Source organism: Dasypus novemcinctus (genome assembly GCF_030445035.2).
Source record: "Dasypus novemcinctus isolate mDasNov1 chromosome 11 unlocalized genomic scaffold, mDasNov1.1.hap2 SUPER_11_unloc_3, whole genome shotgun sequence".
Taxonomy (NCBI): domain Eukaryota; kingdom Metazoa; phylum Chordata; class Mammalia; order Cingulata; family Dasypodidae; genus Dasypus; species Dasypus novemcinctus.
In genome coordinates, this window is record NW_026688127.1 from 87,982 (window position 1) to 232,160 (window position 144,179).

The window sequence follows — 144,179 nt, forward strand, 5'->3', positions numbered from 1 at the left end:
CGCCTTCCTCCCTATATTGGTAAAAAATTAGCCTCACAGGTTCAGTCGCTGCAGCTGCCATGGCAGGTGGTGCTCTTGGTCATGGCCTCATCAGCTTGCAGTACTTTAAACAAGAATGACAAATTAGCCTAGAACCCAGTGCACAGTCTCTTGACTCTCTGCAGTGGCAACTAACATCCCTCGCCCAAGTAATCCTTCAAAACTGCAGGGCCCTTAACTTACAGCTGAAAAAAGGGGGAACCTGCCTTTTCCTCCAGGAGGAATGCTGCTACTATATAAATGAATCTGGTATTGTTGAGCAAAATGTTAAGAAATTGTGAGAATTGCAGGAAGGAATACTGCCCTCCCAATCAACCTCCTCCTTATCTGCCTGGCTCACCTCCCCCTTCATAACATGGCTAGGTCCACTCCTCAGCCCCCTAATCACTCTCCTTTTAATCTCTGCATTTGCACCTTGCCTCCTTAAATTCCTCCAAGAAAGGATGAAGCAAATTTCTGCCCACGTGATGTATCTTGCTGCTGTTCGTCAATACCAGCCTATCCTGACCGAAGAACAAACAACCAACCTTTGAAAATGCAAATCTCTTATGCTGCCTCATTGCCAACCTGTACCCTAATGGCGTTTCCTTGCCTGTCCTCCCTGCCCATGGTCACAACTGCCCCTATCACAGCTAACCCTTCTCTGTTTAATTAATATTGCTGAACAGCTTCGGTAAGGAAAACAGCTTCAGTGAGGAGTTTAGTGGTTCAAATGAGCAGCAGGTGCTCTAGCCAAACAAGACCAGGGTGGGTGTGGCCTCACCCACTAATCTCAGTACATCATGCATGTCATGCATGGTGTAGAGCTCCCTGTTATAGCTTGTTATATTTGCAAGTCATTTATTGCTGAGGCACTGGTCTGGTTAGTCAATGATGGGCAACTGGGCTGACCCATCAGTCAACCTAAGACAGACGTGGCCTTTTGCTGCCATGATTCCCAATGACAGGTAAGACTGATCACTTAACGGGTGCAGCCCCAACCTAAGACAGGCACAGCCCCCCTCAGTACAGGAGCACCTTGCAGCCATACGTCACCACTAAGCATAAGCCCTGCCCTAACGTGAGCCATCACCAGCTGTCCACTTCAGTTCCTAACATATTAAACAGAGAAGGGGGACCTGTGGGGAGCCACCCACTGTGAAATCTATTTACAACCTCAGAGAACATGGGCGGATTTCACAACTACCTCAGCCCTGCCCCACCATTTCCTTCTTCTTCCTCCTTGTTTCTTTGTTCTCCACTTTCCGCCACAACTCTGGTAACCACAGCAGCATGCATGTGCAAGGCGCGAAATTCTGCAGACCTGGCATGAACTTTCAGCCAATGCCCTCCTTGGACGCTTGCCACCCACAAGACCAGCCTATCACCCATGGACACATTTCCTTCCCTCAGTATATATTCCCATGTTCTACCCCCAATAAATGAGGCTTGATCAGAATCCTGTCTTGCCTCCATTCTTCTTGTTCCCTGTTGCACTTCTTCCCATAGGCTCCTGGAATCCACCCCCACTGGATCAGACAGTTAATATCTGTAGTTCAGGGAAGCAGATGTGGTTCAAGTGATAAGGCTTCCACCTACCATATAGGAGAACCTGGGTTTGATCATTGGGGCCTCCTGGTGAAAAAGAGAAAGTGAGCCTGTATGGTGAGCCAGTGCCTATGTAGTGAGCCAAGTGCCCTCATGGTGAGCTGTGTGCCCATGTGGTGAGCCGATTGTCCATGTGAATGCCCATGTGCTGAGCCAGTGCCTGTAAAGGGATCCAGTGCCCACACAGTAAGCCAAGTGCCCATGTGTTAAGCCAAGTGCCTATGTGAGTACCTATGCAGTGAGCTAGTGCTCACATGGTGAGCTGAGTGCCTCTGTGGTGAGCCAGTGCCTGCTCAGGTGAGTCACACAGTAAGATGATGATGCAACAAAAGAGAAACAAAGGGGAAAGTCAAAGTGAAGGGCAGCAGAGACCAGGAACTGATGTGGCACATGTGAAAGGGTACCTCTCTCCACATCAGAGGTCCCCAGGACCGAGTCTTAGTGAATCCTAGAGGAGAAAGATGAGAAGACAAGACAAAAATGCAGGTCATACAGTGAATGGGCACAGACAGTAAGAACAGTAGGATGGAGGTGGGGGTGGGGCTGGGGGAGGAGAAGAAAAAATATAATTATGCTGTAGTCTAATCTTTAAAAATATTTATAATTCATACCATCATATAATAAGTGCTGTACTCAAATTTAAAAAAGGACAAATATGAGAAAGGAACATTTCTATCTTAGACAAAAACAGATGACTTCACCTCAACATTAGATGGGACCTCCTCAACCACCCTGTCACTAGAAGGCTCCTCTACTAGGTCTTCCATGGGAGCTAGGGGGACACAGAGTAATGATCAGTACACTGGGGTGCAGCTCCTGCATTACTCAGGGCATTTTGCTTTGCCCAGACAAGAGGCTACAATGTGCAAACAAGGATGGTGGAGCTACCCAGAAACACTTCATGTAGGAAAGAGAGACAAAGGAAAGAGTGGAATGTAATCAGAATAGAATCCTTGGCTTTGTAGCTGAAGACAATCTAAGTCAATGATAAATAGTTCATGTATAAGTGGTACTAAACTATACAGTATGATGATATATATCCAACCTATTCTGAAGGCCAAGGAAATTGTATCACACTGACTTCAAGAAATACTGCTTCAGCCTCACAGCCTTGTTGACTTTGAATATCCCATCCATTCTAGAGGATTTTTAAAAAATTTTCAATGAGATAGCTGTATAATAGAAAATTTGCCAGTTTACTCATTTTTACAGCATGTACAATTTACTTGAATCAATTACATTTACAGTGTTTTGTTACTGTCACCAAACATTCAATTCCAAAACTTTCTCATTACCTGAAACAGAAACTCTGTAGTTATTAGCTATTAAGCCCATTCTACTTTCTGCTAGTCCCTGGTAATAAACTCTAATCTATCTGTTTCTATGAATTTACTTTTTCTTAGCTTTCAAATAATTGCAATCACCAACTGTTTTACTTTTGTGCCTGCCTTATTCAGTACATTTTTAAGGGTCATGCATATAGTAGTATGTATCAGAACTTCAATACTTTTTATGGCTCAATTATATTCCATTGTATGGATATACCACTTTTAAAAAACTTATTCCTCTAAATGAGCACACTTAGGTGGTTTCCAGCTTTTGGGTATTGCAAATAATGCTGCAATAATACTGGTTTCAAGTACCTCTTTCAGCCTCTGTTTTTAATTCTTTAATATATAAACCTAGTAGGTAGCTGTCATATAGTAGTTCTAGGTTTAGCTTTTTGAGGGAATGTCAAACTATTTCCCGAATTGACTGCTTTATTTTAGATTCCTATCACCAATATATGGGGATTCCAGTTTACTCATATCCACATCTCTATTTGTTATTTTCTAGTTTTGTTTCTTTCTAAAATGTTAGCCACCCTACTTATTAAAAATGGTATCTCCATTTCCTTAAAGACTAACCCTCTTCAACTGCTGCTGGGAAAGTGGAATGGTGCAGCCATTTTGGAGGATGATTTGGCAGTGCTCAAAAGGGTTATATAGAATTGCCATATGATTGTGCAATCCCACTACTGGGTATATATGCATAAGAATTGTGACCAGCAACAAATGAATGGATAAGCAAATATGGTTTATACATACAATGGCATATTACTCAGCTGTAGGAAGGAATGGCGTGTTGATATATGTGACAACATAGTTGAATCTTGACCTTATGTTGAGTGAAGTAAGCCAGTCACTAAAGGCAAATACTTCTTGACCTCACTGATATGACCTAAGTTTATTTAGGAGACTCACAGAGATTCCGGAAGATAGATTAAAGGAGACAGAAAGGGACTTGAGTGTGGTGAACCAAGCTCAATATGGGCAGTGCCTATGATAAGGCAGAAAGGGGTGGTTTGGCAGTGGATGGGGTGATGGTGATGCAGGGATATGAGTGGGTTGATGGAACTGGAATGGAAGGGTGAGCAGGGTGGAGGTATTTAATTTGGACTGTATGGAATTGTGGAAGTCTTGGAGAAAGGAACAAGTGTACTTGGGATTTGTTGGTTTGTGTTGGGACTACAAGGATGGGAATGTTCTTTTGGCAAATACAGCAGGTAGGTCACTGGTGCAGTGTACCGGTGCTAGCGGGGCATACAGAAAAGGATGCCCCTGGGGGATGCTTCAAAGGAATATGAATGTGTTCATCTTGTCATAAGGTGTTATATCAGTGGATGGAGACCCACAAACAATGAGAAAATATTAAAATTCCATTCTGGGAATCCTGCTATATACTCAAAGAGAGGGGCAAGAATCTCTAGAGTACATGGGCAGTGCCAAATAAAAGCAGACCAGTATGTCAAAGCCTCATTATTAATGCATAAGACTATGAACCTTATTCTTGGAAAATTGAAACTTAGTGGCTAACATAGGTTTTGAGGGAAGATGGAGGGAAGAATAGATGGATCATAGGGCATTTTGAGGGCATTGGAACTGTTCTGTGTGATTTTGCAATGATGGATACAGATGATTGTACATTGTGTGAAAACGTATAAAAGTATGATGCAAAGTGTAAACCATAACATAAACCATTGACCATAGTTTGTAGCAATGCTTCCATTTTTTTTTTCAATTGTAACAGATGAACCCTACTCATGTATGATGTTGCTAATAGGAATAAATATGAGATGGGAAGGGGTGCAGTATATGGGAATCACCTATATATTCTTCAATTTTCTTCTCTCTTTTTTTAGGTACCAGGACCAGGGAGTGAAACCCAGATTTTGTAAGTGGGAAGCCAGTAGTCAACCACTGAGCCACATCAGTTCCTTTGAGTTGTTTTTGTGTGTGTGTGTTTGCTTTTTTCATTTACTTTTTGTTTGTCTTTGTTTTTAGGAGGCATTGGGAATCATACTGGGACCTCCCATGTGGAGAGCAGGCATTCAAACATTTAAGTCACATCTGCTCATTCCCTATATTTTTGATGTGACATTTCTGTAACCTAAAGCTTCTTTGAAGATAAAGTGAAAAAAAATAAGACGTTGGGGGAAGATACAGATGAAATTGTAAGTATACATAAAAAATAACAGATATTAAGGTGATGAAAGTCACAATGCAAAAAACTTTTGACTTTCTTTATGGGGAGGTTTTGAACTGCACAAGTTACAGCTATGGCAGGGGAGGTCTACTGGTGCAGGGTGACAGTGAGGGACAGATGTGTGGGGAGGGGTGCACCTCAGGCATGCCTCTAGGGATTGTGAATGTGTCCATATGGTCATGGGGTGTTATCTCAGTAGATGGAACCCATACAATAACCAACAAAACTTTCAATTCCCATTCTTGGAGCCCTGCTACATTTTCTAATACAGTGGCAAGAATATCAATACATCATCAGAACCTAGCTAAAAGAGGACAGACCAATATGCCAGGCCCTTGAGATTAATGCTGGTAGTTATGAACTTCATTCTTGTAAAACTGAAACTTAGCCTAGTGATATATACTGCCTAAGAGTTACCTTCTGAAAATGTGTATGTTGCTCAAATGTGGCCTCTCTCTAAGCCAAACTCAGCATGGAAGTCTGCTTTCTCCCTAGCATGGGACATTGCTCCCAAGGATGGGCCCCCTTGGCACTGAGGGATTGTTACCAATTGCCAACTAGAGATACATTTGTAAAAAGACTTTGACCAAGAGAGGGAATATTAAATACAAATGAGTGTTTATGGCTAGGATACTTCAATATGAGTCAGGAAGTCATTCCAGAGGAAAGTTTAGGCAGGTCACAGGAGGATCTCTGTGGCTGCCACAGTAAATAATGTCTCAGGCAGGAATGTTCCTGAGGGTTCTAAAGACATCTGGACATTCTAGCCAGGGCAGATATCCCCAGGAAATTGGCAACCCATCAGTGGGCCTTACCTAGGAAACTCTGGACCATGGTTAGTAGCAGTGCTTCAAGATTTATAAGAAATGTCCAACATTAATGAAAGATGTTTTTAATGGGTAAAGTGTGAGGGGGTGGAGGTGGGGTATATGGGAATCCCACCTAATTTTGCTTTAACTTTCATGTAATCTAAAATTTCCTTAAAAGTAAAGGGAAAAAAGACCATGCGTACATATAGGTAAAACCCTTAGAAAACTGTGATACAGTGTCAATTTTATATGAATACTCAATTACTCAATCCAAAAGGATGTGCAAAAACTTAACTGTTCTTACTTGAGACACAGAACCTAGAGGGCTAAAGAAAATGGAGGGTAGGTCAATCAGATTTCAATATACAGTCCTGCATACATTTTAAATTTCTTATTAATGCATTATTTTTGCTGGTATTTTGTATGAAAACCCTACTGTCCCAAATTGTGGAATACAACAATTTCAGTAGGTTTTTGTATCACATCTTTAGCAATCCAGAGAGGCACATTGATGAGGTCCATTTGTGCTTTCTGGAGTCTGAAGCTTCAATGCAGAGTCATGGCTATAGGTAGGCTGGAAATATCTGGGCTAATTTCACCCATGACTGTGCTCAGAAGCTATATTTTGCCTAGAAGCCTCTGTGAGCCTTCCACATATATCTGTTACAGCAGCACCTTACTTCCCAGCACTATATGTGTTTAGTTTCTTAGCACTTCTATAATACATTGCCACAGACTGGGTGGTTTGAGAACACAAACTTAAACCTTCACAGTTCTAGGGACAAAAAGTCCAGCATTAATGTGTCCACAGCACGATACTCTGTGTCTCTCTCTGAAGGTCCTTGCTAGGAGCCATTCCTTGACTCTTCCAGCTTCTGGTGGCTCCAGGTGTCCTGGCTCCTGGCAGCATGACTCTATTCTCTTCCTCATCTCCACCTGGCCTTCTTCTCCAGTGTTGGTCCATCTTCACACAGCCTTCTCCTCTCTGTCTCTTCCCTTCTTGTAAGTGCACAAGTTGTATTATATTGCAGTTCACCCTGATTCAGTAGACTTCATCTTAATCACATTTGCAAACATCTTATTTCCAAAAGTGGTCACACTCACAGGTACCAAGGTTTTCTCCGTGTAATTTGGAGGGACACAATTCAACCACTGATGTTCTGTCATGGTAGGTACATGACAATATGCCTTTGTCAAAATGCACAAAGCTGAGGATTAGGAAGAGCGAGCCTCCAAAACACTGTATCAATACTGTCCCTTCAATTGTTCATACCACAGTGATGAGAGTTATTAACAGGGGAAACTGCTGGCTCTAGACTGGGAGGGTGGCAGGGGAATATGTGGGAATTGTTTGTATTCTCCACAGTTTTTTATGTGAATCTAAAACTTCTCTTAAAAATATATCAGATTTTTAATAATCTCATAGCACTTTTTCAGAAGATAACTCTTCCTACTAATGTTCAGAAATAGACTGACCAAACATTAACTTAAAATACAATCTGCCAGTAAATGTGAACCAACTTTAGTTGTAACTACATTTTTAATTATGTGGTTGTGGCACTACTGACTCATTACTAAAAGCAAAATTTCACATGTGAATTAAGAAAACTATCATGGCTTAACCTTTTTAAAGGTTTTTCTCAATATGGAATACTTAGTATCTACAGTCAACATTACTGATGCAATAAAATAATTGCATTTCTACTGTACTGTCTGTGGAATACTTTCTAAGGAATGTTTGAGGACACTCCCTTTTCTTTGGCCAGATGCTGATTTTGAGGTTCCCAACTGAATGGGATTGTCAGATAGTAGATTTTTTGGACTGGGTAGCAAATTTTCTTTTTTCATGCTTGAGACAAGAACTGGGAAAGGCATTCACAACAGAACTCTCAGGTGACATCTTACCAACAGATGAATGTAGGAAATCATTATTAACTTATTTACAGTTCACACTATGATCCCTTATTTACAGCCTACACAGGTGTCCCACTTGAGTAAAAAGGTGGGTTTCAAAAAAAGTTGTAGTTTGGGGTTCACTTTAGACACCCAAAAGACAGATGTAGGGTACTTTATATAGATGACACAGCATAGGAAGGCAGCAGAGCACAGTGACCAAAAGCACGGGTGCCAAGGTCTGGTCAACTGTGTTCAAATCTCATTCAGAGGCCACCCAAAACAGGGAACATTATGTAAACTCTTTATGTGTCCAGTTTTCCATGCTGTCTTTTGAAGATTTTAGCCAGACCTGCTTATTAGTTTGTATTATGAGACTAAAAATAAGCAAATGTAAGGAAATCCTTAAGAAAAATGCCCAATATATCATAAAAGCCCCAGAAGAGTTCACTTATTAAATGTGGGGAGGAATTTCAAGAAACTTGCTAGTACTTCCCTCCAGAGTGGGTGCCTGATGGTTCCAGGACAAGGGGGATGGACACTGACTTTCAGCCCTCAGTGGGTGATCCTTTACAGCTCATGGAGAACACGTGCTCTGTTCTGAGATCCCACATCAATCCTGTGTGGTCAACAACACTGCTGAGTGAATGATTCTAGTCAGGAAATGTAGTCAGTGCCCCCACTCAGCAGATTCTGGGGTTACAAGTTACCTCCCAGGACCTGTGGAGAAAGGCCTGCCAACTACTTTATTACAGGAGAGAGAGAGTGGTTCAAACCCTCACCCTGCCTTCTGCACAAGTGAGTTCTCTGACCCAAACCGTAACTCAGGTTTCCCCTCATAGAGTTCCTCTGAAGGACCAGGGAACAAAACTTGTGAACATCGTGCCCCAAATACTCCCACTGTCAGCTGCCTCATGTGAGCCTTCCTGGGGGCATGTAATCTCTCCTAGTGATCAGGGGTGTGCTTGATTCCCATCCTGGCTCAGAACCCACCTTTTCACAAAGAACTGCCACATGAGAACTCTGCAAAGAATGTGCTCTCCTTGCACTCAAGTCTGAACAAGCAGTGGCAGAGGAGAGAGTCCCATCCATAGCTATCCCCACCCAGGACTTTCCTCAGCACCTCTAGCCTCCTTTCTTTGGGCCCCAATTGCTCATGTACTAAGGGATGTCCCTTCTTCTCCCTCCCCCAGGCTGCACTCAGTTACCTGCACCCTCTGCTATTATCCCAGAGAAATCCCACCATGAAATCTGGCAAAATCATATGCCCTTTTAGGTAAAGATAGGCAATCCATTAGTGAGAAAGGATAGTGAAGGGAATCACTCCATTTAACTTCAAAATTTGTCTTACTTATACTCTAGCTTCCTAAACCATGGAACCACTAACAAGTCTAATATGTGTTATTATGGTCAACATCTAAAGAAGCTTATTTTGTGATGTAAAACACAATGGAAAAAAATTATTCTATTTTCTCCATACTTACTATTGAAGAGCATACAGGGCAGTGAGAAAATCAGTAGGTAACTTCCTAAAATGAAAATTTTGGATAACCCCCAAGGATTAAAGGAAATATGTATATTGGTTTATAAACTGACATTTGGAAACTCAAGTTCTTATAGCTAGGTTTGGAAAACTAGTTATATGAATGGTACTAACATACCCCAAGTATACTGAGTTATATATACACTTAATGATGAATAGAGGTTGAAAAGGGTGTTAAAAACATCTTTAGTACACCTCATCATATGAAATGCATCCTTTCTGGTCCCTACCAATCCAGATTCACTCCATATTCTGCAATAATTATTTTACTACATCCCTGCTGAGTAAAATAACATTAACACAGACATGGTCTTGAGGAAGAGAGTGAATGGTAAAGAACTTTATAAGAAATGCTAAAGTTTTCTAAAGGGAGACTCATTTTGAGGCAACCAGCTTGATAGATGGATCTAAAATATAAAATAAGGATTAAGAGAAAACTATAAATCACATCTAAAACTCTTTAGGACAAATTGGAGAGGAGAAACTAGAAGAAAAGTGAATCATATTTTGTGGAAAAATTTCCTGCCAATTTTTTGGGGATTGAATTAATCATGTAGGCCAATATGATCATACCTCTTAAGCAGCAATTGAGATTTCCCATCTCTATGTTCTGTGGAAACTAAGCTGGGAGCTTTTCCACCTGCTACCAACTCCAAATCTCTCTGGGCATAGAGTGACAGTTAGGACCATGAGCCTTACGTGCATCATGAGATAACCATGGCAACCGGTCATCACAGAATTTTCAAAGGGAATGTATTCTCCATATTGCAAGGTCCAACTGCTGCTGTGTGGCCATTTTACTTGGCCATCAGCATTGAATGGGTGTTTCTATATCTCACCATCCTTTCCAATATTTTTTATTTTCTGTTTCTTAATAACACCATTATAGTGAGTGTGACATGGTATTTCAGTTTGGTTTTGAGTTGCATGTCCATAATAGCTAATGAAGGTAAGGATCTTTTCATGTGCTTTCTGGTCATTTGTGTATACTCTTTGGAGGCACAAGTCTTTTCCCCATATTTAATTGGGTTTTATTTCATTGTATTGTTGAGTTTTAGGATTTCTTTGTATAGTCTAGGTATTAAACCCTAATTGGATATATAGTTTCCAATTGTTTTCTCCCATGGAATGAGTTGTCTTTTCATTTTCATGATAAAATTATTTTAGGTGAAAAACTTTTTAATTTAGATGAGGTCTTATCAATTTTTCCTTTGTTGCTTGTGCTTTGGGTGTAAAGTCTAAGAAACCATTGCCCAACATGAGGTGCTGAAGATCATTTCCTATGTTTTCTTCTAGAAATCTTATCTTACTATTTCTTTTAGATCTTTATACATTTTCAGTTAATTTTTTTGTATATGAGATGAGATCAGGGTCCTCTGTCATTGTTTTACATTTGGATATCCAGTTCTCTTAGCATCATTTATTGAATAGACTATTTTGAGTGGACTTGGCAGCCTTGTCAAAAATCAATTGGCCAAAATGCAATGGATGTGTCATGATGATGGGAAGGAGTGTTGCTGGGGGGGGAGAGGTAGGGTGGGGGTGGTAGGGTTGAATGGGACCTCATATATATATATTTTTAATGTAATATTATTACAAAGTCAATAATAAATAAATAAAAAAAATCAATTGGCCATAGTTATGAGAGTCTATTTCTGAATAATTTTGAGGGTCCATTCAGTTCAATTGGTCTATGTATCTACTTGTCCCAGGACCATGTTGTTTAGGCCACTGTAGCTTTGTAATATCTTTTAAAGTGAAGAAGTGTGTGTCCTCTGAGTTTGTTTTTCATAATGTTTTTGGCTTTTTGGGACTGTATGTCCTTCCAAATAAATGTGTTGACTTGTCTTTTCCATTTCTACAAAGTTGTTTATTGCAATTTTCATTGGGACTGCATAGCATCGGTAATTCATATATCTTGGTATATTTAACCTTCCAATCCATGAGCAGGGAATATCCTTCCATTCTCTTAAAAATTCTTTTTGTATTCATAATTTTGAAGTTTCCCATGCATAATTCCTTTACATTCTCAGTTAAATTTATTCTGGTAGTTGGAAATGGACTTCTTTTTTTCATTTCTTCCTGAAATTATACATAAATACTACTGATTTGCTCATGTTTATCTCAACAAACAGCACTTTGCTGGAATTGTTAGCTTGAATAACTTTGTTGTACAATGTACAGGACTTTCTATATATAAGATCATGTCATTTGCAAGGAGAAAGTTTTACTTCTTTTCCTAATTGGATGTCTTTAATTTCTTTTTCTTGCTTACTTGGCTCTGCCTACAACATCCAGTACAATGTTGAATTACATCGGTGACATTGGGCATCCTTGTCTCATTCCAGATCTTGGAAAGTTTTCAATCTTTCACCAGTGATATGGTATTTGCAGTGGTGTTTTTCAAGTATGCCCTTTATAATGTTGGTGAAGTTTCCTTTTATTCTTATTTTTCTAAGTGATTTTAGGAAGAAAGGATGCTGGATTTTGTCACATGCCTTTTCTGCATTAATTTAGATGATATTGTTTTTTCCCCCTTCATTTTTGGTTTTTAAACTCTCCAATCTTTGTGATTTCTTTCTGCTTGTGTTGGATTTAGTTTGTGCTGTTGTTTTGTTAGTTCTTCCTGATGTGCAGTTTGGTGTTTGACTTTTGCTCTTTTTTCTTTTGTAGTTTAAGCATTTAGGGCTATAAATTCCCCCCTCAGTACTGCGTTTGCTACATCCTGTAAGTTTTTGTATGTGGTGGTTTTGTTTTCAATCATCTCAGAATGTTTCCTAATTGCTTTCCTGCTTTCACCATTGAGACAGTCCTTAAAAATGCTGCTTTCTCAAAGCTGTTGGGGGAGAGAATCAATGCCCAAAGGATGTTCATGAGCCACCAGAATGGCCCCAATGCTGACACAATTTCCTGACTCTACATTTCAAACCCTAACAATTATGTCATTTCCCTCACATGAACCCCCCCAAAGGTTTAGATGAAGTCCAGACTTGTAGCCCTCTTCCCACAGCATTTTTACATTATCTGTCACCTACTTTGGTGAGCCTCTCTGACAGTCAAGTGACTTCCCTGAGTTACTGGTGGTCTATTTGGCTCCCCAAGCTGGTGCAGAACCCTGGGCATCCCAGACCAACTGCTACATGGCAGCTCCTCAAATGATTAGCTTCACCTTCCACTGAGCAACCCTGGGTGATCAGTTGATGTTCATCAACAGGGATAGTGACCCACTGCACCAGGGCTTTTTGGTTCAATGGATGAAGTCTGGAAGCCCCCAGCTTTTTCCCTGGCTAAGGTCTTCAATCCTGTCTGAGCAGCCTGGATTGAAAATAGGCATAGAGTTCACAAGCACTAATTATGTACCTTCCCTGCAAGTGTTCTTCCTCACCAAACCAGGTCCATTCTGGAAGATATGGGTCTGAGACCTTACAGTCCTTATGAATTTTACTGACCATTACTGATACTATATGCCTTTTTCTTTACTGTTTCACAAGCTGAACTCACTACAGATCTGTGACAGTTAGGCTAATGTGTCAACTCAGCCATGTAATTGTGCCCAGTTGTTTGGTCAAGCAAACACTGAGCTAACTGTAATACAAGAGCATTTATGAACTTTAGTCACCATTGACTCTACTGCAGTGGTAAATCATGGATAGCTGGTTATAATTACATCAGTCAGGGGCATTGCCATCAGCAGTGAGTGATGCTTAACCCAATCAGTTAAATGCCACCCAACATTAAGAAAGCAAAAACCCAATTAAAAGTTATTAACAACCATGATTGTAACATTCTTACATCAATATCAAAATGTACGTGTTAAGGCTAGGGGAGTACAGAAGAGATATACTAAATGTATGCTATGGACCATATTTAGTGGTAATAGTCTGATGATAAATCTCATAATCTGTAACAAATGAATGTTCCACAATGGTGTGGTTGTTGAAGGCTTGTAGAATGGGAATTCTGCATATCAGCATGATTGTTTTGTAAGTTCACAACTTCTTTTATATATATATGGGGGAAGTGATTCTGGCATTGAAAGAGAATTGCCCAGCCCATCTTTGTACAGCCAGTATGTCCCAGAATTTGTCAAGAATCTTCACTGGACTTTCATTGCAGCCCCTGGTTGCAGCCTGCCTGTGGAACCTGGACTTGTGAATCCCCATGGCTGTGTGAGAGATTCTTATAGAATCACATGCTATTGACATAATTTCTTGTTGATTCTATTTCCCTAGAGAACACTGACTTATACAGCTTTGTACAGGGAGTGGTTTTTTTTTTCCAATTTCTACTCAATTTATTCATTTTTTAAAAAGATATTACATTAAAAATATATATATATGAGGTCCCCATTCGCCCCCACCACCCCCACCCCACCACTCCCCCCTCAGTAACACTCTTCCCCATCATCATGTCACATCCATTGCATCTGGTGAGTACATCTCTGGGCATCGCTGCACCCCATGTCCCGTGTTCCACACCATAGCCCACACTTTCCCATGTTCCATCCAGTGGACCATGGGAGGACATACAACATCCAGCAGTTGTCCCTGGGGTACCACCCAGGACAACTCCAAGTCCCAAGAATGCCTGGGAGTGGTTCTTGAGGAACAGAGTCTTTACATGGGGTGTCTGAAGTGGTTTTGGGAGTTTTGCAATAGTCTCTTTAATTGAACTCAAGGGAACTGACAATTCCCTTTCCAATAACAAAGAGGCTGCTAATGGTTTATGGTGTGAGTTAGCAATCGAGATGCACAGATAGCATCACTGGATTCCCCTACTTCCATACTTATAAGAAGCAAGGATCTGGGTGAGAGTGTTCTTAATACCTTAACAGAGTTCTGTGCAGTCAAACAGTGTAATGATGTTGGCTGGCTCCTCCTAGATAGTCTGGATAGTGTTACAAAAGAAAGAGATGAGTTAAAGGCTTCAGATTTGAAACTTAAACTTAAACATGGATGATGCAAAAGTTTCTATGTGTGCTCTGAAAGAAAATCTTGTCTCCTGTGCCACAGGCTTGAAATATCTGAGAACCAAACTCAGACTCTCATTGTATGAGTAATGGAGTTACAAAGGAAACTAAAATCCCAATCCTGCAGTATTTCTTCAAACTGAAGACTTTGATTGGAAAAGAGTGGAATTCAGAGAATTGGGATGGAGATATATGGGATGATGATATTGATGGAGACATTGAAACCCTGAATTCTGCTGCGACTTTATCACATAAGCCTGCCATGGCCTGCCCTGTCCAGATCATACCTTGCCAACCTTGTATCATCCAATATCCAGCCTGCTCCAGGGAGTCTGAAACAACTTCCAGCCCTGAGGTGGGTACCAGCCAAACTGCAGCCTGCCCTGCCCAGTCTCTGGCCTGCCCCAAGGAGTCTGGACCTCCTCCCAGCACTGAGACATGTACCAGCCAAACTCCAGCATGCACTGCCTAGCCTCCAGTCTGCCCTGAGGAAACTACCTTCCAACCCCTGCCTGAAGAGATTAATCCTGTCTCACCAGAAGAAAATGCAAGAGAATGCCCTGAGGTCAGTAGCTTGCAAGGCATTTCTAATCCTTCTCCTTACCCACCCCCACCACCTCTCTTGTATTTGAGACCTATTACTAGACTTAAAATCACAACAAGACCCCAAAGGTGAAATACAAAGTGTGACCCATGAGGAAGTAATGTATACTCAGAAAGAATGGCATGAGTTTTCAACTTATATAGACAGAAATCATGGGAATATGCGTGGGAGTGGATACTAAGGGTATGGGATAATGGTGGAAGAAATATAAAGTTGGATCAGGCTGAATTTATTGATATGGGCCCACTAAGCAGAAATTCTGGATTCCATGCTATAGCTGGATGGGTTAGAAAGGGCTTTAACAGTTTGTTTGGGTGGCTGATTGAAGCATGGGCCAAAAGATGGCCTAGCATGTCTGAGGTTGAGATACCTGATTTATGCTTGTACACAGTAGAAGAAGGAATTCAAAGGCTTAGGGAGATTGTAATGCTAGAATGGATTTACCATTTTAGAGCTGCCCACCCACCCCAGAAATGTCTAGAGGACACACCTTTAATCAGGATTGTAAGGAATAATTTTGTAAGACTTACTCCATCTTCCCTGGAGAGCCCTGTGGTTGTTGTTCTCTGTAGTCCAGATATAACTGTAGGGGGGACTCTGATGGAATTAGAATCCTTAAACATTATGGGGATGATTGGATGTCAGTCTGGTAAAAGTCAAATAGCAGATAATCTCAAAGTCAAGGTGGGCATGGCTACCACCATGAAAGGCAGATTCAAAAAAGCACTCAAAATAGTCTGAGTTGCATAGAATTATGGTATTGGATAATACATAATGGGGGACCTAGCAGTGAAATAAGCAGTCTACTAATTTTCTTCACAATCTTTATAAACAGAAGTGTTCTAGGTTGAGTGAATAAAACCCTAACTCAAATTACAGATGCAGAGAATCACAGCACCTTAATCAATTCCCAGACTTGAGATGGTTTACAGACCCAGAGCCCCTTGAATGAGGAGAAGGCCAAGTCTCCTTGGGGGAAGGATCCCATTAAACTGCCCAAACTTTATACTGTTAATCTTTCTCCCACTTTTCCCCAAGGAGACCTACTTTTACCAGAGTAACTGCATTGGGGAAAAGGAAATGATCAGACATTTCAGTAATTATTAGATACTGGCTCAGAAGTGACATTAATTCCAGGAAACCCAAAATATCACTATGGTCCACAAGTCAGAGTAGGGGCTTATGGAAGTCGGATGATTAATGGAGATCAGGTCTGTCCCACAGTTGGTCCAGTAGGTCCCTGGACTCATTCTGTGGTTATTTCCCCAGTTGCAGGATGCATAATTGGAATAGACATACTCAGTAAGTGACTAGATAAATCCCCACATTGGATCCCTGACTTGTGGAGTGAGGGCCATTATGGTTGGAAAGGCCAAGTGGAAGCCACTAGAACTGCCCCTACCTAGCAAAATAGTAAATCAAAAGCAATGCTGGATTCCCGGATGGATTACAAAAAGTAGTGCCACCATCAAAGATTTGAAGGATGCAGGGGTGATGATTCCCACCACAACCTCATTCAACTGTCCTATTGGCCTGTGCATAAAACAGATGGATCTTGGAGGATGGCAGTAGATTATAGTGAACTTAACCTGATGGTGACCTCAATTGCACCTGCTGTTCCAGATGTGTTACCATTTCTTGTGCAAATCACATCCCCTGGTACCTGGTATGCAGCTGTTGATTTAGCCAATGTGTTTTTTCTCAATTGCTATTAGTAAGAACCACCAGAAACAGTTTGCTTTCAGCTGGCAAGGCCAGCAGTATACCTTCACTGTCCTGTCTCATGAGTTTATGAACTCTATAGCTCTATGTCATAGTATTGTCTGCAGGGATATCAATCATCTCTCCCTCCCTCAGGGCATCACACTGGTCCATTATATTGATGATATCATGTTGATAGGACCTAGTAAGCAAGAAATAGCAAAGGCTCTAGACTTATTAGTAAGGCATTTGCATAAGAGAGAATGGGAGATAAATCCAATTAAAATACAAGGTCCTTCCACCTCAGTGAAATTTCTAGGTGTCCAATGGTGTGGGGCATGTTGAGCTATCCCTTCTAAAGTGAAGGATAAGCTGTTGCATCTGACCTCTCCAATGACCAAAAAGAGGCACAATGCTTAGTTGGTTTCTTTGGATTTTGGATACAACACATTCCTCACTGGGTGTGCTACTCCAGCCCATTTACCAGTGACCAGAAAAGCTGCTAGTTTTGATTGGGTACCAGAACAAGAAGAGGTTCTACTTCAGGTTCAGGCTGCTGTGCAAGCTGCACTCTCACTTGGACCATATATGATCCAGCAGATCCAATGGTGCTGGAAGTTTCAGTGGCAAATAAAGATGCTACCTGGAGCCTTTGGCAGGCCCCTACAGGAGGATCACAATGCAGACTCTTAGGATTTTGGAGCAAAGCCCTGCCATCCTCTGCAGATAACTACTCCCCTTTTGAGAAACAGGTTTTGGCCTGCTACTGGGCTATAGTGGAGACTGAATTCTTAACCATGGGACATCAAGTTACCATGAGACTTGAGTTTCTTATCATGAGCTGGGTATTGTCTGACCCACCAAACCATAAAGTTGGGAGTGCACAGTTGCACTGCATAATAAAGTGGAAGTGGTACATATGAGATAGGACTCGAGCTGGTCCTGAAGTAAGTTACATGAGGAAGTAACCCAAATACCCATGGTCACCACCCCTGCCTTGTTACCTTTTCTTTCCCAGCCCACTGTTTTGGCCTCTAGGGGAGTCCTTACAATCAGTTGATTGAGGAAGAGAAAACTTGGGCCTGGTTTATAGATGGTTCTGCACAACATGCTGGTAGCACCCAAAAGTGGGCAGCTACAACACTGCAGCCCCTTTCTGGGATATCCCTGAAGGACAGTGGTGAGGGAAAATCCTCCCAGTGGGAAGAACTTGGAGTAGTGCACCTGGTTGTTCATTTTGCTTGGAAGAAGAAATGGCCAGAGGTGCATTTGTTCACTGATTCATGGGCTGTTGCCAATGGTTTGGCTGGATGGTCAGGTACTTGGAAGGAACATGATTGGAAAATTGGTGACAAAGAGGTCTGGGGAAGAGGTATGTGGATAGGCCTTTTTGAGTGGGCAAAGACATGAAAATACTTGTGTCCCACATGAATGTTCACCATGGGGTGACTTCAGTAGAGGAAGATTTTAATCAAGTGAATAAGATGACCTGCTCTGTGACTAATGCTGTCTCTTTCCCCAGCCACTCCTGTCATTGCCCAGTGGGCCCATGAACAAAGTGGCCATGAGGTAGGGATGGAGGTTATGCATGGGCTCAGCAATATAGACTTCCCCTTACCAAGGTTGACTTGGCTATAGCCACTGCTGATTGCGCAACCTGCCAGCAACAGAGACCCACACTCAGCCCCTGAAATGGCACCATTTCCTCAAGGTGACCAGCCTTCTACCTGGTTGCAGGATGACCTCATTGGACCACTCCACCATGGAAGGGGCAGTGATTTGTTTTAACTGGAGTAAGACACATACTCTGGATATGGGTTTGCATTTCCTGCATGCAATGCTTCTTCTAAAACTACTATCTGTGGACTAACCAAATGCTTTATATACCTCCATGGCATTCTACACAGCATTGTTTCTGATCAGGGAACCTATTTAACAGCAAATGATGTGTGGGAATGGGCACATGCCCATGGAATTCACTGGCCTTACCATGTTCCCCATCACCCTGAAACAGCTAGATTGATAGAATGGTGGAATGGCCTTTTGAAGACTCAAATACAGTGCCAACCAGGTGGCAATACCTTGCAGGGCTGAGGCAGTGTTCTCCAGGAGGCTGTGTATGCTTTAAATCAGTGTCCACTCTATGGCACTGTTTCTCCCATAACCAGGATCCATGGGTCCAGGAATCAAGGGATGGAAGTGGGAGTGGCACCACTGACTATTACCCCTAGTGACCCACCAGGAAAATTTTTGCTTCCTGTCCCTGCAACCTCAAACTCTGCTGGCCTACAGGTTTTAGTCACAAAAGAAAGAGTGCTGTCACCAGGGAACACAACAATGATTCCATTGAAATGGAAGTTAAAACTGCTACCAGATCTCTTACCTCTGAATCAACAGTCAAATAAGGGAATTACTGTACTGGCTGGGGTGATTGATCCTGACTGTCAAGGGGAGCTACTACTGCATCTACATAATAGGAGTACAGAAGAGTTTGCCTGGAATACACGAGATCCTGTAGGGCATCTTCTAGTACTGCCGTGTCCTATGATTAATGTCAATGGAAATTTGCAACAACCCAATCCAAGCAGGACTAACAATGGCCCATATTCTTCAGGAATGAAAGTTTCAGTCACCCCACCAGGCAAAGAACCATGGCCAGCTGAGATGCTTTCTGAGGATATGGAAACATGGAATGGGTAGTGGAAGAAGTGATAAATATGAACTTTGTCATGTGACCAGTTAGAAAAGTGAATGGTCATGAATCTTTCTTCCTTGTTTCATTATTATGATGATTTTATATGTACACAAAACAAATTTCTTTGTCTTCTTCCCCAAACTTTTGCCTTATCATATAACAAGTTTTATCAATTTAATGTCATAATATTTGAGGATATTAAGTTTGAGAGTGAATATTACTCAAGAACTTGCACCCTATTCTATATGGAATTAATATGTTTCCAGTTGTACACAAGAGAGTTGAACATTGTTAGGCAGAAATATAGATATATGCATGTCTGTTACTGTTTTTGCTTAGAGACTAAGTATGGTTTAAGGTAATGTGTATGGGTACCAGGTTGACAAGGGGTGGACTGTGATGGTTAGGCTATTGTGTCAACCAGACCATGTAATTGTGCCCAGTTGTTTGGTCAATCAAGCACTGGACTAACTGTAATACAAGGGTATTTATGGACTTCAGTCACCTTTAACTTTATTGCTGTGGTAAATCATAGATAGCTGGTTATAATTGCATCAATCAGGGAGATTGCAATCAGCAATGAGTAACACTTAACCCAATCAGTTGAATCCCTTAAAAAGGGGAAGCAATTCCAGCATTGAGAGAGGATTTCCCAGCTCATCTTCAACAGCCAACATCTCCCAGAACTTGTCATGAACCTTCATTGGACTTTCATTGCAGCCCCTGGTTGCAGCCTGTCTGTGGAACCTGGACTTGTGCATCTCCATAGTTGTGTGAGAGACTCTTATAGAATCACATACTATTGACAGATGTTTCTTGCTGATTATTTCCCTAGAGAACCCTGACTAATACAAGATCCAATGATTTATGGTTCACAGAAGAGCAGATACTGTGGATTATTTGTTCTTTCAGAGGCTTCCACAACCTTTTGAGAACCCATCCTGCTTTCAGCCCAATCCCAAAACCCCCAAGGAAAACAACCAGCCCTGTTCTGTGAGATGAGCTACAACCTTCCCTATGTGTCCCAATAAGACATTTGAGAGAATTGCATCCCTCTGTTAAGGAGGGTAATTACACACCTACATCATCAGAGAGTCCCACAAATTCTTACATATCTAGGTCAACTGAAGCTCAACCAAAGACCACTCCATGTGATATGATTTAGTCTATCACAACCTCACAGGAGAGATATGCTTCACTACATGAGTTTTCACAAGGCTTTGCCCTGTTTTAGCAGAGATGACAGAAGCAGGGAGATAGAGTGAGTGCAAAGCTGAATAGAAGAAAGAAATCAGTGGCCCAGTGTATAAAGTGTGGCCCAAAGGTGACCAGTTCCATTCATGTATCTCACCACAGCCATGGGATTCTAGTGAAACAAACAATCCTGTGTTGTATCTCATCACATTTGCTTAATGTGCATACAGGAAACAGCTACTTATATGTAAATGCAAGAATCTCAACAATATCTGTGGATGGGGGTTAAAATGGGTATATTGATGTGAATTCCTGAAGTTGACCATATAAATAAAGACAGGATTAAACAGTAGACAGAAGGAAGGAACTGAAAGGCTTGGTGGCACTACAGTCAGTATGGACTCAGTCTTCTGTCACCCCTCCCCACCACCCCCCCAGTACATTGATGCTAAGGAATGTGCTTCCATCTTCAAGTCTAGAGCCACATAAGTGATCTATTTAGCTAGCTGGGCATGGCAGCCACCTCCGAGCCTCCCCTTGCCTGTGTGGCAGTCAAATGTCTTCCCTTCACTCTGTCTATAACTATCAGATTTGGGTGAGCAATTCCTTGACTTCCTTTTATTCCTGTGGACAAATCTAAACCATCTTCTCTTACCACCTGTGAGGCTAAGTTGATAGTCTTCTGGCCATCCAGCTCATGTTCTCTGAGGACCTCTGGTACAGCAGGGAGGGGTGTGGATCCGGACTCCTGCCCTCCAGGGAAACCTCCAGTATTGCTGTATGGGCTCATGAAAATGGCATTTTGTTTGGCACGTGAAGTCATGGGAGAGGTCTGTGAGTTCTGGATGGAGCTGCTTTCTGAGCAATTGGAACCGAGGTTTCTCTTTAGAGGTCAAGGTCTTCCAGGAAGGAGGAGAGGCCCCCACTGACACCTGGAGCATAAATGTGAACTTTTTGTGCTCCCAGAGCCAAAGAGGCTCATCTAAGACTGTGCAGAGCTGGTGGCAGGGGCAAAGCTTGCCCAGGCAAGTGCCCATAAAGAGCAGATACATAGGGTGGGTCTCTGAATATCTTACCATGGTCCAGAAAAACTCTATTAAAGGCAGAGTCCACCCTGATTGACTTGTGCCTGGGGTGCAATGGAGGAAAGAACGTGCACAAACACAGGCAGGATATTGGTGTGTTAAAACCTGTGGTCCAGCCCCCAGGACACTCCTCATTACTGGACTCTGTTGCTTGAAAATCATGTTTGGTATGATTGAGAAAGGACTTAATGGTAGATATACCCAACCTTCTGCTCCAGCACCAGCACTGCCATCATCCATGTAAGGCAGGAGTCCCCTGAACTTGCAGGGCAGAATCAGGGGGGTCATTGGTCTTAGACTCTTGGAAGCCTACTATAGGAGGAGCTGTGGGGTCAGCACCAGGAAATCTTGCATTTTCTCCAGGGTGACTGGCAGCCTCATTCACAGCTGAAAAGTAGAGGCCACCCAGATCCTGCTGTAGTATGGCCTACCTTGGTAGGGAGGATAGCTGGAAAAGACCGACTTCCCCTCTGACCCAGCAATTCTACTCCTAGGTATTCAGCCAAGAGAAATGAATACTCTTGCTCACTCCACAAGTTGTATGCCAATGTTTTAGGTGCTTTATATGTGTCTCTTAGATAAAGGACTATTTAGGTCACATAATTTTTCTAGAGTTTTTTGCAATTGTTTTTTCTCTCTATTTTTTGAAATTTACATTAAAAAATATAAGCAGTCCTCAAATACCCCCCACCCCCCTCACCCACTCCTCCCACATGAGCAACCTTTTTCAGCATCGTGGGACATTCATTGCATTTGATGAATACATTTTGGAGCACTGCTGCACCACATGCATAATGGTTTACATTGTAGTTTACACTCTCCCCTAGTCCACCCGGTGGACCATGGCAGGACATACAATGTCAAGCATCTGTCCCTGCAGTACTACCCAGGACAACTCCAAGTCCTGAAAATGCCCCCACATATCTCCTCTTCCCTCTCCCTACCCTCAGCAGCTACCATGGCCACTTTCTCCACCTCAATGCTACAATTTCTTCCATTACTAATCACAATAGTTCCATAGTACATTATCAGCAAGTCTACTCTTGTCCATACTCTATTCCTCCATTTCTGTAGACCCTGGGATGGTTGTGTCCACTCCACTTCTATATTGAGAGGTGGTTTAGATTCCACACGGATGATGGATGCAATTCTCCTGCTTGCAGTTGTAGGCACTCTTGGTTCCCTGGTGTGGTTGTTAACCTTCTTCACCTCCCTGTTAGGAGGCTGGGTTAAGTCCAATAAACCAGAGGGTAGGAGTTGTGAGTCTGCTGAGGCTCAGGACCTGGCTGTCACATGGACAGTCCAGAAATTCAGGTCTCCTGAGTACACACCAACACTAGCGCCAACCACAGATCTGGTAAAAGTAACAGAAGAGGCATGTGTAGAAAGGTCACATCTGAGTCCAACTCCATCACACTCAGGAACACAAACTCCAAAATTGGGTCAACTGACATGGCACTGAACTGATTGCTCTGAGAATAACATATGTATACCGATCTAGTCAAATGTATTAGAGTTAACATAGCAATTCAACTGACAGCCTTTGAAGCACTTGGATCATTTCAACCCCACTTCTTATAGTGGTCACCTACATTCCCTCTACATGGAGGGTGTCCTCCCACCCAGAGTAGAGTCTAACTTTTACAAAAATATTGTACCTTTTAAAATATATGAAACAATTTTAAAGTTTAAAAATAGGTTATTTCCTTTACCCATTTCTGGACTATATCTTTTATTCCTTTTTTTTTTTTAATTAATTATTTATTTACTTTTTAATTACATTATGAAAAATATGAGGTCCCATTCAACCCCACCGCCCCCGCCCCCCACTCCCCCCACAGCAACACTCTCTCCCATCATCATGACACATCCATTGCACCTGGTAAGTTCATCTCTGAGCATCACTGCACCCCATAGTCAATGGTCCACATCATAGCCCAGACTCTCTCACGTTCCATCCAGTGGGCCCTGGGGGGATCTATAATGTCCCGTAATTGTCCATGAAGCACTATCCAGGACAACTCCACTTCCTGAAAACTCCTCCACATCTCATCTCTTCCTCCCGTTCCCCACACCCAGCAGCCACCATGGCTACCGTTCCCACACCCATTCCACATTTTCTCTGTGGACATTGGATTGGTTGTGTCCATTGCACATCTATGTCAAGTGAGGGCTTAGATTCCATATGGGTACTGGATGCACTCCTCCCGCTTCCAGTTGTAGACACTCTAGGCTCCATGTTGTGGTGGTTGACCTTCTTCAACTCCATGTTAGCTGAGTGGAGTAAGTCCAATAAATCAAAGTGTAGGAGCTGAAGTCTGTTGAGGCTCTGGGCCTGGGTGTCATATTATCAGTCCAGAGATTCGAATCCCCTACATATATCTTAAACCCAGCACCGACTACAATTCCAATAAAGTAGCATGCAAGTTTGTGAAAAGAGATCCCCTCTGAGTCCAATTCCATCATGCAGAAACACCAGCTCCAAAGAAGGGCTATCTGTCATGGCAGTGAACCCCTCCTGCCATGACCATAGAACCCGTGGGTCTCTTTATCCCTCAAAAGAACCAATACCTGGGGTTGTATCTACCTTATCTGTCTCTTAGACTCTGTTCAGTTGTACATAGGGGTATTCCTTCTGACAACCTCCAGACTCTTTTTTAGAGACTCACAGCCTTATAATCTCATTTCTCCTTTCCATTTCCCCCTTACATTAGGTCAAACAGCTTCCCGAAGTCATGTCATTATATGTAGACAGGTATATTCTGCTGTTCCGCATTGAATCTTTAATTCAAGGTCATTTTCTAGTTGCTTCTTCAGCTGGTATGTGGTAGTGATCCCTCGGTGCCAGGGAGGCTCATCCCCGGGTGTCATGTCCCACGCTGGGGGGAATGCATCGCATCTACACGCTGAGTTTGGCTGTGAGAGTGGCCACATTTGAGTAACATGCAGGCTGTCAGGAGGAAACCCTCAGGCACAATGCTACTCTAGGCCTTGTTCTTATTGCAGGTGTATAGGCTCAAAAGTGTAACCATTAGTATCACGAGCCCACTGTTGGGCCCTCCTTCCTTCCTGGTTCTTGCCGTTGCACCTGGAGGATTGTCGCTGCTCTCCCAGGGCCCACAACAGTGACCCCCCGGCCAGGAGCCCAGTACGTCTTTTATTCCTGAAGCTTCCTTCTTGTATCATTTCTATTCAGCCTGAAGCAGTTCTTTCACATCTTTATAGAGGAAGGACTCTAGTGAAGAAGTCTGTTTTTCAGTCTGTCCTTTCTTAATTTTCCCTTCAAAGTGTAAGCAACATTTGCAGCCTAAACTCTTTTTGGTAAATAACAATTCCTTTCTTTCAGCACTTTAAAGTTAAACTCCCTTATGGCATGTATGTTTTCTGATGGGAAATACAGTCCTTCAAAATAATATTTTCCTATATGTAATGTTCATTTCTCTATGCCTCTTTTCAAGATGTTTCATTTCCCTGTGCCTCTTTTCAAGATTTTTCAAGATTGACTTCATTTCTTCAATTGTTTGACTGGATTTTCTCCAGGTGACATTTTCTGAGATCTTTGGGATCTGTATTTGCAAAGTTGGGTGGTGTTCAGTCACTTTTAACTTGTATTTATTTCACATCAAATTCCTTCTATCTCCTTCCATCTTTGGAATGAATATTAAAACTTTAAGTGTCCTACAGTTCTTTTAGACTGTTAATTTTGTATCCTCTTTCTGTGTATATACTGAGCTTAAATGATTTCTACTCATCTAGCTTCCAGCATGACAGTATTTTCCTCTGATGCCTGCATTTTATTAAGCCCACCAGTAATTTTTTTGTATTTGATAATTTAGTCTGAGCTCTGAAATATTCATTTACATCTTTTAATTCCTTCTGTTTATCTACTGAGAACTCTTTTCTTTCCATTCATTCTAAGGATTTGGTTTCTCATTGAGCAACATATAGTAGGTATTTTGATTACCCTTTCTGTGGTTATTAAGGACTGATTCTGTTTATAAGTATTTACCCTTGAAAAGAGAGCAAATTTATCTAGTTCTGTTATAAGACATTACCCTGGAGAAGAGAACAGATTTACCTGGTTCACTGCATGTTATGTAGTATAATTTTGGGTAATATTCTGGTTAGCATGCTTATTGTATTTTGATACTTTTTCAAAGTTGTTTTTATAATGTGAGACAATTAAAGATTCCATGTGAATTTGAGGATTAAGTTTTCCATTTCTGTAAAAGTAAAGTAGGAATTTGATAAATATGTCATTGAATCTGTAGCTCACTTTGGGTAGTATTGACACATTAACAATACTTTGACTTATGAGACATGACCAATGGATGTCCTGCCTTTGGTTTCAGTCTTCAATTGTGTTCAGCAGTCTTTTTTCTAGTTTAGTGTACAGTGTTGCACCTATTTCATTAAATTTATACTTACGACTTTTTCTTTTAGATGTCAATTGAGTAGAATCTTTTCATTTTCATTTCAGATAATTCTTTGCTGGAGTGTCAAAACGTAACTAATTTTTGGATTTTTGTTTTATACTCTACAAATTTACTGAATTCATTTAGTAGATCCTTTTTTTTTTTTAGTTTTCTTTTGGATTTTGTATATAAAGGATCATGTAATCTTTGTAAAGAGATAGCTTTACTTCTTCCTTTACAATTTGTATGCCTTTTATATTCTCTTGCCTGATTGCTCTGGACAGAACTTCCTATACAATAATGAGTAGCAGTGATAAAATTGATATACCTTAACCTGTTCCTGGCCTTGGGTTGTGGATTTTCAGAATTTCACCATTGACTATAATTTTAGCTGTGAGTTATTGTACACGATCTTTCATCACATTGAGGAAGTTAATATCTCAAACTATTTTCCAGAGTGTTTTTTTACATAAAAGGATATTGGATTTTGGAAATATCTTTTCTTTGTTCATTGAAATGTTCATGCAGTATTTCCTTACTTGAGAAATAAGGATTATAACATTGAATGATATTGTGTTGAACCCCTCTTTTGTTCCTGGGATAAATCACCCTTGATCAAGGTGTTTAATCCTTTTATTTTTTATGTAGTTATTATTTTTTTAAAAAAAAGATACTTAGATTATATGAATGTTACATAAACAATATAAGGAATTCCCATATGCCCTGCTCCCTACCCTCCCATACTTTCCCACATTAACAACATCCTTCATTACTGTGATACATTTGTTACAATTGATGAACACATTTTGGAGCACTGGACCACTAAGCTTGGATTATTGTTTACACTATAGTTCACATTCTCTCCACATACCTACATACATACATACATACATTTATTTATTTATTTATTTATTTATTTCTCTCTCTCTCTCTCTCTCTCTCTCTCTCCTTCCCCTCCACCCCAGTTGTCCACTCTCTGTGTCTATTTGCTGCATCTTCTTTGTCCACTTCTGCTGTTGTCAGTGGCATGGGAGTCTGTGTTTTCTTCTGCTGCATCATCCTGTTGTGTCATTTCTCCATGTGGGTGGTGCCATTCTTAGGCAGGCTGCAATTTCTTTGGCACTGGCTGGCTCTCCTTGCACGGTGCACTCCTTGTGTGTGGGGCTCCCCTGCATGGGGGACAACCCTGCATGGCATGGCACTCCCTGCACACATCAGCACTGCACATGGGCCAGTTCCACACGGGTCAAGGAGGCCCAGGGTTTGAACTGTGGACCTCCCATGTGGTAGATGGATGCCCTAACCACTGGGCCATGTCCGCCACCTCTCTCCACATTTTTGTAAGTTATCACAAGATATATAATAGCCTATATCTGTCATTGTAATGCCATTCAGGACAATTCCCACATCCTGAAAATGCCCCCAAAGTAGACCTGTTTTTCCCTCCCCTTCCTCTCAGAACCTCCAGTGACCACTGCCTCCACATCAGTGATAAATGTTCTTCCATTGCCAGACTCATAATGAGTCTGTAGTAGAATAACAATAAGTCTACTCTCATCCATTGTTCATTCCCTGAACTGGAGGTTTCTAGGATAGTGATGCCCACTTAACCTCTGAGAGAGGGCTTAGATCCCATGGGGCAGATGGATGGGACTATCTTGCTTCCATTTGCAGACTCTCTCTGTTCCTTGACATGCTTGTTGTCCATCATCATCTCCTTGTTGTCCTGGGTGAGTCCAATGAACTGGAGAGTAGGTGTTGCAAATCTGTTGAGAGTCAGGGCCAAATGGTACATGGACAGACCAAAGATTTAAGTCTCTTGGACATACACCTCTTAACTCTGGTACTAAAAATAGGTTCAGATATAAGGGACAGAAAAGCCTCGTGTAAGGAAAATGCAACTGAGTCCAGCTCTGACACACTGGGATTTCCAGACTGGCCACCTTAAAATATTCAAAGATCCAGTTTTTTGCACATGCACTGAAACAAGAAAAAATACTACACACACAAGGTAAAAGACAGTTAATAGAAACTATCCCCCATTAAGCTCAGATTTTTAAAAATTTATTGAAGTATATCACTCATGTAAACATACATAAACAATAAACAAATATTAATAGTTGTGAACTTACAACACATATATAACATCATACAGGACTCTTGTACCTCACCATACCACCAATACCTTGCATTGTTGTTAGAATATTTAACTAATGATTAGAGAGCATTGTCAAAATATTATTACTAACTGAAGTATTTTCCCCAACCCACCCTATTATTATCTTTATTTCATTTATATATGAACATACAAAACCGTAAGTGCATAGTAAAAGTTGGGAACTTACATAACAAACGTGCATAATATAATACAGGGGTCCATTCATCAATCCTTCACCAACACCTTGCATTGTTGTGAGATATTTGTTACAAATTATGAAAGAATATTGTCAAAATCTTCCTAATTACAGTCCTTATCTTCTATTTCATGTATGTTTTCCCAATCCATGCTATTCTTTTTAAAATATATTTTTTATGACAGAAGTTGTAAATTTATAAAAAAATTGTGCACACATGCAGAATTCCCAAACAATACCCCTCTATCAACACACCACACTGTGGTGGGACATTTATTACAAATAATATAATATCATCTGATTGTTACCACATCCATAGTGTACATTTAGCACACATTTTCCATACTGCCCCATAATCAGTACTGTATATCTTTGGCATAAATGAAAGAATATTGTATTATTACTGATATCCACAGTCTATAGGTCACTCCAGTTGTATCTTTCCCATGCTTCTCCACATTCCCATGACCCTGCAATAAGTACATTTACTCTAGCTAACAAAGGACAATCTTGCATCTATACCATCAACCATAATTCTCATGCATCTCTTGGTTTACTGTGCTATTCAGTTCCCAGAATATTCTCTAGCATTCTGTTAATTGGCATTTACATACCTAGACTACTACCATTTTCAGCCATATCCCCATTTATAAACTAGCTGTTACTATGTGTTTCCATCCAACTCTATGCATTTCCACATATTTACATTAAAGCTTTTAAAACTACATACATTGAACATCAGTAGTCCATCTCAGTCCTTCTCATCTCCTTTAAGAATCTGCCACCTACCACCAGGTCTTGAAGCTATTTTCCTACAATTTCTTCTAGAAGCTGTATTCTTGTTTTATTTTTTGTTTTTGTTTTTTTTTTAATCCATTTTGAGTTAATTTTTGGATAAGGTGTGAAATAGGGGTCCTTTTTCCGTTTTTTTTTTTTTTTTGCTTTGGATATCCAGTTCTTTCAACACCATTTGTTGAATGGACTGTTCTGTCTGAGTTGTGTGGGTTTGACAGGCTAGTCAAAAATCACTTGACCATACATGTGAGGGCCTGTTTCTGAACCATCAGTTTGGTTCCACTGTCTTTTGCCAGTACCATGCTGTATTTACCATGATTGCTAAGTAATATAATTTAAACTCTAGAGAGGAAAGTTCATTTTTCCTTTTTAAGATGTTTCTGGCTATTGAGGACCACTTACCTTTCCAAATATTAGATAGTCATGTTTTTAAAAAAAATTTTATCCCCCACCTTGTGGCTTTTTTGATGTGCTGTCTGCTTTCTGTGTCCATTCACTGTGTTCCTTCTGTGTGTGTACTTATTTATTTATTTCCCCTCCCCTCTTGCAGCTTGCTTGCTGTCTGCTCTCTGTGCCCATTTGCTGTGCTCTCTTTTGTGTGTTTTTTTTTTTGCTTGTCTCCCTTTTTTTGTTGCATCACCTTGTTGAGTTGCCTCTCAGCAGTGCTGTGGGCTGGGTGGCGGGTGAGCCTGCCTTTCACAAAGAGGCCCTGGGACATGAACCCAGGGCCTCCCATATGGTAGATGGGAGCCCAACTGATTGAGCCATAGCCACGTCCCTGTGTATTCTATTTTAAAAATGTTGGTGGAATTTTTATCAGGATTGCATTGAATCTGTGTATCAATTTGAGTAGAATTGATATCTTAAAGATACTTAGTCTTCTAATCCATGAGCATGGAATGTTCTTCCAGTTATTTAGGCATTTCTTGATTTCCTTTAACATTGAGTTGCAGCTTTCTGAATACAAGTGCTTTACAACATTGGTTTAAGTTTATTCCTGAGTATTTGAGTTTTCTGGCATGTTTTATTTTCATCACTTTTTTTACACTTTTAGTTACTTTTACTGATATAATCTTGATTTCTAGACTCTCTGCTAGGCCCATCTCTCCAGTCTTTTCTTTTCAGGCTCTAGCCCACCCTTTAGAATTTCCTGAAAATCTCATCTCTTGGTTAGAAATTCTCTCAGTTTCTGGTTATCTGTGAATATTCTAAACTCTCATTTTTTTTAGCAAATTTTTTTCTTGTCTTTTTTCAGATACATAGATCACACAAAATGTTACATTAAAAAAATAAGATGTTTCCATATACCCCACTCCTTATCCACTCTCTCCTCCCACATCAACAACCTCTTTCATCAGTGTGGCACTTTCATTGCATTTGGTGAATACATTTTGGAGCAATGCTGCACTGCATGGATTATTGTTTACGTTGTAGTTTACACTCTCTCCTAGTCTATTCAGTGGGTTGTGGTAGGATATATAAGGTCCTGCATCTCTCCCTCAGATATCATTCAGGACAAATCCAAGTCCTGAAAATGCCCTCGTGTCACACCTCTGTTTTCTTCTCCCTGTCCTCAGCAGCACCTGTGGCCACTATCTCCACATCAATGATACAATTTCTTCCATTGCTAGAGTCACAATAGTTCTATAGTAGAATACCAGTAAGTCCACTCTAATCCATATTTTATTCCTCATCCTGTGGACCCTGGGATCGTGATGTCCACATCACCTCTAAATCAAGAGGGGGTGTAGATCCAATATGGTTGATTGATGCAATTCTCCTGCTTGTAGTTGTCTACTCTCTCAGTTCCCTGGTGTGGTAGTTGACCATCCTCACCTCCCTGTTAGCTGACCTGGTTAAGATCAATGAACCAGAGAGTAGGTTTTGCAATTCTGCTGAGGCTCAGGGACCAGCTGGCACATGGACAGTCCAGAGATTGAATTCTCCTGAGCATACACCAACCCCAGTGCCAGCCACATGTTCAGTAAAAGTGACAGAAGAGGCATGTGTGGAGATAGAGTCCAACTCCACCACACTCAGGAGCACAAATTCCAAAGTATGGCCCACTGACAAGGCACTGAACTCCAGAGCCATCTACCATGACCAGAGAACCTGTGTGTTTCTGTAGCCCTCAGGAGCACCACTACCTGGGGTTGTATCTACTTTGCTATCTCTGGGATCCTTCTGAGACATGCATAAGCATGACCCCTCTGATGACCTCCTGACTCATTTTGAAATCTCTTAGCCATATGAATTCATTTGTCTTTACCATTTCACCCTTTTATTGAAGGTCTTTTCCTAGTTGCGACACCAGCTAGTAATTGGTAGTAATCCCTCAGCACCAGGGAGGCTTATCACCATGACTCATGTCCCATACTGGGGGGAGGGTAGTGCATGCTGAGTTTGGCTTAGATAGTGGCCACATTTAAGCATCACGGAGGCTCTCAGGAGGTAACATTTAGGTACCTTGCAGCTCTAGGCCTAGTTGAAATTTCAAGCACACAGGCTTATAAGCATAGTTCTCAGTATCCAGGGCCCATCATTCTACCATCCTTCTCTGGTCTTTGCCCTAGGACTTGGGGGATTGTTGCTGTTAAATTGGGGAATGCAGTAGAGCTCAACACTCCCTCAGTTGTCATGTCTACCTTGAAGGACAATACCCAATTAATATCTAAACATATTTATATACTCTATATACCTGAGAAAGGGGATATCACCACTGACCCCACAGAAATAGAGACTATCCAAAGAGTATACTTTGAAAGTCTCTATACCAACAGAAAGACAATTTAGTGGAAATGGACAAATTCCTAGAAACACATAAGCAACCTACATTGATGAAAGAAGTTGATCTCAATAAACCAATCACAAATAAAGAGAATCAGTTCTTTAAAACCTCCCAACTAAGAAGAACCCTGGGCCAGATGACTTCACAAGTGAATTCTACCAAACATTCCAGAAAGAACTAACACCAATCTTGCCTAAACTCTTTCAAAAAATTGAAATAGAAGGAACATTGCCTAACTCATTCAATAATGGCAACATTACCCTAATACAAAAGCCAAACAAAGACACCACAAGATAGGAAAATTACAGGCCAATCTTTTTAAATCCTCAACAAAATACTTGCTGATCATATTCAACAACACATCAAATGAATTATACACCACGACCAAGTGGAATTCATCCCTGGTATGCAAGGATGATTCAACTTAAAATCAATCAATGTAATTAATATGTCACATGACCAGAAAAGGAAAAAAATCACATGATCATATTTTTAGATACAGAAAAAGCATTTGACAAACTAAAACACCCGTTCCTGGTAAAAACACTGCAAAAGATAGGAATAGAAGGACACTTTCTGAACATGATAAAGGGTATATATGAAAAACCCACAGCTAACATAATTTACAATGGTGAAATCTTAAGTTTGCCCTCATTTTTGAAAGACAATCTTGCTGGATATAAGATTCTTGGCTGGAAGTTTTTCTTTTGTAGTATCTTAGATATATCACACCATTGTCTTGTATTCATGGTTTCTGGTAAGAGATCAGCACTTAATCTTTTTGGATATCCTTTATATGTTATGCATTGCTTTTCTCTTGCTAGTCTCAGAATTCTCTTTACATCTTTGGCATTTTACATTCTTTTTAGTATGTGTCTTGAAGTTTGTCTATATGGACTTTTTTGGATGGGAGTATATTTTGCTTCTTGAACATGGATGTTTATGTCCTTCAATAGGATTGGGAAATTTTCTGTCATTATTTCTTCAGGTATTCTTTCTGCCCCTTTTCCTGTCTCTTCTCCTTCTAGGACACCCATGACACATATGTTTGCATTTCTTTTGCTGTCATTTAGTTTCCCTGAAACCTTGTTCAATTTTTCTATTCTTTTCTTCATCTGTTCTTTTGTATGTTCACTTTCAGAGGCCATTTCTTCAAGCTCACAAATCCTTTCTTCCACCTCCTCAAATCTGCTATTATATGATTCCAAAGTTTTTAAAATTTCATTTATTGTGCCTTTCCTTCATATAAATCTGCTATTATTATATGTATGCTTTCAAATTCTTCTTTGTGCTCATGCAATGTCTTCTTAATATCCTTAATCTCTTTAGCCATCTCATTGAATTTATTAAGGAGATTTGTTTGAACATCTGCAATTAGTTGTCTCAGCTCCTTTATGTCATCTGGAGGCTTATCTTGTTACTTTAACTGGGCCATTTCTTCTTGTGTCTTGGTGTGCATTGTGATTTTATGTTGTTATCTTGGCGTCTGGCTTATTAGAGTATTTATTTTGGGTGAGGTTTTCTCTTTAGTTTAGGACTTCCTGCTATTTCTCCCTTACTGGTTGTGCAGTAGGTGCTATATGCTGTGGAGGCTCAAACTGCCTGCCTTGCCTAAGGGACCAATGAAGGTTTTCCCAACTTTCTTCTTGCCAAGGGTTGGGACAGAATAATCTCAAGTATGCAGCCCTAGACTCTAGTTGTTCAGAGAGACTGATGAAGTTTCATGTCCCTTTCTTCCCTGCCTGGGGTGAGGATGGAGCTGCAGGTGTGGGCAGCAATCTATGCAGTGCAGGTTCAAGATGACTGCTGTTGACCTGATAGACTTCTGATTATTCAGTTTGTGCCAGCCAAATGTACCTAAAGTTACCTGGATAGGACAGTGCAGGGCCTGCCAGTCTCTTCCCTACCAGAGGTGGGGCTGAAGCCTAGTCTAGGACTGCAGGCTCATCTGGGTGAAAGAAACTGGTTCCTACCATCACCATGACTTTTGGTCAGCCCAGCTTCCCCTCAGGCTGGGGTTTGGAGTCAAAATGGTGGCCATTGGACTCTTTCCAGCTTAGACAGGTTCATACTTTACCTGTTCTTAGGGTTAGACTTTAGTAAGCTGAATTTACTTATCAGTAGCTGAAATCATGACCAACCATCTCCTTCTCCCCTGTTTTTTGGAAATGGAGCTTCCAATTCCAGCCACAGAATAGGTCCTGGGGTGGCTCATGCTGCCAAAGTAGAATAAAAACACTGGCCTTCATGGCTTGGCTGATAATTTCCTGGAGAGGCTGATGCAGGTCCCTACAGCTTCTTCCCTGCTGGAGGTGACACTGGTGCCTAGGCTAGAGCTGCAATCTGACCTGGATTGAAGGAAGCTGGTCCCCACCAGCTCTGTGATTGTCAGTCCACCCTGCTTCCCCTCATGCCAAGTGTGGAGTGAAGACAGCAGCTACCAGCCTCTTTTTGACATGGACAGTCTCAAACTTTAGTTGTTCTTAGGATTATACTTTGGCCCACTGAATTTACTCATCAGCAGCTGAAGTTGGTGCCCAACTATCTCTTCCTCCCCATTTTTTGGAAGTGGAGCTTTCAATTCCAGCCATAGAACAGTTTGTGATGTGGCTTATACCTTCAGTAGAGGATGGGCACTGGCCTCCGTGGTGTGGAGTGATCTACTTAGAAGTTTTCTCTGCAGATGGGCAGTCTCCTCCTTCCATTCCTTCAGCGATGTGGCAGGATGCTCTTCTGGCCTCCTTGAGCCCCGAGATGGATGCTTCACCTAGCTCCAGATAGCTCTGGGTGTTTACTAACTGCCCTGTAGCAGGAGCTGACTCTGGGAGCTCCTTACTCCACCGCCATCCTCCTCATTCTGGAGCCCAGATTTTGAACTTGATAAATAAAGATTATAAATTACTAGTTTTTTTTAATTGACTTTCTAATAATATTACATTAAAAATATATATGAGTTTTTAATATTCTCTATGAGTAAAAGGAAAATATGAGAATTATGTCTCACCAAATAGAGAACATTAACAAAGAGATAGAAAATAGTAAATCAACAGAAATAAAAACTTTGCATTTGAAAAGTCCAATCAGTGATATGAGAATTTATCTGGAGGTGGTCAACAACACTTGGCTCCCTGTTGAAAGACATGAATAACTCTGAGCGGCTTGGTGTGTGCACCTTTCCTATTTCAGTCCTTCCTCTCCCAGATCATGCCCTTCCCAAAAGATGTAGCAGTGAGACCTTGTAGTTTTCACATGAATTTTACTGGTCAGTAGTGATGGTGAATGAATGTTTATACCTTTGCTCATGCTTAACTCACTGCAGGTCCTATGATTTATGGTATACAGATGAAGGGACATGGTGAATTATTAGTTCTTTTAGAGACCTCCACTTCCTTCTGAGATCCAAAAGCTTTACCCAGCCTGAACAAAAATCCCCCAAAGGAGAGGCACAGCTCTGTTCTCAGAGATATTCCACATCCTTTCCTCTGAGTCCCCTCAAGACTTACAGGAAAATGATGTCTCTCCATTAAGGGGAAGAATTAATCCCTCTTTTCTGTGACCCCAGTATCCCTTATAGGATCCCACAAATCCTACATATCTAAGTCAGCCAAATGTCTTCATGTTACATAAATTAATCTACCCAATCTCACAAGAGAAATAGGTGATTGTTTTACCAGTCAAGCCCCTTACTGATGTCATGTAAATTTGAGAATTGGTTTTTCCATTTCTGTAAGAAAAAAATAAGGCTGCCAGGATTTTTATAACTATTATATTGAATCTGTAGTTCCCTGTGTGTAGTATTGATATTAGAGCAATAATGAGTCCCATCAACCATTAACAATGGTTGTCTTGCCATCTGTATATGTCTTCTTAAATTCTTCCATGTATGTATGTCAGTTATTCAAGTCTTCACCCTTTCATTAAATTCATTCTTAGTTATTTTATTTGTTAGAGGCTAAATGAATGGATTTTCTTAAAAAAATCCATTTCATATTATTTTCTGCTATATAAACAAAACGGACTTTTGAGTGCATGTCTTGTAGAATGCAAGTTTGCTTAATCTCCATTTCTTCCAGTTGTATTGTGGATTCCTTGGGACTGTCTGTTGAAAGCATTCTTTCATCTGTGTATAAAGATAGTTTACTTCTTCCATTCCAATTTTGATGACTTTATTTCTTTATGTTGCCTAATGCCCTGGCTAGAATTTCCAGTACAGTGTTCAATGGCAGTGATGAAAATGAACTAATGTATCTTGTTCTTGACCTCATGGGAAAGACATTCAGTATTTTATTATTGCTTATTTTAGCAGTGGGTTATTTAGATGCAGCTCAGAACAGAGTGGAATGAGTTCCACAAATGACCATCCACTCAGAGAGAAGCAGAAAACCCCCAGGATATAGGATGCTTGGGAGTGCATTTCTGAAATCCTGGAATGTGAGCTAATTGTAGACCTATATTTGTATGGTTTTGAATTACATGTTTCTTACTAATGTACTTGTGTTCAAGTTTTAATAATAAGATCATGACAGAATATACATAAATGTTTGTGTTCTTAAATTTTAAAAATTCAGTAAACCCTATTAAATGAATTTTTCTTTCTAGAGGTTATTTATAAAATATTGCTTTTGTTTTTTTTTTTAACCATCGCAAGAGCAAGTATTAACGAGAATCCTTGAGGACCATGGGAAATATAAAGATTACTTTGGGGGATGTCAGTGTATGTGCCTGATGATAGATATAAAGCCATATAGTGGTAATATTGTAGTCCAGATAGAAATGACACTGAACCTATGTGATTGTGAATCTGAAGCAATAGATATTTTTAAAAATTTGTTGAATATAGACTGCCATTGGTAATACCAAATATGTATGAAAATAGATTGATATAAAATTAAAAACTGTAGTCAAATGACTCAGTATAAAAACAAAGAAATTTCATTATAAAATATATATAAAAAACTAAAATCTAGTGATTGTAGAAATACAATACATATAAATATGCAATAAGATAATTCAGAAATGAAATCCAATGTAACTTATTGAAATAACCTGTAGGTAATTGATTTTGAAAATATATACACATTCATAGAGAATGACAAGATTTTGCCAATGTAATAATGTTTCTTCTCAACAGAGTATATGTAAAAGGAATATTTGGTAGTCAGATAGAGAAAGAAAATGAACAACAGAAGGTGCAATAGAGATAATGAGAGTGAGGACCCATTTTTAAGAGTGGCAGAAGTAGAGAATCCAGAAATATCAGAAAGAAAGGTGCATAATTTAAAAAATTTCATTAAAAGTCTAGGAAAAGAAACAGATCTCTGCTTTGCTGAAGCTATTTTGAATCTCAGTTTTGTCTATAATGTTTTAAAATTGTATGCATACCAACAGAAAAATTTCATGTTACTTTCAAGTACCAAAGTAATATAGGGAGAAAAGGAGCAAGTGTGGAGTAACCCACAACAAATGGATGAAAGTTCTTCATCATGACCTACGTCATATACTGACATATAGTTTCTGAAAAGAATATATAAGGCATTAAGAAAATGGCCAGGGGAGCTCTATCACAGTCCCTAAAGGAATAGCAACAATCCCCCAAGTGCAATGGCAAAGACCAAAAAAAGACTATGACTATGCTTGTGAGCCTGTGCACCTGAAATAAGGACAAGGCCTAGAGCTGCAGAGTGCATAAGAGTTACCTCCTGAGAGCCTCCTTGTTGCTCAAATGTGGCCAGTCTCAAAGCCAAACTCAGCACGTAAATGTGTTGCCTTCCCCCCAGCATGGGACATGATGCCTGGGAATGAATCTCCCTGGTGCCGAAGGATTACTACCAAGTACCAGCTGATGATGTAACTAGAAAATGACCTTGAATAAAAGGGTCAACTCAGACCAGCAGAATATCTCAATCTACATATAATTAATACCAGGAGTTAAAAATACATTTTGACCTGAAGAAAAGGGGGAAATGGAAAGGACAAATGAGTTTATATGGCTATGAGTCTCCAAAAAGAGGTGGGAGGTTATCAGAGGGGTCACCCTTATGCATGCCTCAGCAGAGTCCCAGAGACAGATAAAGTAGATACAACCTCAGGTATTGGTTCTTCTGAGGGCTACAGAGACCCACAGGTTCTATGGTCATGGCAGATGGAGTTCAGTGCCATGCCAGTTGCCCCTACTTTGGAGTTTGTGTTTCTGTGTGATGGAGCTGGACTCAGATGTGATCTTGGTCCACAAGTCTCTCCTGTTACTTTTACCAGAACTGTAGTTGTTGCTGGGGTTTAATGTATACCCAGGGGACCTGAATCTCTGGACTGCCCATGTGATAGCCAGGCCCTGAGCCTCAACAGACTTGCAGCTCCTACATTCTGGTTTATTGGACTTACCCCACTCAACTAACATGGAGTTCAAGAAGATCAACCACCACACCAGGGAGCCAAGAGTGCCTACAGCTGGAAGCAGGAGGATTGCATCCAGCATCCATGTGGAATCTAAGCCCCCTCTTGATATAGATGTGGAGTGGACACAACCATTTTAGAAGGTCCACAGGATGGACGAATAGAGTATAGATTAGAGTGGACTTACTGATATTCTATGCATGAACTATTGTGATTAGTAATTGAAGAAAATGTGGCATTGGTATGGAGAAAGTGGCCATGTTGGCTGCTGGGGGTTGGGAGTGGGAGGAAGAGTTGTGATGTGGGGGCATTTTCGGGACTTGGAGTTGTCCTGGGTGGTGCTGCAGGGACAGTTACTGGACATTGTATGTCCTCCCATGGCCCACTGGGTGGACTGGAAGAGTGTGGATTATAATGTGGACCATTGACCATGATTGCAATGGTGCTCAGAGATGTATTCACCAAATGCAATGAATGTCTCATGATGATGGAGGAGGTTGTTGTTATGGTGGGAGGAGTGGGGTAAAGGAGTAGGGGTATATGGGGACCTCATATTTTTAAAATGTAACATTAAAAAAATAGAGACAAAAAAAGAAAACGAAATAAGACATGATAAATTTTAAAAAAACAAAAAATGAATGAGAAGAAATTAAAAAATAAGAAAAACGGGAACATAATTCAAACTTGAAATGGAATCTCTAAAAAATAGGTTGACAAGATAATGCTTAAGTAGAAAGCAAAGGTGAAAAGTTGAATGGGCCTAAAAATTAAATGGAGAATGTTAAAGATTTGGAAAAAATCTCAGAAGTTGAGGATTGGTTCGGATGATCCAATAGCTAAGCCCTGGGTACCTGAACCAAGAAGTCGCCAGGACCATCCCAGTCTGAGGCCTGGCTGGGTACTGAGGTCTGGGTGGGGCCTGCATGTGGGCAGTGCTAGAAGCTGTCCTGCCCCTCTCTCCCATGTTGCTCAGCTCCAGGCTCCTTCCTCCAGGCCTTTGGTGATGTCTGTGGCTCCTCAGGTGCTAGGCTGCCTGGAGCTCTGCACCCTGGAGTGTTTGTGGGAGGTGTTAGTCCTGTGCACTAGGGAGGGTTCAGACCCTGTCCTGAGTTTCTTATCCTTTAATACTGGACCTCCTGCTGCTGGAGTTGGAGGTGGTACATTTGTCTTCGTGGACCTGGTGGACTCCAGATCACTGATATGTCAACTAAAGTAAGTCCATGAACTGGATTACCATAGAGCTGTTAAACAGATGGATGAGCTTCAAGATGACTGTGTGCTCCCACTTGTCTAGGGCAGTCCTGGTTTATGTCTGTTTTGCCTTTTCATGTCACTCCCTCTCACTAAGAGTTTCCTAATGTGACTTTGTTACATGGTCATGCTGGTAGGTCTATTTTGGACATTTCTTTAAGAAACATTGGCTTAATGACTGAATAACTTAATTTAAGTAAAAAAAATGCAAAAAATAGGCTGTACAATCAGATACAGGCATATATACTTCTGCCTGGACAGCCTATCCAGCAAGGAGATGTGTGACATTGGTAAGTGGGTGTCTGGGCAGGGGAAGAACTAAAGGAACAGGGGCTGGATGAGAGGGAGGCTTACCTTTCATTATGTAGCTTTTTCAACATTTGATTTTTTTTAAAGATTTTTTTTATTTATTTCTCTCCCCTTTCTCCCCCACCCCAGTTGTCTGTTCATTGTGTCCATTTGCTGTGTGTTCTTTTATTTGTCTGCTTCTGTCTTTGTCAGTGGCACAGGAATCTGTGTTTCTTTTTGTTGCATCATCTTGGTGTGTCAGCTCTCCATGTATGTGTTGCCATTCCTGGGCAGGTGGCCCTTTCTTTCATGCTGGGTGACTCTCATTACGGGGCACACTCCTTGTGCGTGGGGCTCTCCTATGCAGGGGACACCCCTGCATGGCAGGGCACTCCTTGTGCACATCAGCACTGCATGTGGGCCAGCTCCACACGGGTCAGGAGGCCCGGGGTTTGGACCCCGGACCTCTCATGTGGTAGGCAGATGTCCTACCCCCTGGGCCAAGTCCGCTTCCCTCAACATTTGATTTTTATTAGTAATATCTTTTCCTTGTTTTGCCATTAGGATAATGTTGGCCTCCTTGAGAGTGTTAGGAAATGTTCCCTCTGCTTTGTTTTCTGAAAGAGGCTGTGGAGAATTGGTTTTATTTTTTCTTAAATGTTTGGTAGAATTTGCCAGTGAACTATTTGAACCAGGTCCTTTCATTTTGGAATGTTATTATTGATTCAAATTTTTAATGGCTATAGGGCTATTCTGATTATATATTTGTTTTTGTGTGAGTTTTGATAGCTTGCACCTCTCAAGAACTTTTGAGTGATTACATCTAAGTTATCAAATTATTGGACCTAGGGATGTTCATAGTCTTATCTGATTATCCATTTAATGTCTGTGGAACCAGTAGTGATGACCCCTCTTCTATTCCTGGTATTAGTAATTTTTATCTTCTCTATTTTATGTTTGGTTAGCCTAGCTAGAGGCTTATCAGTTTGATTAAATCTTTTCAAACAGCAAACTAATGCTTTAGTTTGGGAATACATTTTCATTTCTATGTGGTCAATGTACAGGAGTACACTTGCTGGGCTGTATGATAAGTATATATTTAGTTTTATAAGAAACTGCTAACTAGTTTTCAGAGTGACTATATCATTTTACATTCCCTTATGCAATGTATGAGAGATTCAATTTCTCTGCATCCTCACCAGCATTTGATGTTGTCACCAACAGCATTTTAGTTGTTTTAATCATGTGTAGTTATATATTATAATGGTGTAGTTTGCATTTCCCTAATGGCTAATTATATACAGCATCTCTTCCTGAAGTTATTTCCAATCTATTTATCTACTATGGTGAAATGTTTGCTCATATATATTGCCCATTTTCTAATAGAATTGTTTTTTCATGGTTGAATTTTGACAATATTGGAAATTCTTTTAATTTATTCTATATATCTGTTTTTTTTTTGTTTTTGTTTGTTTGTTTTTGGTGTCAGGGCCAGGGGTTGAACCCAGGACCTTGTAAGCAGGAAGCCAGTGCTCTACCACTAAGTCACATTGGCTCCCCTGAATTTTTTTTTCATTTCTTTGCTTGTTTTTTCTTTTTGTTTATTTTAGCAAGTACCTGCAACTGAACCCAGAACTTCCCATGTGGGAAGCAGGCACTCAACTCCTTGAACCACATCCACTGCTAATATTCTAGATACCTGTTCCAGATATCAGCTCCAGATATTCTAGGTATCTGTTCTTTCTTTGTCATAGTTAAGTTTGCAAATATTATTCCCCATCTGTAGTTTACCTTTAGAGTTTTTTTTTTTTCAGATCTGCAGTTTTAAAATTTGGTGAAGACCAATGTATCATTTTTATTTTTTATAGATCTCATTCAAAGCACTCTTCCTTTGGAATCTCTTTCCATGTTTTCAAATATCAAATAGTTTTGATGATACTCCAGTCTTTCTCTTGCCTAGCATGACAACTTCATTGGTTCTTCTGCTTCAGTGTCACAATTTTTAAAAATTTTGTTTCCCTTATTTTTAAAGGAGCTTTAAATGACATAGATGTTCCATAAAAAAATATCAGGGATACCCATATACCCTACTCCCTCCCCCTAACACTTTTCCCCAAGAACATCATCATTCATTAATGTGGTCCATTTGTTTCACATGACAAAAACATTGAAGCATTGCTGCTAAGCATGGTCTATAGTTTACATTATGTTTCACAATTTGCACAGCACATTTTTAAAAGTTTTGAGAAAATGTATAGTGACTTGTATCTGTTATTGTAGTATCATGCAAAATTATTCCAGTGTTTCAAAAATACTGCATGTTATACCTATTCTTCCCTTTCCCTCCCCTCAGAACCTCTTGTGTCCACTGTCTTTATATCAGTGTTACAAGTTCTTACATTATTAGAATAATAGTAGTCTCCTTTAATCCATAGTTGTGTTCCTCCTGTTTGTTCATTCCTCTCTCTTTTGGAGTTGAAGTTGTGTCACTTTCTTACCCCACATCATTCCAGCACCAACTACTTCAAATATGTGCAAAACCTGACCACCCATTTCCCTAACTGCTACTGCTCTGTCTCATCTACCATATCACTTGCCTGGACTACTGTGGTAGCTCCCTAACTGGTCTGCCTTTGACTTGCTTGCCACTGTGGTCCATTCTTACCTAGCAGCCAGAATGATCCTGTTGAAATCTAAGGCAGGTCTTGTCTCTTGTTTCTCTTTACTGAAACCCCCATGCATTCCCAGCTTACAGCAAAATGCAATGGTATTACACTGGACTACAAGAACCTCCACAATGTGTGCCCCAAGTTTTAAAAGCTGTTTTGAGATACAGTCACATACCATATAATCTATCCATAGTGTACTTTAGTATAATCACAGAGTTGTGCATTCATCACCACAATCAAGTTTAGAACATTTTCATCACTCCTAGAAGAAAAGCCCTATGTCCCTTAGAAATCACCTCTCAATACCTCTATCAATCCCCAGTCCTACATAACCACTAATCTCATTCCATCTTTATACATTTATTTATCTTTACATTTTATGTTAATGAAATCATAGACTATGTAGTACTTTGTGTGTAGTTTCTTTCACTTAGCATAATGCTTTCTTAAATTATTGCAATTTTTTAAAATTAGGGAAGTTGTATGTTTACAGAAAATTCATGTAAAAAATACAGTGTTCTTATGTTTCCCTCTATTGTTGACTCTGCATTAGTGTATTACCTTTGTGAGGATTGATGAAGGAATATAAGATATTAGTGATAACTATAATCCATAGTTTACATTAGGTAGGTGTTTTTTATCTACCTTCCTATTATTAACAACATATAATAGTGTCAGACATTTGATATAATTCATGAAAGAACAATTTTATATATGTACTATTAACCTCAGTCCATCATCCACAACAGTATTCACTTAATTAAACAATCCCATGTTTTGGCTTCTAATTTTCCTTCTAGTAACGTATATGACCTTAAACTTCTCTCAACCACATTTACAAACATAATTCACAGTAAGGTCCTGCCATCACCACTATCCATTCCCAAACACTTATAATCAACCTAAATAGAAATTCTACACAATTTAAGCATCAGCTCTCCATTCTCTACCCCATTCTATCTCTTGGTAACTTATAATCTAGATTCTAACTCTATGATTTTGCTTATTATAATTCTTTCATATCAGTGAGATCATACAATATTTGTCCTTTTGTGCCAGGTTTATTTTACTGAATGTAATGTCCTCATGGTTCATCCATGTTGTCTCATGCATCAGAACTTCTTTCTTAGAGCTGAATAATATTCCATCATATATATTTACCACATTTTGCTTATCCATTCTTCTGTTGATAGTTATTTGGCTTCTACTTTTTCTCTATTGTGCTCTGAACATTGGCATGCAAATACCTGTCTAAATCTCTGCTTTCAGTTCTTTTGGATACATATCCAGAAGTGGGATTGCCAGGTCATATGGTAATTCTAAGTTTAACTTTTTGAGTTACTGCCAAGCTGTTTTCCAGAGCCAATGCATTATTTTATATTCCTACTAACAGTGTACAAGTTTTCCTAATTATATGCATCCTCACCAGCACTTGCTATTTTCCAATTTTAAAAATAATAGCCTTTTGTATGGGTGTGAAGTAATAACTCATCATGCTTTTGATGTGCCTTTCCCTAATGGCTAATAGACTTGAGCAGCTTTTCATATGCTTATTTGCCATTTGTATATGTTCTTTGTAGAAATGTCTATTTAAATACTTTGCCCATTTTAAATGAGTTTCTTTGCCATGCCCTCCTCCCTTGGAGGTTACCCAGTGACTCAAGCTCTGTCTTCCTTCTCCACTTTTCACTGGCTATGTCCTTGATGTGGAAATAGCCCCTCATCAGTTGGCTGCTTCCTCCTCCTCCTTGATTCCCAGCTCTAGTCTTGTGTTCTCTGACTTAGGCAACTTTTTTTTTTAGGTACCAGGACTGGGCATTGAACCTGGGACCTCATATGTGGGAAGCTGGCACTGAACCACTGAGCCACATAGGCTCCCTTGAGTTGGTTTATTCATTTGTTTGCTTGTTTTTAGAAGGCACCAGGAACCAAACCTGGGGCATCCTGTGTGGGAAGCAGATGCTCAACTGCTTGAACCTCATCCACTCCCAGCATCTTTCGTACCTGCTCTGTTATCCTAACACTGACCCCCTCAAGTTGTATTTGCTAATTCTTTATTTCTTCCTCACTGGATTGTAAATCACTCCCATAAGGCTTACATCCATCTCTCCCTGCCCTGTGCCTAGTACAGGGTTACATACACAGTCATCACTCACTGTTTAATAGAGTATAAAGAGTGGAGATGGTGGCTCTTTCCACTGTCTCTACGATGAGTCTCCTGGCTGGGGAGGTGGTTTCAGACCATCATATTTGCAGCCCTTGGATGTAGTTGAGGCTCACCATGGGCTTTGAGGGCAGCCCAACTTGGGTGGAATTGTGACTCTTGTGGAGTCATATCCACAGTGGGTTAGCCTAAAGTCAGATTTCCCTGTACTTAGATCCTGGCATGTACTTGGTGATTCACTTCAGGGAAAGTACTTTGAGATCTTTGTACCTATCCCTCATCTGTAAAATGGTGATAAAAAAAAGCCATACCTAATTTTTAGACTTTATTTTATAAATCTAATTTTAGCTTGCCTGACTCCCCAAATAGCCTCCTTCCTTCCCTATTCTGCAGAAAGGAGACTGAACAATTCAGTGGGTCCCATGCTTTTTAAAATTAAAAGAAAAAAAAAAAGGAAGCACACTTGGCCCAGTGGTTAGTGCATCCATCTACCACATGGGAGGTCTGCGATTCAAACCTTGGGCCTCCTTGACTCGTGTGGAGCTGGCCCATGTGCAGTGCTGATGCATGCAAGGAGTGCCATGCCACGCAGGGTGTCCCTGCATAGGGGAGCCCCATGCACAAGGTGTGCACCCCATAAGGAGAGCCGCCCAGCACGAAAGAAAGTGAAGCCTGCCCAGGAATGGTGCCGCATATATGGAGAGCTGACACAACAAGATGATGCAACAAAAAAAACCACAGATTCCCATGCCATTGACAACAACAGAAGCAGGCAAAGAACACGCAGCAAATAGACACAGAGAAAAGACAACGGGGGGAGGGGAGAAATAAATAAATAAATCTTTTTTAAAAATTTATTGAAGTATATCTCATACATAAGCATACATAAACAATAAGTATATAATAATAGTTGGGAGTTTAAAAAACAAACATATAGCATCGCACAGAACTCTCATACCTCATCCTACCACCAATATCTTGAAATGTTTTTAAACATTTTTAACTAATGATTAAAGGACATTGTCAAACTATTACAACTAACCAAAGCATTTTCCCCCAACCCACCCTATTATTATCTTTATATCATTTATATATGATCATACATAAACAATAAGTATGGTAAAAATTGTGGGCTTACAAAGCAAATGTATAACATCATACAGAGGTCACACACATCAACCCTCCATCAACACCTTGAATTTTCATGAGACGTTTGTTACAAATTATGAAAAATTATTGTCAAAATCTTAAAGTCCTTATCTTACATTTGGTGTATTTTTCCCCCAACCCACCCTCATTACTTTTTAAAGTATATTTTTATGGAAGAAGTTGTAAACTTATAATCATCCACATGTGCAGAATTCCCAAACTACACCCCTCTATCTGAACATTTGTTACAGACAAGAATATCATCTGATTGTTACCATGTCCATAGTGTACATTTGGCACACATACTCCACACTGCCCCATTATCAACACAGTACATCTTTGGCATAGATGCAAGAATATTATATTATTGCTGCTAACCACAGTCCAAAGGTCCCTCTAGTTGTATTTTTCCCATGCTTCTCCACGTTCCCACCACCTTGCAGTAGTGATGTACATTTGCATTAGCTAACAAAGGACACTCTTGCATCTGTACCATCAAACACAATTCTCATCCACCTCTTGGTTTACTGTGCTATTTAGTTCCTAGATTATTCTCTAGCATTTTGTCAATTGGCATTTCATACCTAGACTAACATTTTCAACCACATCCCCATTTATAAACTAGCTTTTATAAACTAGAGTATTACCATCTACTCTATACTTTTCCACACTTTTATAGCAAAGCTAATTAAAACTTCTACATATACTAACCATCAGTAGTCCACATCTCATTCCTCCTCTTATGTCTTTTAAGAATCCACCACCTACCATCAAGTCTTGAAAATACTTTCCCACAATTTCTTCTAGAAGCTTTATGGTTCTTTTATTTTTAGATTTTTGATCCATTTTGAGATAATTTTTGGATAAGGTGTGAAATAGTGGTCTCCTTTCCTTCTTTTGGCTATGGATATCCAGTTTTTTCAGCACCATTTGTTGAATGGATTATTCTGCCTGACCTGTGTGGGTTTGACAGGCTAGTCAAAAATCATTTGACCATACATGTGAGGGTGTGTTTCTGAACCATCAGATTGATTCCATTTGTCTATGTGTCTTTCTTTATGCCAGTACCATGCTTTTTTTTTTTTTTAACTTCTATAGCTAGGAAATATGATTTAAAGTCTGGAGATGAGAATTTTCTTTTCCTTTTTAAGATGTTTCTGGCTATTCAAGACCCCTTAACCTGGCAAATAAGTTTAATATTCATGATTTCAATTTAAAAAATGCTGGTGGAATTTTTATCAGGATTGCATTGACTCTGTATATCAATTTGAGTAGAATTGACATCTTAATGATATTTAGTCTTCCAATGTGTGGGCATGGAATGTTCTTTGAGTTATTTAGGCCTTTTTTTATGTTTTTAAAATATTGAGTTGCAGTTTTCTGAATACAAGTGCTTTACATCTTTGGTTAAATTTATTCTTGACTATTTGAGTTTTATCTGTCATATTTTATTTTCACCATTCCTTTGATACTTTAGTTACTTTTATTGATATATTCATTTCTAGACTCTCTTCCAGGCCTCTCTCTTCTGTCTTGTCTTTTCAGGCTCTGGCACACCCTTTAATATTCCTGAAACTCTTGTCTCTTGCTTAGAAATTCTCTCAGTTTCTGTTTATCTGTGAATATTCTACTCTTACCCTAATATTTTTAAAATATTTATTTATTTATTTTATTTCTCTCCCCTTCCCTCCCACCCTAGTTGTCTGTTCTCTGTCTATTTGCTGCATGTTCTTCTTTGTCAGCTTCTGTTGTCAATGGCATGGGAATCTGTGTTTCTTTTTGTTGCATCATCTTGCTGCATCAACTCTCTGTGTGGGCAGTGCCATTACTGGGCAGGCTGAACTTTCTTTCACACTGGGTGGCTCTCCTTATGGGGTGCACTCCTTGCACATGGGGCTCCCCTACACAGGGAACACCCCTGCATGGCATGACACTCCTTGCACACATCAGCATTGCACATGGGCCAGCTCCACTTGGGTCAAGGAGGCCCAGGGTTTGAACCACGGACCTCCCATGTGGTAGACGGATGCCCTATCCACTGAGCCAAGCCTACTTCCTTCACCCTCATTTTTGAAAGACAGTCTTGCTGAATATAAGATTCTTGGCTGAAAGTTTTTCTCTTATAATATCTTAAATATATCAGACCACTGTATTATTACTTCCATGACTTATGGTGAGAAATCAGAATGTAATCATATTGGGTATCCCTTATGTTATGCATTGCTTTTGTCTTTGTCTTTGGCATCTGACATTCTGATTAGAATGTGTCTCAGAGTTGGTTTATTAAGATTTTTTTTGATGGGAGTTGATTGTGCTTCTTGGACATGGATATCTATGTCCTTCATAGGGTTGGGAAATTTTTTAACATTTTTTCTTCAAATATTCCTTCTGCCCCTTTTCCCTTCTCTTCTCCTCTTGGATATCCATGATATGTATATTTGCATGTCTTTTGCTACATTTAGTTCCTTGATTCATTGTTCAATTTTTTTCCATTCTTCATCTGTTCTTTTGTATGTTCACTTTCAGAGACCAGTCCTTTCTTCTGCCTCCTCAAGTATGCTATTATATGATTCCAATGTTTTTAAAATTTCATTTATTGATTTTCATTCCCATAAAACCTGCAATTTTTCCATGTATTCTTTCAAATTCTTCTTTGGGCTCATGCAATGTTTTCTCAGTATCCTTAATCTCTTTAACCATCTCATTGACTTTATTAAGAAGGTTTGAACTTCTATGACTAGTTGTCTCAACTCTTGGAGGCTTATCTTGTTCCTTTAACTGGGCCATATCTTCCTGTTTCTTGGTGTGGATTATAATTTTTTGTTGTTGTCTTGGCATCTGGCTTACTAGGGTATTTATTCTGGGTGCAGTTTTTCTCTTAAGTTTAGGGCTTCCTGCTCTTTCTCCCTTTCTGTTTGTGCAGTAGGAGCCAAGCATATAGTTGGTACAATAAGCTGTGAAGGCTTAAGCTGCCCTCCTTACCAAGGGACTGATGAGGTTTCTCCCAACTTTCTCCATTGCCAGGGGTAGGGACAGAATCAGAGCTGTGTGGAATAATTCAAGTCATGCAGGCCTAGACTGTAGTTACCCAGAGAGACTGATGAAGCTTCACAGCCCTTTCTCCCCTGCCTGGGGCAGGGATGGAGCTGTAGGTGTGGACAGCAGACTATGGAGTGTGGGTCCAAGATGACTGCAGTTGCCCTAGTAGACTTCTAATTATTCAGTCTGTGTCATCCAAAGGTACCTGCAATTACCTGGATAGGCTGGTACAGGGCCTTCCAGTGTCCTCCCTGCTGGAGGTGGGGTTGAAGCCTATGATAAGGCTGATCTGGATGAAAGAAACTGGTCCTTATGGTCACAGTGATTTTCAGTCAGGCTGGCTTCCCGTCATGCTGGGGACATAGTCAAAATGGTGGCTACCAGCCTCTTTCTGACTTGGACAGGTTCATACTTTAGCTGTTCTTAGGGTTAGACTTTAACAAGCTGAATTTACTAATCAGTAGTTGAAATCAGTGGCTAACAATCTCTTCCTTCCCTGTTTTTGAGAAAATGGAACTTCCAATTCCAGCCACAGAATAGCTCTTGGGGTGACTTGTGCTGCCATAGTAAGATATTCACTGGCCTCTGTAGCTTGGCTGGTAATTTCCTGGAAAGCCTAACACAGGTCCCCCAGCTTCCTCTCTGCTGGAGGTGTGGCTGAGGCCTGGGCTACAGCTGCAATCTGATCTGGATGGAAAGATGCCTGTCCCTATCAGCACTGGGATTTTCAGTCTGCCCCACTTCCCTTCATGCCAGGTGCAGAGTTAAGCCTTTTTCTGACGACAGTATCAAACTTTAGCTGTTCTTAGGATTATACTTTAGCCCACCAAATTTACTCATCAGTAGCTGAAGTTGGTGCCCAACCATCTCTTCCTCCCCATTTTTGGGAAGTGGACCTTTCAATTCCAGTTGTGGAACAGCTTGTGCCTCCAATGGAGGATGGGCACTGGCCTCCATGGTGCGACTTGCTCTACTTACAAGCCTTCTCTGTAGATGGGCAGTCTCCTCCTCCTATTCTTTCAGGGATGTTGCAGGATGCTCTTCTGGCCTCCTGGAGCCCCCAAACAGGTGCTTCAGCTAGCTCCAGAGAGCTCTGCATGTTTACTAACTGCCCTATAGCAGAAGCTGACTCTAGGAGCTTCTTACTCCACTGCCATCTTGCTGGATATCCAGTCCTATGCTTTTTTTAAGACAAATTGACCAGGAATATTTCATATCTTAGACATATGCATTTCACTGCTTACAGAGCAGAGGTGAGTTTTCTTCCCTTGTTCACTCTGGTCCTAGGGCCTTGATGCCAGTCCCACACTCTTTAGATGAAGCTATGATTTGTCTAAACCTTAATTAGAAGCAAAAAAAAAAAAAATCAGCTTCAAAACACTAAATGTATCACATGTGTTTTATTGGGTGTACTAGTGATGATATAGCCTGTTCCACAGTCAGAGTCCCCTTCCCTGGACCCACTGTCTTGGGCCTCCACCTGTCTCCCTCCCTCCCCAGGGCCTCTTCTCCCCAGGCTCCCTGTCTACCAATCCCTTCCCCAGGCCACTTTTACCCTGGGCACCCCATCTATCCTTTCCCTGGATCCACTATATCTGGACTCCCAGACCTTAAAGTCAAATCACATTTTTTTAAAAAGGTTTTATTTATTTATTTGTTTTTCCTCCCCCCACCTCAGATCACATTTTTAATATTTATGTGTCAGGCTTCATACTCAGGTTTCATTTATTTTGCTGCTTTCCCTACCCCATTAGCTGGGACATCAGAAACTTTAAAGAGTTAAAACTGGCTTCATCTGTCTCCAATTGTACAAGTCAGTGGCTTCTCTATACTTGATTTACAGAGCAGAGATATATTATGTAAAAAAAAAAAACAGGTTTTATTTATAAGACATCTCTAAGACTGACAAGGAAAATGGGAAGGGCAGGAGGCACCTATGGGCAGCTGTGGGCTCAGCCGGCTCCACGTCTGGAGGGGTCAGGTCATCACCTCCTGTCCTGCCCAATTAATCTGGCTACTGCGACCCTACCAGATGATAGCCCAAACCCCCAACTTCAGGAACAAAACTGCAGGGAATGCAAAGGAAATGGAAACTTTTATCTTTGGGACTCCAACTGGCTCTAGGAGTGAAGAGAACAGGGGTTGGTTTGTATAACACATTTAAATTGGTCAATCGCAGATTCAGCCTGAAGGAAAGTGAACAAGACTCCTTTTTTTTTTATTAATTTATTTTATTTCTTTCTCCCCCCACCTCGATGTCTGCTTTCTGTGTCCATTCGCTGTGTGTTCTGTGTCTGCTTGTATTCTCATTAGGCAGCTCCAGAAACCAATTCTGGGACCTCCCAGAGTGTGAGACAGGTGACTATTCTCTTGTGCCACCTCAGCTCCCTGATCTGCAGTGTCTCTTATTGTCTCTCCTCTGTGTCTTTTTGCTGTGTCATCTTGCTGCACCAGCTCTCCACATGTGCCAGCTTGCTTTCACCAGTGGACCCTGGGCACCAAACCCTGGACCTCCTATATGGTGGATGGGAGCCCAATTGCTTGAGCCATGTCCACTTCCCAAGGCTGCTTCTTGAGGTTCCACTCCCTCAGGCCAGCTTTTGCCTCTTAGACCCTGAGATGGTGGAGCCCCACCTGGAGAGAATTGAATGAGCTGAGGGCCCACAGTTCTGTCTCATGCAAAGCCCTGCCTTGTGATGACTGAACCCTGAAAGCAAGGCTGTTCCTGGTGGGTTGGTGGGAATAAAGGGATGAATGTGCATGTAAATCCAATATGGGTTTGAGAGGTGCTGGGCCCTCCACGGGATGGGGCTCTGCCATGGCAGGTCCCTGGGTGTTGGGTAGCTTAGAGGGGCATTAGTGCCTCAAAACACAAGGTTCCTCTTAGGGGTGCTGGTTCCCATGATGGCAGTAGGGGTGCTCTGGCTCCAGGGCCCTAGGGCTTCAGGCTTAAGCTTATTCCATAGCAATTTGTAGTGTGGGACCCCCCTCCATTCTGCTTTTATACTGAGTGCTTGAATGTTGGAGCACAGATCTGTGACCTCCACTTGGTTCCCAAAGCTCCTATGTGCTGCTTAAACCCCGACTGGAGTGGTGCTGCCAAATGTTGAGATTCACTGCCTCACGTTGGCCTTGAAATTGGTCACAGCACAGGGCACGTTGGTGATGTATGCAAAATCAGATGCATTGGCTGTGCCAGAGGAGAATTCAGTAGGGGTGGACCCATAGGCCAGCTGGAGCCTGGCTTGGGTGCCCAAGGTGGAACTTGTGGGTATCAACCCCCCAAAGCTAACTGGTGCTGCCCAGGGGTGGCTGGCCTTGAGGAGAGGTTGAGGTGGGAGCTGCCAGATTTGCAGACTGGAAAGAATGGTCAGAGATGATGGCTCCATGAGGCTACCCACCAGGGACTCCAAATAGGGACTGGGGGGGTGACTCTAGGGTTAAAGGGGTCTTTACACTTTGGGGTGGGGTTCCAGAACCCAAGTGTGGGCAGGCTGGGGGTTTCTGGCTGAGGCAGTGCTGCCACTTGGGGTGTCTGAAGGGCCTGGTCAGATGGGAAGAAGGTGGCACTGGAGCCAGCTGGAGGCCCACAGAGCAGTAGGGGGGAGGGATGTTGTATTCATCAGGGTGACCCCAAGGTTGGAAGATGGCAGGAAACCAAGCCTGCAGATATGCTGCTTGGGAGTGGTTGTGGATTTTTTTCCCCCATTTTTCTTCATTTATTGAAGTATATCACTCATACATAAAATATATAGGCAATAAGTTTATTGTAATTTTTGTGAACTTACAAAGCAAACATACATAACATCATACAGGGGTCTCATACCTCATCTTACCACAATCAATTCAGTTCCGTTGGTCTATGTGTCTGTTTTTATGCCAGTACCATTGCTGTTTTTAACCACTGTAGCTAGGTAATATGGTTTAAAGTCCAGAAGTGAGAGTCCTCTGACTTTGCTTTTCTTTTTTAAGATGTTTCTGGCTATTCAGGACCCCTTCCTTACCCTTCCAAATAAATTTCCATTCATTTTTAAAATGCTGGTGGAATTTTTATAAGGAATGCATTCAATCTGTATATCATTTTGAGTAGAATTGGCATCTTAGTAACATTTAGTCTTCCAATCTGAGCATGGAATGTTCTTCCAAAGATTTTGGTCTTATTTATTTCTTTTAACAATGAGTTGTGGTTTTCTGAATACAAGTGCTTTACAACATGGGTTAAGTATATTCATAAATATTGAGCTTTTATCTGTCATATTTTACTTTCACCACTCTTTTTACTTCAGCTACTTTTACTAATATAATCTTCATTTTTAGACTCTCTTCCAAACCTTTCTTTCCTGTTTTTTCTTTTCAGGCTGTAACACACCCTTCAATATTTCCTGCAAAGCTAGTCTTTTGGTTATAAACTCTCTCCATTTCTTTTAATCTGTGAATATTCTAAACTCAGCCTCAATTTTTAAAGACAATCTTGCTGGATATAAGGTTCTTTTCTGGCACTTTTTTCTTGCAGTATCTTAAATATATAATAACTCTGTCTTCTTGCCTCCATGGTTTCTGATGAGAAATTGGCATTTAATCTTATTGGGTATCACTTATGTGTTATGCATTGCTTTTCTTTTGCTGCTCTCAGAATTCTTTCTTTGTCTTTGACATTTGACATTCTGATTAGTATGTGTCTCAGTTGCTATTCAGATTTATCCAGATGGGAGTGTGTTATGCTTCTTAGATGTGCATATCCATGTCCTTCAATAGGGTTGATTAATTTTCTACCAGTATTTCTTCAAATATCCCTTCTGCCCTTTTACTCTTCTCTTTCTGGTCTACCCATGACACATATGTTTGCATGTCTCTTGCTATCATTTATTTCTCTGAGACCTTGTTCAATTTTTCCCATTCTTTTTTTTTATCTGTTCTTTTGTATGTTTGCTTTCAAAGGCCATTTCTTCAAGCTCACCAATCTTTATGCCTCCTCATCTGTTATTTTATGGTTCATGTGTATTTTTAATTTCATTTATTGTGCCTTTCATTCCCATAAGATCTGCTAGTTTTCTATGTATGCTTTCAAATTCTTCTTTGTGCTCATGCAGTGTCTTCTTAATATCCTTAGTCTCTTTAGGCATCTCATTGAATTAGTTAAGGAGATTTGTTGGAACATCTCTGATTAGTTGTCTCAACGTTGTCCTTTATATCATCTGGAGGCTTATCTTGTTCCTTCAAGTGGGCCATAGCTTCCTGTTTCTTGGCATGGATTGCAGTTTTTTGTTGGTGTCTTGGCATCTGGCTTACTAAAAGTATTTATTCTGGGTGCAGTTTTCTTTTTAGTTTAGTGCTTCTTGTCCTTACTCCCTTGCTTGTTGTGTAGTAGGAACCAAAGATGTAGTTGGTGCTTTAAGCTGTGAGGCTCAAGTTGCCCTCATTTCCCCAGGGACTGATGAAGCATGTCCCAACTTTCTCCTTTGCCAGGTGTATGGACAGAGCCACAGCTGTGTGTGATAATCCAAGTTTTGCAGGCCTTAATTGTAGTCACCCAGAGAGACTGATGATGTCTCAAGTCCTTTTCTCCCCTGCCTATGGAGGAGTGGAGCTACAGGTATGGGCAATAATCTATGCCATGCATGTCCAAAATGATTGTATTTGCCCCAGTAGAGTTCCCACTATTCAGTTTCCCCACTGAATGTACCTGCAGTTACCTGGAGACGGTGGTGAGGACCCACCTGCTTCTTTCCTGCTAGAGGTGGGGCTGAAGCCTTGGCTTGGCCTGCAGGCTGATCTGAGTGAAAGAAGTTGGTCCTTACCAGCAGGGTGATTTTCAGTCAGCCCAGCTTCATCTTTGCTGGGGGCAAAGTCAAAATGGCCTACTGGCCTTTTTCTGACTTGGATAGGTTAAAACTTTAGCTGTTCTTAGGATTGTACTTTAGGTGGCCAAATTTACTAATTAGTAGCTGAAATCAGTGGCCAACCATCTCTTCCTTCCCTGTTTTTGGGAAATAGAGCTTCCAGTTCCAGTCACAGAGGAGCTCCTGAGATGGCTTGCACCACCAGTATAGTATGATTACTGGCATCCATGGTGTGGCCTGTATTTTTCCAGAGAGTCTGGCAAAGGTCCCCCCAACTTTCTCTGGAAGTGGGACTGGGTCTTGGGCTAGAGCTGCAATCCAATCTGGATGGAAAGGAGCTGGTCCCTACCAGCACTGGGCTTTTTAGTCCATTTGCCTCCCTCGTGCATGGGGTGGAGTTAAAATGGTGGATACCAGTCTCTTCTGACTTGGATATGTTTAAATTTTAGCCATTATAAGGACTATACTTTAGCCTGCCAAATTTACTAATCAGTAGCTGAAGCTGGTGCCCAGTTGTATCTTCCTGCCCATTTTTGGGAAGTGGAGCTTCCGTTTCCAACTGCAGAATAATTCCGAAGTGGTTTTTTCCTCCAGTGGAGGATGGGCACTGGCCTCTAGGGCATAGGGTGCTTTACTTATGAATCTTCTCTGCAGATGGGCAGTCTCCATCACTTCAATCATTATTAAAGTATTTTAATTTTTTTCATAATAATAATAATAATAAAACAGACAAGAATGGTGAAAAATGAAAGAACCCAGATTGACTTTGTATTATTAAATTAAATTGAAATTGTTTCCTATCTACTTTTTGCTGGATTTTTATTGTATTTCATATTCGAAACCAAGCCACAGTCTCAGTTATCAATAGGATTATCTATAATATAAACAGAACACACAAAGTTAAGTAAAAACAGTACCTTGTTGTATCACGTATTTACACATTGTCCTGGGAGAACAAAATGGAGAAAATATTTGCCTTGGGACCACACATGATCATCTCAATACGTGCAAAAGAGGGCATTTGACAAAATACAACATCATTTCCTGATAAAATCCTTCCAAAACATAGGAATAGCAGGAAACATTCTTAATACAATAAAATACATATATAAAAAATTGAAAACTTTTCCGCTAAGATGAGGAATAAAAGAAGGGTGTCCACTCTGTCCACTGTTATTCAATATTGTGCTACAAGTTCTGGAAGAGCCATTAGGCAAGGGAAAACAAAGGTACCCAAATAGGAAAGGAAGATGTAAAACCACTATTCACTGATGATATAATCCTATAACTAGTACATTCCAAAAAATCTACAACTACACTCCTAGAACTAATAGACAATTTCACCAAAGTGGCTTGATACAAGGCTAATTTATAAAAATCAATAGTGTTTATATACATTATTAATGATAAATCTGAGGGGGAAGTCAGAAAAAATTTCATTTACCATAGTTTCTAAAATATCAAATACTTAGGAATAAATTAAAACAAGACCATAAATTACATATATTCAGGAAAGTATAAAACATAGCTAAAAGAAAGAATGATGATATAAATAAATGGAGGAATATTCTGGATGCATAACTGGGAAGACTAAATATCATTAAGATGTCAATTCTATGCAAACTGAACTACAGTTTTAACACAATCCCAATCAAAATTCCAACAGTCATTTTGGGGAATTGGAAAAGCCAATTTTTAAAAATGTCTGAAAGGATAAGGGCCAAAATAGCCAAAAATATCTTTAAAAAGAATAAAGATGGAAGATTCTCACTTCCAGGCTTTAAAAGATACTATCTTGGTACAGAGGTAATAACAGCTTGGTACTTGAATAAAGACAGACAGATTGCCAAATGGAATCAAACCAAGTGCTCAAAACAAGACCTTCAAATCTGTGGTTAAGTGATTTTTCACAGAGCTGTCAAAGCTACTCGGCCAGGTCAGTACAGCCTCTTCAACAAATGGTACTGGGAAAACTGGATATTCTTAGCCTAAAGAAAGTGCCCCCTATCCCACACCTTATTAAAAAATGAACTCAAAATGGATCAAACAACTAAATATAAACGCAAGGACAATAAAACTCCTAGAACAAAAAAATTAGGTCAGCATCTTTAGTACCTTGTGGTACATGGTGGTTCCATGGAGATTACACCCAAAGCACAGGCAATAAAGAAAAAATAGGTAAATAGGACTTTCTCAAAATTGAACACTTTTGTGCTTAAAAAATTTTACTAAGACGGTGAAAAGGTAGCCAACTCAATGAGAAAATATCTTCAGAATCCACATATTTGACAAGGGTTTATTTCCACATTATATAAAGAGATCACACAACTTGACAAAATGGCAAGCAACCCAATTTTTAAAAAGCCAAAAGACTGGAAAATTTTCCAAAGAGGTAATACTAATGGCCAAAATGCATGTGAAAAGATGCTCAACCACCACACCAGGGAGCCAAGAGTGCCTACAACTGCATGCAGGAGAATTGCATCCATCATCCATGTGGAATCTAAGCCCCATCTCAATATAGAGGTGGAGTGGACATAACCATCCCAGGGTCCACAGGATGGAGGAATAGAGATGGATTAGAGTGGACTTACTGATATTCTATTCTGGAACTATTGTGATTAGTAATGGAAGAAAAGGTAGCATTAATGTGGAGAAAGTGGCCATGGTAGCTGCTGAGGGTAGGGAGAGGGAAGAAGAGATATGATGTGGGGGCATTTTCAGGATGTCCAGGGACAGTTCCTGGACATCATATGTCCTCCCATGGCCCACTGGGTGGACTGGGTGAGAGTGTAAACTACAATGTAACCACTATCCCTGTGGTGCAGCAGTGCTCCAAAATGTATTCACCAAATGCAGTGAATGTGCCACAATGATGAAAGAAGTTGCTGATGTGGGAGGAGTGGGGTGGGGGGGGGTGGAGGGTATATGGGGACCTCATATTTTTTTATGTAACATTAAAAAATAAAAAAAGAAAAATTGGGGTATCAAAAAATGAAAAAATGAAAAAGTTTGGTTTTTGACATTTTGCCTTTCATCACTGCTATAGGTATTGTCCTGTATGTACAGTGGCAAGGCAATTTCTTCCATTTCTTCCTCAGTGTCTATATCCTTTCTTTTTTTTCCCTAATTATTAAGTTTGTCTTCACATAAGTTTTAGATCACAGTAATTCACATGTACTCCCACATATCCAACATCATTTTGTGCCTTCCCCAGCAATGATCCTTTTATGTGTTCATATTATATTTGCTGCAGCTGATGTACAAATATTGAAACAATAGCTTTCAAACATGGTTCCATTTGAGTTTACATTATGCTTTGTATTTTTGACTATACAATTTTCTAAATTTTTAGTTATTTTATGTTTTACATTATGGTTTGCATTTTTAGCCTATAAACATTTATACATTTTTTGTGTAATTTAACATGTTCTATATCCATAATTGAATGTCTTGTGGAACACTTTTATTGCCGCACAGTTACACTGGTTCCATCTATTCAACCCCTCTTTCCCCTCCCATCAGGGCCCACCACAACAATCAATCTTCATTACTTGAAGACCATATTCAGAGATACTTGCAACAATGTTGAGGACTTGACATACTTGACTACCCGAACCCATTGGGAGCCACCAATTCTCTTGAAAGATACAATTCCCTTTGTTTCAGAACATCAGTCCTGCTCAGGATGTGTGTATACCTTCACTCTCATTGTATGGGTCTCCACCCAATGATATAATGCACTATGACAAAATGAACACTCACACACTCCCTAGAAGCCTGCCCTGTGTCAGATGCCCCCCCCTTAAGCATCTTAAACAGGTAACCTTCCATATTATATTTTCTAAAGAGTTTTTCTGCATTATAATTTTAACATATACCTGACAATCTCCTATGTTCAAATGTTCCCCCCAATTTCTTGGGCCATCTGCCCCATCCTCCCATCCCTAGCCCCCCTCAAGCCCACAAAGTCCCATCCTAAGCCCCCATTTTATCCCTTCCCTGTATAAATACTTACCTCCAGCTTATCATAGATTTCTTTTACATCTCTAGTTAAATTTATTCCTAGGTATTTGATTTTATTTACTATTGGAAATGGTATTTGATTCCTGATTTCCTCCTCAGATTGATCATTATTGGTGTATAGAAATGCTACTGATTTTTTGCGCATTGATCTTGTAACCTGTGGCTTTACTGAACTCATAAGTTCTAGAAGCTTTCTTGTAGACTCCTCGGGGTTTTCTATGTATAGGATCACATTATCTGCAAATAGTGAAATTTTGACTTCTTTCTTTCCAATTTGGATGCGTTTTATGTCTGGTGATTGCCTCAGTGCTTGAACAAGTACTTCTAAGACTATGTTACATAGAATGGGTGATAATGGGCATCCTTGTCTTGTTCCTGATCTTAGAGGGAAAGATTTTAGGATTTCACCATTGTAAATGATGTTAGCTGTGGTTTTTTTTTTTTTTAAAGATTTATTTATTTATTTCTCTCCCCTCCCCCCACCACACTGGTTGTCTGTTCTCTGTGTCTATTTGCTGCATCTTCTTTGTCCACTTCTGTTGTTGTCAGCAACATGGGAATCTGTGTTTCTTTTTGTTGCGCCATCTTGTTGTGTCAGTTCTTCATGTGTGCGGCACCATTCCTGGGCAGCCTGCGCTTTCTTTCATGCTGGGTGGCTCTCCTTGGGGTACACTCTTTGTGCATGGGGCTCCCCTACGTGGGGGACATCCCTGCATGGCATGGCACTCCTTGTGTGCATCAACACTGCACATGGTCCAGCTCCACACAAATCAAGGAGACCCAGGGTTTGAACCACGGACCTCCCATGTGGTAGATAGATGCCCTAAACACTGGGTCAAGTCTGCCACCCCCCTTCAATCTTTTATATGATATATTACATTAATTGAGTTTCTTATGTTGAACCATCCTGCATACCAGGAATGAATCCCACTTGGTCATGTGTTGTTGAATACGATTAGCAAGTATTTTGTTGAGGATTTTCACGTCTATGTTCATTACAGAGATTGGTGTGTAATTTTCCTTTATTGTGGTGTCTTTGTTTGGCTTTGGTACCAGAGTAATCTTGGCATAATAGAATGAATTAGGCAATGTTCCTTCCATTTCAATTTTTTGGAAGATTTAAGAAAGATTGGTGTTAGTTCTTTGTGAAATGTTTGGTGGAATCACCTGTGAAGCTGTCTGGCCCAGGGCTCTTCTTAGTTGGGAGGTTTTAATGACTGATTCTATCTCTTTTCTTGTGTTTGGTTTGGTGAGATCATCAATTTCCTCTTTTGTCAATGTAGACTGCTTATTGTTTCTAGGAATTTGTCCATTTCCTCTAAATTGTCCTTCTTGTTGGAATATAGTTTTCAAAGTATCCTCTCATGATAGTCTTTATTTCTGTGGGGCCAGTGGTGATATCTCCTTTCTCCTTTCTTATTTTGTGTATTGCATCTTCTCTCCTTTTTTCTTTGTTAGTCTAGCTAAGGGTTTGTCAATTTTATTGATCTTCTCAAAGAACCAGCTCTTGGTTTTATTTTTTCAAGTGCTTTCTTATTTTCTATTTCATTTAGTTCTGCTCTTATCTTTGTTATGTCTTTCTTTCTTCTTCCTTTGGAATTAGTTTGTTGGTTTTTTTAAACTAATTCCTCCAAGTGTGCAGTTAGTTCTTCAATTTTAGCTCTTCTTTTTTGATGTATGAATTTATGGCCATAAATTTCCCTCTCAGTACTGCTTTTGTTGCATCCCATAAGCTCGGGTATGTTGTGTTATCATTTTCAATAGTTTCAAGGTAGTTATTAATTTCTTTTGGGATTTCCTCCTTGACCCACTGTTTTTATAAGGGTGTGTTGTTTAAGTTCCATTCTTGGTGCCAAATCTAGGTCCCTGGCCCTAGCAGATTTCCAGCTTCATCCCACTGTGGTCAGAGAAATTATTTTGTATGATGTCAATCTTTCTGAATTCATTGAGACTTTTTCTGTGGCCAGGCATGTGGTCTATCTTGGAGAATGATCCATGTGCACTTGAGCAGAATGTATATCCTACTATATTTGAGTATAATGTTCCATATATGTCTGTTAGGTCCAGCTCCTCTAATATATTGTTCAAAAGTCTTTGCTTCTTTATTGATTCTCTTTTGAGATGTTCTGTCCAAAGTTCATAGTGGTGTATTAAAGTCCCCCACTATAATTGTAGAAGCATCTATTCCTTCACTTAGTTTGTCCAGTGTTTCCTCACATATTTCAAGTCTCCCTTGTTAGGAGCATAAATGTTTATGATTGTTCTTTCTTCTTGAAAGATTATCCCTTTCACTAATATGTTGTGTCCATCTTTGTCTCTCACTATTGTTTTGCATTTAAAGTCTATTTTGTCTGATATTAATATAGCTACTCCTGCCCTTTTTTGGCCATTGTTTGTTTGTAAGATTGTTTTTCAACCATTCACTTTAAACCTCCTTGAATCCCTTGGTCTGAGATGCGCTTCTTGTAGAAAGCATATAGATGGTTCATAGTTCCTTATCCAATCTTCCAGTCTGAGTCTCTTGACAGGTGAGTTTAATTGATTGACATTCAGTGTTAATATTTTCAAGGAATTTCTTATGTTAGACATATTTTCTTTGGATTTGTGTTTGTCATATTTTGTTTGATTTTATCTGTGTTTGTCTTTTTTGTTGCTCTTACACTCTGCTCCAACTCTGTCTTTCTTGGTTTTTTCTTTCTTCCTGCAGAACTCCCTTTAGTATTTCTTGAAGGGCAAGATTCTTGTTGGCATACTCTCTTAGTTTCTGTTTATCTGTAAATATTTTGAACTCACCATCTTTTTTTTTTTAAGATTTATTTATTTATTTAATTTCCCCCCCTCCCCTGGTTGTCTGTTTTTGGTGTCTATTTGCTGCGTCTTGTTTCTTTGTCCGCTTCTGTTGTCGTCAGCGGCACAGGAAGTGTGGGCGGTGCCATTCCTGGGCAGGCTGCACTCTCTTTTCATGCTGGGTGGCTTTCCTCATGGGTGCACTCCTTGCACGTGGGGCTCCCCCATGCGGGGGACACCCTTGCGTGGCAAGGCACTCCTTGCACACATCAGCACTGTGCATGGCCAGCTCCACACGGGTCAAGGAGGCCTGGGGTTTGAACTGCGGACCTCCCGTATGGTAGACGGACGCCCTAACCACTGGGCCAAAGTCCTTTTCCCTCGCCATCATTTTTGAATGCTAACTTTGTTGGGTAGAGTATTCTTGGTTGGAAATTTTTTTCTTTTAGGACCTTGACTATGTCATACCACTGTCTTCTTGCCTCCATGGTTTCAGATGAGAAATCAGTGCTTAATGTTATGGAGCCTCCTTTGTATGTGATGGCTCTCTTTTCTCTTGCTACTTTTAGTGTTTTCACTTTGTCTTGATTATTGGATAATTTGACAAGTGTATGTCTTAGGGTAAGCCTGTTGAGATGTATGCTGTTTTGGGTGTGTTGTGCTTCCTGAATAATGTACATCCATTTCCCTCAATAGGTTTGGGAAGTTTTCAGCCTTTATTTCCTCCATCATCCCTTCTGTCCCCTTTCCCTTCTCCTCCTTCTAGGATACCTATAACGTGTATGTTTGTGTGTTTTGCATCATCATTCAATTTCCTCAGTCCCTGCTGGATTTTTTCTCTTTTTATCCATCAATTCTACTATCTATTTGATTTCAGATGTACTGTCTTCCATATCACTAATTCTCTCCTCTGCCTCTTTGAGTCTTCTGTTATTTGCTGAGAGTGTATTTTTGATTTCTTGAATTGTGCTGTTCATCACCATCATATCCATTATCTTTTTGTGTATATCAATTTCTTCTGTATTCTCTCCAAGTGTTTTTTTCATATTCCTAATCTCTTCCTTCCCTTCATTGAATTGGTCCCTAATATATGTTTTGAGAGCTTTAATTACTTGTTCTGTGTTCTGCTCCTCTTCCTGCTTTTTACTGTGTTCATTGGATTGGTGCATGTTTTCCTGATTATTGGTTTGGTTTGTAGTTTTTTGTTGTTGTCTGGTCATCATTTTATCTTGACAGGTTTAGTCAGTTGCTTAACTTCTTTGTGGGGGTTTAATTAGTTGTTTTTGTGTGTGTTATGTCTTCTCTTTGTCACTTTGTTCTTCTTATTCTATTTCCTTGTTGTCCTCTAAATTCACTTGAAGGAAAATATTAGGGCCAGAGAAAGCAAAAGGAGTAAGAAAAGAAAATGAATAATAGTAGTATTGTATACTACTATTGTATATAGTATTGATATACTAATATAGTAAATATTAACAGAAGAAACATGTGAGAGCTAGGAGAATGGATAGTAGATTCATGTAAGCTCTGTAGAGTTATAACAGTAAGTAAAGCAGAGAATGTATAATGAGACAGAAACTGAATATGGGGAGGAATATATTGTGAATTAAAAGGCCACTGTGTTCAGGAGAGACAGAAAGAGAAAAGAAAGGACAATAATATAAAGAGTGAATATAAGACAGAAAACAGAACAAAGGTATTAGAAATAAAAAGTCAGAAAAATAGGGGGGCAAACAAAGAGAGGTGTAATGTAAGGGAAACAATAAATGATGGAGGATAGAAAGATGTAGAGGAAAGGGGATAGTGTAGGTGTCCAAAATCAATACACACAGAAAAGAGAAAGTTGAGGATGAAGAAATACAGCAAATGTGAAGTGCTCCCTGCAGCACCTAATATAAAAAGAATAAAAATGAAGAGAAAGAAAGAAAGAAAAGGAAAAAAGGGACAAAAGGGAGGGGGAAGCAAGCAACAAGAAGAAAAAGAGAGAAAAAGAAAAACATAAAAAAGGGCCTTCGGGGGATAAAGAGGAAGGGAAAAGAACAGAAACCATGAAAATATCAGACAAAGCTTCGAGCAAAGGAATCCTCTTTTCAGTTAAATAAAATGCTTAGGGATCTGACATTTGGCCTTTCTCCCTTATCACTTCTCTCTCTTCCAGGGCAGCAGGAAAGCTACCTGCGAGGTCTGGTAGGAGATTCGAGAGGGTTCTTGTTGAACCAGCTCCACACAGAAAACAATGACTTAATTTCCAGAGAGAGAGCACCCACACCTCACCAGGACCCCCAAGTATGCTATTGGAAACTTGGAAAGCACCTCCTTCAGTCCCTCTCCTTAAGGTGTGCTACAAGAGGGCTAGTTGATTTTCTGAGTCCACCTTCTCCCAGACCAAGTTTCCTATCCCAGGGTATTTAGGTGAATAGGCTTTCTCAGCAGATTTGCCACTCCTTTCTTCCCAGGCTCTCCCCAAGCTAGCCGGTATGCTCCTCCAAGTGGAAAAATAAAAAGAACAGAAGTGGGGGGAATCACCAGAATACTGAACCCATATTAGCCAGGACCCCTGCTGCACCCCCCATCAAATCCCTCCCACCCACAGAATCAGTCCAAACCTGGAGGGCTAGGGCAATCCCGGACCTCCAGGAGTGCTGGACTAGGGAAAGGAAAATCTGGGATACTGCAAACCCAGGGTATGTAGGTCCGTGGAACATGGGCTATGGGACCTCAGGGGACACTGACCTGGGGACCATGCATCCAGGGACCATGGGGCCCAGGAATACTGCTGCACAACTGACAGTTCTCAGGGCATACCGCAGCTGCCAGCCCCAGAGGGAAGGGTCCCACCATCCCACAGCTTCCAACCTATGTACTTGTAACCCGCAATTCTACCTTTAGCAAATGCCACCTCTGTCACTGTCTCTCCAAAACAACATCCACACACCCTCCACCCTGCAAGCCCCCAAGACAGCCCACTCTGGCAAGACTCCATCCCCACTTGGCCACCTCTTTGCAGGAGAGAATGTAAGGGGCACTCACTCAAACACCATCTTGCCCTGCCTCTCCTAGCTTGTTATTCTAACCTTCCCCTTCCCAATTTCCTTTCTGAGTCATGATCTGATGATTTTAGCACAAGTACCTGAGAAATACCAAGAAGCCTGTTGCCAAGGTAATTTATTTTTATATTTCATAAAACATCAACTTTCATGCTCAAACATGGTAACCCAAGTTGGGACACCACCAGGAACACAGCTAAGTGAAAAATCATGACATGAAAGTGGGCTGAGAACTGTGGTCAGGAGACTTGCAGCTGTGAGCAACAGAAAGAAAACCGCTGTGAATTTAGCACCACCAAACAGAATCTTTTGGGGATCTTGTTACCCTGTGCAGGGGCATTTCCAACAGAAGGCCCCTCCCCCCCCAGTCCTGTGCCGCTAGGAGATACAGGTCTCTGTGAGGAGGTGATTTATGTGAGTGCACAAGCAAGAACTGGGGGATCTTCCCAAAACCTGTTCAAAGTGAGAATGGGAGCCAGGGTTTTTATAGGCAAAGGAGAGGGCTAGGGGAGAAGTAAAACAAGTAAAAAAACAAACATAGTGAGGACTAGATATTCCAGGGGCCTTGTGAGGAGGATACATGCAATTTCTCAGGCCTGTGTTCTCTCAAGCACATTCACCTTGTCCTTGGTTTTAGCACCAAATAAGTCAGAGTTTAGAAAGTGTTGTGCAGGTGCCTACATGCCAGTCTCCATGACTCCTTTCTCAGTGAGCACTCAAGGATATCAAGGTTTTTATCCTCTGATGTAAGTTACAGATTTCCTGGGTCACAAGATACTCCTGACACCATTCTGTTTGGTTTTGCTTTGAGATTTTTATTCCAGTAAGCAAAACTGAGAAGGGTTGGTTAATATTCTTCAGGGAACAAGATGCAAAATGTAAGCTTCTAAAATTAGACTAATTGAAAACTAGTTCGGTTATGTCTGGGAAGACCCAGAGCTGCTTAAGTGAAGAAATTTTTATGAAGTGTATATTCATAAAATATAAAATATAATATAGCTATCAGTCTCACTTAAGGAATCAAGTAGCAGTAGATCCATTATAGGAGTGATCCTTCACAGCCTGCATGGTTTCCTCTAGGTCTCAGGCACGTCTTAATTTTCATTTCCACATTCTGGTGCGTTCCTTAATTCTGTGAGGCTGACCCTTCTCCTGACCCTACAATGCCTACTGAGCTTCATTCCTCACCTGCATGGGGTTGTCTATATCCAGGGCACATGCGACGGTTTGCTCGGTCGGTAGAGGTGGGGTCTGGCTGTGGACAAGGGGTCGGTTCAGCTTTGGACGGGGGGTCGGTCCCGCTTGGGACGAGGGATCGGTCCCGCTTGGGACGAGGGGTCAGTCCGGCAGCAGATGAGGGGTCGGTCTCACAGGGGTTGCGCGGTTCGGCTGACGGGGTCACCCGGCAAAGCCGGCGACGAAGGCGTCGCCCGGAGAAGCAGGCGATGAACTGGGGACAAGGGAGGCCAGGCCCTTGTTGGGGGCTCTCAGGACTGGAGGGCGCACGGCAGAAGAACTACCGTGGAGACAAGGTAAACAGGCAAGTCCACTTTATTGAGGGAGAGGCAACAGTTTTATAGGGCCTGGGGAAGGCTGATTGGTCAAAGCCATGCCCTGTTCTGATTGGTTGCTGGAGAAAGGTCAGTGGGCAGTACTGGATGGGGGAGGGGTGGTGGTTAGGGATTGGCTGTCACTGTTGCTGGGGGAAGGGGCAGGATTTAGGGATTGGTGGCTGCTGTTGCTGGGGTGGAGGGCAGACTTGAGTTTCCCGCCCACGCCTGGCTGTTGCTGCTGTCAGGGGAGGGGAAAAGGGCAGACTGGAATTTTCCACCCTGCACCTGTGCAGGGAGAAAGAAGAAGAAGGGTGCCGCCCCACAGGCATCGTGTGGCGCCATCCGGAAGGAGGGGCGGCCGCGGAAGCATGGCTGCCAAGAAGGGGAGACCCGAGGGCTCTCTGTGCCCATGCCGAGCTCCCTTCAGGGGTGGCGGTGAGTCTGACCAGCCACCCTATTATGGGGGCAGCGGTTTGGAATAGGCCTACCGCGGCCGCCGCCCCTCGCCAGGCTAGCAGACCACACTTCAGCCCGAGGGGTGACTGCAGTCACAGATGGAAATTTCCAAGATTACTTGATGATTGCCTTTATCTACACATCCTATAGGAGCTTATATGCCTAATTCCTGTTAGGTCTCTATTTAGAAAAACTGTAATTCAGACAAAAACCACTTGCAGCCTTCTAGGAGATTTGGTTATGGTTTTGGGATAGGCAACAGAGTAGGAAGGACACTACAAACATTTCATTCCATTTGCAAGTCTACAATAAATGAATTGTTTTTTAGAAAATATATGCTTCTGTGAACTACCATTCTCTGGAAGATGACATCTGAGGGGGATCATTTGGCCCTTTGCCCAGAGACCTGAAGGTCACTGGAACACTGAGTCATGTTTAGGACTTGCTCATGGAGATGCTGCTGAAGATAAGAAGACACGGACTTGAATGCAAGGGTCACTTGGTCCCCACAGAGGTCACATGATCCCCAGCAGACTCTTGTAGCCACCCCTCAACAAGGCCATGGCTCTGTTTCTGTGGGATTCCTCTTTGCTCCTGGTCTTTCTAAGCACCAGGACACATTCCAACGGCCCAAACAGGAAAAGCAGGAGTTGCATTACTTGCCATGACCTTTCAGAAAGCAGCTGTGGGTGTTTCTGTGCTTGTGCACATGTGTATCTGTGGGTGGGTATGAGACAGAGAGAGAGGGAGAAAGAGAGAGGGGCAGAATGTATGTGTATGTGACAATAAACATTCTCAATTTTCTCTGACTCCTATTAAGATAATAAAAGCAGTATCAACTACTCACTGATTGCCTGGACCCATTAGAAAATTCATAGGTATGTCCTCATAAACACATGTAATTATTGCCATTCAAAGGTGAGGAAAATGAGTATTAGAGAAAAAAATAAGTAGCAAACATGAAATTTGAAATTGGTCAGCTCCTGATTTCAATCCCCAGTACCCTTTTCGTGTGAACATCTTAGGTTCAGTTAACCTCTCAGTGCCAGTTTTCTCAATGTACCATGATAATGCATCTACTGTACTGCTGAAAACATATTTTGATCATTTTTAAATTACATGTTATTAAATGAAATAGATACAAGAAGGAGGAGTTTGCAATGGAAGCAGAAAACTTTATCAGTAGGCACAATGGATTGAAGTTACAAAGCTAATTATAACTGAAAAAATGATGTCCTGTAAAAGAAGAGGACCAAGTTTGGTCTTTTCCCAGAAGGTGTGAGAAATACTGGGGGTGGGCAGGTATTGACTGTAAAGGGGCATGAAGGAAAAATTCTTTGGTTGGTTTGTTGGTTTCATTGGGATAGGCCTTTATCAAAGTGTATTGGTGTGAACAGGTGAATGGTCTGGCTTGTATCTATATGAATTAAATCTCTGTATAATTGAGAAAAAATGATTATTAGCTGAGTAATATTCCATTGTATGTCTATACCACAACTTATCCATTCATCTCTTTTTTTTTTAATGAGAAATTTTATAATTTTTTACATGGTTATTATAATTTTATTTTTTTTCAATTTATTTTTTTAATATTACATTAAAAAAATATGAGGTCCCCATATATCTCCCAGCCCCGCACCACACTTCTCCCCTCATAACAACAATCTCCTCCATCATCATGAGACATTCATTGCATTTGGTGAATACATCTCTGAGCACCGCTGCACCTCATGGTCAGTGGTCCACATCATAGCCCACACTCTCCCACATTCCACCCAGTGGGCCATGGGAAGACATACAATGTCTGATAACTGTCCCCTCAGCACCACCAGGACAACGCCAACCCCTGAAAATGCCCCCACATCACATCTCTTCCTCCCATTCCCTATCCCTAGCAGCCATCATGGCCATTTTCTCCACACCAATGCCACATTTTCTTTTATTACTAATCACAATAGTTCATGAATAGAATATCAGTAAGTCCACTCTAATCCATACTCTATTCCTCCATCCTGTGTACCTTGGAATGTTGTGTCCACTCCACATCTATATTAAGTGGGGGCTTAGATTCCACATGGATGCAGGCTGCAATCTTCCTGCTTTCAGTTGTAGGCACTCTTGGCTCCCTGGTGTGGTGGTTGACCTTCTTCAACTCCATGTTAGCTGATAGGGGTAAGTCCAATACACCAGAGTGTAGGAGCTGCAAGTCTGTTAAGGCTTAGGGCCTGGCTATCACATAGTCAGTCCAGAGATTCAGGTCCCATGGGTATACATTAAACCCCAGCACCAATTACAGTTCTGGTAAAAGTAACAGGAGAGGCTTTGGACAAAGATCACATCTGAGTCCAGCTCCATCACACAGAAACACAAACTCCAAAGCAGGGCCAACTGACATGGCACTAAACTCCATCTGCCATGACCATAGAATCTGTGGGTCTCTGTAGCCATCAGAAGAACCAATACCCAGGGTTGTATCTACTTTATCTGTCTCTGGGACTCTGCTCAGGTGTGCATAAGGGCAACCCCTCTGATAACCTCCTGGCTCTTTTTGAAGACTCATAGCCCTATAAACTCATTTGTCCTTTCCATTTCCCCCTTGATTCAGGTCAAAATGTATTTTTAACTCCTGGTATTATATGTAGACTGAGATAGTCTGCTGGTCTGAGTTGACCCTTTTATTCAAGGTCATTTTCTAGTTACATCATCAGCTGGTACTTGGTAGTAATCCCTTGGTGCCAGGGAGGCTCATCCCTGGAAGTCATGTCCCATGCTGGGAGGAAGGCAACACATTTATATGCTGAGTTTGTCTTTGAGACTGGCCACATTTGAGCAATATGGAGGCTCTCAGGAGGTAACTCTTAGGCACCCTGCAGCTCTAGGCTTTGTTCTTATTTCAGGTGCACAGGCTCACAAGCATAGTCATTAGTATCAAGGTCTCCTTGTTGGACCTTCATTCTCTTTTGGTCTTTGCCGTTGCACTTGGGGGATTGTTGCTGTTTCTTTAGGGACTGTGATAGAGCTCCTGGCTAGGAACTCAGCACTCCCTCAATTGTTTTTAATTTATATCCACTATGAAAATATCCAAACATTTTTATGCACCCTGGGTATATGCCCTGTAGAAATCCCTGCCAACCATGTGTTCCCTGTCAATAACATCCCACACCAGTATTCCTCCCCTGCCATTGTTGAACCTCTCTGTGATCCAAAACTTCTTGGAAAGTGAAGCCCAATATATTGCCAGGTTCCATTAATAGTAAAATGGAATATAGTGATGAGTTTAAAGGTTAGATATAGAATACATATTGATTTTTAGAAAAATTAAGGTAAAAATAAATTGGGGTATCAAAAAATGTAAAAAATGCAAAAGCTTTGTTTTTGATGTTTTGCCTTCCATCACTGCAATAAGTGTGACCCTGTATGCAAATTGGCAAGGCAAATGCTTCCGTCTTTTCCTCACTGTCTATGTCCTATCTTTTTCTTTTCTTTTTTTATAATTAACCTTATCTTCACAAAAGTTTTAGATCACAGTAATTGATATATACAATATACAGTACTCCCACATATCCAACATAAAACCTTTTCCCTTCCACAGCAATAATCTTTTTACATATTCATACTATATTTATTGAAACTGATGTACAGATATTAAGACAATAGCTTTCAAACAAGGTAACATTTGTGTTTTCCTTGTGGTTTATATTTTAGATGATACAATTTTCTAAATTTTTAGTTATCTTATGTTTTACATTATGATTTACATTTTAGCCTATCAGCCCCTATATATTTTTGGTGTAATTTTATGTCTTATATCCATCCTTGTGTACTCTTGTGGAACATTTCTATTGCCCACACAGTTACATTGGTTCCATCTATTCAATACCTCTTTCCCCCTCCCCTTAGGGCCCACAGTGACAGTCAATCTTCATTGCTTGAAGGGTCATGTTCAGAGATACTTGCAACAGTGTTGAGGGCTTGATATGATCAACTTCCCTAATGCACTGGGAGCCACCATTTCTCTTGAGAGATACAATTCCCTCTATTTAAGGGCATCAGTCCTCCCCAGTATGTGGGTATACTTTCACTCTCATTATATGGGTCTCTATCCAATGATATAACCCACTATGGCAAAATGAGCATTCACATATTCCCTAGGAGCCTGTCCTGCATCTGATTACCTCCTTTAAGCATCTTAAACAGGTAATGATCCTTATTATATTTTTTAAAAAGTTTTCTCAGCATTATACTCTCAACCAAATACCTAACAATCTCCTATGTTTGTATGTTGCCCTACCCTCTCCCCAATTTCTTGGGTAATATTACCCATCTTGCCATCCCTAGCCCCCCTCAAGCCTGCAAAGCCCCACACAAAGGTAAACCTATGCCCCAATTTTATCCCTTCCTTGTACAAATACTTACCTCCTGCTTATCATAGATTTCACCCATGTAGGTGTCTTATTACATCCTTCCTCTACCCCCCAATTTCTTTTAAGTCTATCATCCAGTCTCTAGCTCTCTGAGGCAGCTTGGTTTACTTATTTCATATCATTGAGGTCATGTAGTATTTGTCCTTCAATGCCTGGGTTGCTTCACTCAACATGAGATTCTCAAGATTCATCCATGTTATCACGTGTGTTTGTAGTGTACTCATTCTTATAGCTGACTAGTACTCAATTGTATGTGTATACCACATTTTATTCATTCATCTGTTGATGGGCATTTGGGTTGATTCCAACTTTTGGCAATAGTGAACAATGCTGCTATGAACTTTGATGTGCATATATCAGTTTGTTTCCTTGTTTTCTGTTCTACTGGGTATATACCCAGCAGTGGACTTGCTGGGTCATATGGAAAATCTATGGCTAGTTTTTAGAGAAACCGCCAAAATGTCCTCCACAATGGCTGGATTCTTTGACATTCCCACCAGCAGTGGATAAGTGTTCCCATTCCTCCACATCCTCTCCAGCATTTGTAGTCTTCTGTTTTTTTCATAGCTGCCAATCTTATGGGAGTAAGATGGTATCTCATTGTAGTTTTGATTTGCATTTCCCTGATAGCTAGAGATTTGGAGCATTTTTTCATGTGCTTTTTAGCCATTTGTATTTCTTCTTTGGAGAAGTATCTGTTTAAGTCTTTTCCCCAATTTTAAAATGGGTTCATTGTCTTTTTCTTTTCAAGATATAGGAGTTCTTTATATATGCAGGTTATGTAAGTCTCCTATCAGATATATGGTTATGAAATATTTTCTCCCATTGTGTAGGCTCTCTTTTCACTTTCTTGACAAAATCCTTTGAGGTGCAGAAGGCTTTAATTTGAGGAAGTCACATTTATCGATTTGTTCTTTTGCTGCTCGTGCTTTTGGTGTAAAGTTCATGAAGCCACTTCCTATTACAGGGTCTTGTATATGCTTCCCTACACTGCTTTCCAAAGTCTTTATTGTCTTGGCTCTTATATTTAGGTCTTTGATCCATCTTGAGTTGATTTTTGTATAAGGCGTGAGATGGTAATCCTCTTTCATTCTTTACATATGGATATCCAGTTCTCCAGGCACCATTTGTTGAATAGGCCATTCTTTCCCATTTGAGAGGGTTTGGTGGTTTTATTGAATATTATATGACTATATATTTGAGGATTTCTATCAGAATCTCAATTTGGTTCCATTGGTCTGTGTGTCTGTCCTTGTGCCGATATCATGCTGTTTTCACTACTGTAGCTTTGTAGTATGTTTTGAAGTCAGGTAGTGTGATTTCTCCAATTTCATTTTTCTTTTTCAATATGTCTTTGGCTATTCGGGGCCTCTTTCCTTTCCAAATAAATTTCATAGTTAGTTTTTCTAGTTCCTTAAGGAAGGCTGTGTTGATTTTTATTGGGATTGCATTGAATGTGTAGATCAGTTTTGGTAGGATAGACATATTGATAATATTTAGTGTTCCTATCCATTAACAGGGAATGTTCTTCCATTTATTTAGTTTTCTTTGATTTCCTTGTATAGTCTTGTGTAGTTCTCTGTGTATAAGTTTTTTACATCTTTAAATTTATTCCTAGGTATTTGTTTTTTTATTTATTATTGTAAATGGTATTTATTTCTTGATTTCCTCCTGAGCTTGCTCATTATTGGTGTACAGAAATGCTACTGATTTTTGCACATTGATCTTATAACCTGTGACTTTGCTGAACTCATTTATGAGTTCTAGAAACTTTGTTGTAGACCTCTCAGGGTTTTCAATGTATAGGATCATGCCACCTGCAAATAATGATATTTTCACTTCTTCCTTTCCAATTTGAATGCCTTTTATATCTGGTTCTTGCCTCAGTGCTCAAGCAAGTACTTCTTAGACAATGTTAAATAGAAGAGGTGATAGTGGGCATCCTTGTCTTGTTCCTGATCTGAGAGGGAAGGATTTTAGGATTTCACCATTGTAAATGATGTTGGCTGTGGGTTTTTCATATATACTCTTTATCATGTTCAGAAAATTTTCTTGTATTCCCATCTTTTGCAATGTTTTCATCAAGAAAGTGTGCTGTATTTTGTCAAATGCTTTTTCTGTATCTATAGATATAATCATGTGATTTTTTTTTCCTTCAATCTGTTTATGTGGTGTTTTACATTGATTGATTTTCTTATGTTGAACCATCCTTACATACCTGGAATGAATCCCACTTGGTCATGCTGTATAATTCATTTAATGTGTTGTTGAATACAGTTGGCATGTATTTTCTTGAGGATTTTTGCTTCTAGGTTCATTAGGGAAATTGATCTGTAATTTTCCTTTCTTGTGATGTCTTTGTTTGAGTTTGGTACTAGGGTAATGTTGGCATCATAGAATGAGTTAGGTAATGTTCCTTCTGGTTTGATTTTTTGGAAGAGTTTCAGCAGGATTGGTATTAGTTCTTTCCAGAATGTTTTGTAGAATTCACCAGTGATGCTGTCTGGCCCAGGGCTCTTCTTAGTTGGGAGGTTTTTAATGACTGATTCTATCTCTTTACTTGTGATTGGTTTGTTGAGATCATCAATTTCTTCTCCTATCAATATAGGCTGCTTATGTGTTTCTAGGAATTGTCCATTTCCTCTGAATTGTCATTTTTGTTGGAATATAGTTTTTCAAAGTATCCTCTCATGATAGTCTTTATTTCTGTGGGATCAGTGGTGATACCTCCTTTCTCCTTTCTTATTTTGTGTATTTGCATCTTCTCTCTTTTTTTCTTTGTTAGTCTAGCTAAGGTTTTGTCAATTTTATTGATCTTCTCAAAGAACCAGCTCTTCATTTTGTTTATATTTTCAAGTGCTTTCTTATTTTCTATTTCATTTAGTTCTCCTTTTGTCTTTGTTCCTTTCTTTCTTCTTCCTGTGGGGTTACTTTGTTGTTGTTTTTTTACTAATTTCTCCAAATGTGCATTTAGTTCTTCCATTTTTGCTCTTCTTTTTTAATGTATGAATTTATGGCTATAAATTTCCCTCGCAGTACTGCTTTTGCTGCATCTCATTAGTTTTGGTAGGTTGTGTTATTTTCATTAGTTTCAAGGTAGTTATTAATTTCTTTTGAGATTTCCTCTTTGACCCACTGTTTTTCTAAGAGTGTGGGGTTTAATTTCCATATCTTGGGGTGAAATCTGGGCCACTGGCCTTTGCAGATTTCCAGCTTCACTCCACTGTTGTCACAGATATTGTTCTGTATGATTTTGATCTTTCTGAATTCATTGAGACTTTCTTTGTGGCCTCGCATGTGATCTATCTTGGAGAATGATCCATGTGCACTTGAGAAAAATATATATCCTGCTGTATTCAGGTATAATGATCTGTATAAGTCTATTAAGTTCAGCTCCTCTAATATGCTGTTCAGAGTTTTTGTTTATTGATTCTCTTTTGAGATGTTCTGTCCAAAGCTGATAGTGCTGTATTAAAGTCCCCGAATATAACTGTAGAGGCATCTATTCTTTCACTTAGTTTTTCTAGTGTTTGCCTCATGTATTTGGAGGTGCCCTTGTTAGGAGCATAAATATTTATGATTGTTCTTCCTTCTTGAAAGATTATCCCTTTCACTAATATATAGTGTCCTTCTTTGTCTCTCACAATTGTTTCGCATTCAAAGTCTATTTTGTCTGATATTAATATAGCTACACCTGCCTTTTTTGGTTATTGTTTGCTTGTAAGATTGTTTTCCAGCCATTCACTTTCAACCTCCATGAATCCCTGGGTCTAAGATGTGTTTCTTGTAGACAGCATATAGATGGGTCATATTTCCTTATCCAGTCTCCCAGTCTGAATCCTTTGACAGGTGAGTCTAATCCATTGACATTCAGTGTTATTACCTTCAAGGAATTATTAATGTTAGCCATATTTTGTTTGGACTTGTGTTTGTCATAGTTTGTTTGTTTTTTTCCTTCTCTTTTTGTCTTTTTTGTTGCTTGTACACTCTCCTCCAACTCTGCCTCTCCTGTTTTTTTCTTTGTTTCTGCAGAACTCCCTTTAGTATTTCTTGAAGGGCAGGGTTCTTGTTGGCATACACTTTTAATGTCGGTTTATCTGTGAATATTTTTAACTCTCCATCATTTTTTAATGCTAGCTTAGCTGGGTGGAGTATTCTTGGTTGGAAATTTGTTTTTGTTTTATTATCTTGACTATATCATACCACTGCCTTCTTGCCTCCATGGTTTCAGATGAGAAAGCAGCACTTAACCTTATGCAGCCTCCCTTGTATGTGATGGTTCTCTTTTCTCTTGCTGCTTTTAGAATTTTCTCTTTGTCTTGAGCATTGGATAATTTGACAAGTATATGTCTTGGGGTGGGCCTGCTGGGATTTATGGTATTTGGGGTGCATTGTGCTTCCTGGACGTGTACATCCATCTCTCTCGGTAGATTTGGGAAGTTTTCAGCCATTATTTCCTCCAACACCCTTTCTTTCCCCTTTTCCTTCTCTTCTTCTTCTGGGATGCATATAATACATATGTTTGGGCATTTTGCATTGTCATTCACATCCCTAAGTCCTAACTGGATTTATTCTATCTTTTTATCGATCACTTCTACTCTCTGTTTGATTTCAGATGTGCTGTCTTCCATGTCACTAATTCTCTGCTCTGCCTCTTCTAATCTGCTGCTATTTGCTGAGAGTGTATTTTTGATTTCTTGAACTGTGGTGTTCATCACCATCATATGTTATCTTTTTGCATATGTTTGCAATTTCCTCTCCCAGTGTTTTCTTCATCTTGTTAATCTCTTCTTTTGCTTCATTGAGTTGGTCTCTAATATATGTTTTGAGATCTTTACTTGTCCGATGTTCTGCTCCCCTTCCTGGTTTTTAGTTTGTTCATTGGATTCAGCCATGTTTTCCTGATTATTGGTTTGGTTTGTAGTTTTTTGTTACTGTCTGGTCATTATGTTATCTTGACGGGATTAATCAGTTCCTTAGCTTCTTTGTCTAGTCTTGCGGATCAATTAGTTGTTGTTCATGCATAAGTGTTATGTATTCTTTTTGTCACTTTGTTCTTCTTACTCTGTTTTTTTGTTGCTTGCTAAGTTCACTTTGAACGAAAATATTAGGGCCAGGGAACAAAAATGAGTAAGAAAAGAAAATGTATAAAGTAGTATAGGTAATAAATGTTATCAGAGCAACAATGTGAGATCTGGGAGAATGGATATTAGATCCATGTAAGTTGTGTAGAGTTATAGCAGTAAGTAAAGTACCTATAATGAGACAGTCAACTGAATATGGGGAGGAATATAGTATGAAATAAAAAGCCAGTGTTTTAATGAGAGAGGGAAAGAGAAAAGAAAGACAATAATATTAAGAGCGGATAAAAGACAGAAAACAGAACAAAGCTATTAGACATTAAATGTCAGACAATTTGGGGGCCAAAGAAAGGGAGGTGGAATGTAAGAGAAACAGTAGATGATGAAGGATAGAAAGATGTGGGGGAGAGGGGATAGTGTAGGTGGCCAAAATCAATACATACAGAAAAGTGAAAATGGAGGATGAGGAAACACAGCCAAATGTTAAGTGTTCCCTGCAGCACCTATTATATAAATAAAATAAAATAAGAAGGAAAAAAGAGAGAAAGGGTGTGGGCAAAGAAAAGGGAGGGAAACAAGCAAGAAAAAGAAAAAGAAAAAAAACTAAATAAATGAAAAAGGACCTTGGGGGAGAAAATGGGAGAAAAGACCAGGAGACAATGCAATATTAGCAACCAAGACAAAAAAAAAAAAGAACCAACGTTTTAAGCTAGGAATCTCTTTTCAGTTAAATAATACACTTAGGGATCTGACCTTCCCCCTTTCTCCTTTCCTCACTTCTCTCTTCCAGGGCAGCAGGAAAGCTGCCTGGGAGGTCCAGTAGGAGATTCAAGTAAGTTCTTTTTGAACCAACTCAACACAGAAGACTATAGTTCTTTATTTCCAATGTGAGATCACCTACACCTTACCAGAAATCCCAAATATGCTACAGGAAGCTTCGATAGCATCTCCTACAGTTCCTCATCATTAGATGTGCTAGGAGAGGTCTAATTGATTTTCTGCCTCCACTTTCTCCCAGACCAAGTTTCCTATCCCTGGATGTTTAGGTAAATTGGGCTTTCTCAGCAGATTCACCTCTCCTTTCTTCCTAGACTCTCCCCAAGACAGCTGGTATACTCCTCCAAGTTCAGGGAGAGAGAGAGAAAAAAAACACACACAAACTCCAAGGGCTAGGTTAATCAAGGACCTCAGATAGACCTCAGGGATTGGTATATTCAGGAATGGGAAGTCTGTGATATTGCAGACTCAAGGTGTGTGAGTCTCTGAAGTGTGGTCCACCAGGGTTTAGGGGACACAGGCCTGGGAACCCCGTATCCAGTTAACAGCATGCCTGGGAGCACCACAGCATAACACAGCCTTCAGGGATCCCCACAGCTGGGTGCCAGCCCTAGGGGGAGGGGTCCCTCCCACAACCTCTGACCTCCATGTCAGAAACTCAAAATTCCACCTCTCACAAGAATCTCCTCTGTCACTGTCTCACCAGATCGACATCCTGACACTTCCTGCCCTGCAAGCCCCTGAAACAGCCCACTCAGGGTTTGGGAACACCCCACATGACAAAGATTCCAGGGATCACCAAGGCCTGGCCACCAGCCCTAGGGGGAGGGGCTCCACCCAGAACCTCTGACCTCCATGTCAGAAACGCAAAATTCCACCTCTCACAAGAATCTCCTCCATCACTGTCTCACCAAATCAACTTCCAGACCCCTCCCACACTGCAAGCCCCTGAAACAGCCCACTCAGGGCTTGGAAACTCCCCCAGCATAGCAAAGCCTTCAGGAATCCCCAGTGCCAGGCCACCAGACCCAGGGGGAAGGGTCCCACCCACAACCCCAACCTCCATGAAAGAGACCCAAAATTCTACCTCTTGCAAGAATCTCCTCTGTCACCATCCCACTAAATTGATGTCCAGACACCTCCTGCCCTGCAAGCACCTGAGATAGCCTAGTCCAGCAGGACTCCAACCCTACTCAGCCTCTTCTTTGCAGGAGAGATTATCACTCAGATGCAATCTTGCCCCCCCCCCCCCATTCATCTCTTGATGGACATTTGGTTTGTTTCCAACTTTTGGCAATAGCGAATAATGCCGATATGAAAATTGATGTGCATATATCTGCTTGTGGACCTGCTTCCTATTCTTCTATGTATATTCCCAGCAGAAGGATTACTGGATCATATGGCAGCTCTATAGTTAGCTTCTATAGCACAGGAACCATCAAACTGTGCACAATGGCTGCACAATTCTATATTTCCACCAGCAGTGGTTAAGGGTTTCTATTCCTCCACATCCTCTCCAAATCTTGTAGTCCTGTTTTTTAAATAGTTGCCAGTCTAATGTGTGTAAGATGATACCTCTTGCAGTTTTGATTTGTATTTCTCTAATAGCTAGTGATATTCAGTATGTTTTCATGCACTTTTCAGACATTTGTATTTCTTCTTTAGAGAAGTGTCTATTCAATTCTCTTGCCCGTATTTAAAAAATGGGTTGTATGTTTCTTTTATTTTTGAGATGTAGGGTTTCTTTTAAAATTCTAGATATTAGGCCCCTATCAGATATATGGTTATCAAATATTTTCTCTCATTGAGTAGGTTGCCTTTTCTCTTCCTTGAGAAATGGACACTATAGGCAGGGCAGACAGCTCAGGATTTTGGCACCCTACCAGCAGGCCCTACTTCGAATTTATGCTCTATATGACAGAGTTGGGCTCAGTGGTGGTTTTCCTAACATGGCTCTTTTGCCTCTTCCATTCGAACCTGTAGTTAGTGCTAAAGACTCAAATCTCTGGGTTGTCCATGTACCAGGTGGGCCCTGAATCTCAACAGATTTGCAAAAGTTACTCTCCAGGTCATTGACTCACCCAGGATAACTAACCAGATGATAATTGACAACAACCATCTCAAGGAACAGAGAGTCTGCAACTGCACCCAAGATAGTCCCATCCATTGACCCCATGGGATCTAAGCCTCTTTTCAACTAGAGACAGAGTGGTCCTCACCATCCCAGAATCCTCAGAATTGGGAAATGAACAATGGACAAGAGGAGGCTTACTGTTATTCTATTATAGACTTATTGTGATCCTAGCAATGGAAGAACTCTTATCATTGAAGTGGAGGCAGTGGCCACTGGAGGTTCTGAGGGGAAGGAGAAGGAAAAATAGGTATAATTTAGGGATATTTTTGGAACGTGGGAATTGTCATGAATGACATTGCAGTGACAGGTATAGGCCATCATATATCTTGTAATAACTTACAAAAATGTGGGAGTGTAAACTATAATGTAAACTATAATCAACACTTAGTGGCATGTTCCAAGATGTGTTCATCAATTGTGGCAATTGTACCACATTAATTAAGGATATTGTTGATGTGGGAAATGAGGGCTAGGGATTGGGACATATGGGAGTCCCCTAAATTTTTTATGTAACATTTATGTAATCTACATTTCTTTAAAAAATTTTTTAAAGTATATTAAAAAAATAGTACAAATTTAAGCATATTCTTCCCTGAATCAGAACAAATGTATGTTAATATCACATGATATTAAAAAATAGGGTGGTATTTGGATGAAAATACACCTAAAGCAATCAATGGACTGTAGAGAATAGTAAAATATTAATATTTTTCTATCAATGGTAAAAAAAATTGACTGAAATAAACCAAACACAAAGTACTACATATTGTTAGGCTTCATTTATATGAAATGTAAATAAAAATAAATTTATAGAGATGGAATTAGATTAGTGGTTATGAATGGCAGGGGAAGGACAGAGGGATTGCTGACTGCTAATGGGTAAGAGACTTTTCTTTTTGGAGTAATGGAAATGCCCTAAAATTGAGTGCAGAGATGAATGCACAATGCATTCATTTTTACAAAAGCCATTTAATGCATACTTTAGTTGGATTATATAATATGTGAACATATCTTAATAAAATTGCTTAAGGAAAAAAAAAACTCCCAATGCAGTGAAGTCAAGGACAATAAGTCTTCACTAGTGATTTAAGTAGAATTTCTCCAAAGGAGATATACAAAAAGCCTGAAAAGATACTCAAAATCATTGGTTATCAGAGAAATGCAGATCCGAACCACAGTGAGATACCAATTAACATCCACTAGATGGCTATCACTAACAAAACAAAAAATAGTAAATGTTGGTGAAGATACAAAGAAATACAAATCCTAATATATTGCTAGCAGCATTGTAAAATGGCACAGACTCCTTGGAAACCAGCTTGGAAATGCCACAGAAAGTTAAAAATAGAATTACCATAAAACCAGCAATCCCACTTTTTGGTATATACTCAATAAAACTGAAGGCAGGGAACTCAATATCCATAACCAAAGAATGACAGAGGACCACCATGTCAAACCTTATACAAAATCAATGCAAGATGGAATAAAGATCTAAATACAAGAGCCAAGACCATAAAGACCTTGGAAGATAATATTAGGAAGCATCTACAGGATTTTGTAATAGGAAATGACTTCATAAACTTTATACCCAAAGCATGAGCAGTAAAAGAAAAAATAGATAAATGGGATCTCCTCAAAATTAAAACCTTTTGCATCACAAAGGGGTATGCCAAGAAAGTGAAAAGACAGCCCACACGAAGGGAAAAAGTATTTGGTAACCATATAGGGGCCAAATATGGAGCACATATAAAGAAATCCTGTATCTCAAAAATAAAGATATAACTCATTTTAAAAATAGGCAAGTGATTTGAACAGACCCTTCTCAAAAGAAGAAATACAAATGGCTAAAAAGCACATGAAAAGATACTCAACATCACTAGCTATTAGGGAATGCAAATCAAAACTACAATGAGATACCATCTTACATAATTTGAACTGGTGGCCATTAGAAACCAGAGGACTACAAATGATATAGAGAATGTGGAGGAATGGGAAACTTCATCAATTGCTGGTGGGAATGTAGAATGGCCCAGCAATTGTGAAGGATATTTTGGCAATTCCTCAAAGAAACTATAGATTTTCTATATGACCTAGCAACTCCACTGCTGGGTATATAACCAAAAGAATTGATAGCAAGGACAGAAAGAGTTATATGCACACCAATGTTCACAGCAGCATTATTCACTGTTACCAAAAGTTGGAATCAGCTCAAATGCCCATCAAGAGATGAATGGATAAATAAAATGTGGTATATACATACAATGGGATATTACTCAGCCATAAGAAAGAATACAGTACTAACGCATGGGAAAACTGATGAATCTTGAGGACATTACATTGCATGAAGCAAGTCAAGTCTTGAAGGACAAATATTACATGACCTCTCTGATATGAATTTAGCAAATCAAGATGACAGAGAGCAAGGGTCTGAAAAATAAGGTTACATGAAATAGGGAGAAGTTTGTTAGCTAATGCCCATATATGTGAAATCTATGAAAAGGTGGAAATGAGTAGTTGTGCAGTGAAGGAATATGGCAGGGGTACAGGGTTACTACTATTGGGTTGGGCAGTGCAAGCTTGAAAGGGTGGGGAGGATGTGTTGGATGCTCCATTGAACTGGGGGGATTGTTGAGGGAGGGAGGAGGTAAACACTGAGGATTGGTAGGTATGTGGCTGAAATTACAATGTTGAGAAAGCTCTTTTGGCAATATGAAAAGGGTTACTAGTTTAGGGTGTTGAATGGGGGTCATTTGGGACAGGGTGCACCTGGGACAGTCTTCTAGAGAAAGGGCAAATGATCATTTCATCATAGTGTGTTGTATCATTGGGGGAAGAACCACATAATGAGTGGGAAATAGACTCCCATCCTGGGGAGGCCCAATAAGTTCTCAAAATAAGGGGAGGGTGCCTCTTGAGAGCACACACAGTTTCTTATAGGGAAAGACAGACTAGTGTGTCAAGCCCTCAGCATTGTTGCAAGTATCTATGAATCTTGTCCTTCAAGGAGTGAAGTCTGGTGGTTGCAGTGGACCCCATGGGGAGGGGGAGGGAAGAATAGAATATATGGAAGGGGGATATTTAGGGGACAATGGAAGTGTTCTGCATGATCTTGCAATGATGGATATAGCCATGTTAAATTTCATCAAAAATTTATAAAAATGTATGGTCTAAAGTGTAAACCATAATGTAAACCATTGACCATGGTTAGTAGCTATGTTTCAATATTTCTACATCAGTTGTAACAAATGTACCATCCACATGTAAAAAGTTTATTAATAGGGAAGGGGGGAAAGGGGGAGGATTTGGGGTATATGGGAATCCTCTATATTCTGTTTGTGAGTTTACTGTGACCTAAAACTTATTTGAAGAGAAAATGAAAAAAGTAAGACACTGAGGAAGAAATGAAAGAAAATTCCACTGTACATACAGGACAACAGATATTGCAGTGATGAAAGGCAAAATGTCAAAAAAAAAAGTATTCATTTTTAAAAAATATTTTTTATTTGAATACCCCAATTTTTAAACTTTATTTTAGTTTTTGTTTTTTCATTTATATATTTTATTTCTTGTGTTTAAACCCATTATTATTATTTCATTTTCCTATTAATTACATTTGGTGATATTATTGGCTTCATTTTGAAGAAGTTTTGTATCACAGAAGGGTTACAACTGTGGTGGAGGAGCATCATTGGTGTGGGGTGTCAGTGATGTGGGATACATGGAAGGAAGTTCACCTGGACATACATGTGAGGTATATACATGTGCTGGAATGTTCATGGGGCATTGTCACAGTGAGTGGAGATTCATGCAATAATTGAAAGAATATTGAATTCCCATCCTGGGAAGCTCTGCCACATTCTCTAATGGAATATCAACATTCCCCAAGTACGGAGGCAATGACTAGAGAAGAAGGATAGTCCACTGATGGACCCCTGATATTGATGACTGCTTTAAGCCTTTGCTCTTGAAATTGAAACTTAGCCTAGTGTTGTAGGGTGCCTAAGAGTTACCCCCTGAGATCCTCCATGTCACTCAGATGTGGCCTCTCTGTAAGCCAAACTCAGCATATAAATATATTACCATACCCCAGTGTGGGACGTGACTCCCAGGGATAAGCCTCTCTGCCACTCAGAGTTTATTACCAAGCACTGGCTGGTGATGCAACTTGAAAAAAAGGGGGGAAATGTAAAGACAAATGAGTTTATATGGCTAAGAGTCTTCAAAATTAGTTGGGAGGTCATCCCAGAGGTAATGCTCATGCATGCCTCAGCTGGATCTCATAGACTACCAAAGTATATTCTACCCCAAATAGTGGGGCTTCTGAGGGCTCTGGAGACACCCAGGTCCTAGAGGCAGGTAGATTTCAGAGTTTGGTGTCTCTCCAATGGGTCCTACTTTGGAGTTTGTGCACCCTAGTGTGACAGAGTTGGACTTAGATGTGACTTCTCTACACATGCCTTCTCTGTCCCTTCTATTTGTACCTATAGTTGGTGCTGACATTGGTAGGTGTACATCCAAGAGATTTGAATCTCTGGGCTTTCCATGTGCCAGCTGGGCCCTGAGCCTCAGTGGAGATGCAATACCTACTCTCTAGTTCATTGAACTCACCCTAGACAACTGACAAAGAGGTGAGGATGGACAGCCACCATAGCAAGTAACTGAGAGTGTCTTCAACTGCAAGCAAGGGTCCCATCCATCAGCCATATGGGATCAAGTTCCCTTCTCAATTAGATGTGGAGTTGCATCACCATCCCAGAATCCTCAGGATTGGTGAATAAAGAATGGACTAGAGTGGACTTGCTGGTATTTTACTATAGGCTTATTGTGATTCTAGTAATGGAAGAAATTATTTCATTGATGTGGAGACTGGAGGTGCTGAAGGTTGGGAGAGGGAAAAAGAGGTGCATTAGAATTGTCCTGAGTGTCACTTAGAATTGTCCTGAGTGACATTGCAATGAAAGATACAGGCCATTATATATCCTGTCATAACCTACAGAGTTGAGTGGGAAAGAGTGTAAAGTACAGTGTTAACTATAATCCATGTTTTGTCAGTTCTTCAGATGTGCTCATCAATTGCAATGAATGTTCCACTCCAAAGAAAGAATTTGTTAATGTGGAGAAGAGTGGACACTGTGGGGATGGGGAAATTTTGGGAGTCCCTTATATTTTTGTGTGTAACGTTTTGTGTAATCTAAGTATCTTTTAAAAAATAAAAAAATACTTAAAAAACTCTATTACAGATGACATGATCTTATATTTAGAAAATTCTGACATATCTACAACAAAGCTTTTAAGCTAATAAATGAGTTCAGCAAAGTGGCAGGAAACTAAATCACTATACCAAAAAAAGGTGGTGTTTCTAAGTACTAGTAATGAGCAAATCGAGGAGGAAATAAAGAAAAAATTCTATTTATAATAGCAACAAAAAATTCAAATATGTAGAAAATAATTTAATCAAGAATGTAAAGGACCTTTATTCCAAAAACTACAAAACACTGCTAAAAATAATCAAAGAAGACCTAAACAAATGGAACGACATTTTGTGTTCATGCATTGGAAGACCAAACATCATGAAGATGTCAATTCTACTCAAACCCATTTATATATTCAACACTATACCAATCAAAATTCTAACAGCCTAATTAACAGATATTAAAAAAGTCGATTACCAAGTTTATTTGTAAGGGAAAGTGTTCCTTAATAATAAAAAACATCCTAAAAAAGAAAAACAAAATCAGAAGATGCATGCCTCCCGATACTGAAGAGTAGTATATAGCTACAGTGGTCAAAACAGCAGGGTAAAGGAAGCTGACTTGGCCCAGTGGTTAGGACATCCATCTACCACATGGGAGGTCTGAGGTTCAAATCCCGGGCCTCCTTGACTGGTGTGGAGCTGGCCCATGTGCGGTGCTGATGCACGCAAAGAGTGCCCTGCCACACAGGGGTGGACCCTGTGTAGGGGAGCCCCATGTGCAAGGAGTGTACCCCGTAAGGAGAGCCACCCAGTGCAAAAGAAAGTGCAGCCTGCCCAGGAATGGCACCGCACACACAGAGGGCTGACTCAGCAAGATGACACAACAAAAAGAAACACAGATTCCTGTGCTGCTGACAACACAGAAGCAGACAAATAAGAACATGCAGCAAATGGACACAGAGAACAGACAACTGGGGGAGGGGAGGAAGGGGAGAGAAATAAATAAAATAAATCTTTAAAAAAAAACAGCAGAGTATTGGCATAAAGATAGATACATTGATCAATATAATGAAAATGAGAGTTCAGAAATAGACCCTCACCTTTAAGGTCAAATGGTTTTTGATAAGCCTATCAAATCTACTTTTCTGGGCCAGAACAGTCTCTTCAACAAATGGTGCCGGGACAACTCGATATCCATACAAAAAGAATGAAACATGAGCCCTATATCACCCCCTATACAAGAATCAACTCGAAATTGATCAAAGACCTAAATATAAAAGCCAAGACTATAAAACTCCTAGAAGATAATGTAGAGAAATATTTACAAGCCCTTGCAGTAGGTGGCAGTCTCCAAAGCCTTATACCCAAAGCTTAAGCAACTAAGGAGAACATAGATAAATGGAACCTCCTAAAAATTAAACACTTCTCCAGCAAAAAGGACTGTGTGAAGATGGTAAAAAGGCAGCCTACACAATGGAAGAAAATATTTGGTAATCATACATCTGACAAGGGTCTAATATTCATTATATATAAAGAGATCCTGCAACTCAACAATAAAAATTCAAATGACCTGATTAAAAATTGGCCAAAAAACTTGAATAGGTATTTTTCTTAAAAAAGAATTACAAGTGGTGAAGAAACACATGAAAAAAAATGTTCAACATCACTGGCTATTAGGGAAATGCAAATCAAAGCTACAGTGAGATTTAATTTCACACCTACTAGAATGGCCATTATTAACAAAACAGAAAACTGAAGGTGTTGGAGAGGATGTGGAGGGGCAGGAATGCTTATTCACTGTTGGTGGGAATGTAGAATCCCCACTGTGAGTCTGTTTAGTGGTTCCTAACAAAGTTAGATATAGATCTACCATGTGAACCTGCAAGACCACTACTAGGTATATAACCCAGAAGAACTTAGAGCAGTGATATGGACAGACATCCACACACCTATGTTCATAGTGACATTATTCACAACTGTCAAAAGATGGAATCAACCCAGGATTCCATCACATGGAATATTATTCAGCAGTAAGAAATAATGAAGTCGTGGAGCATATGACAACATGGATGAGCCTATAGAACTTTATGTTGAATGAAGCAAGCCAGGCACAAAAGGACAAATATTGCATGATTTCACTATTATGAACTACTAATAAATAAAATGAGAAAAATCATGGAGTTAATAATAGCAAGAATATGTCACCAGAAAATAGAACCTAGTTACAGAATGAAAAGCTGAAATTTAATCTTTGCAGAATTGGTAAAAATGTGTTTTTAAATGTTTAGAAATGAATGAAAAATGTCAAAGAACATTTTAGGATTTATAATTTATAGCACTAACATATGAGCATTATAGTGGTTTGTTTTTTGTTAATTTTTTTCTTTTTTCAAGTCTTGAAAAAGAAAATGCTCTAATATTGATTAAAATGATAAATGCACAACTCTGTGATTATATCAAATGTCATTGATTGTAAACTTTAGTATAATAATATGGTGAGTTTGGGGAAAAATACACCAAATGTAAGATATATGGTATAATTAGTAGTAATATATTAATAGTAATATACTATGATGCTCTTACATAATTTGTTACAAGTGTTTCACAAAAATGCAAGGTATTGGTTGTGGGTGATGTATGGGAACTGTATGATGTTATGCATGTTTGTTTTCTAAGTTCACAACTTTTACTATATACTTACTGTTTCTAATTGTTCATGTAAGTATAACATACTTCAATAAATTTTTAATGGAATAAAACAGCCTGTTAGAGAGAAATACATAATTTAACATGAGGTTTTGAAGATTAGACATTTGAGCTTAAAGAGAAAGCTGGGAGGCATTGTAAAGTCATATGCAAAGGTTTTATTTTAAATTGTGATTAAATCATAATGTACTTGCTATTCTCAAAAATCTAGTGAGGGGGGAAGTGGCTAAGACTTAATCAGTTGGACTCCCATCTACAATATGGGAGGCCCTGGGTTCACATCCCAGAGCCTCATTGTGAAGACAGGCTCACCCACATGCTGCGGAGAACCTCCGGCCCACAAGCACTATGGACAATCACCTCAGCAAGGTGATGCAACAACAACAAAAAAAGGGAGACAAGCAAAAAAAAAAAAACGGCAGAAGAGCATGCAGCAAATGGACACAGAGAGCAGACAGCAAGCAAGCCACAAGGGCAGGGAGATAAATAAAAAGTTAAAAAATACAGACACAAAAGAATGCTCAGAGAATAGACACAGAGAGCAGACAGCAAGCAAAAAGCCACAAGGGGGGATTTAAAAAAAACCTAGTAAGGGAAGAAATACAAAAAATCATAAACTTATAATACAGGACTGGATGTGGGGTGCAGCACTAGAGGTGTGCGGTGGCTTGCTCGGTCGGTAGAGGTGGGGTCTGGCTGCGGATGAGGGGTCGGTCCAGCTCTGGACGAGGGGTCGGTCCCGCTTGGGACGAGGGGTCGGTCCCACTTGGGACGAGGGGTCGGTCCGGCAGCAGACGAGGGATCGTTCTCACAAGGGGTTGTGCGGTTCGGCTGACGGGGTCGCCCGGCGAAGCCGGCGACGAAGGGGTCGCCCGGAGAAGCAGGCGACGAAGGGGTCGCCCGGAGAAGCAGGCGACGAACTGGGGACAAGGGAGGCCAGGCCCTTGTCGGGGGCTCTCAGGACTGGAGGGCGCACGGCAGAAGAACTACCGTGGAGACAAGGTAAACACGCAAGTCCACTTTACTGAGGGAGAGGCAACAGTTTTATAGGGGCTGGGGAAGGCTGATTGGTCGAAGCCACGCCCTGTTCTGATTGGTTGCCAGAGAAAGGTCAGTGGGCGATACTGGATGGGGGAGGGGTGGTGGTTAGGGATTGGCTGTCGCTGTTGCTGGGGGAAGGGGCAGGGTTTAGGGATTGGTGGCTGCTGTTGCTGGGGTGGAGGGCAGACTTGAGTTTCCCGCCCATGCCTGGCTGTTGCTGCTGTCGGGGGAAGGGAAAAGGGCGGGCTGGATTTTTCCGCCCACACCTGGCTGTTGCTGCTGTTGGGGAAGGGGAAAGGGCAGACTGGATTTCTCCGCCCACGCCTGGCTGTTGCTGCTGTCGGGGGAGGGGAAAAGGGCAGACTGGAATTTTCTGCCCTGCGCCTGTGCAGGGAGAAGGAAGAAGAAGGGTGCCGCCCCACAAGGCATCGGGTGGCGCCATCTGGGAGGAGGGGCGGCCGTGGAAGCATGCCTGCCGAGAAGGGGAGACCCGAGGGCACTCTGCGCCCATGCCGAGCTTCCTTCAGGGGTGGCGGTGAGTTCGACCAGCCACCCTATTATGGGGGCAGCGGCTTGGCCTACCGCGGCCGCTCCCCTGCCAGGCCAGCAAACCACGCTTCAGCCCGAGGGGTGACCGCAGAGGTGAATTCAGAGAGCCTACAAATGGGACTTAAGGGGCGTAGGAACCCATACTTAGAGTTGATAAAAAGAATATCACTGAAGTTTGTGTTTTCTCTTTCTGTTCTGAGCAACTGGTCAAAGTATTTTAATTTTTGTGAAAGAAAAATTGTAAAACCTTTATAATAATTCAGTAATTTATAGCCATCTAAAAATATGGCTGTGGTTATTAAAGAGAATAAATTTTATAAAAACTAACTTTAAAAACAATAAAATCCTTAGAACAGTGATCTGTTTTAATTGGGTCTATTGCATTTCAGGTCCTAGTATACAGCCCAGTTTAGAAATAATGTAATGGTAGTTGTGCAAATTGGCCAAGTCCCACAGCTCTTCTGTGGTGAAATGGGCACTCAAGCTCAGATTGTTCAGATTCTGAAATTCAAGCTCTAATTTATTCTTTTCTACTGAATCCCATTGACAGGTCATGAACATAACAAAATTAGTTATTTAGTCACCCTTCGTTAAGTGATTCAACTTAGTAAGGCTCTCCTAAATGTTTCTTGATAATCATGTCCCACTCAGTCATAGAGTTTCCAAAAATTTTTTTTCAGTGCTGCCTTTACTTCTTGTTCCTCAGGGTATAGATGAGTGAGTTAAGCATGGGGATCACCACGATGTAGAAGAGGGAAGCAAACTTTCCTTGGCCCTTGGATCTACTTTTGGCTGACTGCAAATACATAAAAATGATGGTTCCATAGAAGATGACTACCATCAGGTGGGAAGAGCAGGTCCCAAATGCTTTATGTCTTCCAATGGCTGACTTGATCTTCAAAATTGCTTGAGCAATGTACCCATAGGAGATTAGGATGAGTGACAAAGGCACCACCAGGAATAATACACTAGCCACAAAGAGCTCAGCCTGGTTGAAGGTGGTGTCCACACATGCCAACCTGATGAGTACAGGGACCTCACAGAAGAAGTGATCCACCTGGCAGTGACCACAGAAGGGCAGCTGAAGGGAGAGTGTGGACTGAATCAATGTAGTGGCCACCCCACTGAGCCATTCCATAGAGGCCAAGACATGGCAGAGCCAAAGATGCATGAAAAAATATAATGTAAAGGATGGCAAATAGCAACATAGTGATCATAGGTCATCACAGCCAGGTGGATACACTCAGTGTAGCCCATTACAAGGGAGACATAGAGTTGAATCATGCAGTCTACATATGTGATGGACTTATCTGAACACTTGAGGTTGACTAGAAGCTGGGGAATGATACTGCTGAGGAAGCAGAGGTCCAGGAAGGAGAAATGGGAGAGGAAAAAATACATAGTGTGGAGTTTAGAGTCCAAGACGGACACCAAGATGATAGCAGTGTTGCCTAGAAAGGTCATGAGGTAAAGGAACAAGATTATTCCAAAGAGAACCAGCTCTAACTGAGACTTGTCTGAAAAACCTATCAGAATAAATCCAGAGGAGGCACTCTCATTGGTCCCCTGAATTACTCTTACTTTGACCTTTCACTTCTGAAAGATGAAATCATATCATGTATTAACCTCAGGGATTTTATGACAAATCAATGACAATAAAGATTTAGTGCTAGGGGCAAGATGGTGTCTGAGTGAGTGCACCTCTTAATCTCTCTTGCAAAGAAGCAGGTGAGTACAATCAGAGTTCTGCTGGACCAGGCTGTTTTGGGGGCTTGCAGGGCAGGAGGTGTCTGGACATTGATTTGGTGAGACAGTGACAGAAGAGATTCTTGCAAGAGTTAGAATTTTGGGTCTCTGACATGGAGGTCAGAAGTTGTGGGTGGGACTCTTCCCCCTAGGGCTGGCAGCCCAGATGTGGCAATCCCTGAAAACTTTGTTGTGCTAAGGTGTTCCCAGACCCTGAGCAGGCTGTTTCAGGGGCTTGCAGGGCAGGAGGTGACTGGATGTCAATTTGGTGAGACAGTGACAGAAGAGATTCTTGTGAGAGGTGGAATTTTGGGTTTCTGACACAAAGCTCAGAAGTTGTGGGTGGGACCCCTCCCCCTAGGGCTGGCAGCCCAGCCACAGGGATCCCTGAAATCTTTGTTGTGCTACAGCATTCCCAAACCCCATGTTTACTGGATGCATGGTTCCCAGGTCTGTATACCCTAAACCCTGGTAGCCCACACTCCACAGACTCACATACCTTGAGTCTGCAATATCCCGGACTTCCCATCCCCATATCCAGCACCCTGAGGTCCATCTGAGGTCCTTGATTACTCTAGTGCTCCACGTGTTTTGTTTTTTTTTTTCTTTGAGCTTTGAGGAGTGTACCAGCTGACTTGGGGAGAGTCTGAGAAGAAAGCAGAGGTGAATCTGCTGAGAAAGCCCAATTTACCTAAATGTCCTAGGATAGGAAACTTGGTCTGGGAGGAGGTGGATCAGAAAATCAATTAGACCTCCCCTAGCACACCTAAGGGGAAGAGACTGTAGGACATCCTATCCAAGCTTCCAATAGCATATTTGGGGTTGCTGGTGAGGTATAAGTGCTCTCATGCTGGAAATAAAGAGTCACTGTCTTCTGTGTTGAGTTGGTTCAACAAGAACCCACTGGAATCTCCTACCGGACCTCTCAGGCACCTTTCCAGCTGACCTGGGAGAGACAGAAGTGAGGATGGGAGAAAGAGGGAATGTCAGATCCCTAAGCATTTTATTTAAATGCAAAGAGGATTCCTAGCTTGAAACTTTGATTCTTTTTTTTTTTTTAATCATGGTTGCTACTGTTGCATTGTCTCCTGGTCTTATCTCCTATTTTATTCCACAAGGTCCTTTTTCATTTATTTAGTTTTTTTCTGTTCATCTTGCTTGTTTCATCCCCTTTTATGTTCCCCCCTTTTTTCTCTTTTTTTCTCTCATTTTCTTCTTTTTTAATTTTATTTTCTTTATTTAATAGGTGCTGCAGGGAGCACTTCACATTTGCTGTGTTTCCTCATCCTCCATTTCCTCTTTTCTGTGTGTATTGATTTTGGCCACCTACACTCTCCCTTTCCTCTACATCTTTCTATCCTCTATCATCTACTGTTTCTCTTACATTCCACCTCCCTTTCTTTGGTCCCCAAATTGTCTGATTTTTTATTTCTCATACCTTTGTTCTGTTTTCTTTTATCCACTCTTGATATTATTGTCTTTCTTTTCTCTTTCCCTCTCTCATGAAAATACTGGCCTTTTAATTCATACTATATTCCTCCCCATATTCAGTTGACTGTCTCATTATAGGTACTCTACTTACTGCTATAACTCTACACAACTTACATGAGTCTAATATTCATTCTCCTAGATCTCACATTGTTTCTCTGTTAACATTTATTACCAATACTACTTTATACATTTTCTTTTCTTACTCTTTTTGCTTCCCCTGGCCCTAAATTTTCCTTCAAAGTGAACTTAGCCAGCAACAAGAAAATAGAGTAAGAAGAACAAAGTGATGAAGAGAAGACACTTACACATGAACAACAACTAATTAATCCCCAAGACTAGACAAAGAAGCTAAGGAACTGATTAAACCTGTTAAGATAAAGTGATAACCAGACAGCAACAAAAAACTACAACCAAACCAATAATGAGGAAAATGTGGCTGAATCCAATGAACAAACTAAAAACCAGGAAGAGGAGCTCAAAACATATATATTGGAGACAAACTTAATGAAGTAAAGGAAGAGATTAATATGAAGAAACACTTGGAGAGAATACAGAAGAAATTGCAGTCACACAAAAAGATAACAGATATGATGGTGATGAACACCACAGTTCAAGAAATCAAAAATACCCTCTCAGCAAAGAGCACCAGATTTAGAAGAGGCAGAGGACAGAATTAATGATGTGGAAGACAGTACATCTGAAATCAGAGAGTAGAACTGATCAATAAAAAGGTAGAAAAAAACCCAGCTGGGACTTAGGGACCTGAATGACAATGCAAAATGCACAAACATATGTATTATAGACATCCCAGAAGGAGAAGAGAAGGGAAAGAGGACAGAAGGGGTGTTGGAGGAAATAATGACTGAAAACTTCCCAAATCTACTGAGGGAGATGGATGTACACGTCCAGGAAGCACAATGCACCCCAAACACCATAAATCCCAGCAGGCTCACCCCAAGACATATACTTGTCAAATTTTCCAATGCTCAAGACAGAGAAAATTCTAAAAGCAGCAAGAGAAAAGAAAACCATCACATACAAGGGAGGCTCCATAAGATTAAGTGCTGATTTCTGATCTGAAACCATGGAGGCAAGAAGGCAGTGGTATGATATAGTCAAGATAATAAAACAAAAAAATTTCCAACCAAAAATACTCTACCCAGCTAAACTAGCATTCAAAAATGATGGAGAGTTCAAAATATTCACAGATAAACAGAAATTAAAAGAGTATGCCAACAAGAACCCTGCCCTTCAAGAAATACTAAAGAGAGTTCTGCAGGAAGAAAGAAAAAAACAGGAGAGGCAGAGTTGGAGGAGAGTGTACAAGAAAGAAAAAAGACAAAAAGAGAAGAAAAAAATTTTAGACAAACACAAGTCCAAAGAAAATATGGCTAACATAAACAATTCTTTGAAAGTAATAACACTGAATGTCAATGGATTAAATTCACCTGTAAAAAGATTCAGACTGGAAGATTGGGTAAGGAAATATGACCCATCTATATGCTGTCTACAAGAAACACATCTTAAACCCCAGGATTCAAGTAGGTTGAAAGTGAGTGGCTGGAAAACAATCTTAAAAGCAAACAATAACCAAAAAAAGTCAGGAGTAGCTATATTAATATCAGACAAAATAGACTTTAAATGCAAAACAATTGTGAGAGACAAAGATGGATACTACATATTAGTGAAAGGGATAATCTTTCAAGAAGGATGAACAATCACAAATATTTATGCTCCTAACAAGGGAGCCTCCAAAAAGATGAGGCAAACATTGGAAAAGCTAAGTGAAATAATAGATGCCTCTATAATTATACTAGGGGACTTTAATACACCACTATCAACTTTGGACAGAACATCTCAAAAGAGAATCAATAAACAAAAACTCTGAACAGCATATTAGAGGAGCAGGACTTAATAGACATATACAGATCATTACACCTGAATACAGCAGGGTATACATTTTTCTCAAGTGCACATGGATTATTGTCCAAGATAGACCAAATGCTATGCCACAAAGAAAGTCTCAATGAATTCAGAAAGATCAAAATCATAAAAAATTTCCCTGATCACAGTGGAGTGAAGCTGGAAATCTACGAGGACCAGACCCAGATTTTACACCAAGATATGGACATTAAACAGCACACTCTTAGAAAAACAGTTGGTGAAAGAGGAAATTTCAAAAGAAATTAATAACTACCTTGAAACTAATGAAAATGATAACACAACCTACCAAAGCTAATGAGATGCAGCAAAAGCAGTACTGAGAGGGAAATTTATAGCAACAAATTCATATATCAAAAAAGAAGAAAGAGCAAAAATTGAAGAACTAACTGCACTTTTGGAGAAATTAGTAAAAAAGGAAATAAAAAGCAACCCCACAGGAAGAAGAAAGAAAGAATGAACAAAGATAAGAGCAGAACTAAATGAAATAGAAAATAAGGAAGCACTTGAAAAGATAAACAAAACCAAGAGCTGGTTCTTTGAGAAGATCAATAAAATTGACAAAACCTTAGCTAGACTAACAGAAAAAGAGAGAAGATGAAAATACACAAAATAAGAAAGGAGAAAGGAGGTATCACCACTGATCCCACAGAAATAAAGACTATCATGAGAGGATACTTTGAAAAACTATATTCCAACAAAAATGACAATTCAGAGGAAATGGACAAATTCCTAGAAACACATAAGCAGCCTGTATTGATGAAAGAAGAAATTGATGATCTCAATGAACCAATCACAAAGAAAGAGATAGAATCAGTCATTAAAAACCTCCCAACTAAGAAGAGCCCTGAGCCAGACGGCTTCACTGGTGAATTCTACAAAACATTATGGAAAGAACTAATGCCACTCTTGCTGAAACTCTTCCAAAAAATTGAAAGAGAAGAAATATTGCCTAACTCATTCTATGATGCCAACATTACCCTGGTTACAAGTCAAACAAAGGCATCACAAGAAAGAAAATTACAGACCAATTTCTCTAATGACACCAAAATGCTCAACAGAATACTTGCTAACCATATCCAACAACACATTAAATGAATTATACACCATGACCAATGGGATTCATTCTGGTTATGCAAGGATGGTTCAACATAAGAAAATCAATCAATGTAATACACCATATAAACAGATTGGAGGAAAAAGTCAATGATTATATCTACTCATGCAGAAAAAGGATTTGACAAAATACAGCAAACTTCTTGATAAAAACACTGCAAATGTTTGGAATACAAGGAAATTTTCTGAACATGATAAAGAGTATATATGAAAAACCCACAGCCAACATCGTTTACAATGGTGAAGTCCTAAAATCTTTCCCTGTAAGATCAGGAACAAGACAAGGATGCCCACTGTCACCTCTTTTATTTAACATTGTCTTAGAAGTACTTGCTCGAGCACTGAGGCAAGAACCAGACATAAAAGGCATTCAAATTGGGAAGTAAGAAGTCAAAATTTCATTACTTGCAGATGACATGATCCTATACATAGAAAACCCTGAGAAGTCTACAAGAAAGCTTCTAACTCATAAATAAGTTCAGTAAAGTCGCAGGTTACAAGATAAATGTGCAAAAATCAGTAGCATTTCTGTACACCAATAATGAACAATCTTTTGATGAAATCAAGAACCAAATACTATTCACAATAGTAAATAAATAAATTAAATACCCAGGAATAAATTTAACTAAAGAGGTAAAAGACTTATACACAGAGAACTACACAACACTATTCAAGGAAATCAAAGAAGACCTAAAGAAATGGAAGAATATTCCCTGTTCATGGATAGGAAGACTAAATATTAGATGTCTATCTTAACAAAACTGATGTACAAATTCAATGCAACCCAATAAAAATCAACACATCATTCTTTAAGGAACTAGAGAGACTAACTATGAAATTTATTTGGAAAGGAAAGAGGCCCTGAATAGCCAAAGACATATTGAAAAAGAAAAATGAAATAGGAATCACAGTACCTGACTTCAAAACATACTACAAAGTTACAATAGTGAAAACAGCATGGTATTGGCACAAGGAGAGACACAAAGACCAATGGAACCAAATTAAGAGTTCTGATAGAGATTTGCATATATATAGTCATATAATATTTGATAAAGCCACCAAATCCTCTCAACTGGGAGAGAATGACCTATTCAACAATTGGTGCCTGGAGAACTGGATATCCATATGTAAAAGAATTTAAGAGGATTACCAACTCACACCTTATAAAAAAATCAACTCAAGATGGATCAAAGACCTAAATATAAGAGCCAAGACCATAAAGACTTTGTAAAGCAGTGTAGGGATGCATCCACAGGACCTTGTAATAGGAAATCACTTCATGAACTTCACACCAAAAGCACGAGCAGCAAAAGAACAAATAGATAAAAGGGACTTCCTCAAAATTAAAGCCTTCTGTACCTCAAAGGAATTTGTCAAGAAAGTGAAGAGAGCCAACACAATGGGAGAAAATATTTCATAACCATATATCTGATACGAGACTTATAACCTGCATATATAAAGAACTCCTATATCTCAAAAACAAAAAGACAAACAACCCATTTTAAAAATGGGGAAAAGATTTAAACAGACACTTCTCCAAGGAAGAAATACAAATGACCAAAAAGCACGAAAAAATGCTCCAGATCTCCAGCTATTAGGGAAATGCAAATCAAAACTACAATGAGATACCATCTTACTCCCATAAGATTGGCAGCTATGAAAAAAACAGAAGACTACAAATGCTGGAGAGGATGTGGAGGAATGGGAACACTCATCCACTGCTGGTGGGAATGCAGAAGAATCCAGCCCTTCTGGAGGACAGTTTGGCAGTTTCTCCAAAAACGAGCTATAGATCTGCCACATGACCCAGCAATTCCACTGCTGGGTAAATACCCAGTCGAACAGAAAACAAGAACACAAACTGATATATGCACACCAATGTTCATAGCAGCATTATTCACTATTGCCAAAAGTTGGAATCACCCAAATGTCCATCAACAGATGAATGGATAAATAAAATGTGGTATATACATACAATTGAATACTACTTGGCTTTAAGAACAAATACACTAAAACACATGGGATAACATGGTTGAATCTTGAGAATCTTATTTTGAGCAAAGCAACCCAGGCATTGAAGGAGAAATACTAAATGACCTCAATGAATTACTGTGATCTCAAACTTTTGTGAAGACAAGCTTAATAATTAGGGAAAAAAGGTCAAAGGACATAGACACTGAGGAAAAGATGGAAGAAGTTGCCTTGCCAATTTGCACATTTATTGCAGTGATGGAAGGCAAAATATTAAAAACAAAGCTTTTACATCTTTTAATTTTTTGATACCCATTTTTTTACCTTAATTTTTCTAAAAATTAATATGTATTCTATATCTAGCCTTTAAACTCATCACTATATTCCATTTTACTATTAATGGAACCTGGCAATATATTAGGCTTCATTTTTGAAGAAGTTTTGGAGCACAGAGAGGTTCAACAATGGCAGGGGAGGAATACTGGTGTGGGGTGTTATTAACAGGGCACACATGGTTGGCAGGGAGTTCTCCAGGTATATATCCAGGGTACATAAAAATGGATATTTTCATAGTGGTTACAATTAAAAACAACTGAGGGGGTGCTGAGTTCCTAGCCAGGGGAGCTCTATCACATTCCCTAAAGGAACAGCAACAACCCCCCAAATGCAATGGCAAAGACCAAAAAAGGAAGATCCAACAATGAGACCTTGATACTAATGACTATGCTTGTGAACCTGTGCACCTGAAATAAGAACAAGGCCTAGAGCTGCAGGGTGCCTAAGAGTTACCTCCTGAGAGCCTCCGTGTTGCTCAAATGTGGCCAGTCTCAAAGCCAAACTCAGAATGTAAATGCATTGCCTTCCCCCCAGCATGACTCCTGGGGATGAGCCTCTCTGGTGCTGAGGGATTACTACCAAGTACCAGCTGATGATGTAACTAGAAAATGACCTTGAATAAAAGGGTCAGACCAGCAGGACATCTCAGTCTACATATAATACCTGGAGTTAAAAATGCTTTTTGACCTGAATAAAAGGGGGAAATGGAAAGGACAAATGAGTTTATATGGCTATGAGTCTCCAAAAAGAGCCAGGAGGTTATCAGAGGGGTCACCCTTATGCACACCTCAGTCCTAAAGACTCACATCTGTCCTAAAGACAGATAAAGTAGATACAACCTCAGATATTGGTTCTTCTGAGGGCCAGAGACCCACAGTTTCTATGGTCATGGCAGATGGAGTTCAGTCCCATGTCAGTTGGCCCTACTTTGCAGTTTGTGTTTCTGTATGATGGAGCTGGATTCAGATATGATCTTTGTTCACAAACCTCTCCTGTTACTTTTACTGGATCTGTAGTTGGTGCTGGGGTTTAATGTATACCCAGGGGACTTGAATCTCTGGACTGACCATGTGATAGCCAGGTCCTGAGCCTCAATAGACTTGCAACTCCTACACTCTGATTTATTGGACTTATCCCCCCATCAGCTAATATGGAGGTAAAGAAGGTTAACCACCACACCATGGAGCCAAGAGTGCCTTCAACTGAAAGCAGGAGAATTGCAAGCAGCATCCATGTGGAATCTAAGCCCTCTCTTGATATAGATAGGGAGTGGACACAACTATTCCAGGTCCACAGGATGGAGGATTAGAGTATGTATTAGAGTGGACTTACTGATAATCTATTCATGAACTATTGTGGTTAGTAATCAAAAAAATGTGGCATTGGTGTGGAGAAAGTGGCTACGGTGGCTGCTGGTGGTAGGGAGTGTGAAGAAGAGATGTGATGTGGGGACGTTTTTGGGACTTGGAGTTGTCCTGAGTGATACTGTGGGGACATTTACCAGACATTGTATGTCCTCCCATGGCCCACAGAGTGGACTGTGGGAGAGTGTGTGCTATGGTGTGGGCCATTGACCATGAGGTGCAGCGGTACTCAGAGATGTATCCACGAAGTGCAGTCTCATGATGTTGGAGGAGGTTTTTGTTATTGGGGGAGGAGTTGGGTGATGGGGTTGGGGGTATATGAGAACCTCATTTTTTTTAACATAACATTAAAAAAATAAAGAAAATAAAAAGGGCCCAAGCAAAAAAGGAAAAAGATTCAGTGCTGCCTAAAATATGAGTGGTTATATCCCTATTATCAAATATCAATAAGTAAAGGAAAATTCCTTGAAATGTACGGAATGATCTTTCCTAAATTGTAATTTTAAAAAATTGAACAATTGTAATATATTACAAAACCTAGCATTCAGTATGCTTTTATGATTATTCACAGGTTTAGAATTTTATTCAAGAAAAATCCATTAAACCTCCTATAAAAGAAGCAAAAAGAACATTTCTGGAATAAAATATAATGGTTTCAATTTTATTTAGCTTAAATGTAATCTCCCTACATTTATGGAATATCAATTAAATAAATTAATATTATATTTATTAAACCTTTAAGATGCTGAAAGTTCTAAATCCATGTTTAATGGAATAAAGTTAAAAAAGGAAATGTAGATCTACCCTCTTTGCAATGAATGAAGTAACTTAATAGGTAAAAAAAAAAAAAGATTTTGTGCTGGGAAATCAAGGCTTGGAAATAGATGAAGAAAAAGGCCACACTAGAAAATATTAGTGTGTGTGAACACAGTCTACTGGCTATAGGTTTTCCAACTACCTTGAGACAAAACAAAAGGTCATTGTGATTATAAAGCTAGAATATACAAAATTTAAGGGTTCCTATTTGGAATGATGGAAAGGTTTTGGTAATGAATGGTGTTGATGGTAGCACAACATTGTGAATGCAATTAACACCACTGAAATACATTTCTGAATGTGATTAAAAGGGGAAATGCTAGATTGTATAGCTGGTAACAGAAAATTTTTTAAAAAGTCCATGGAACTATACTACACAGTGACTGCTATGTTAAACAATGGACTCTAGTTAATGGTAAAATTGTAAAAATATCATGTTATCACTTGTAAAAAACATTCCACACCAATGCAAGGCATTGGTGGCAGAGTGGTGTATAGGAACCCTGTATTTTTTGCATGGTTGTTCTGTAAACTCACAAATTCTCTAATAAACAAGATCTTAAAAATAAATAAATTTGTGGGGACATTGCTGTATATATTGACTAAATCAAATAGCAGGATATGGTAATTAAAGGTAAGTTTGAGTCAATTTTTCAAAGACCTTAAAGGTCAGTAAACCTTATTTGTATATTATTCATCAAGTAAAAGGAAAGTCTTCATAAGAGGGAAGTGGTTTTGTTTGAATTTTCTTTTTAAAGATGTGTGTCTAAACAATGTAGTAAAATTTAAAACAGAAACCACTTTAATCCAGAAATGATGTTAAAAAAATAAATGGATAGACAACCAGCAAGATGACAGGAGAGTAAGGAGCCTAGAGTCAGCTCATGCAACAGGGCAGTTAGTAATCACCCAGAGCTATCTGAAGCTCCTGTTTGGGAGCTCCAGGAGACCAGAAGAACATCCTCCAGTATCCTTGAAAGAATGGAAGGAGGAGACTACCCACCTGCAGAGAAGATTCATGAGTAAAGTACTCCATGTCCTGGAGGCCAGTGACAATCCTCCACTGGCATTTCAAGCCACCTTAGGAGCTAATCTGTGGCTAGAATTGGAGGCTCCACTTCCCAAAAAACAGGGGAGGAAGAGATAGTTGGGCACCAACTTCAGCTACTGATTAGTAAATTTGGCAGGCTAAATTATAACCCTAAGAACAGGTAAAATTTGAACATGTCCAAGTCAGAAAGAGGACAGACTCTGCCCCTGCCATGAGGGGAAGCAGGGTGCACTGAAAATCTTAGTGCTGGCAAGGAAAGCCTTCTTTCCATCCAGATCAGATTGCAGCTCTAGCCTAAGCCCCAGCCCCACCTCCAGCAGGGAGGAAGCAAGGGGGACCTGTGCCAGCCTCTCCTGTTAACTGCAGGTATATTTGGCTGGACAGAGTTGGAAGTCTACCTGGGCAAATGTGGTCAGTTTAGACCCACACAGCATAGATTTCTGCCCACACCTGTAGCCCTATCCACATCTCAGGCATGGGAGAAAGGGACATGAAGCTTCATCAGTCTCTCAGGCAACTATAGTCTAGGCCTGCATGACTTGGATTACTACACTTGGCTGTGGCTCTGTCACTACCCCTGGCAAAGGAGAAAGTTGGGAGAAGCTTCATTGGTCCCTGGGGCAATGAGAGAAGCATGAGCTTCTACAGCTTAACAGCATCAACTATATTCTTGGCACCTACTACACAACCAGCAAGGGAGAAAGGACAAGAAGCCCTAAACTAAAGAGAGAAACTGCACCCAGAATAAATGCATCTATTAAGCCACATGCCAAGACACCAACAAAAAATTACAATCCACACCAAAAAACAGGAAAATATGGCTCAGTTAAAGGATCAAGATAAGCTTCCAGATGACATAAAGTAGTTCAGACAACTAATCATAGATGTTCAAACAAATCTCCTTAATAAATTCAATGGGATGGCTAGAGAGATTAAGGATATTAAGAAGATATTGAATGAGCACAAAGAAGAATTTGAAAGCTTACATAGAAAAATAGCAGATCTTTTGGGAATGAAAGGGGTAGTAAATGAAATTAAAAATACATTGGAATCATATAATAGCAGATTTGATGAGGCAGAATAAAGGATTGTTGAGCTTAAAGAAATGGCCTCTGAAAGTGAACATACAAAAGAACGGCTGAAGAAAAGAAAGGAAAAAATAGAGCAAATTCTCAGGAAACCGAACAACATTAAGAGACATGAAAACATACATGTCATGGGTGTCCCAGAAGGAGAAAAGAAGGGAAAAGGGACAGAAGGATATTTGAAGAAATATGGTAAAAAATTACCCAACCCTATTGAAGGACATAGGTAGCCATGTCCAAGAAGCACAATGTACTCCTTTCTGAATAAATTTGAATAGACCAACTCTGAGACACATGCTAGTCAGAATTTGAAATACCAGAGACAAAGAGGGAATTCTGAGAGCAGCAAGAGAAAAGTAATGCATAACATAAGGGACACTCAATAAGTTTAAATGCTGATTTCTCAACAGAAACCATGGAGGTAAGAAGACACTGGTCTGATATATTTAAGATACAGCAGAGAAAAACTTCCAGCCAAGAATCTAATATCCAGCATTATTGTTTTTCAAAAATGAGGACTAGTTTAGAATATTCACAAATAAACAGAAACTGAAAGAGTTTGTAAACAAAGACCAGATTTGCAGGAAATACTAGAGGGTGTGCTATAGCCTGAAAAGAAAAGTAGGAGAGGGAGACTTGGAAGAGAGTCTAGACATGAAGATTATATCAGTATATGTAATTAAAAGTGTCAAGAGAGTGATGAAAATAATATATGACAGATAAAACCCAAATATTTAGGAATAAACTTAACCAATGATGTAAAGCAATTCATTGGTTAAAAAAAAACAAATTAATTAGAAGAACATTCCAATGTCAGAAATTGGAAGACTTAATATCATTAAGATGTCAATTCTTAAATAAAAGTAAAAATTTTAAAAAGGAGTTCCACTTAAATTGATATACAGATTCAATGGAATCCTGACAAAAATTCCACCAGTACTTTTTAAATAAATGGAAAACATAATTATCAAATTTATTTGCAAGGTTAAGGGGTCCTGAATAGCCAGAGACATCTTAAAAGGAAAAACAAAGTTGGGGGACTCACTTCTGGGCTTTAAATCACATTACCTAGCTACAGTGGTAAAAACAGATGGTACTGGCATAAAGACAGACATATAGACCAAAGGAAGAGAATTGATGATTCAGAAAGAGACGTTCACATCTAGGGTCAAATGATTTTTAACTAGCCTATCAAACCCACCCAACTTTAGCAGAACAGTCCAGTCAACAAATAGTGCTGGGAGAACGGGATATCCATAACCAAAAGAAGGAAAGAGAACCCCTATTGCACATCTTATATAAACATTAGCTCAAAATGGATTAAACCTAAATATAAAAACAAGAACAATAAAGCTTCTAGAAGAAAATATGGGAAAATATCTTTAAGACCTGGTGGTAGGTGGTGGATTCTTAAAGGAAGTAAGAGGAGGACTGAGATGGACTACTGATATTTAATGTATGTGGAGGTTTTAATTAACTAGTGTAAAAGTGTGAACATGTATAAAGTTGATGGTAACACATTTTCATGAATAACAGCTGGTTTATAAATAGGAATGTGGCTGAAAAGGGTAATCTAGGAATGTAAATGCCAACTAAAGAAAGCTAGAGAATAATTTAGGGACTGAATAATACAGTAAACCCAGAGGTGGGTGAGAATTGTAGTTGATGGGACAGATTCAAGACTGTTCTTTGTGAGCTAAAGAGATGTACATCACTATTTGTGGGGGTGGAAATGTGGAGAAACATGGGAAAAATACAAATGGAGTGACCTATGTAATGTGCTTAACAGTAATAATGTAATATTCATACATCTATGCCAAAGATGTACTGTGTTGATAATGGGGGAGTATGGAAAAAGTGTGCCAAATGTACACCATGGTCCTGGTAATAATCTGATGATATTATCTCATCCGTAAAAAATGTTCCACCACAGTGTGGTGTGTTGCTAGAGGGGTGTTGTAAATGGGAATACTACACATGTGCATGATTGTTTTGTAAATTTACTTCTGTCATAAAAAATGTATTTAAAAAAATTAATAGGATGGGTTAGGGCAAAATATACCAAATGTAAGATAAGGAATATAATTAGTAATAAGATTTTGACAATATTCTTTAATAATTTGTAACAGGGCGGTGGACTTGGCCCAGTAGTTAGGGCGTCCGTCTACCACATGGAAGGTCCGCAGTTCAAACCCCGGGCCTCCTTGACCTGTGTGGAGCTGGCCCATGCACAGTGCTGATGCGCATGAGGAGTGCTGTGACACGGAGGAGTGTCCCCCCCATAGGGGAGCCCCATGCGCAAGGAGTGCACCCCGTAAGGAGAGCTGCCCAGTGTGAAAGAAAGTGCAGCCTGCCCAGGAATGGCACCACACACATGGAGAGCTGACACAAGATGATGCAACAAAAAGAAACACAGATTCCTGTGCCACTGACAATAACAGAAGCGGACAAAGACGACGCAGCAAATAGACACAGAGAACAGACAACCGGGGGGGGGCATAAATAAGTAAATAAATAAATCTTTAAAAAAATAATAATAATTTGTAACAAATGTCTCACAACAAAGCAAGGTGGTGGTGGTCAGTTGGTAGATGGGACCCCTGTATGATGTTATGTATGTTTGCTTTGTAAGTTCAAACCTTTACTATATGTTAATTGTTTATGTATGGTCACGTGTAATAGTAATGGGGTGTGTTGGAGGAAAGATACACCAAATGTAAAATACTTTGGCTAGTAGTAATATTTTGAGGATGTGCTTTAATCATTAGTTAAAAATATTTCACACAATGTGAGGTATTTAGGGTAGTATGAAGTATGAGAGCCCTGTATAATGTTGTACATGTTTGTTTTGTAAGTTCACAATTACTACTATACTCTTATTGTTTATATATGTATGTTTATATATGAGTGGATATCCTTCAATAAATTTTTTAAATGGATATATTTATATATATGAATGAATACATGAAGAGCTTATTAATTTTTGAGATTATATTTTATACTCTACTTAATTTTCACATTCGGCTCCATTCATTTATAAACAACTTTTTAAGAGCACATTATACCTCTTAGAGAAATAATATTAATTATTTGTCTTTGGACATGAAATCAGTTCATGTATCCATCCTTATTTATTTAATGAATATTGTGTTTGAGGTCCTATACTACATATCAGGAATATAAAATTAAAAATACATTGCAATCAAGAACTTTGTTGGCTACTAGGAAGAAACAAGCAAGCCCCCAAAAAAGTAGAAGTTGTTTAAGGGTTAGCCATCTGTTCTCCCATCCATGCCTAATTATGGCACTGCAGGTTGATGGATGTGAAATGGTTTCAGGCCATCTCTGTGAATCCTCTCTTCATAGTAACCATGTGCAGATAAGTACCTAGACATGTGAAGAAAAGGGAATAAAGTGAAGAAAAACCAATAAAGGTAAGGCAAGCAATAGAAATGTAACAAGCATTTAATCAGGATCATTAGCAGTTTTGGGTAAGAGAGTCATGATGCATTTAGCAGAGATTTAAAGATTAATTGGGAAACGGACTTTGGCCCAGTGGTTAGGGTGTCCGTCTACCATATGGGAGGTCCGCGGTTCAAACCCCGGGCCTCCTTGACCCATGTGGAGCTGGCCATGTGCAGTGCTGATGCGCGCAAGGAGTGCCGTGCCACGCATGGGTGTCCCCTGCGTGGGGGAGCCCCACGTGCAAGGAGTGCGCCCATGAGGAGAGCCGCCCAGCGTGAAAAGAAGGAGCAGCCTGCCCAGGAATGGCGCCACCCACACTTCCCGTACCGCTGACGACAACAGAAGCGGACAAAGAAACAAGACGCAGCAAATAGACACCAAGAACAGACAACCAGGGGAGGGGGGGGGAATTAAATAAATAAATAAATCTTTAAAAAATAAATAAGTAAAGATTAATTAACATGGGTTTGAAAATGAGCATAACTCCTTAATTTCAGAGAAAACTTTCATAAAGCCCATCAGGTCATTTAAGAATGGATATGAATAATGTTGAGGTTGCCAGTTACAATAGCTGGGTAACCAATGTTTCATTGCACTGTATCTCAAGGGGGCTGGTGCATTTTTCTTCTTGCAGGCAGCCAGTGGGAGTCCTTTAAACTGGGCATCATTGAATATGCTTGGAAAAGCAGCCACTAAGCACTGAGTCACTTGGTGGTAGAGTGAAACCCTACTCTGTATCTGCAGGGGACTGTCCACCAACATAATCCTCTGAAAGAATCCCCAGATCAATGGGAAGCTATACCAAATGTAAGCAACAGACCATATTACTAGTCATATTTTGATGATTTTTAAAATAATCTGTAACAAATATTCCAAAACAATGCCAGGTGCTGGTAGATGGGAAATGTATGGGAATTCTGCACATTATGCATGAATTTTTGTAAACTCACAACTTCTCTAAAAAATATATATTTTTTAAAATGTTCAATTCTGGTCCAGTCATTCTGGAAATAAATCCAAGAGTACCTATCACATTGTTGAGCTTGCAAGCTGCTTCTCTCTGCACAACAGAATTCACTGTCTGGTCTGGATGTTGGGCTCAGAAAACTTCTGTCTACTCTGACCTATTTTGGAAAAGAGAAGTGTGCCCTGCCTTTTTAGGCTGGATTTTTCCTGAGAGACTGCCAGGTTTGGAATAACGGCTACTTATAGAGGTTCAAGAGTGGGGTGATAAATCTGGATACTGTGCTCAGTGTGATCACTGACTCACTCACCTTGGAAAATTATTCCTTTCCTCAGAAATGAGTTTCTCCATATGTCAAGTGAGGGTGTTAATACCAGTTTCTTGATGCATCTAACATCTTGTCATGAGGAGTTGGAAACACATTTACTGCAAAATATGATAATTTAACAGGACCCATGAACTGTGAGTCCAGAAGATGGCTTTGAGTTCCTGGTGGCCATGATGATAATAAGAGACATTGGGCTCACCAGGTGCCAAGCTCTGTTCTGAGATCTTGACCTCTAAGGGACTATTTAGTGCAGTAACCCACCCAAGGGGACTCTAGGGGAGAGGCAGAATTTAATCACAGGAGCTCACAGCCCAAAGTTCTCTGTTTTTCCCTAAATTCTGTTTAATGATAAATTGCTATATTTTGAGTTTTAGTTTTAGGCTTCCCAACCTATGCTGATACCTTGGAGAATACTTAAATATTTAGCATTAAACACTTAATCTTCCAATATCTTTAGGAGTCCTTAACACTACAGAATTGTAGATAGAAAGCAGTGTTCACCTTGGTGCTTTAACAATTCCTATTTCACAAATGTGTAATGAATGTCCTGATTTTGGATAAAGAGAGGAAGGGATGTTGAATACAAATATATTATGTAGACAGAACCAGTGGGATGTGGTCTTCTGGTAAATATTAAGGGCAGCCAATGGCATCAGGAAAGGGACAAGGAGTTAAGATATGCAATTGTGGAAGAAGTGGATATGATAAGCTTGGTCACTTTACATTAGCTTACTCAAACAGTTGAGAAAAACATGGCATGAATGAGGCCAAAATATAAAGTTTATTCTCAGGTATTATTTTCTGATTCACAAATGCTTACACAGGACAATGGGGAGGGGTATGGTAGTCCAAAACTGTTTCTAACCTTCAACATGAGGAACCCTAAAATCTATAGATCTAAGTAAATCTACTCCAATCAATGTGTATGGTTATAGATTGATTTTTTGAAGTACTTAAATGCTACTTATAGGATAAACTGGTAGAGGAAGTTATAAAATCATACATAAAAATCTAAGGACTTATATGTAATTGGTTACCTGAGCTTCCTACTGGAAATCCATAACTGAACTTTGCTCTGGTAAGGGAATACAACATCATTACTATAACAGTCATATAAAGTGATCTCTGCAATCATGTACCTTTTTTTGTGTTGAGTAGTTCTCGCTTTCTCCTAAAGTGGAATAAGAGCATAGAGAAGAAAATTGAACAAAAATGTAATCAGTGGTGACGCTGATCCAAAATGGTTGGCCGCCAGCTCATTGCAGATCCTTGAACTCATGCTTTCTTCCCTGGAAAATGAAAATTAAAAATAAAATGCTTTCTGGACATGCTCTATGGAAAAATTAAAATCATTTTTAAAGTCAACAGATAGTACATTATTAATAAAGCAAAAACAGGGCTCAGAAATAAAGCTACTATTGTCACCTTAGAAACATGTCTCTAAAGTAACATAATTATGATCACAACTAGATAGCCATAAAGTGAGCTCTCTCGTAATATCCAATTCTAAAATCATTGGAATTTCCCTTAAGCTAATATGTTAGTTTAACCACAAGATTCCTTGGAAATGTATTATCCTTCCAGATTTTGGAATACTCCAAATTTCTAGAAAATGGTGGCAATAAAAAATGCTATATTTTTAACAAGCCACATTTAGAGAAGTGCAACTTGGTAGTAGGTAAACATGTTCTGCTTCCCCTGATCTCTAAGAATAAACATGTTCTATTATGAAGCTGTCAGTTTCCCTGAAGCATGGATGCTTGCATTCTCTATTGACAGCTCATGGGTTGTTCCCTTGGGATATCAGGCTCCACTAGGAAATTCTTATTTAATACAAGATGGCCAAAGACGAGTATCCTAGGAGACCAATGTATTGTAATCCCTAAAGTCATATATTTCATCACCTGATACATCATTTTTAGACTATGAAATTTCAATATTAATTCCAAAAATGCTCTCAAGACTTAATTGAACACATGTGCACAGTCCTTTATTCATCTATCAACCTATCCATCCATCCACCATCCATCCATCTATGTATCCATCTATATGTCTTTCCATTTGCGATCTTCATTTAAGTCCCAGTAATGGTTTCTTGTTATTTTTAGAAAATTTCCTCCTACAGACTGCAATGCTCAGTTGTAATAATTTCCCTTTGCCTATTTTTTTGGTTGTAGTTACTCCAGTCTTGCTTAGTATTTTATTTATGTTCCTCACATTTCAGTTTCTCCTCCATAATGAGACACTATAGCCTACTCTACTCACAATGGAATATTCTTCTCACAGTGTGTCTTGTCTCTGTACTTCATTTCTCAGAACTTGCACAAACTGCCAGGAGCAAACAAATCCATTTTTATTGATGCTACTTATTTTACTTACTAACATGTAAAAACAGTTGAAAAAATTACATACCAATTTTTAAAGTCTGGCTTCCACTCTGAATTTTGTGCTGGCAGGAAATGAGAATATTTGGATGATCTTATTTCTAGTGCTGAGCAGAGTGCCTGACATAACAGTTGCTCAATAAATATTGTTAACTGAAGGAATTATTTGAATCCCTCCATCCATATTGCTATTAAATCAACCAACATTTACTTCACATTTGAAACACTTTATTATGCACTTATATAAAACTAATAATATGACATAACTATTTGTGTAAATATGGTACTTTGTAATAAGAGCCCATAAAATCTGAGTCATGTCTCCTAACCATTTTATGCCTCAACAACCAAAATTACATGCTGAATTAAATCAAATAATGAGTGATTAAAATGTATTAGCCATTATATGCAAAATGCCATTCCAGTCATTTCCTTTTTTAAATCGTATTCATTTGAAAATACATAGATCACAAAAAATGTTACATTAAAAAATATAAAAGGTTCCCACATAGCCAACACCCCCACACTCCTCCTACATCAATAACCTCTTTCATCATTGTGGCACATTCATAGCATTTGGTGAATACATTTTGGAGCACTGCTGCACCGCATGGATTATAGATTACACTGTACTTTAAACACTCCCCCAGTACATTCAGTGGGTTATGGCAGGATATATAATGTCCAATATCTGTCCCTGCAATATTATTTAGGACAACTCCAAGTCCCAAAAATGCTCCCACATCACATCTGTTCTTCCCTCTCCCTGCCCTCAGCAACTACCGTGGCCACTTTCTCCAAATCAATGCTACAGTTTCTTCTATTACTAGTTACACACAATGGTGACTAGTGACTTCTATTACTAGTCACCCATTTGTCCACTGTAATCCATATTTTATTCCTCCATCCTGTGGCCCCTGGGACGGTAATGTTATTTCACCTCTATATCGAGAGGGGGCTTAGACCCACATGGTCATTTCTTGAGTGCTTATCTTTTTCTGATCACTAAATGGAGATGTGATGGTGAACCTGTCTTTAGGTAGATCACACACTGGCAAAAGAGAGAAAAGGTTTGTAGCCAATGAAGTACCATGTAAGAAAAAAAAGTAGGCATTATTTAAGAGCAAAAGAATCTTCTGAAGAAGAGAATAATATTTTGAGGGTTTTGAGAGAAAAGTGAAAATTAGCCAGTACTATGAGGAAAGATAGAAAAGAAACATTTCATGGAAAAGAATTATAGTGGACAAAAATACAAGGAAGGGAAAAACATATGTTTTCAGGTAGTTTTACAAGGCTGGAGCTTAAAGAGGGCATGTGAGTATTCAGAAAGTCACAAGTATATAGTCAGAGTATGAAAGTCTTAGAATGTTATTTGACGTCATCCTATTCAATAAGCTCATCAACTTGAAGTAAAATGGAAATATTGTAGGTTTTGCTTATTTTAACAGAAAATTTATACTTCATTTCTGAAGAAAGAAAGAGATCTTTTTGCACTTAGGAGGCTCAAAGTTATTGGTGATACTCTGTCTTAAGTTGGGTGGTAATGACATGGATATTTAATTATCATTATATATATATAGCTAAAATGGATAAATAAATTATAACTGCAGATAAATAAGGCATATTGAGTGTATGGAATGATCTCCAACTCCCAATGTCACCATTATGGAATATAAAGTTTTTAACCTAAGAGAATTAAAAGAATAGGAGAAAGATTTTCTTTTTGGAAATGAGTTATGGATACAAGGTAATAACAAAAATAAATAAAAGTAGGCCTCAACAAGTCTAAATTTTAAATGGAAATGGGATGGAAAAAGTAAAAACCCTTCAGAAAAAGAAGAAAAAAATGGAGGAACCAGTTGTACAATAATATAGAGACATCCTATAATTACAACTCAATGTGTGTGATATCAGGGCACAAATAGGAAAATAAGCCAATGGAAAGAAGGAAGAGCCCTGAAACAGGAACATCCATCCATGAGTTATGTATGACCAGATTGGCACTGCAGATCAATGGAGGAAGGAAAAAATTTTTAAATACTTAGTCCAGGGATAATTAGGTATGTATATAAAATTGAATTGTACACCTGTGTCAATATTACACAATAAAATGCAAGGTCAATTACATGCAAAAAGCTGAAGGAAAGAACATAAAGATATTACAAAGTATTATTTGTATTATATGTTGTTTATTCTTAACAAGACACAGAAATTAATAACAACCATGAATAAGACTGAGAAGTTTATGGCAGAAAAATTAATAAGATCCAGTTAATGAAAGACAATATAAAGAAAGTTAAAGAGACACTGACTGGTTAGAGAAGACTTTACAATAAATAGAAATGACAAAGACTTATGTCCAGCATATATTAATACCTTCATAAATCAGTACAAACATACAATCCTATAGGAAAATTGGACAAGATAATTGAACAAATACTTCAAAACAGAAATAATTTAGTAAAAGAAAGGTGCTCAGAGGGAAATCTAAATTAAAACCAAAAGGTGATACGATTGCATACCTACATGTGAGATTTACCAAAATTTAAAAAGCTGACAACATGATGTGCAAAAATAATGTGAAGCAACAAATACTATCATACACCGACATTAGGACAACATAATAGACTGTTCAGGAGTCATTTTGACATTTTGTAACAAAATTGAATATCTGCATTCAATATAGCCAACAATTATGCCAACAACTTCCCTAGAGAAATCTGGGCATGTGTACACAATGATACATGCACAGAGGAGAATTGTGGGAAGATGGTGGAGTAGAATGCTCCAGGAATCAATCCCTTAACCAGAACAACTAACTATTAAATAGTGAGGAACTGTCTGAATCAACTATTTCAAAACTCCAGAGTTCAGCAGAACACTGCAGCAACCAGGCAAGCGCTGAAGGAAGATGTGTCTGCTGATATCTCCCTTCTCTCTCAGGTGTCCTTGTTTCCAGCTTCTTGCTTCTCTCTATCTGAATTTCATTCAATTCTCAAGGACTCCAGTAAGAGGATTAGGACCCACCCTGGATGAGGTGAGTCACATCTTAAGATTCTTCTCACCAAGTTTCTACTTACACTAGATCCACATCCACAGGAATGGATTAACATGAAGAACATACTTTTCTGAGGTACATACAACTACAGACCATTAGACTGCTCTTCCAATTTTTGGAAAAAATTAAGATTGGTCTTAATATTTCTTGGAATATTTGATAAAATTCCCAATGAAGTAATATGGTTTCATTGTTGGGAAGGTTTTGATGACTGTCTTTACTAGTTATTATTTGACATCTCTATCTTCTTGAGTCAATCTGGTACTTTGTGTGTTTGTGTGTTGCTAGGAATTTTTCCATTTCATCTAGCTTATCTAATTTGCTGTTGTACAGTTTTTTATATTATCCTCTTAAAGTCCTTTTTATTTGGTGGGGTAATAAAAAGGAACAGTAATAATGTTCCTCTTTTCATTTCTGATTTTAGTTAGTTTTGCCTATCTCATTTTTCTTTGTGTTTAGCTAAAGGTTTGTCAAATTTATTGATTTTTTGGTTCATGATGTATATTGTTTTTTGATTCTCCATTTAATTCATCTCCATTTCAAGCTTTGTTATTTCCTTCCTTTTGCTCCTTTTGGGTTTAATTTGCCCTTCTTTTACCAGTTCTTCCAGTTTTGTGGATAGTTCTCTATTCAGAAATCATTCTTTTTTCTCATCTTCTTTTTAAAAATTTTTATTAGAGAAGTTGTGAGCTTACAAAACAATCATGCATAATGTGCAAAATTCACATACGTCACCCATCCACTGACAACTTACACTGTTATGGAATATTTGTTACAGATTTTGACAGGACATGATTAGACTATTACCACTAACTATGGTACATATTGTACCTTTGGTATATTTTTCCATATATCCACTGTTATTAACAGTATGTATTAGTATTGTACATTTGTTATAGTTCATGAAAGAACATTCTCATATTTGTACTGTTAACCATAATCCAACTTCCACCACATGGTTCACTGTATTATACAGTCCCATGCTTGTACATTCCATCCAAAATTTATACTCAGGTGTTCTCACTTTCATCACAGGGTTGTGTAATGTTTACCCCAGTTAATGTTTGAACTTCCTCCTTATTAAAAGAAAAAATCTCATACCCCCAATATTGTCCCTTATCACTAATATAACACTTTCTTTAACATTGATGCAAGAATATCACAATATTGCTGTTAACCATAGTACATAATTCATATTAATTGGATTTTTACCTTACACTATATTCTTACTACCTTATAATAGTGATGTACATTTGTTCTAGTTCATAGAAGAACATTCTTACATTTGTATTATTAACCATAATCCCCGCCCACCTCCAGGTTCACTATGTCATTCTGTCCCAAGATTATTCTCTAGCTTTATTTCAGTTGACATTTACATCCCTAGACTACCCCTTTCAGCCACAATCCCTCTTTTTTCTTTTTTAATGTTACTATTTAGAGCTATAAATTTCTCTCTCAGCACTATCTTTGCTGAATCCCTTAAGTCTTGGTACAACGTATTTTCATTTTCTTTTACCTGAAGGTATTTCTTAATTTCCCTTGTGATTTCCTCTTTCACCCACTGGCTGTTGAATAATACATTGTTTAATTTCCACAAATATATGAATTTTCCATTTCTATCTCTGTCAGTGATTTCTAGTTCATTTCATTGTGATTAGAGAAGGTAAATACTATACTTTCAGTATTTTGGATTCATTGGGACTTTTTGTGGCTTAATACATGGTCTATCCTTGAAAATGATCCATGTGCACTTGAGAATAATGTATATTCTGTTGGGTGAAGTGTTCTATATATGCCCAGTAGATCTAGCTCATTTAGAGTATCATTCAAGTTTTCTACTTTTTTATTGATCTTTGTAAAAATATTCTATCCATTGTTGAAAGTGGTGTGTTAAAGTCTCCAACTCTTAGTGTCGAACCATTTCACCCTTCAAATCTGTATTTCTTCTATATATTTTGGTACCTTCCTCTTAGGTGTATATATATTTATTATCATGTATATTCCTGCTGAGTTGTCTCTTCTAACAGTTTTAGACTTAAAATCTATTTTATCATATTATTATTGCTACCCCAGCTCTCTTTTGTTTTATACTTGTATGGTAAGTTTTTGCAATCCTTTCACTTCCAACCCATTTACACCTTTTAATTATAATTATTGGGTAAACAGCATATAATTGGGACATACTATTTTATCCATTCTGCCAATCTGTACCTATTGAATAGAGAGTTTAATCCATTTACATTTAAAGTAACTATTGATAATTCAGGACTTATATCTGCCATTTTGCTATTTAGTCTTTGTAAGTCTTATGCCTATTTTGTCCCTAACTTCTTCCATTAATGTCCACTTATATATATTATAATTTCATAGTCATTTGGTTGGTTATTTTTTGTATTATACCATATTAAGTACCTTCTCATTGCTTTCTCAGTTTATTTTTCATGTTTTCCTATGGTTACCAAGGGCTAAAATTCACTCTAAATATGTAGCAGTCATATTTGATTTGATACCAATTTGACATCTATAGCTTACAGATAGAGTGTTCCTATACCCCTCCATTCCCCTACCTTTTTTGTACTTGTTACAACTTATATTGTTTTTAAAATAAAATCCATAGATAAATCATTACTTTCTTTGCATTTGCATTTTAACACCTTTAGTATATGAAAAGAGGAGTTACATACTTAAAAATACAATACAATAATACTCTTATTTTATAATTATTCTTATGGTTTGTTTTATCTGATGACTTTAATGCTTTATGCCACTTTGAATTGCTCTCTAGTTTCCTTTCCTTTCAAACTGTTTAGCAGTTCTAGTGTTGATAAAGTTCCTCAACTTTTGTTAATCTTAGAATGTCATAATCTTTCCCTCATTTTTAAAAGAATGTTTTTCCAGATATAAAATTCTTTGTTGGCAGTTATTTCCTCTCAATATTTTAATTATTTCACCCCACTGCTGATGTGGGCTATGGGTGGAAGGCTCTTTGTCTCTTCAGAGATAACTAAGTTGTTTGACTTGTGGGTGTGGAACGGTAAGAGGCTGCAGTCCTGCTCTTAGGGACCAGCAGCAGCTCCAGTCCCAGGAAATGTTTAACAATGCGGGGGCTATAAACTTTAAGTATTTAGGGGAAATGCAAAAACCAAATATGCTAAAGGCTTATCTAGAATGTCTGGAGTCCATGCTAAAAGCTTACCTAAGATGTGGAAGATATATGCTAATTGAAGCCTATTGAGAACTGAAACAAAGGGACCATTTGGCCTTTCCTCTCTGTATAAAAGACGTTTGAAAATCTTGTTCGGGGCTCGGGATTCAAACTGAAAGCTCCCGAGTCCGGCCGGCCATCAATAAACCATTTTTCCTTCTCAAAATCATTCCTGAGTCCTGGCCTCTCTATACTCAAATAATTGAACTTCTCTTAAATTCCACAACACTGCCTTCTTGTCTCCTTGTTTCTTATGAGAAATTGATGTGGGCTATGGGTGGGAGGCTCTGTGTCTCTTCAGAGATAACCTAAGCTCTCTGACTTGTGGGTGTGATGGTAAGAGGCTGCAGTCCTGCCCTTGGTAACAATGGCAAGGACTCCAGTCCCAGGAAACAGTTTAACAATGCAAGGTCTATAAACTTTAAGTATTTAGGGGAAATGCAAACTAAATATGCTAAAAGCTTACCTAGAATGTCTGAAGTCCATGCTAAAAGCTTACCTAAGATGTGGAAGATATATATGCTAATTGAAGCCTATTGAGAACTGAAACAAAGGGACCATTTGGCCTTTCCTCTCTGTATAAAAGGGATTAAAAAATCTTGCTTGGGGCTCAGGATTCAAACAGAAAGCTCCCTAGTCTGGCCGGCGGTCAATAAACCATTTTTCCTTCTCAAAATCATTCCTGAGTCCTGGCCTCTCTATACGCAAATAATTGAACCTCTCTCAAATTCTACAACAAAATCAGCACTTAAAATAATTGAATCTCCCTTTTTCATAATGTGTTATTTTTCTCTTGCAGCTTTCTGAGCACTCTCTGTTGTACTCAGTAGTTTGAATAGAATGTGAAAATACACTTTTCTCTTCAGGTTTATATTGCTTGCTTTTCCCTTGGCTTCTTAGATATGCATATTCATGTCTTTTGCTAAGTTTGGGAAGTTTTCTGTCATTACATCTTTGAATATTCATTCTGCCTCTTTGTGTCTTTCTTCTATTCCTGGGAATTTCATAATGTGTATATTGGTACACTTGATATTTCACAGGACTCCTATGCTATTTTCCCTTTTTATAATTCATCTTTCTCTCTACTCATCAGCCTTGCTCATTAATTTTCTTGTCTTCAAATTCATGAATTCTTTCTTCTTCTACTTCCAATATGCTTTGAGACCCTCCTGGGAAGTTTTCATTTTAATTATTGTGGTCTTCAACTCCAGTAGTTCTGTTTGGTTCTTTACAAAACATTTTTATCCTTTAGCTTTTTCTCTGTATTTTCCTTCATCTCCTTGAACATATTGAATAACATTTTTTTAAAAGAATTTGTCTGGTATGTCCAGAGAAGTCTGGTCTTCATTGCTGTTTCTAGAATTGTTTTTTCTCTTATGAGTTCCTCTGTTTGCAAGCATTTGAATGCCCCTCTGGACTTACACAGAGGCAGACCTTGCTTCTCCAGGTGTCCCACTGTAGGATTTAAAGCAGACAATTCCCTGCCACAGGCTGTCTGCCTCAATTGTTTTTTACACTGCTTTAGTTGTCTCAAGCTGCTTTTGCCTGTAGGACAAATTCTGGGAGGAGAGAAAAGCTGGATGGAGTTTCCCAAGAAAGTCTTTTCCTGCTAGATCAAGGCCAGGAACCAGAAAACCAGAACCAGCCAGAGTAGCTTTCAGGGTAGAGGATCAGATAGAGGCCACTAAGTATGTCAGGAACTTCTTTCATAGCTCCACAAAGCTATACTTTCTTGACTTGGTACCTTTCTACAAAATGTAGTCCAACTATCTTCCACAGGTCTGAGGAAGCATTCTTTCTTTAAGTCTCCTCTGTCACTTTTGCTGAGGATGGGGAGGCATGGAACAGTAATTGCCCTTAAGGCCATGCCCCCAGAGACCAAAAGTAGCTAATCAAAAAGCAGTGGGAAGCTTTGGGCCTGTGCTGTACTCCCTTCAATCTTGGGAACCAGGTTTTACATGTCTCTGTCTGGCACCAGCAATCTATGGCAGTGACTGGATCCCACTGCTGCCTAATGTGAGAGTAGGGGATGGGTGTCAGTAACCAGTGAGTAAAGAGAGCAATTTCTTGGTATTTACAAGGAATAAGTTTAAGAACATGTGTTTCTGGGGTACATATAGCTCCAAACCACCACACCATTTCAAAAATGGGTAAAAGACTTGAATAGACATTTCTCCAAAAACAACATACAAATGACCAGAAAGCACACGAAAAGACATTCAAGCCATTAAAGATGCTTAGTCATTAGGGAAATGCAAATAAAAAACACAATGAGATACCATTTCACACCCACTAGAATGGTTACTATTTCAAAAACTGAAAATTACAAGTCTTAGAGAGGATGTGGAGAAATAGGAATACTCATTCATTGTTGGTAGGAATGTAAAATGGTGTCACTGTGGAAAATATAGAATTAACATTTGGTCTGGCAATCGCACTCATGGGTGTATAGCCAAAACAATTGAAAGCAGATATCTGCACATCCATGTTCTTAGTGGCATGATGCCAAATGATGGAAGGACTCCAAGTGTACATTAATTGATGAATGGATAACCAATATGTGGTAGATACAGAAAATTGAATATTATTCAGCAACAAATGGGAGTGAAATTCTGATACAGGCAACAACAGGTTGTACCTTGAAGACATTATATTGAGTGAAATAATCCAAACACAAAAGGGCAAATATAGTATGATCTCATTGAAATAAGTAAAGTAAGCAAACCCATAGAATCAGAATTTAGAATGTAGGTTAATAGAGTGGAGGTAGGAAATAGGGAGTCAATGATTAAAATGTACAGAGGTTCTTTTTGGGATGGTGGATAGGTTTTGGTAATGGATGGTGATGATTTTAGCACAACATTGTGAACACAATTAACATCACTGAGTTATATATTTGAATATGGTTAAAAGTCAAAATTTTAGGTTGTATATATGGTAATAGAACAAAAGAGCAAAATGCAAGGCACAAATAAATATATAAGTCACGTCTTATAGAAAGTTCAAAAACAGGAAAAACTTTGCAATATTGTACAGGTGCTTTAAAAGGTGGTTACGTGTGGAGCTGGCCCATGTGCAGTGCTGATGCATGCAAGGAATGCCATGCCACCACGTGCAAGGAGTGCACCCCATAAGGAGAGCCACCCAGTGTGAAAGAAAGTGCAGCCTGCCCAAGAATGGTGCCGCACACATGGAGAGCTGATACAACAAGATGACACAACAAAAAGAAACACAGATTCCCATGATGCTGACAACAACAGAAGCAGACAAAGAAGATGAAGCAAACAGACACAGAGAACAGACAACCAAGGTGTGAGGGGAAGGGGAGAGAAATAAATAAATAAATAAATCTTTTAAAAAAATAAAAGGTGGTTAAAAATTAAAAACAAGAATGCAATTCCTATAATGTCAATTGCGTGGTAATTCCTGGGAAAAGTAAAGTATTGACCATTGGGATGGATTTGAGTTATTGGCTATATTTTCAATTATATGGGTGTTTGCTTTAATAATGTTTAAATTGACCATTGTGTTCTATGCATTTTTATGTTTACAAAAGGAAAAAATGGTTAAGAATAATATGACTCTGGAAAGGTAAAAAGGTGCAAGCTCAGTGGAAAACATTTTGGTAATTTCTTAAAAATTTCAATGTAGAATTACCTATGATCAACAGCCATTCTTCTAGGTATATACTTAAAAGGAATGAGAACAGAATCCCTAATATATTGTTAAACATAAATGTTCATGTCAGTATTATTTAAAATAGCCCAAAGGTGGAAACAACTTAAGTGTCCATCAAAAGATAAAAGGATAAATGGAACATAGTGTGTGTGTATATATATATATAAACATATTTAATGGAATAATAATAATGGAATAATATTCAGTCAAAAAAAAAAAATGAAACTCTGATGCATGCCACAACATGGATGAATGAAACTATTATGCTGAAATAACTAGATACAAAGGACAGATATTCTATGATTCCACCTACATGAATAAACTAATACATACAGGCAGAAAGTTGATTAGAGATTATCAGAGCCTGTATTGGGGAGAATGGAGAGATATTGCTTAATGGGTATAGAGTTTGTACTTGATGTGAGGAAAAATTTAGGCAATGGTTGGTATTGATGGTAGCATAGCATTATGAATTTAATTAATACTTCTGAATTGTACACTTAGAGTTTTTATTGTATCCATTCCTTTTTTCTTTTTTTTTTTTTTGCCCTATTTCCTTTACCAAGTTTTCAACCTCCTTGGGGTTTCCAATATAACTCTTCAAAATATGGAGAAATATCCCAGGAAAACCACAGACTGAGTCATTTAGATGCTGCCTTACCCTCTCACTTGTGCATAAAGTATTTTGGGTTCATTCAAATGTAGAGAGCAGTTTCTATGTGTTTTACATCATATATCATATTTTCTAAGAAGCAGCTATTATGCCATGCAAATAATGAATGTATCTTTGCCTAAAATTCTAATGTCAAATTATTATATATATTTAATATGTTTCAGGGTAGTAAAATGCCATTATATAAAAAAGAACTTGACGGAAATTTTCAAGAGACATTGTGGTATTATATGAAGCAAGTTTAAGTCTCTTACCATCTCCATGGTATGGTGCTTTTCCTGACCACCATCATCTCTACTGGATTCCTGCATGAGATTCAGTCTGTTCCCCTGCTTCCAACATCAGTCCATGTATTTCATTCACAATGCAGCAGTCAAAGACATTTTTAAGATAAGCCATACAATAACTTCAAAACTCTCTATTGGCTTTCCATCTCATTCAGAATAAAATCCAAAATCCTTTAAAAAGCCAGTAGGTATTTTGGGGATATTAAAGTCTTAAATGGGAAGTTAAGACTTAAACTGTACAGAGTTTGGAACAGTGGAAATGTTTTGGCAATGGATGGTGATGGTGGTAGGACAACACCGTGAATGTAATTAATAGCTCTTAAATATATATCTGATTGTGGTTAAAAGGGGAAATGTTAGCTTGTATACATGGCAATAGAATATGTATTTTTTAAATTCATGAATCTATACTACACAGTGAACCCTAAGTTAAATCACAGATTATAGCTAATAGTACAATTTTTTATATGTGCTTTCACCAATTGTGGCAAATGTACCACACCAGTGCAGGGTGTCAATAGTGACATGGTAAATGGCTATTCTGTATTTTATGCATCATTATCTATAATCCCACAACTCTAAAAACAGAAAAATTGGCCAGTAGGTTTCTACCCAAACTGACTTCACTTTTCCTCTGCACCTCATCTCATCCTAAGCTCTCACTTGCTAATTGGGATCCCTCCACAATGTTTTATATCTTTTCCATGTTCCCTCCTCAGTCCTGAATGATTGGAATATTTGTTCTCATATATTTGCAGGATGAATTCCTTCACATCCTTCAAGTGTTTTCTCTATCATGTCTGTCTTGGTTTGGCAAAGGGATACAGATGCAAAGTAACAGAAATCTGTTGACTTTCCCAATAAAGTCAGCTTTTGAAGCAAGGTGGTGAGTGATCTCTACCTGGATCTCAGGCCCAGCTGCTCTGCTCTCTTCACAAATTCAGCTGTAAGCTCTCAGGCAAATGTCTCTTCTCTCCCCAGGGCCTCAGCTTTGTTACCTTCTCCTTTCTGTCACATGGCAGGAAAAGAAATGAGAGCTCTCTCTTTCTGTGTCTTAACAAATGTCTATTTATATCAGACTAGCAAAGGGGTGAGGACTCAGATGAGTCACACCTACTGATGTAGTCCAATCAAAAGCCCTAAAGCAGGTGTTATTTACAAGGGGTCAATGAGCTTGAATTTAAATTTAAAAAACATTATTCTTGTGGGGATGGGTTGGTATATTTATGATGCCTACAACTGAAAGCAGGAGGATTGCATCCAGTAACCATGTGGAATCTAAGCCTCCTCTTGACATAGAGGTGCAACGGACACAACCAATCCAAGGACCACAGAGAAAAGGTGGCATTGGAGTGGAGTGGGAAAAGTGGACATGGTGGCTGATGGGTATGGGGAATGGCAGGAAGAGATGAGATGTGGAGGCGCCTTTGGGACTTGGAGTTGCCCTGGATGGTGCTTCAGGGGCAATCACCAGACATTGTTAATCCTCCCAGGGCTCACTGGATGTAATGGGGGAGAGTGTGGGCCATGATGTGGACCAATGACCATGAGGTGCAGAGATACCGAGAGATGTACTTACCAAATGCAATGGATGTGTCATGATGATGGGAGTGAGTGTTGCTGGGGGGGGAGGGGTGCGGTGGGGGTGGTGGGGTTGAATGGGACCTCATATTTTTTTAATGTAATATTTTTACAAAATCAATAAAAAATATATATATATGTGTGATATATTTATTAAATAATACACCTTATAGTGTGGACTTCATAAGGGGTCTGTGGTTTTCACCTGACTGGCAAAGAGGTCCATGGAACAAAAAAGGTTAAGAACCCCTGCTCTAAAGCAATCTTAAAAAATAATTTAATAATTATTTAATGCAGTTAAAGGGTATCACACCCAGAGGAATATATTAGTTTACAAACAATCTTTCTCTTTTTAGCATACATAAAATAATCTCAAACTGCCACAATCCCTTCTTAATGAGTACCTCCCTGGAAATCCCATTTAAAATGACAACACCTTCCCAACATCCTATTCTCCTAATTCTTAATTAATTCCTGTTTTTCATAACCTTGATAATACAGTCATACTATGTAATGGTTATTTAATGAATTTATATAATACCATAATGAAAAATACTATAGCATACATTATGATGTTTGTTGCTTATTTAATGCCTTTACCTGCTAGAATGAAAATGAACTCCACATGGTAAGGGATTTATGTTTCTATTTAAACTTAACACATCATAAGTCCCAATAAGGATTTGTGGAATAAAGAAATGGAGAATTTGAATGAGAAAATTTCAAGACCTGAGAATACTTGTAACAGGGGAATGCAAAGATTTAACAAATGCTAGGCACAGGGACATTAATTAAGAGTCTATTTAATGAAGTTAGAGGTCCTTATTCCCTCTCCTTCATACTACACCCAGGAGACTAATTGCCAAATAACCACCCTTCAGTGGATACTGGAGGATTCTCTTCTGGAGAAACATCTATAGGAAAATGGTTCCCCAAAATGAGTGTTCTATAACAATCCACCTTTTGATAAGAATGAACCTTCAAAATTTTTCAGCATTGTTAAATATGAATGGATATATTGGTCACTCAAAAGGGTACTGGTGCAAAGTACCAGAAATCTGTTGGCTTTTATAAAGGATATTTATTTGGGGTAGAAGCTCACAGTCAATGCCTTAAAGAGTCCAAATCAAGGTACAATAAAAGGTACTTTCTTACCCAAAATTATTTGCCACATGTTGAAGCAAGATGGCAGGTGATGTCCATGGGGGTTGAGCCTTCCTTTTTCCTCTTAAGAGTCTGTGGTCCCTCAGCTGTAGGCTGGCATAAGGTTGTCTCTCAGGGTTTCTCCACTGCTCTGCTTTCCTCAGCTGCAAATGATCAGGCTCGTCTCTTCCCAGGGCTTCTTCCATATGTATTCGCTGTCTCTCTTCCTCTTTGTCTTCTCTGTCTCTACTTCTCTGTTCTTGGTTGAGCATCCATCTATATAGCCCACCAGGGGGGTGGGGACTCAGCCCTGCACACCCTAATGACATGGTTGAATCAAAACTTTAATCTTGATTTAATAAAGCAAAAGTGAAACTTCTGAAGGACTCACACCCAGGGAAACAGACCAGTTAACAAACACAATCAGCACCTCTTTTTGGAATGCATAAATAATATCAAACTGCCACATTCCACCCTCTGAATTCCAAAAAGACTTCACCATATTAAAAATAAACCCAAAACCTTAAAACAGTAATAATGCTAAGTACAAAATCACATCATAATCAGTTTCTAGAAATACAGTTTGTCTTGGGGCAAAGTTCTACCTGGCTGTTGGCCTCTGAAATTTACAAAACAATTTATCTGATTCCAATATACAAAGGAACAGGCAAAAGATAAACATTTTCATTACCATACAGAGGATTTGGGAGGGAAACATGCATCACTGGTACCCTACAGTTCCAAAACCCTGTAGGGTACACTTCATTATATTTCAAAGTCTTTGAGTCATTCTGTGTGTGTGTGTGTATTTTTTAATATATTTCTTATTTTTAAAAAACAGATTACATAAATGTTATATAAAAAGCAAAGGGAATTTCCATATACCCTGCTCCTTACATCCCCCACATTTTTCCACATTAACAACATCCTTCAATTGATTAACACATTTTGGAGCATTGTCACTAAGCATGGATTATAGCTTACATTGTAGTTTTCACTCTGTCCCACACAATTTTGTAGGTTTTGGCAAGAAATCTGTATCTGTCATTGCAATATCATTCAGGACAATAATATGTTTTTTCTTTTCCCTGGGGTCTCATGGGTCCCACCCTTTCCACAGGCTTGCCAAATGGCCATTTTCCTGGTTCCACACTTATTGAGCATCTGGGTGATGGCTCCAGAACTCACCATCCAAGAATGTTAGGGCGATGGCCACACTTTACCCAATCTCTTGAGTATTCTCAACCCCTTAGTACAGTGATGGGGTGGCAACAGTCTCCCTAAACTCCCAAGTACATGCCCAACTCTTTCAGAGAATTAGGCTGGCAACCTCACCTTCCCTCATCTATGGGAGACATGCCCACACTTCTCAGACCTATGGCGTGTTGAACTGCAGAATGTTCTCCACCCTCTCTGTAGCCTGGGGCAGCAAAACTCTTCCTAAACAGGATGGAACATCGACCTTCTTCAGCTGCTGGGGAAAACTCACTCTTTCGGTACACATAGGTGGGTTTCCTCTCTTGGCCCAAGGAGATGTCTTAATTCCAGACCTCAGCTTCCATGGTTTTCCTCTTAAAACTGTTTTCCCTTTCATCTTTCCCCTCCATGTCCCTTTTAGTCCAGGCTGACAGTGTTTTTCTTCATACAGCTTTCTCAATAAGCTTGTTGGTTTAGCATGCTGGAAGCAGGGGACCAGGCCATCAGACAATAAAACTTTCCACAAGTCTTTCCTAGATAGCTGCATTTTCAATCCTGACTTAAAAGTTCCATGTTTAGTTAATTCTTCAAATAGGGAACTATATTCTGGGGGCTTGATTGCCATAGGCTTGAAATTTCTAGAATGAGTTCCTATTTTCTTTGTGTCCAAGTCAGCTATCATCTTATCTCTTTCCTCTAACATTTTGTTATAAGCTGCAGGGATAAGCCAGGCTGTATTTTCCACATTTAATTTGGAAATACCCTTCTCTAAATGTCCAAGTGTGTAGATTTCAAATTCTGTCTTCAATATACTATCAGGAGTCAATCTTGCTAAGTTCTCTTTGGCTTTAAAACATGGATCACCTTTCATCCAGTTTCCAATAATAGTTTCATCATTAACTTCTAAGGCCTCATAAAAAGTCTCTTTAGCATCCATATTCCTACCAAAAGTCTCTTCAAAGAAATCTAGGCTTTTTGCATCAAGCATCTCACAATTCCTCAAAAAAAAAAAAAAAAAAAAAAAACCCTTCTCCATTTATAAAAACTTTCCAGTATTTTGGTAATTGCAAAAGCACCACCACACTCCTGGTATCAAATTCTGTATTTGCCAAAGGGGTGCCATGAGAAGTACCAGAAACGTATTCTTTCATAAAGGGTATTTATTTGGGGTAGAAGCTTACAGTCACAAGGCCGTAAAGAGTCCAACTTAAGGTACCATAAGTGGTACTTTCTCACCCAAAGTCATTTGCCACATGCTGAAGAAAGATGGTGGGTGATGTCTGCAAGGGTTCAGTCTTCTTTCTTCTTCTTAAGGCTCCATGGTCTCAGCTTCTTCTGTACTCAGCTAAGGGCTGGCATATGGCTTGTCTCTCAGGCTTTCTTAGATGCTGTATTCTATTCTGCTTCAAGCTATCGGGTTCATCTCTCCTCCCAGGGCCTCTGCCATATCTATGGACATGTGTCTCTTCCTCTGTGTTCTTCTTCCTCTGTGTTCTACTTCTTTGTTCTTGATTGAGCATCCATTTACATAGCCCATCAAGGGGGCAGGACTCAAACCTTCACACCCTAATGGCATGGTTGAATCAAATGCTAATTTTGATTCCATAAAGTGAATGTGAAACCTCTGAATTTAATAAAAAGGATTGTCACTCCCAGAGAAACAGACCAGTTTACAAACATAACATATATCTCTTTTGGGAATTCATAATAGTATAAAACTGTCATGGTGGACCAGCAAGTATTTGAGGAAATTCTATAATATGGGAGATAGACTGCAAAATCAAATACACAGGTATTTAAAAAGGAACTCACAGGAAACAGACAATTCATGTGCAGTAGAAGACAGTCTACCTAAAATAAAAATTTAATATCCTTAGAGGGAGAACAAATGATACTGCATTCATAAAACAAGACCAAGATTCTATAAAATAGAAACAATCTTAGAGGAAAAATAGTTACTAAAATTTAAATAATGAGAGCTGAAAAAGTATTTAATATAAGTTTCTAAAGATAAGCAGGATGATTCAAAGTAAAATAAAATTAATAAAAGGGGAAAAGAGATATGAAAACTAGAAAATCAGTTAAAATGGCTAAAGCTCTATTAATATGATTTCAAAATGTCATATATTTGTGGTTTATATTATGGCACAGGCCAATTCCAATTTACATTTCTCTTTTAGTTATGGTGAACTAGGCTGCAGCAACAAATTGACCCAAAGTTATAATGAATTAAATGTAGTTAAAGTTTATGTCTTATTCAAATAACAGTGTAGTTTGTTTCCAGATCAGCAAGAGTGGGGACAGACTTCAATTCATGCATAAATTCAGTCCTCAGGTTGATCAAAGTTCTGAATATGCAATAAACATGTCACCCAGAAATAGATTTGAATATTAAGTGAAATCTTGGGAATCTTCTATGAGATACACTTGGAAATTTCACTCATCATTCCACTTATGTTCAATTGACTATCACTTAGTTATGGACCTAACTATCATAATCATCCCAGGATCCACAGGATGGAGGAATAGAGTATGGATTAGAGTGCACTTACTGATATTCTACTATGGAACTATTGTGATTAGTAGTGGAAGAAAATGTAGCACTGATGTGGAGAAAGTGGCCATGGTAGCTGCTGAGGGGAGGGAGAGGGAAGAAGAGATATGATGTGGGGGCATTCTCAGGACTTGGAGTTGTCCTGAGTGGTACTGCAGGGACAGATGCTGGACATTGTATGCCCTGCCATGGCCAACTGGGTGGACTGGGGGAGAGTGTAAACTATAATGTAAATCATTATCCATGTGGTGCAGCAGTGCTCCAAAATGTATTCACCAAGAGCAATGAATGTCCCACAATGATGAAGGAAGTTGTTGATGTGGGAGGAGTGGGGTGAGGGGGTGGGGGTATATGGGGACCTCATTTTTTTAATGTAACATTAAAAAAAAAAGAGAGAGAAAAAGGCTGGGAAATATATATTCAGAAAAAAGGAAAACTGATTTTTATTGCAGTTGCTTGCACATTTCTATTTCATGCCATATTCTATTCTTTGGAGACCCTACTAAGCCTTTGCTCTTGCTTTGCTATCTCCTTCATCTCAGTCTCATTAATAATTCAGCTTCATAGAGCCTGGTGGTAGGGAGGAAGTTGAAGACTCCACAATGTTCTCTGCAATAGCCATTACCAGAGCACCCTAAATAACGATGTTAAATTCACCCATTCTGACCCACTTGGGGGAAATCACCAAAATGCTAAAAGGAGTAAGAGCAAGCAAAACCAAGAACTTAGGTGTCATAGTCTCTATTTGCAAAACCCTAATTTGAGCATCTGATAAATTCTGTTAGCTCAAGCTCTTTAATATATCCCCGAACTGCCAATTTGCCCGATCCCATCATTATCAACATAGTTTAAACTACCATAATTTTTTATGGAACAATTGCCTGGTAACAATTCTACCTGTTTCCTATTTTGCCTCCAATGCAATCCATACACAGAAAACAATAAACAAATTTTTTAAAGTCTCAATTAACCAATAAGTAAATAAACTTAAATAAATGTATAGAGATTAGTTAACTTCATGTCACAACAAAGTTTAGTCACAGTTTATGTATTAACAGTAAACCATAAGGTAAACCATGGACTATAGCTAATAGTACAATTATAAAAATATGATTTTATCAATTGTAACAAATGTACAATGCAAATGCAAGGTTTTAATAATAGGGTAGTATATGGAAACACTGTATTTTATACACGAGTTTTCTGTAAAACTACAACTTCTCTAGTAAAAAAGTATATAGTAAATGAGTATTTTAAATTTGTATATTTACATGTAAATTTATATATTTTGAATTTGAAGATAGCTTTATATGTATTTCTGTATATCTATATCTATCTTTTTTTCTCTCTCTCTCTCTCTCTACTTCTACCCCCTCTTTATTCTTGAGTACTACTCCAAATAGAACAGTGAATTTGGATAAGACCTTTTTCTGGTGGCTAATTGCATGTGTCACCTTGGCTAGTTTATGGTGTACAGTTTTTTGGTCAAGCAAGCACTGATCTGATTGTTACTGTGACGGTATCTCATAGATGGGTTAGTATCTATATCATTTGATTGCACATATGGGTGTTTGCATCTACAAACAACAAAAAAGATTGCCCATAGAAATGATAGAGTTTTCCTCATCTAATCAGTTTTCTGATTAGTAAGGCAGAACTTAGGATTTCAGCAGTCAAAAAGTTTGTCTATGTCTGCATCAGTCAGCCTATTTCTCCTGCAGAATACAATTTCAACTTCACTGGAATTTCTAGCTTGTGGCCTGTCCTATGGAATTTGGACTTGTTAATCCCTGATCATGTGAGTCAATTCCTTTAATATTTATATATGCATACATATCATATTGGTTCTCTTTTTCTAGAGAACCCCAATACTATCTTTATAACATCAGAGTAGAGAAATAAATCTCAGACAAAAAAACAAAAAGAGCAAATCATAATGACAGTAGAAAGTTTACTAAAGTAAAACCTATCCCCAAAAGACACCAAAATTAAAATGCAAACTATGGTCCTGTGATTTATATTCTCATTGAAACACTTAAAACTCATTTGTATGCAGAATATATGAAGATCACACTCAAATCAGTAAGAAAATGAAAACAACCAATAGAAATATATGCAATGGCAATTCATAGAACAGGAAAACTGAACTTCTTTTAGCTGTTTGAAAAGGTGCTCAACATAACCTAATCAGTGAAATGCAAATTAAAGCAATAATGAGATGCTTTTTCACAAACATCTGATTGGTGAAAATTTAAAAGGGGAGGAATGGGAATTATCTTCCACTGCTGATGGGAGTATAAATTGATCTCCTTTGAAAATCATTTGGCTATATAGCAAATAAGTTGGACAAACACATTTCTCACAACTAAGTAATCCCACTCCAAGAATTATACCTTATTGGAATATGTATAGATATGTACAAGGAAATATGCATCATTAATCACCACAGCATTGTTGGAAATAAGAAAACATTTGAAACCACCTTGTTTTAATTTTCTAAAAGCTGCTAGGAACAAAATACTAGAAAAATGTAGGCTTATATAATGGGAATGTATTAGGTTAAAAGCTTACAGTTCCAAGGCTTTGAAAATGTCCCAATCAAGGCATCTTCAGAGATGCTATCTTACCCAGGGTTGGCTGCTGGTGATCCTGGACTCCTGCCATGTGACATGGCACAATGGTGGGCAGTCTCTGCTGAGGTCTCTGCCTTTCCCTCCAAGTTCACTTTTCCCTGAGCTCCACTGTGGGTGCTCAGGCATATGGTTTGTCTCTCCCCTCTCCTCTGGGCCTCATCTCTCTCAACCTCTCAGGGGTCTCTTTCCATGCCTCTATGCTCCACTGATTCCAGCTTCTTGGGGTCTCTCTGTTTCTGCTGCTTTTCCCTGCATGTCTCTTCTGTCAGCCCCTCATTTAAAAAGGACTCCAGTTAGAGGGTCAGGACCCACCCTGGGACACACCTCACTGGAGCAATCTGACCACAGTGCCCCAAACCCACAGTAATGGATAAGCTCCAAGAAAATGATCCTTTTTGAGATCCAGAAACAGCTCCAACATGTCACACTCACATCAATGGAAAAAAGCTATTTATTCATACATTTTAGTTAAAATCTATGCATTAGGATCAGTCATGATCATTTGCTTCTCCTCCTCTCTCAAACTCTCCTTTATTTTTTCTCTCCTTTTACCTCTTTGTGCTGCATTCAGATCTAGCTTCCATTTCATGAATTCTCTCTTCAGTGGTGTCTACTATTTAATCCATAAAGTTTTTAACTTCTATGACTATTTCCATTAGATTTTGATTTGGACTAATTTGATATTACCATATATTTCCTCACATTTTCCATTCCTTATTTTATACATCTAATCACCTTAAAGAACGTGGGTTGTTTTTTTTTCATGGCCTCTCTTGGCTAGCTGTATTCTGAGAGGTTCTTAGGGATCTAAACCCTGTTATTTGTTTTTTCTCCTAATTCTTACTAGAGTTATTTTCCCATTCATTTCTTAATTTCATATTGTGAGCTCAATTTAGTCATGGCTTGATCTATAGGAATTATTTAAAAATATAACTGCAATACCATTTTCTCTAAGAGCACCACCAGTTCAGATTCACTTTTTTTAAAAAATTTTCTTCCTATCCCTTTTATTTTCTTTAAGATTTATTTTTATTTACCTATTTCTCCCCTCCCTTGTTGTTTGCACTCACTGTCTTCACTGTCCACTCTCTGTGTCTGTTTTTTTTTGTTTTGTTTTTTTTTAAGGAGGCACCCAGAATGAAACCCCAGGCTTCCAATCTGGTAGGCAAGTGCTGAAATGCTTAACTCACATCCACTTCCTTCTTTTATTTTCTAGTTTTCTCTAATCTGCATGCAACAATTTTTAATTGAAAAAAATGTTTGGCCATTTTGTGGCTCTTTTTTCTCTTCAGCAGCTTTGGCTCAGATTCACAAGCCCTACCCAGCTCAGGGAAGGGGGCAAATAAAAACAAGGAGGGCAAGTGTCTGCCACCCCCTCTGCTGCAGCCTGAGGGTCAAGGAGCAGGGGGAGGTGCAAATGAACTGATGACCCTTGGTCTCAAAGTCAGAAACCCAGATTCCTCAGGTTCCTGTGAAAGGAGAGAGCTACACCCACAGCCCAAATGGGCTCACCTGCTCCAGGCACCCCAAACAGAAGGAGGCCAGAGCTCACAGGTCATAAACACAGGGCTAGGAACTGAAAGAGCCACTGCACTGCTCAAAGGGTCATACTTCCTCCCCACAGCACTAGGCCAGGACCAGCACTGATGCCTGAGAGGGGGTTGGTGTGCAAGGCCCCAGGAAGCCCCAGGGAGCCCTGGGAAACCATCCCCCAGATGGCATAGCAGTCTCAATGTCCTGACAGGGATATAACCATAATTCCACCTGCTGGGCACTGATCCAGGCTCTTCCAGCCCTTTGTGACAATAAGTCAACAGTGGCACTGTGGGGGCAGAGCCCACCCAGGCTGGAATCTGGGCTGAGCCCCCAATGCCCACTCAGGCCCTGCAGCAGCCCTATGCAGCTGTCCACTGTCTCCTCCTACCACTTCCCATGACCCCACGAAGCCTGTTGTCTCCATTTCGCAGACGAGGACACAGAGGCACTGAAGGGTGTAGTGCTCAGCCAGGGCCCTCTTTCTCTTTCTAGCAGCCAGCACAGTCCCCCATGACCACCTCTAGCCCACCTTGCTTCTTCTCCAGCTGCACTGGGCCAACAGTGAAGGCACAGGCACCCTTGTTCAGACAGAGGACAGGCTCACAGGAGGACAGTTCCCCTCCACTCTTTCTGGCCCATTCCAGGACACCCTCTGGGATGGCTATTTGCATCTGACTGCCCTCAGCTGGAATCCCAGCTCTGCCACCTCCTGGCTGTGTCTCTGGCCAAGTCATCCTCCTCTCTGAAGCTCCATTTCCTCCCCTGTGAAATGGGGCAGCAACAGAACCTCCCTCCAGGAAGGTGGAATTAAGTGATCTGTTGTGTGTACAGGGGCTGCCAGTCAATCCCTCTCCAAGGCAGGCCCCTCAACAGCCCCAAGCCCTGCCAAGCTGCCGGTGCCTGGCCAGGGAAGCACAGGGGTCTAGGGGCCACAGCTCTGCCTCCTCTCCAGCCTCAACTCTCCTCCACCTCCAGCCAATCCTGCCCAGCCTCATGGCCCTGCTCAGAGTTCATGCCCCCATAGCACACCCCCCCAGCTCCAGTCGCGTCCTTCTCAGCACCCACCCTCACAAGAACTCACAACTCCACGAGGCCCCCTGTCTTGTAATTGTGTGTGTGTGTGACCTGCAGGCTGTGGAAGCAGGTGAGGCTTGTTCTAACACATCTGCTGCTTACCAGGTGTGCAACTGGGGCAAGTTACCTGGAACCTCCAGTTCTCTTGGTTCATTGAGGCCCAAAAGAAGAGCAGAACAACACCTACCATAGGGCTTACTTCAAGGACAAAGGAACAAGGGGATTTAAACACTCCTTTTTCCCCACAGGATGGGACTTCTTTAGGCCTCCTTACAGTCAGGGAGCCCAGGCCTGGGTGGCTCTTGACAACATGCACCGAGGCAGGCCCAGAGGACAAGCACACCTGGTCCCGGACCAGGTCACGGCCAAACAGCCATACCCATTGCCAGATGTGTGCTGCCTCTGTGAAGGGGGCCAGCCCCCCCCCACACACACACTTGGGCAAATGCCCAGGGCCCACAAGACAGCTCAGCCCACCTTTGCCCCAGAGGTCTTCACCCCAGAGCAGCTGGGCACTGGTCTCTGGAACCCACAGAAGCTCGGTTTGGTTCATAGGTCACCTGGAATCCCAGTCATTTCCTGTGGGCAAAACACCCAAATCCCACCTGGGGTGGACACAGTCCCACAGCCCCAGCAGTCCAAGGCTCAACTGTGCCCACCACTCACCCCCTAACAAGGCAGGTGATGAGCCCATGCCTGGCACACAGCAAGCACTTGTAACAGGCTTCCACAGCAGAGGCTGCAGCAGATGCCACTCAGAGGGCCTGTGAGGTCCCTTTCTTCCCTCATCCTGAGAGTCCAGCATCTGTCCCATCCCACTGACAGACGCTGACTTAGGTGACAAGAGCCTGCCCAAAGCCAAGCTCCTCTACCAGAGGCTCCCTCCACAGTTCCAGAACTGCCTGCGAGGAGAGGGCACGGTTCTGAAACACCTAAGCTTAACTGCAGGGCACCACCAACCATCTGAGAGTTAAATTACCTCATTACCCCACAGGTGTTCAAGCCTCAGGGGTCACAGCTGCCACAAAACACTCCTGGAGGTATAAGTGCCCAGGGCTGGTGGCCTGTCCTGCCTGTTCTGCCACACTTCTGGCTCTAATCTACTCAGGCTCTAAGCTGGGCCCTCTCTGAACATCAAATTTCAAGTTCTTAGAATTTAGGATTCCAATATCCTTGGCCTCCAAGTCCTTTCAGAGCCATAAGTTCATGTTTTTATCCAATGTTGACTGGGCACCTGCTGTTTACCTTCCCAGGTGAGAGGACTCAGCTTGGACAGTCCCTCATGGGGAGATGGAGTCAGCCTCACTGACAGTGATGACACCACAATCACCATAAGAACAGAGAGAGCACAAGAGGAGCAAGGAGCACAAGCCACGGAGTAGGGAAGTCTGCCTGGAGGAGTCAGAGGAAGCTGCCCAGGGAGGCAGCACTTGAGCTGGGACTGAAGGAGGGCTTGTGGGTGTTGGGGGACAAGTGAGTAGGGGATGGCTTTGCAGGTACAGGGTAGGGTGGAGGTGTCTTGTTTGCCAGGGGAGGGCTGGAGGCCAGGGGAGGAGACAATGAGGAGGTGTATGGTCATGGAGTTCTGATCTCAGGCTCCTGTGGATGGCTCTTCTCCCCGGAAGCTGCCAGGCCTTGCTGGGACACTCAGGGGCAAGCTCTGGGTCAGAGCAAGTGGAGGTCAATCCCTATTCTGCCACTTCCCCACTGGCTGTCCCTGGGTAAGTCACTTACTTCTCTGAACCTCAGGCTCCTTCCTGTTCAGTGAAATGGAAATAATTTTCCCACCTCACATGGTCTTATTAGGATTAAGCTGAAGCAACACACTAAGGCACCTGGCACAATGTAAGTGCTCAGTAAACACCTACGCCATTAGCATTGTTCTTCTTGAAGGCCTACTGATGTGGGCTATGGGTGGAAGGCTCTTTGTCTCTTCAGAGATAACTTAAGCTGTTTGACTTGTGGGTGTGGAATGGTAAGAGGCTGCAGTCCTGCCCTTAGGGACTATGGCAACAGGCTCCAGTCCCAGGAAACAGTTTAACAATGCAAGGGCTATAAACTTTTAAGTATTTAGGGGAAATGCAAAAACCAAATATGCTAAAAGCTTATCTAGAATATCTAGAGTCCATGCTAAAAGCTTACCTAAGATGTAGAAGATACATATGCTAATTGAAGCCTATTGAGAACTGAAACAAAGGGACCATTTGGCCTTTCCTCTCTGTATAAAAGACGTTTGAAAATCTTGTTCAGGGCTCGGGATTCAAACAGAAAGCTCCTGAGTCCGGCCAGCCATCAATAAACCATTTTTCCTTCTCAAAATCATTCCTGAGTCCTGGCCTCTCTATACTCAAATAATTGAACTTTTCTCAAATTCTACAACACTACAGGCCATGGGGGCAGGGTCTGTCAGAGGGCAGGAGGAGGGACAGAGGCGAGGGGGTGGCTGCCTGGAGATGCTGAGCAACAGGCTGGGGGGCCTGGAGCAGATGGCCCCTCAGACCCCTCCCATTCCAGACATTGGGAGCCAGGTGCCAGGTAGGCATGCCAGGCTGGCATTTGCCATGAACGTGTGTTGAATGTGTTACTGAGGAGTCTCCAATTGCTGCCCAAAGTGTCCTGACACCTTTTCAGAAAAGAAGCCGAAGAATGCCCTCTTCCCTCCACACGTGGAAAGCCTGCCCATCCCCACCCTTCAGGAAAGCTCCATTCCAGGGAAGGAGGGGCAGGGAGCTGCTCACTCAGAAGTGCCCTATGCTAATCCTGTCTCCTATAAAAATAATTCAAATTTATTTCCTCCCCTCACTCAGGCCTCCTGGGAATGGCCCAGCCCGCTCAAGAGCCTGGAAATCCTGGGGCTGCCAATCCCTGGCTGCCCTGTGACCTGGGGAGGGAGCTGTGTGCATTGACTTTTTGGGACTCAGTTTCCCCAAATATGAAGGGGTACTGGGGGAATCGTGAAGGGTGGCATTCTGCACTCAGCAAGGCAGTTGCTCCCCTCCTAAATCCCCAGCTCTTACTGGAGGGGCTGACTGCTGAGAACGCCGCATGGAGAAGGGAGGGGTCTTTGCAGGAGAAAATGACAACCCTGAGACTGCAGAGGAGGGGGCTCTTGCCTGCTGCCATCTGGGAAGACCCATCAGTGAGGGAGTACCTCACGCCCAGCGGTGGGAGGCCCCACCCACACCTTCAGCCAAGCCCCTTCAGCCAATTCCAGGCACCCCACGCTGCCCAGCCCAAAGCGCTCCAACTGGGGTGCCCCGGGAGAGGCAGTGGCCCGCCTCCCTCTTTCCTGTGGGTGGATTCAGGGGCCTCCACCCAATGGATTCCTAGCGGGTGTGGAAGGACTTGAGGGGTGCAGGAAGACCCAGGCAGGAAGGTCCCCCTAGCCCGAAGGCTGGGCCTGCAGTGACGGCCAGGGTCTCCCCACACCCCGCGCCCATACTCCCTGCGACGGCCTGAGGCCCTGGGGCCGGCTTCCAGGGGAAAGACGGGGACTAACGGGCCACGGAGAGGAAGGCCATGGAGAAGAAAGAAAGACCGGACAGAATACAGACAGCCGGACAGAGGGAGGGAGACACGGAACGCCGCCAGGACGCAAGCGTGTGGCGCAGCTCCAGGGGCCAAAACCAGTGACAGGGACTCGGAGGCACAGAAAAGACCTAGAGGCGGGCGCTCGGTGCCGGGGGGTGCGGCGAGAGGGGACACAGGCTTAAGGGACATCAACACAGACGGACACAAACCCAGAGGCAGACACAGAGGGGGACTGGGAAGTACGCACAGCGACGTCACAGATACACACGGGACAGACACTCCCAGAGGCGGGCACGCGCACAGGCCCCGCGGAGGCGCTCTTCCCGCCGCCCGCCCCGGCCCTGCCGCCGCCCTCCCCGAGGCCGCAGGCGGAGGCGCCGCCCCTGGCCGGGGCAGCGGGGGCTGCGGGAGCTCCTCGCCCCCCACCCCGCGGCTCGGAGGCGGGAGCGGCGCGCGGCGAGTCGGCAGCCCCGCGGGCGCAGAGGCGCGGGGGACACTCGTGAAGCCGCTCAGATTCACTTTTTTTTTTTTTTATTGACTTTGTAATAATATTACATTAAAAATATATATGTGAGGTCCCATTCATCCCCATCCCCCCACCCCCCCTCTCCCCCCCCAACAACACTCGTTCCCATCATCATGACATATCCATCGGATTTGGTAAGTACATCTTTGGGCACCTCTGCACCTCATAGACAATGGTCCACATCATGGCCCATACTCGCCTCCATTCCATCCAGTGGGCCCTGTGAGGATTTACAATGTCCGGTGATTACCTCTGAGGCACCATCCAGGGCAGCTCCATGACCCAAAGACGCCTCCACCTCTCATCTCTTCCTGCCTTTCCCCATACCCATCGTCCACCATGTCCACTTTTCCCAATCCAATGCCACCTCTTCTATGTGGACATTGGATTGGTTGTGTCCATTGCACCTCTATGTCAAGAGGAGGCTCAGATTCCACATGGATGCTGGATGCAATCCTCCCATTTTCGGTTGTAATCACTCTAGGCTCCATGGTGTGGTGATTGTCCTTCTTCAACTCCATCTTAGCTGAGTGTGGTAAGTCCAATAAATCAGATTTTAGGTGCTGGAGTCTGTTGAGGCTCAGGACCTGGTTATCACATTGTCAGTCCAGAGATTCAAATCCCCTAAATATATCTTAAACCCCAACGTTAACTGCACCTCCAGCACATTAGCATGAAAGTCTTATGAAGGGAGATCCCATCTGAGTCCAGATTCATCACACATAAACACCATTTCCAAAGAGGGGCCATCTGCCCTGGTAGTCAACCCCATCGGCCATGACCATAACTCTCATGGGTCTCTTTAGCCTTCATAGGAACCAATATCTGGGGGTTGTATCTGCTTTATCTGTCTCTCTGACTCTGCTCAGTTGTGCATGAGGGCAATCCTTCTGCCAGCCTCCAGACTCTTTTTTGGAAACTCGTAGCCATATAAACTCATTTCTCCTTTCCATTTCCCCCTTACTTTAGGTCAAACCGCATTTTAAAGTCATATTATTTTATGTAGACATGGATATTCTGCTGATCCGCATTGAATCTTCCGTATAAGGTCCTTTTCCAGTTGCATCATCAGTTGGTAGTTGATAGTGGTCCCTCGTTGCCAGGGAGGCTCATCCCCGGGTGTCATGTCCCACGCTGGAGGGAAGGCATTGCATTTACATGCTGAGTTTGGCTTCGAGACTGGCCACATTTGAGTAACATGAAGGCTGACAGGAGGAAATTCCCAGGCACAATGTTGCTCTAGGCCTTGTTCTTATTTTAGGTTTATCAGCTCACAAGCATAGTCATTAGCATCAGGGGCTCACTGTTGAACCCTCACTCCCTCCCGGTCCCCGCCGCTGTACCTGGGAGACTGTCGCTGTTCCCCTAGGGACCACGACAGAGCACCACTGGCCAGGAACCCAGTACCCCCCCTGCTGTGGTTTTTAATTGTTGCCACTATGAGTGTATCCAATCATTACCATGCACCCTGGACATATGTTCTGTACAGCTCCCTGTCAGCCATATATCACTTGTCATTGGTATCCCATACCAGTATTCCTCCATTGCCATTGTTGAAACACTCTGTGATCCAGAACTCCCTGAAATTTGAGGCCCAATATAATGTCGTGGTCCCTTACTAGGGAATGACATATAGCGATGGGTTTAAAGGATAGATAAAGAACTTGGATAAAGTTAGATAAAGAACTTAAAGAATGTTGACTTGAAAAAATTCCACATCCTATCCTTTTTTTTTTTTTTCCCCCCCCCTAATTATTCAGCATTTCTTCATAGGAGTCCTTTTTAAGTTAAGTTCTCGATTTGAGGTCTTAGGATATTTTAAATAGGATAAAATCAAAGTCCTAAACTACAGAAATGAAAGCCTATGGATATATTGCTTGGGTGGAACTTTTAAGTACTCCTCCCTTAGAGATCAGGATAAAATGGAAATTGTGGGAGCTGAAGGAAAAAAAAAGAAAAGATTGTGAATTACAGACATGAACTATGATTGTCATGGACCTTACAGGACTTAAGAAAAAAGCGTTTCTGCTTATTTTTTAAAAATTTTTTTCTCTGGTTTAAAATTGATTTTTTAAATTTTATGTTTATTTTAGGGAGAGGCAGGTAAGCAATTTTTAAAAATCTAAATTATCAATATTGTCACTAAACTTGCACATATGTGCTTGCCCAAGAACTCATTTTACATTAAAAAATATTTTAAAACTTTTGCAATAAAATGTCAGGTTCCATGGGGTGACATCATTAAATGTAATTACACGTGCATGTATAAAATAGTGTATAAATAGTATCTAACGGGAAGCAGACTTGGCCCAATGGATAGGGAAACCGCCTATCACATGGGAGGTGAATGGTTCAAACCCCAGGCCTCCTTGACCTGCATGGAGCTGGCCCATGCGCAGTGCTGATGTGCACAAGGAGTGCCCTGCCACACAGGGATGTCCCTGGCATAGGGGAGCCCCACGCGCATGGAGTGCACCCGATAAGGAGAGCTGCCCAGCGCTAAAGAAAGTGCAGCCTGCCCAAGAATGGCACCACACACAGAGAGCTGACACAGCAAGATGACACAACAAAAAGAAACACATTCCCAGTGCCGCTGATAAGGATAGAAGTGGTCACAGAAGAGCACACAGCGAATGGACACAGAGAGAAGACAACTGGGGGGGGGAAATAAATAAAAATAAATAAATAAGTCTTTAAAAATAAATAAATAAATAGTATCTAACTATGCATACTATTTTATAATCTATTTTCTCCATTAAACAATATACTGTGTACCTTTGCCCATTGCAAAATGTATCTACCTACCACCTATCATCTATCTGCAACTATCTAACTATCCATCTATGTTTATGTATGTGTATTATTAATACTTGGAAAGTATTCTATTATAAAATATGCTATATAATGATTTGTCAAACAAATATTCTAATGTAGGACATGACAATTTTTCTTTTTTTACAATTACATATAGCACTTCAACAAACTCTCATATGAACAATGTTGCATGATGGCATGATACTTTTCAAAATATCTCTACTGTTTTCTTCAGTTACAAGAGACAGTGTAAAAAGAGTTTATTCTACCACACCATTGCCAACAGAAGAATTAAATTTCATTTTTGTGTATATTTCAGATGACAAAGATATTCAATTATTATTTAACATGTTTGATTGTTCACCAGTTTTAATATATTTTCTCTGCATAGTGGTACCTAAATATCTCAGACAGTTCCTTTTCTTAACTTGAACACTTTTTCCTGCTGGGTTGTTCAGCTCTTCTCCATGGTTTGTATGTTAGCTTTCTGAACTGATAATATAAAAATTTAAATAGCAAGTCTGTAGTAAATATTTTCTTTATGTTTTGTTTTTAGGCTTTTAACTGTGTTTTATATTTATGCAATAATTTTACATTTGGGTTGTAACCAAAAATTCTTTTTTGTTTGGTTTTTATGTTCACTATCTCACTTTTTTCTTTCACTGAAAATCCTTTCTTGTGTGGTTTTCATGTTCACTATCCCAATTTTTTTCTACCTACATTCTTTAAAATGACTTGAACAGCACTGAATGTTTGACTCCCTCATTCCTTTACAGCCTCTCCTTGCTGAAAATTCCTGCTGCTCACTTTACTATCTGAAAATATTGAATTGATTCCAATTTATGTCATATCTTTTTTTTTTTAGGCGATAAGGGCATCGAACCTGGTACTTCACACATGCAAAGCAGGCAATCAACCACTGAGCTACTCCCACACCCCCAAAAAGCTCTTTCTAAATATCCAGTCCTTGATCACAGTTTCTTTCTGTCTGACACTCCCTTCCCCCACTCTCTACCAAGCTCATCCCACTCATCGTTTGCTGATCCTGATGATTTCTACACAAAATCCATCACCGCTTTAGTCCTTAACTTATTGAAACCCAATTTGTTTGAGAAAGTAATGTGACCAGACTTAAATGCTCAATTATCTACCTAACTTGGAGCTAGAGGTAGCCCAGTTTTGGACAAAAAAAGTATAGGAAATCTGTGGGATTTAATCTTTATCGTTAAAATTCTTAAAAATGGAGAGAATATATATTTCTCCCTGTAGCTGACTGCTTCTTCTTGCCTGGAACAAAAACATGATGCCTGGTAGTAAAAATGTCATTAGGTAATCTTAGGGCAAATGTATGTGAATGAAGACTTATGCTCAAGATGTCATGGGAGAAGGAGAGAAGACTGGGGCTTATTTTATTCATTGAGTTCCAAACTATTTTTTACTCTTCCTTGTTCTGGTCTGTGCAGGGGAAGCTGATCCCTATGGACTGTGTCTCCCTTATTCAATTTGGTTGCTTGCTGAATTGTAGTTAGGCTTCATGTTTGAAAGCACCAGAAGATCGGAATGGTGAGAAAACTTGAGAGGAAGAGAAGAGTATTTCCCCCTGCTTTCTCTTTGCTTAAACATATCACATTCCTGAGAGTAGCTGCATCCCTTCAAGATGTGCCAGGCAACACTCCCCACAGTTCCCAATCTCTTTTGACTTCTAAACACTTTTCCTTCCCTTGTCCTTCCAAGCCAAGGGGTGGTCACAAGCTGTTCTCTTTGTTTACACTCTCTGTACCTTGCCATCCCTTCTTTATTGTCACATCTCTAGAGTAGCCCTCACCCTAACACCAGGGATGACCTTTCTTACCTGCCAGAATCCTACCTGCTGCTTAAATGATACTATCGGTGCCACTGAGCCAGCACGCCTGCACTTCAGCAGCCCTCCAGTCTCCTTGGTGCCTTAGAAGTACAACTTATTTCTGTTGGCCAGAGTTCCTCATGCCTACCCCAAATTTCATTCCTTCATTCTTCAGGTTTTATATTTATTTTAGTCTGCTAAAAATGGCTGGGAACATTATACCAAGCATGTGTTGGTGTGAATTTATTAGGTTAAAAATTTACAGTTCTGAGGTCATGAAAGTTTCCAAATCAAGGCATCATCAGAGAAGCTGTCTCACACCAGCTCCAGCTGTGGGTGGTCAGGCACATGGCAGTGCGTGATGGCAGCTCTGTCCAGATCAAGGCATCAAGCCAGGCTCCCTCCCTGAGCATTTACTTTTCTATTTCTTTAGTTCTACCTCTTAAACCATGCTTGTATCCCCTCAATTTTAGAACATAACAGTGCTTTTAGACTTCATTTTGTCCTTTCAGTTCTTTTCACCTTCTATCCTCTTTTCAATGAGGATGCAAATTTATATGATTTCCATATCTACATGTAATCAAAATGGTCAATTTTCTGATTTCATATTTGCACAAGATAGCAGCTAAAGCTGCCCTTCTTACCACATTTCTACATTTCATTCTCCTATATATGTTTTCTGTCCTTTGGGTTTACTGAAACAGAATTCACAAAGTGTGCAATCATCTTGTAACAGGAAATCCAATGGGTTTGCCTCATTTCTATTCTGCCTCATTGTTATTAATAATGAAATATATTAATCACTGTGCTTCTATTCTTTAAATTCTGACCATAATGGAATTCTTACCAGTTTTAATTCTTCCTCCATTAAGACAGATTTCTCTTTTCTATATTGAATTTTATTCTTTCTTCTCCTTCTTATTATTGTCATTTTACAGATTACAATATCTGCTTTCATGGTTCAGTTTTGAGATATTATAATTGTCCTGTATGACATTAAAATGAAAGTTATAGGCCATTATACATTTTGTCATAACCTATAAAATTGTGCATGGCAGAGTGTAAACTCCAATGTAAACAGTAGTCCACAGTTAGTAACAATGCTTCAATATGTGTTCTTCAATTGTAATGCATGTACCACACCAATGAAAGATATTGTTAATGGGGGAAAGTGTGGGAGTGGGAGGGGGTGGGATATATGTGAATCCCCTATATTTTCTATTAACATTTATGTAATCTAAAGCTTCTTTAAAAATAAGAAAAACCTGCTTTCTTCTCTTTTATGTCAATTCTTATCAAAATTTTTACTCAATCACATGACTTCAATTCATTGCTCCCGATCATGAGTTTATCTTCAGTTCTTTTCAGCAGTTTTTATTATGAAATTTTATTATGAATTTTACTAGTATGTCTGTTTTTATGTATACATATTCTAATGTCACCTTTCACTCAACATATCTAGCCATCAGTCCAAGTTCCCACCACCAAAGTTTTTTGATGACTTCCTTGAAAATAGTGTATAACATTCTCCAGGCTGCTGAACTGAAAATGTAGCTTCATATTTGACCCCAACTTCTACCTCCTGTATCTCCAATAATCCCATCCTACTGCCATCACCTTATATCAGATCCTAAAAATTCACAGAAATATGACTCTATCATATTTCTTCCAAGATAAAAACATGCAGCAGCTTCCCAGTTTATGAAATATTTAAATCATTACTGTTTTAATGTATGTATTCCTCTGTGAGCTTCTGAGGTTTTTTGTGTTTAGCAGTCACTCTGTATTTATGACACACTGACTTTTATATCTACTGTTTTCCTATATTACAGTTAGCCTTACCATGCATAATATAAGAATCTTGCAGGAAAGAGCAATAAAAAATGTTTTAAAGGCCTATAGCCAAGATTTAGGTAGAAAGCAGGTATTTTTCCATCTCTCTGCTTTCCTTTCTCTACAAGCTCTTTCCTGCCAAACTCATTTACATAAGGGTGTCAGTTATCACCTCTAATCAGAACATTCAAAAACACGTGCAAACACACACACTTCATGCTTATCCTCCAGTCTCACATTTTCCCTTCACTTAATTCACTCTAAAAATAAAAGTCAAATATTGTCTTTGTCTTTTATTTTTATCAAAAGATTGTTGTCTTCTGACTCAATATTGTGTCCTGCCAAAATTAAGTTCTTTTTTTAGCACAAAATAATACTGAAAATTTTATTAATATTTAATAACAATAACTCAACTCTTTTTTCAGTTTTTATGAAGTTTTTGTGGTAAAGATTAAACTAATTTCAAAAGTATTCATGTAAACCAATCAGATACTAAGAAAGCTTTTACAAAGAGCTTCTCAAATCTTTTTAATATCTACCTTCTTTCTTGGGTTGAACAGTAGTATTACTATGATAATATTACATGTTCTTATTCTTATTAAAATTAGTTGTTTTCAGGATTAATAGTTATTAGCAAATCCTGATTTTTATTATCTGCTAAGATAGAGAGAGACATGATATTTAAAGTTATTTTTCAGATGCTTGTGAACTATTTTATGGTAAAAAAAAGAACTGTTTGAGGGGAATGGGTGTAGCTCAGTGGTTAAGTGCCTGCTTCCCAAGTACGAGGTCCCAGGCTCGATCCCCAGAACCTCCTAAAAAAAAAGTAACCTTCAGTCTCCAGCTGAACTTTGTACTATAAGGTTTTTTTATTTTTATGGTATTTACATAACAAATATTAATCTTAATCACTAAGTTCTTCTTCGTCACTGAAATATGTGCTTTTCTTTATCCTTGGGCGTCTTGAATCATCTGAGGTTGAGGGGTCCCCTGAACTGGGTTTCCATCTTTTCTGTTCTTCTTCAATTTTGGCTTGCTGGAAAGCTGTGGCCTGACCGAGACTGTCAAGAGCAGGATCTTCCCCTTCATCTTCACTTTCTTCTACTTCCTCAATTTCTTCTTCTGGTTCAGGAATTTTCTTTTTTTTCCTTTTTCTCTTTCTTCTTTGGAGGTTCACGTGCTCCCAGCATATTTTTAGGACAGGCATAACTTAAGTGCCCACTTTCTCCACATTCATAACACTTAGATTTATCAAAGTAGTTTCGCCTTCGGATGAACTCAGCTGCTCTTCCATTGTCAGTAGCAATGCTTGCTTTTATCACTCTACCAAATAACTGTTTGTTGTTTATTGCTCTTGTACAGTTTTGAGCAGATTCTTTATCCAAAAATAAAATAAATGCAACCCCTTTACTCTTCCTGGTATCTTTATCTTTCATTATAGTAACCTTTACAACTTTGCCAAACTTGGAAAATATCCGATATAAGTCATTGTTTGTTAGGGAAAAGGGCAAGTTGGATACATACACTGTACTTTTACTAGGAGCCAATCCACCACACATTCCTTCAGGTGAGTCTTGTCCGAGAGACCAGAAGAGTGTGAGCCCTCTGCCCAGCTGGGGCTCAACCCCGACTATTTCTCGCCCCACGCGGCAGCTCTGGCATCCCGAGTCCCGGGAGAGTGCAGGCGCCCAAGTCAAGAAGATGACAGCGCCTCCGTCTCTCCCTTGCTGCAGTCGGGACGCGCCTCGGATGCGGTCAGAGCCCCGACCCGGAGGCGGGCCCAGGAGCGGGCGTAACAGTTCTTCATGAATGAAATAGATATCCTGAAAGACATTCACCTCCAGAGATTTTCCTTCTGAACCAAGTTAAGTTACTCAGGGATGTTGCATCATGGTTAGAAGTTTGTCAGTAGTTTCCATCTGCCAAGTTTCCTCTTGGCAAGGGAAACCCTTAAACAAGACTATAATGTAGAATAAGGAGAAAAATTAAAGTAGGACTGATCACTCCTAAAAATTACTTGTGTCTATGGATTCACAAGGAGTACTGTCCATTTTTACTCTCTTAATGGGAACTTAAGCAATTGCTTTATATTTCCTAAAAAATTAATCTAATTATAAATGATCCATAAAGTTATTTTCTTCTACAGAATAATATACATTCATATGTTGAAAGAGGACAGAGTTGTTTACTATATTAGCATCATATTCAGATAACACATTTTCTAATTAGCACTTTCTCCATGAATTTTAGTAGCTATTAGTAGTATGGGATCTCTATACAAAGTTTATTTAATCAATTCAAATAAGTGAAACATATATTTGTCTGATAAAATACTTAAAAAATAATATACACCTCTCTTTAATCTGATTAACAGGAGATAATTTACTTACT

The 144,179-nt window shown here is 39.9% G+C and overlaps 1 long non-coding RNA gene and 1 pseudogene across 1 annotated transcript; one reads left to right on the top strand and one right to left on the bottom strand.

The window, feature by feature from the left end:
• The first annotated feature begins 4,705 nt into the window (after positions 1–4,705).
• Positions 4,706–120,657, top strand: LOC131277385 (uncharacterized). The gene is made up of 4 exons (XR_009184564.2): positions 4,706–4,839; positions 4,950–5,119; positions 14,409–14,930; positions 120,282–120,657. It is a non-coding gene; the product is annotated as an uncharacterized lncRNA (long non-coding RNA).
• A 22,012-nt stretch (positions 120,658–142,669) lies between these two features.
• LOC131277391 (zinc finger CCHC-type and RNA-binding motif-containing protein 1 pseudogene) lies at positions 142,670–143,347 on the bottom strand (annotated as a pseudogene).
• Between the last annotated feature and the right edge of the window lie 832 nt (positions 143,348–144,179).